Source organism: Bos mutus, chromosome X, assembly GCF_027580195.1.
Source record: "Bos mutus isolate GX-2022 chromosome X, NWIPB_WYAK_1.1, whole genome shotgun sequence".
NCBI lineage: Eukaryota > Metazoa > Chordata > Mammalia > Artiodactyla > Bovidae > Bos > Bos mutus.
Genome location: NC_091646.1, coordinates 147,063 through 291,241, shown reverse-complemented (window position 1 = coordinate 291,241; position 144,179 = coordinate 147,063). Strand labels below are relative to the sequence as shown.

At 42.7% G+C, this 144,179-nt stretch overlaps 3 protein-coding genes and 1 non-coding gene across 13 annotated transcripts; 1 reads left to right on the top strand and 3 right to left on the bottom strand.

The window, feature by feature from the left end:
- Positions 1–23,035: 23,035 nt before the first annotated feature.
- Positions 23,036–23,108, bottom strand: TRNAW-CCA (transfer RNA tryptophan (anticodon CCA)). Its single transcript has one exon. It is a non-coding gene; the product is annotated as a tRNA-Trp (tRNA).
- Positions 23,109–31,590: 8,482 nt separating this feature from the next.
- Positions 31,591–67,809, top strand: LAMP2 (lysosomal associated membrane protein 2). Of its 3 annotated transcripts, none has more exons than XM_070366213.1 (9): positions 31,591–31,784; positions 41,700–41,818; positions 42,489–42,711; positions 47,899–48,057; positions 48,971–49,137; positions 50,470–50,592; positions 54,721–54,784; positions 55,190–55,354; positions 67,028–67,809. In XM_070366213.1, the coding sequence occupies exons 1-9, from the start codon at positions 31,721–31,723 to the stop codon at positions 67,168–67,170; spliced, it is 1,227 nt and encodes a 408-aa protein (XP_070222314.1). In that variant the 5' UTR covers positions 31,591–31,720; the 3' UTR covers positions 67,171–67,809. The 3 variants fall into 3 exon arrangements, with proteins under 3 accessions (XP_070222314.1, XP_005891591.3, XP_005891592.3); XM_005891529.3 differs by lacking the exon at positions 67,028–67,809 and adding an exon at positions 58,010–58,363 and having other exon boundaries at positions 31,592–31,784; XM_005891530.3 differs by lacking the exon at positions 67,028–67,809 and adding an exon at positions 64,288–64,796 and having other exon boundaries at positions 31,593–31,784.
- A 9,984-nt stretch (positions 67,810–77,793) lies between these two features.
- On the bottom strand, positions 77,794–81,130 carry LOC138986456 (testis-expressed protein 13D-like). Its single transcript, XM_070366378.1, has 2 exons — positions 79,436–81,130; positions 77,794–78,651 (listed from the first exon to the last, which is right to left on the bottom strand). The coding sequence occupies exons 1-2, from the start codon at positions 80,403–80,405 to the stop codon at positions 78,608–78,610; spliced, it is 1,014 nt and encodes a 337-aa protein (XP_070222479.1). The 5' UTR covers positions 80,406–81,130; the 3' UTR covers positions 77,794–78,607.
- A 4,147-nt stretch (positions 81,131–85,277) lies between these two features.
- On the bottom strand, positions 85,278–125,040 carry ATP1B4 (ATPase Na+/K+ transporting family member beta 4). Of its 8 annotated transcripts, XM_070366374.1 has the most exons (11): positions 124,714–124,825; positions 120,934–121,604; positions 120,541–120,799; positions 116,455–116,583; positions 116,081–116,185; positions 112,748–112,944; positions 112,053–112,109; positions 108,169–108,264; positions 107,313–107,439; positions 90,781–90,826; positions 85,278–85,434 (listed from the first exon to the last, which is right to left on the bottom strand). In XM_070366374.1, exons 3-11 carry the CDS (start codon positions 120,725–120,727, stop codon positions 85,284–85,286), a joined length of 1,095 nt encoding a protein of 364 aa, XP_070222475.1. In that variant the 5' UTR covers positions 120,728–120,799; positions 120,934–121,604; positions 124,714–124,825; the 3' UTR covers positions 85,278–85,283. The 8 variants fall into 8 exon arrangements, with proteins under 8 accessions (XP_070222475.1, XP_070222473.1, XP_070222474.1 ...); XM_070366372.1 differs by lacking the exon at positions 120,934–121,604 and having other exon boundaries at positions 124,714–125,038; XM_070366373.1 differs by lacking the exon at positions 120,934–121,604 and having other exon boundaries at positions 120,553–120,799; positions 124,714–125,037.
- Positions 125,041–144,179: the final 19,139 nt, after the last annotated feature.

Genomic DNA, 144,179 nt, shown 5'->3' with positions numbered 1-144,179 from the left:
AAGGGGCTCATGTTTTACTGTCCTATTTTTTTGCCTTTTCATACTGTTCCTGGGGTTCTCAAGGCAAGAATGCTGAAGTGGTTTGCCATTCCCTTCTCCAGTGGACCATGATTATTACATACAAAGAGACTTTCCTAGAAGAAAAGAATTTGGATTTGGAGACCTGGAGTCAAGGCCTATGTATCTATTATTACTGTGTGACCTTGGGAAAAGTCCTTCTCCCAATTAGGTCTCCTCCTCAAGTGAAAAAGTTAGACAAGGACTTCCTGGTGATCCGTGGTTAAGAATCCACCTGTCAGTGCAGGGACATGGGTTCCATCCTTGGTCCAGGAAGATTCCACACGCCTCATGGCAACTAAGCCTGTGCGTCACCACTAGAGAGCAGCCCCTGCTCCCTGAAGCTAGAGAAAGCCCGCATGACGCAGTGGAGACCCAGCACGGCCCAAACTAACTAACGAAATAAATAAAAGTTAGACAAAATCCGTGTTTCACGGAATATACTTTGCAGACTACTCTATTAATTTTGAGATACCACATACACATAATTGAGAGAGAGAGGTTACCTTAGCAAATAAATCTGGAAAATGGAGATTAAACAAAATAAGTTTCTTGACCACAGGAGCTCTCATATTTTGCAGTGCTCATACAGTGCACATTATGACTTTGCAAGATGTGACTATAGCTTTCCAGTGTCTCTTGACTGCAGAACCCTTTGCTGACAGAGCATCTTGCAATGTCAGTATTCTAAGAAAAATATGCTTGAAAATGCTGGTCTGTGCTAATTTGGCGAATCTTCCGGATCACCCATGGCAAGGTTAAATGAGCAATCTGCTAATGTCAGGACACCAAGTCAGTGATAAAGTCTGACAACAATCAATATCATAGCTTCTTAATAATCATATCAACCATGGTAATGATATTTATCAGTAATTCAATAATGGTTATTCAGGGCTGAGTAGGCCAAGGCATTGTGCCAAGTGCCTTACTTATGTTATCTCATTTCATCCTCACAACAACCCAATGAAAGAATTTCTGTTATTTTCCATCTTAAAGATGAGGAAATCGAGTTTGAGAGAGATCAAAGAAGTTACTTAAGCTCAGTTCAGTTCAGTTCAGTCACTCAGTCATGTGCAACTCTTTGCAATCCCATGGACTGCAGCACGCCAGGCCTCCCTTGTCCCTCACCAACTCCCAGAGCTTGCTCAAAATCATGTCTATCAAGTCAGTGATGCCATCCAACCATCTCATCCTCTGTCGTCACCTTATCCTCCCGCCTTCAATCTTTCCCAGCATCAGGGTCGTTTCCAATGAGTCAGTTGTTTGCATCAGGTGGCCAAAGTATTAGACTTTCAGCTTTAGCATCAGTTCTTCCAATGAATATTCAGGACTGACTCCCTTTAGGATGGACTGGTTGGATCTCCTTGCAGTCCAAGGGACTCTCAAGAGTCTTCTCCAACACCACAGTTCAAAAGCATCAATTATTCGGCACTCAGCTTTCTTCACAGTCCAACTCTCGCATCCATACATGACTACTGGAAAAAACATTGCCTTGACTAGACGGACCTTTGTTGGCAAAATAATGTCTCTGCATTTTAACATATGCTGTCTAGGTTGGTCATAACTTTTCTTCCAAGGAGCAAGTGTCTCTTAATTTCATGGCTGCAGTCACTATCTGCAGTGATTTTGGAGCCCCCCCAAAATATAAAGTCTGCCACTGTTTCTACTGTTTCCCCGTCTATTTGCCATGAAGTGATGGGACAAGATGCCATGATCTTCATTTTCTGAATGTTGAGTTTTAAGCCAACTTTTTCACTCTCCTCTTTCACTTTCATCAAGAGGCTCTTTAGTTCTCTTCAATTTCTGCCATAAGTGTGGTGTCATCTGCACATCTGAGGTTATTGATATTTTCCCCGGCAATCTTGATTCCAGCCTGTGATTCATCTAGCCCAGTGTTTCTCATGGTGTACTCTGCATATAAGTTAATTAAGCAGGGTGACAATATACAGCCTTAACATACTCCCTTCCAGATTTGGAACCAGTCTGCTCTTCCATGTCCAGTTCTAACTGTTGCTTCCTGACCTGCATACAGATTTCTCAGGAGGCAGGTCAGGTGGTCTGGTATTCCCAACTCTTGAAGAATTTTCCAGTTTGTGGTGATCCACACAGTCAAAGGCTTTGGCATAGTCAATAAAGCAGAAATAGATGTTTTTCTGGAACTCTCCTGCTTTTTCCATGATCCAGCAGATGTTGGAAATTTGATCTCTGGTTCCTCTGCCTTTTCTAAATCCAGCTTGAACATCTGGAAGTTCATAGTTCACATACTGTTGAAGCCTGGCTTGGAGAATTTTGAGCATTACTTTACTAGCGTGTGAGAGGAGTGCCATTGTGTGGCAGTTTGAACATTCTTTGGCATTGCCTTTCTTTGGGATTGGAATGAAAACTGACCTTTTCCAGTCCTGTGGCCACTGCTGAGTTTTCCAAATTTGCTGGCATATTGAGTGCAGCACTTTCACAGCATCATTTTTCAGGATTTGAAATAGCTCAACTGGAATTTCTCCACCTCCACTAGCTTTGTTCGTAGTGATGCTTCCTAAGGCCCACTTGACTTCACATTCCAGAATGTCTGGCTCTAGGTGAGTGATCACACCATCGTGGTTATCTGGGTCATGAAGATCTTTTTTGTACAGTTCTTCTGTGTATTCTTGCCACCTCTTCTTAATATCTTCTGCTTCTGTTAGGTCCATACCATTTCTGTCCTTTATTGTGCCCATCTTTGCATGAAATGTTCCCTTAGTATCTCTAATTTTCTTGAAGAGATCTCTAGTCTTTCCCATTCTGTTGTTTTCCTCTATTTCTTTGCATTGATCACTGAGGAAGGCTTTCTTGTTTCTCTTTGCTGTTCATTGGAACTCTGCATTCAAATGGGTATATATTTCCTTTACTCCTTTGCCTTTCATGTCTTTTCTTTTCTCAGCTACTTGTAAGGCCTCCTCGGAGAACCATTTTGTCTTTCTTTTTCTTGGGGATGGTCTTGATCACTCCCTCCTGTATGATGTCATGAACCTCCATCCATAGTTCTTCAGGCACTCTGTCTATCAGATTTAACCCCTTGAATCTATTTGTCACTTCCACTGTACAATTGTAAGGGATTTGATTTAGGTCATACCTGAATGGTCTAGTGGTTTTCCCTACTTTCTTCAATTTAAATCTGAATTTGGCAATAAGGAGTTCATGATCTGAGCCACAGTTAGCTCCTGGTCTTGTTTTTGCTGACTCTCCATCTTTGGGTGCAAAGAATATAATCAATCTGATTTTGGTGTTGACCACCTGCTGATGTCCACGTGTAGACTCTTCTCTTGTGTTGTTGGAAGAGTGTATTTGTGACCACTTAAGGTCACAAAGCTACTAAATTGCAGCACTGGGGCTGAAGCCCTGGGCAGCTGCTGCCCAAGCACGTATCTAAGTATGCTATACCTATGGTGGGGAGAAGGCAATGGCAACCCAGTCCAGTACTCTTGCCTGGAAAATCCCATGGACGGAGGAGCCTGGTGGGCAGCAGTCCATGGGGTCGCTAGGAGTTGGACACGACTGAGCGACTTCACATTCATTTTCACTTTCATAAATTGGAGAAGGAAATGGCAACCCACTCCAGTAATCTTGTCTGGAAAATCCCAGGGACAGGGGAGCCTGGTGGGCTGCCATCTATGGGGTCGCACAGAGTCGGACACGACTGAAGTGACTTAGCAGCAGCAGCAGTAACATACCTATGGTGATAAAACTTCTTGTCCAAACCGAGACATTTTTGAGAGTGAAGGATCTCTAAAAATAGCTATAATTTTTGAAATATTAAGTTTTTTCACCAAATCGGGTTTAATTATCTACTGTGCAAAACTTACAGTCAAAAGTAAAATGTTTGTTAAAAAATGAAAATTAAATCTACTTGTATATATTAAAGCAAGATATAAGTTACTTATATTGATTGTCTGAATATTTAAAAGTCGCATAAGTAGAGTAATTTTTATTGGTACATATTCACATAGTCTGATCAGTTTCTTAGTCCTGCCTTTTACAGTGAATCATTAATACATCTTCGCGAAAAATGTATTTTTTTCAATATGGTATTCTTATTTTTAAATTTTTAAAATAAAATTGTCTGGAATAATTTTCAACCTTGAATTTGATGGTTAAGAAACTTCAAATTGTTCATGTCTTCAACTGGCACATTTCTGTAAACCACCCTATTTTTCTTTCTTTAACACATCATCTATTTATTCATTTTTGACCACACCATACGGCTTGTGGGGGCTTAGTTCCCCAACTAGGGATGAAACCCATGCCCCCTGTAGTGAAAGAGCTGAGTCTTAACCACTGAACCAGCAGGGAAATCTCTGCCTACTTTATTTTATTTTTTATTGAAGTATAGTTGATTTACAATATTATATTAGTTTCAAGTGTACAGCACACATAGTGATTCAGTATTTTTATAGGCTATACTCCACTAAAAGCGATTACAAAATAATGGCTATATTTCCCTGTGCTGTACAATATATCCTTGTTGCTTACCTACTGTATATACAATAGTTTGTGTCTCTTAATCCCATCTCTCTCTTGCCCCTCCCCACCTCGCCTCTCCCCTGGTTGGTTTTCTGTGAGTCTGTTTCTGTTTTGCCATATATATTCATTTATTTTTTACTTTCTGCATATAAGTGATATCATATAGTATTTATCTTTGTCTGAGTTATTTCACTAAGCATAATAATCTCTAGGTTCATCCATGTTGCTGCAAATGGCAGAATTTCATTCTTTTTATGGCTGAATAATATGACCTGCCTCTTGAGAAATTTGTATGCAGGTCAGGAAGCAACAGTTAGAACTGGACATGGAACAACAGACTGGTTCCAAATAGGAAAAGGAGTACGTCAAGGCTGTATATTGTCACCCTGCTTATTTAACTTATATGCAGAGTACATCATGAGAAACACTGGGCTGGATTAAGCACAAGCTGGAATCAAGATTGTTGGGAGAAATCTCAATAACCTCAGATATGCAGATGACACCACCCTTATGGCAGAAAGTGAAGAGGAACTAAAAAGCCTCTTGATGAAAGTGAAAGAGAGAGTGAAAAAGTTGGCTTAAAGCTCAACATTCAGAAAATGAAGATCATGGCATCTAGTCCCATCACTTCATGGGAAATAGATGGGGAAACAGTGGAAACAGTGTCAGACTTTATTTTGGGGGGCTCCAAAATCACTGCAGATAGTGACTGCAGCCATGAAATTAAAAGACGCTTGCTCCTTGGAAGGAAAGTTATGACCAACCTAAACAGCATATATTAAAATGAAGAGACATTACTTTGCCAACAAAGGTCTATCTAGTCAAGGCTATGGTTTTCCCAGTAGTCATGTATGGATGTGAGAGTTGGACTATAAAGAAAGCTGAGCGCCAAAGAATTGATGCTTTTGAACTGTGGTGTTGGAGAAGATTCTTGAGAGTCCCTTGGACTGCAAGGAGATCCAACCAGTCCATCCTAAAGGGAGTCAGTCCTGAATATTCATTGGAAGAACTGATGCTGAAGCTGAAAGTCTAGTACTTTGGCCACCTGATGCGAAGAACTGACTCATTGGAAAAGACTCTGATGCTGGGAAAGATTGAAGGCAGGAGGAGAAGGGGACGACAGAGGATGAGATGGTTGGATGGCATCACCGACTCAATGGACATGAGTTTGAGTAAACTCCGGGAGTTGGTGATGGACAAGGAGGCTGGTGTGCTGTGGTCCATGAGGTTGCAAAGAGCCGGACATGAATGAGTGACTGAACTGAACTGAACTGAACTGATTTGCTGAGAGCTTCAAAAGCCAAAGGGATTTTTTTAGGACTCTATTTGTTGAATATTTGTATTAAACATTTCCAACTAATGTTGAGTAAAATAACCCCAAGTTCAGAGAACTCATTATAAAAAGCTCAGTACCACTGTAGGACACTTAGGTCGACTAATACAGGGTTTTCAAAAGCACAAACATTTCTAACACCTGACTGATGATGGAGGGCAAACAGAAAAAGCACATGCTGAGTTTGTCTTTCTTATTTTGGATATTCAGCATAAATTTTGTCACATACAAAAATAATAGTTCAGACCCTAATTGCGTTTATAGGAAAAATATATTTGTGAATTTGACACTATATAATCTCTTTCAATAAGCATCCAAACAGCTACTTTGGAGGCAGTTATCAATTGTATGTGAACTACAACCATCCCAGGGATCTTCCCGCTCTACAGATTTCTTAATCAAGTCAGAACACTATTTTTTACCATGACAATTTCCTCTGTTAAAATTTATGCTCATCTTATCACCAAAGAAACAAAAGTAATTTTATCTTCAATGTTAAACTGAACTTAAAATAGTATTTACAATGCTAGCAAATGTTTCACCTTCATCAAAATTTACTTCCAAAACTGTTATTTGGGAAATTCCCTTGGTGGTCCAGTGGTTAGGACTCAGCACTTTTCACTGCCAAGGCCCAGGTTCAATCGCTGGCTGGGCAACTAAGATCCCATAAGCTGTGCAGCACAGCTAAAAAAATGAAAAAGGCAAAATTGTTATTTGATTGCATGTGTTGGATGAAATAACTGAACCATTATTAATTTGAATAATTAAGAGAAGCTTCTCTTCTATTTGAAGCACCTGAAGGCACTAGTATAAAGTTGGCGTCATGGAACCATTGGTTTGGCTAATTCAGGCAACACCTTCATGGCTACTGTTTCACTTTTCATATGTGCACAAGGACATTTAGAGTAAAAAGTAAGCAAAATCATTTTAGGACAACCACTTGATATACTTGACAAGTCACACTGCACAGAGTTACATGTAAACCTTCTATACCCGAACATGGAAATCCTTGAGCCCTTCTGGAGTAGATGGTGATTCTTCTTCAGCAGATAGATGTCTTCTGGTTTCTGTGCGGTCAGTTACATCACTGTGGCCTCCATGAATAGTAAACAACAATAGACATTACGTGTGAGCTACATATATGTCATCAACTTCAGTGCCTAGATTTTTATAAACACATGCTTTCATTTACTTGTGCTCCTTACTTCTAAGAGGATTTATTGCAAAATAGAAAAGCATTATCAATCAATAAAATATAGTTGTATGATTTCTACTGTGTAGAAATTATACAACCACAGTTGCAAGACTATTCAGACTGTTTGGAAGGACTGCTAGCTTCTGTTCCCGACACATCTTTCCCGTAGACCTAACCTTAATTTCCCACATCTCCCATTGACCCTTCTAACTAGAGACCTGACAGCTTCTACCACTCATATCTGGAACTCACAGGCAAGAAAACCACTGGCCAGTGTGCAGGTGGCGGGCAGCGGAACAGTGTCAAATATGTCCTCCAACACCACCTGAAACCTGACGTTGATAGCGGTCCCTGGCTGCCGTGATCTGAGCACATTTCCTTTTATCCCTCATGGGAAGGTTAACTATGTTTGTCTGAAAAGGGTTAGAAAAGGAGATGGATTATCACTGGTTGTTGTTCAGATATGCAGGGTTCTCAAACTGAAACTTGCAGAAGCAGTGTGGGCTGCTTTCGCCTTATGGGATGCTCCACACTCTCTGTGGAGTGTGCTTCTCTCTAAATAAATCCATTTCTTACCTATCACTTTGTCTCTGGCTGAATTCTTTCTTTGATGAGACATCAAGAACCTGAGAGTCCTGAGACAGGTGTGTGATCTCCATTAAAAGACTGTGGTGCTCCGGGGGCTAAGACTGTGCTCCCAATGCAGGGGACCTGGGTTCGATCCCTGGTCAGGGAAATAGATCCCATATACCACAACTAAGGACTCAGTTCAGTTGCTCAGTCATGTCCGACTCTTTGCAACCCCATGAATCACAGCACGCCAGGCCTCCCTGTCCATCACCAACTCCCGGAGTTTACCCAAACTCATGTCCATCAAGTCAGTGATGCCATCCAGCCATCTCATCCTCTGTCGTCCCCTTCTCCTCCTGCCCCCAATCCCTCCCAGCATCAGGGTCTTTTCCAATGAGTCAACTCTTCGCATCAGATGGCCAAAGTACTGCAGTTTCAGCTTCAGCATCAGTCCTTCCAATGAACACCCAGGACCAATCTCCTTTAGGATGGACTGGTTGGATCTCCTTGCAGTCCAAGGGACTCTCAAGAGTCTTTTCCAACACCACAGTTCAAGAGCATCAATCCTTCGGCGCTCAGCTTTCTTCACAGTCCAACTCTCACATCCATACATGACCACAGGAAAAACCATAGCCTTGACTAGACGGACCTTGTTGGCAAAGTAATGTCTCTGCTTTTGAATATGCTATCTAGGTTGGTCATAACTTTCCTTCCAAGGAGTAAGCGTCTTTTAATTTCATGGCTGCAGTCACCATCTGCAGTGATTTTGGAGCCCAGAAAAGTAAAGTCAGCCACTGGTTCCACATCTATTTGTCGTGAAGTGATGGGACCAGATGCCATGATCTTCGTTTTCTGAATGTTGAGCTTTAAGCCAACTTTTTCACTCTCCTCTTTTATTTTCATCAGGAGGCTTTTTTAACTAAGGACTGGCACAGCCTAATTAATTAATTGATTGATTTTTTTAAAAAGCAGCAGCAGCAATATGGATGCCTATTAAACACGCTGATCCTGGATCTAACCTGAGAGATTCTAATCGGCTACAACAGTGTAGTGACCTGAGTCTGGGAATTTAAGAAGCATCCCAAGCCATGAGAAACATTGTTATGAAGCCAGATTGATCTCCTGGGCAGCCCTGAGCTAAGAGTTACTCTGCCTCTAGCCCCTGGGCTTCCATGATAGCTCAGTTGGTAAAAAGTCTGCCTGCAATGCAGGAGACCCCTGTTCGATTCCTGGGCTTCTCTTTGGAATTGTTGGAATCATTGTTGGGCTTCTCTTGTGACTCAGCTGGTAAAGAATCCGTCTGCATTGCGGGAGACCTGGGTTTAATCCCTGGGTTGGGAAGATCCCCTGGAGAAGGGAAAGGCAACCCACTTCTGTATTCTGGCCTTGAGAATTCCATGGACTTATAGTCCATGGGGTCACAAAGAGTCAGACACAACCACGTGACTTTTATTTTCAGCCCCTGACCTCCTCTCATTCTAACTTCTGGTTTCCATGCTACAGAAAAGCCTACCAATCACATGGGGCCCATTTGGCAATAGCCTGCTCTCCTTTCCTCTTGGGAGAGCAAACTCTGCTCTTACATGTACAAGTGTCTGGAGCACAGACATTTCAACTCACTTTTCCTACTATCAAGGGAGGACTGCCAAGTCCTCTATCAAGCGAGCACTACCAATCTTCTTCCTTATCATGTTGAGATATGCTGGAATTCAGTCAGCAATTTGGTGTGTGTTTCTGCATCATTGGTTTACCCCCTAATCTGACTCCCGTTCAAGGAAGGACCTGATGCCCAGCTGTGGAGAATGTGCTCAGATCCCAGCGGTCAGCCTAGCCACTTTGGGGTCCGCTTCCACGTCAGGTCTCAAGGTCATGGGGGTAGCCTACTTCAGATGACTGAGAGAGAGGCAGATAAAGGCCTGGCCTTGTCAGCCCATCAGGGACAGTCTACCGGGCAATACTTGCTCCAGACCTCCCTGTGGGGTTTTCCACGGTTTGTAAGGCTGACACCACTGTTCCACGTTCCCCTCTGTCCAATCCTGCCTCCACGCTGCCCTTTCACAGATATTGATCTCTAAACATCTTGCACCCCCAATTCTACTTCAGCATCTGCTTCCGGAAAACCCAAGCCGTGACACCCCATTTCTTGCCCTCACAGCAACTACACTAAAGTACATAAAGTCTAGGGCAGCACTTCAGTGCAAATGTAGATGATTCCCAGCAGTTCAGCACCAGGTGGCACACCCTGGGTCCCCCGGACGAGGCTTCCCTGTGTCCTGGCCCTTAGCCACGAGAAAGGCCGCAGACATTGCCTTGAAGGATGTGAAGCAGGGAAAGCTTCATGGAGTGGGCTGAATCTCAGGTGAACATTTCAAAGCAGGGAGAGAAAAGAGGGAAGAGAACTAGCACCCACTGAGTATCTCTTTCATCTAGGGCTCTCTGCTAGCAACTTATTTTATTTCATTAATGAGGTACTCACAATACTATGGGGTAGGTAGTTCCCCCACCAGTAATAACAAAATAATAGGTATTTTGATCGAGGGAGTGCAGGACTTAAGAGTACCTGTCAGGTACATCAGATACTCTTCTGAGCCTTCACATTTCACTGTTATCTCATGCATGCCTTACGGGTCTTCAAGGCCTTGGAAGCTTTCAGATTTTGAAGACATTCCTTGGACTCCCAGCCTCTAGTACCAGAGTTCCATGGATTTCACTTCAGATCAACTTTTGTGATAGTCATTCTCCCAGCAATTCTGCAGGAATTTACTATGAGGAAGTGGTCCAGATTTGAGGCCCCTCTAGACTCGGGGCTCCAACTGAATGATGCCGCTGTCTGCTCCTCTTCTGCTGACCCTGATTCACTCAGGACTCTGTGAAGGAGTTGAGGCTTAGAGAAAATTAGGGACTCACTTCTGCGAGTACAGCTAGCAAGTAGCAGAGTTTGAGTTCAGACCTTGTTCAGCCTCACTCCTTAGCCTGATTCCTGACTCGTGTACCATCATCGCCTACTGGTCTGTGATATTTTCTTTTCTTTCTGTTCTTATTTGGTTTGGAGGCACACTGGCTTGGTGTTTTCTTAGCTGTCACAACCATTGTAAATAAAACACTAATGAAATAGCCTCCTCTGGGGAAAAAAAAAAAGCTGCAAATAAAACCATGTGCTCACAATATTGTAAAGCAATTATCCTTCAATTAAAAATAAATGTTAAAAATCTGCTTATATTTACAGAAATCTAAAGCTTTAAAATAAGTAACAATTAACTCACCGAAAAGGGCAATCAATATAAATTTTTAAACCACTCAGTGACATAAATAAAAGAAATATATTTTTGCATTTTATCAGTTTCAAGCATATCTCATTTTATTGTACTTTTCACATATGGTGTTTTATTGGGGTTTTTTTGTTTTGTTTTACAAATTGAAGGTCTGTGGCAACCCTACATCAGGAAATTTATCAGTGCCATTTTTCCAACAGTAATTACTCACTTTGTGTTTTGTCACGTTTTGGCAGTTGTCACAATATTTCCATTTTTTTCATTATTATTGTATTTGTTACAGTGACATATGATCAGTGATCTTTGACGTTCCTATTGTAATTGCTTGGGGGCACCACAACAGTACCCATATAGGACAGAGAACTTAATGGATTGTTGAAATGACAACAAAGGATTTAGAATTTTGTATAAATTTAGTTAATAAAGCAGCAGGGTTTGAGAGGACTGACTCTGTGGACAAACAATGTCATCTGCCATTTTAGTAAATAAAGGATGTTGTGGCCACAAAACCATCAGTCACTGCAGCTGCCCCCCACAACACACCCTGAGGGGATTCAGGATGGAGAAAAACTGGATACTGGTCCTAGATAGTTGCAGTTCCCATCAAAGGAATAATTTCAATGACTCTTGAATTTTCCAATAGATAGAAAAGCACTAAAATCATTCACTGGAGAGACCCAGTTTTTGGTGATTAGGAGTAATATCTTTTTCTGTTCCAACTACATGTTTTGTTTTGTTTTTCCCAGCAAAAACTCATATGGCTCCTCCCTTACCTCTTTAGAACAGTCCCTCAGAGCTATCTGAGAGGCTGTATCCTGGGCTATAGTCCTCAGTAAGTCTGCTGAATAAAACATAATTAATAAATAAATTTATTTATTTATAAATAAATATAAATAAATAAATAAAATAAATAAAAATAAAACTTTCAGATTGTGCTTTTTTTTCTCAGTGACAACTCCAATTCTGAAAGTTTTTTTTTTAATTTTATTTTATTTTTAAACTTTACATAATTGTATTAGTTTTGCCAAATATCAAAATGAATCCGCCACAGGTATACATGTGTTCCCCATCCTGAACCCTCCTCCCTCCCCATACCATCCCTCTGGGTCGTCCCAGTGCACTAGTCCCAGTGCACTAGCCCCAAGCATCCAGTGTCGTGCATCGAACCTGGACTGGCAACTCGTTTCATACATGATTTTTTACGTTTCAATGCCACTCTCCCAAATCTTCCCACCCTCTCCTTCTCCCATAGAGTCCATAAGACTGTTCTATACATCAGTGTCTCTTTTGCTGTCTCGTACACAGGGTTATTGTTACCATCTTTCTAAATTCCATATATATGCGTTATTATACTGTATTGGTGTTTTTCCTTCTGGCTTACTTCACTCTGTATAATAGGCTCCAGTTTCATCCACCTCATTAGAACATGTGGGTAAAATGCTATCAGTATATTACATGCTATACAATACATTACCTGCAATACAGAATCATTCATGACAGGAAGAGTCCATTGACTTGGCAAACTTCATTTTTGTCTTATTTTAAGAAATTGCCACAGCCACCCCAGGCTTCGGCAAACACCACCCTGATCAGTCAGCAGTCATCAACATGGAAGGAAGACCCTCCAGCAGCAAAGACATTACCTCTTGCTGAAAGACATTACAACTTGCTGAAAGTTCTGATGATGGTTAGCATTTTTTAGCAACAAAGTAATTTTAAATAATGTATGTACATTGTTTTTTTCAGACAGAATGCGGCTGCACACTTAATAGACTACAATATAATGTAAACAGAACTTTAATATGAACTGGGAAACCAAAGCATTCATGTCCCTCACTGTGTTGCCCTGGTCTGGAACTGAACCCCCTATATCTCCAAGGTATGCCCATACTTATATAGTATTGCTTAGCATTTATTAGTTAATCCACTGTGTTTCTTTTAAACAGCTTTACTGAAACACACTTGACATTCAACGGCAAAGAGTCCACTGCACTGAGGTACTTTCACTTTCAAACTACATACATTTGGTGTTTTGGCCACTGTTAAGACCCCATGCTTCCACTGCAAGGGTGTGTGTATGTGTTCTCAGTCCTCTGTGGCTCTTTGCGACCCCATGGACCGTTCCTCTGTCCACGGAATTTTCCAGGCAAGCGTACTGGAGTGGGTTGCCATTTCCTACTCCAGAGGTGGAGGAAATGGGTTCAATCCCTGGTAAGATCCCACATGCCATGCCACAGTGAAAGTCGCTCAGTTGTGTCTGACCCTTTGTGACCCCATGGACTGTGGTTCACTAGGTTCTTCTGTCCATGGAATTCTTCAGGCAAGAATACTGGAATGGGTTGCCATTCCCGTCTCCATGGGATCTTCCCGAACCAGGGCTCAAACCCAGGGCTCCTGCATTGCAGTCGGATTTTTTTTTTACCAACTGAACTGCAGAGCCAGAAACCAAACCAAATCAAAGAAAAAAGTATACATAGTTAAAAATGTACTGTTTGATGGGCTTTGACACAGGCACATTTACAAACCAGTTGTGGTGTCTTTCTAAGTCACGTGTAGCCAACCCAGCAGAGGCAGCAGGCTTTGGTGCAGATTCTTGCAGCCATAAAAAATACCAGGTGACTAAGTGCGCCAGAAAAAGACGTCAAAACACCTACTGTCAGCGAACTTCTGAAAGCACCAACTTTAGAACCGTACTTTATTGTTCTTTTCTCCGAGAGGTCGTGATTACCTGCTAAGAATTACAGGCTACTCTTGGCGCCAAAGCCAAGACTAAAGCAGTATCACACCGCAAAAACAAACTGCGTTTAAAGGCCTCCAAAGGTAGAATGGTCCTGGAGGAATGCCTGGAAAGCGACAAAGCCTCCGGAGTCACTAGCTCAAAGTACAATTGTCGCTTTGCTGAGCAAGGTCGCCTTGACCGCTGGCAGCAAGCACGGCCGCCCACAGCTGCAGCCGGCCCTCCGAAGGTACCAAACGCAGGAGACACAAAAAGCCAATGTTTCGCCCAGATCGATGTGTTCCACCCGAAACGCTGACCCACGTGTCCAGAGGCGCGCCTAGCTGGCCCAGATCCCCCTCCTTCTGCCACCCTTCCCGCTCCGGCCCTCGGCGTGCCCGCCGAGATCCAAAGCATAGAATCCCACGCTCCCCGCTCGTGTAACACCACCAAGAGGGGGTGGAGTAGGAAGAGAGCCAACCACTTCTTAAGTTTCGTTTTTATTAAAAACTTCACGTGACTGCCCGACTCTTGACTCAGCGATTTCTCCAAACCGCCTCCTTTAATGTATTGGTTTGTCGTCACCGCCTTCACCTTTTTTTGATATAGTCCTACCTGCCAGTTTTGAATTTCTACAGGGAATTCTCCCATTCGGTACAAAGAACAAATAACTCACGGGTTAAATTCCTTTCACCAATTCATTTCAAGCCGGTAAAATGATGAGATAGGGGTTTTAAATAATCACTTAACATAGTTTCCTCCCTCATTTTCCACGGAAGCAACTGCCACGCATTTTCTTGAAAATATATTAAAAGGTGTTGATTTTTTCCCCCGGTTCCTCTCCCATAGTTACTGAATTATTATAGATTTATTTTTAAGCAAATAGGGGAATTAGCTGAAGACGATAAACGGATGTCCTGAAATTCCGACCCCCCTCCACAGGCACACCCCACCAGTGACAATTCTGAAAAGTTTTGCAAATTGAATTTTTAGAACTCAAACCTTGATTTTTGCTTTTAAAGGTTTACTTTAATCTCTGTGATAAAAATACTACACTTATTATAGAAAATATGGACAGTCAGACAACTCAAAAGACAAAATACTACACTTATTATAGAAAATATGGACAATCAGACAACTCAAAAGACAAAAAGGAAGTTATTTACAATTTCAACATTCAAACAATCCCTGTTAATAATTTGATGTCTCTCCTTCCAGGCTTTTTACTATGGATTAAAAAATCATTATAATGATGGAATTTTGTTTCCAATTTATGTTCCCTCATAACAAGGCTTGCATTTCCCCACTGTATGAAGAACATAACTTTTAATGATCCTTGGATAATCCCTTGTATGAATGTGACACGGTTCACTTAATCCTCCATTTTGAGACATTCAAGTCCAACATTTTCAATTGAGCAAACTATTTGAAATAGCCCTGTGGTAAAATCATCCTGTGAACTGAGGCATCCTTTGAAATGCAAATAGCCACTCCCAGGTCAAGTTAGTGTAAGGGCAGAAAATTTCTCTTCCCTTCTCGATTCTTTCGCTGAGTTGACATAAGACAAGTTAACAGGAGAAAAACAATTTAAATTACGTTTACTTACATATATACAGAAGCCCCACAGAGAAAATGAGGAGTCAGCAGCAGTCAGGTACTTGAGGTTTCTGAACATTCCAAAGCTGAGAAGGGGGTAGGGCTCTGGGGCTTCAAAGGAAAGGAAAACCATTCACAGGGAGATGGGAAGAGGAAATGTTTGGTAAACAAATGTTTGCGAGGACAGTGAAGGAAGTCTTTCTGATATAATAAAAGTTCTCTCTGTTAATAGCTCTCTTCCTGGTGCACGCTGCCTACCTCAATTCTTCCAGGGAGTTAAGGGGGAGGGGAAGAGCTTTTCCTAAATCTGTTGGGGTTTGCCACAGTGGTACATTTCAGGGTGGTGTGTTGTACTCTCTGCTCATGAAGTTTCTGAGTTCTCATTTATTTGGTTTGTTTGAGGTAATACAGGCTTCCCAGGTGGCACAGTGGTTAAGAATTCGCCTGCAAGGCAGGAGATATGGGTTCGATCCCTGGGTCAGGAAGATCCCCAGGAGGAGGGCATGACAACCCGTTTCGGTATTCTTGTCTGGAGAATTCTGTGGACAGAAAAGCCTGGAGGGCTACAGTCCATAGGGGTGCAAAAGAGTCGGACACGATTTAGCGGCCAAACAACAAGCTAATATAGGGGCTGTTGTATGAGTTTTCTGTTCCTGCTTTAATGGATCACCACAGACTTGGTGACTTCAAACAACACAAACTTATCGTACAGTTCTGGAGGTCAGAAGTCCAAAAATCGAGATGTCAGCAGGGCTGGGTTCCTTCAGGAGACTCAAGGGGAGATTAGTTTCCTTGCCTTTTCTTTTTTAAAAAAAAGTATTTTAGTTTATTAATGTTTTTGCCTGCTCTGTGAAGCATTCAGGATCTTAGTTCCTTTACCAGGGGTGGAACCTGTGCCCCCTGCAGTGGAAGCAAGGAGTCTTAACCCCTGGGCCACCAGGGAGGTCTCTCCTGCCTTTTCTAGTTTCTGTAGGCTGCCAGCATTCCTTATCACATAACATCACTGTCTTTTGTATTTTCATACACTTGTAAATTCCCTCCTCTAACAACAACTGAGGCACAAGGAATTTCAGGAAGCTGTGGGATCCAAGATGATAGTGCCTAAAGTCATTTTACCTAACTTTTCTTTTAATGCTGAAATGCATTCTTACATTGCCTGGATAAATACTCCTTCAGCTTCTTTGTAAACACTTCCCGTGACTCTGAACAAGTCACTATGAGTTATTTCTTTTTAAGGTCTTATTGTTAGAAAGTCTTCCTTCCTACTGACCTGAATTCTGGCTCCTTGTGACTTCAAGCTACTCTTCCTAGTTTCTCTCCAGAGTTCCACAGGACACTGCCCGCTCTCTTCCTTGTGCTCATCCTGTAGGACTTTAGAGACAGCTGCCCTGTTAGGACTTCGATTCTCCAGCCTGAGCAAGTCCCCAAGGGGAGATTTCTCAGTTCCTTTCCATTCTGGTCTCCCTTTCCTGGAGGCTCTCTAGTTTAATGTCCTGAAACTGTGGTACCCAGAACAGAAATCTTTTTTTTTTTTTTGGCTGTGCCAGGTCTTAGGTGGGGTATGTGGGATCTAGTTTCCTAACTAGCAATCGAACCTGTCCCCCTGCATTGAGAGCATGGAGTCTTTGCCACTGGAGCACCAGGGACTGGATCTATGGCTCCAGGGCAAAGGGCACTGGAATATTATCGCCTTTGACTCAAGTTTTCTACCTAAGTGATCCAAGCTTGCACTTGATGCTTTTTATTTATTTTTTTTGACTCACACTGTTGACTCACATTGAGTTTGTCTGTAATAAGAACCTGCAGATCTTTTTCATGTAAGTGTTCACCAAGTAGGGTCTCTTCCATCCTGTATTTGTGAAACAGATTAAAAACAAACATATGAAAAGTAAAGTATCTCTGTTTAATTTCACCTCACTGGTTTGGACCCATTATTTCAGCCTAGACCAAGTCCCTTGAGGAGCGTGCCTGCTGCTGCTGCTGCTGCTAAGTCACTTCAGTCGTGTCCAACTCTGTGCAACCCCATAGACAGCAGCCCACCAGGCCCCGCCGTCCCTGCTACAAGGGTGTTTATCCTTAGCACTGCCCGCAGTGCTCAACAGGGTGCTGCAGTCATCTACCTTCCTTGTCTGAACACTAATGGTATCTGTAAACTATTGGAATGTTCAGCGCTGAATAAAAGGCACCTTGTTAGAAATATTGATTCATTTCAATCTCAGTCATCAGAATAGCTCAATCTCCTAGACTGGGATCATTTGCAAAGTTTCAGTCAGTTCAGTTCAGTTGCTCAGTCGTGTCCGACTCTTTCCGACCCCATGAATCATGGAACGCCAGGCCTCCCTGTCCATCACCAACTCCCGGTTCACTCAAACTCATGTCCATCGAGTCCATGATGCCATCCAGCCATCTCATCCTCTGTCATCCCCTTCTCCTCCTGCCCCCAATCCCTCCCAGCATCAGAGTCTTTTCCAATGAGTCAGCTCTTCGCATGAGGTGGCCAAACTACTGGAGTTTCAGCTTCAACACCATTCCTTCCAAAGAAATCCCAGGGCTGATCTCCTTCAGAATGGACTGGTTGGATCTCCTTGCAGTCCAAGGGACTCTCAAGAGTCTTCTCCAACACCACGGTTCAAAAGCATCAATTCTTCAGCGCTCAGCTTTCTTTGCAGTCCAACTCTCACATCCATACATGACCACAGGAAAAACCATAGCCTTGACTAGACGGACCTTTGTTGGCAAAATAGTGTCTCTGTTTTGAATATGCTATCTAGGTTGGTAATAACTTTTCTCCCAAGGAGTGAGCGCCTTTTAATTTCATGGCTGCAGTCACCATCTGCAGTGATTTTGGAGCCCCCCAAAATAAAGTCTGACACTGTTTCCACTGTTTCCCCATCTATTTCCCATGAAGTGATGGGACCGGATGCCATGATCTTTGTTTTCTGAATGTTCAGCTTTAAGCCAACTTTTTCACTCTCCACTTTCACTTTCATCAAAAGGCTTTTTAGTTCCTCTTTACTTTCTGCCATAAGGGTGGTGTCATCTGCATATCTCACGTTATTGATATTTCTCCCCGCACCCGCGCTCTTTGCAAAGTTTATGACCACTTAATTTTAGGGAAAATGTTTATATCATTTAAAAAACATTTTTTTTTCTTTTCCATACTTACAGTCAATTCTAATGCATTGGAAATTAACGTTGTCCTTCATTGTGAGTCATTAGTTTAACAATGAACAAATCTTTTTTTTTTTTCTTTTCTTTAGGGCAGAGAACCATAATTGCTTTTCCCGTATCTGGCTTATAACAGCTACAGATTCATTTTCTGCCAAAAGTATGTTTTTAAGCAAGTAAATTGACCACAGACTTTCCTAGATATATTTTCATTTAGAACAGAGTTTCTCAAAGTGTATCCCACAGACCTAGTACACCTGAATAACCTGGCTATTTTCTAAAAATGCAGGTCCCTGGGCCCCAACCAGACTCTTAGATTCTCTGGTAGTGAGGCTCAGAAATTATCATTCGACATTAAGCACAGAATATTCTTATGGACACTAGAGTTTAAGAACCCTGCTTTAGGACTTCCACGAAGTGATCTAGAGCAGTGGGTCTGAACCCAAGCCATACAAGATAATCATGCAGAAATTGAAAGTCTCTCAGTGTCTGACTCTTTGTGACACCATGGACTATACAGTCCATGGAATTCTCCAGGCCAGAGTACTGGAGTGGGTTGCCTTTCCCTTCTCCAGGGGATCTTCCTGACTCAGGAGACAGGGGTCTCTCCTGCATTGCAGATGGATTCTTTACCAGCTGAGCCACCAGAGACCTCTTAAAACCTCTGCTATACAGATCACACCTGGTATGAAGTCAGAATCTCTCAGGAGGGACCCTGGCATTTATATGTTTTTAAAAGTTCCTGGTTTTTCAGGTAGTTATGTATGGATGTGAGAGTTGGACTATAAAGAAAGCTGAGTGCCAAAGAATTGATGCTTTTGAACTGTGGTGTTGGAGAAGACCTTTGAGAGTCCCTTGGACTGAAAGGAGAAACCAGGCAATCCTAAAGAAAATCAGTCCTGAATATTCATTGGAAGGACTGATGTTGAAGCTGAAAGTCCAATACTTTGGCCACCTGCTGCAAAGAACTGACTCATTGGAAAAGACCCCGATGCTGGCAAAGATTGAAGGCAGGAGAAGAAGGGGGCGCCAGAGGATGAGATGGTTGGATGGCATCACTGACTCAATGGACATAAGTTTGAGGAAGCTCTGGGAGTTGGTTATGGACAGGGAAGCCTGGTGTGATGCAGTCCATGGGGTTGCAAATAGTCAGACATGACTGAACGACTGAACTGAACTGAACTGGAAAGTTCCTGAAGTGATTCTAATGTGCAGTCATTGTTGAGAAACACTGATTTTTTTGAAGTACAGCTGACTGAGAAACACTGATTTATATGTTCCACAGTATAGTTTTTTTCACGTCTTCAGGTTAAAATCTATGTTTTGTATACAAACTTGTATACCTAAAGTTCTTCTTTCTTTTTTAAAAAGTTGTATTGAAGTATAGTTGATTTACAATATTGTGTTAATTTCTGCTGTCCAGCACAGTGTTTCAACTATACATGTATATCCATTCTTTTTCATATTCTTGTCCACGATGATTTATCACAGGATACTGAATATACTTCTGTGCCATACGGTAGGATCTTGTTGTTTATCCATCCTATATATACTAGCTTGCATCTGCTACTCCCAAACTCCCCATCATCCCTTCCCCGCCCCATCCCTCTCTCCATTGGGAGCCACTAGTCTCTTTATGTCTGTGAATCTGTTTCATTCCACAAGATAGATTTCAGGGTTAAATAATATTTAAAAACTTGTGAAATCTCAAAACAAAAACGCTTTGAGCTCATAAAATGTCACCCGCTTACTTTGGACTTTGAATTACTTGTGCTGGAGTAAAAAAAGAACTTGTGTCTGTGAGGAGATATACAAGGTGCCTCTTATTCAACACTAAACATTCCAGTAGTTTACAGACACCATTATTATTCAGACAAGGAAGGTTGATGATTACAGCACCCTGTCAAGCACTGTGGGCAGTGCTGGGAATAAACACTCTAGCAGAAGGTATGCTCCTCAAGGGACTTAGTCTAGCTGTAGAATCAAAATGCACCTAGGAGGGACTTTCCTGGTGGTCCAATGGTTAAGACTCCGCACTTCTAATGCCAGGGGCATGAGTTTAATTCCTGGTAGGGGAAATAAGATCCCACAACCCATGTGGTGCAGCCAAAAAAAAAAGAGCCTGGAAAAAGAGTGAAGAGCAGCTATACAACACCTCATCACAATGAAGTACCAAACTGCAGAACATATGTTAAATGCTAGTTTAGAAGCTCAGGAGAGAAGGAGGATTTGAGCTGCATCCTGCAAACATTTCAGGATTTGGATTGTTGGTGGGACACATGGACAGCTTCCTGGATGCAGGGTATTATAAGTTCAGATGACTTCAAGTGCCAGGCAACAAAGTTCTCCAACAGTGACTTAAGGTCATTTGGACTTTTATTATCCCATTTAACAAGAAGTTGGGGAGTGGACAGTTCCAGGATTTGTATAGCAACTCAACCATATCATCAATATTTTGTTCTTTTTGCTCTGACATCCTCAGATGTCTCCCCTCATGGTTCCAAGATAGCTGCCACAGCACCAGACGTCATATCCTAAGTCTACTACTTAACTCAAGAGGTTGATGGAGTCCTTTTCCACATTTATCTCATTTTGGAAGAAGAAAGGGCTCTCCCAGAAGTGCCCTCAGAGTCCTCCTCGTGTCTCATTAGCCAGAACTAGGTTACTTAATTATCCCTATATCCATCGTTAGCAAAGGCTTATATCAATGATTTAGAGCGATTGTGATTCACCTCTTGGAGATGTGCATATTGTCACCTGTAACATAATCAAGGTTCTGTCACTTAGGAACTAGGGGGAATGACTCTTTGGTAGGCAATAGGCCGTGCCTGTGACAGGTGCGATGTCAATGAAAACTTATGCAGCAATAAGGAGACCAACCAGCCAGAGCAGATAATGTATAACGTATAGATAAGATTGGCTTGGTAGAGAGGAAGTAAATTTTGAATGCCTTAAAAGCCAAGCAGAAAAAAATCTAGGGTTAATATAGTTGGAAAGAGAGCTAGTAAAGGGTTTTGAGGAGGAAGAGTATATGATAAGAGCAGTCTTTGAAGGAGATCAACGTGACATTTGTGTGCAGGAACGGCTGGAGTCAGGGAGACCAACTAGGCAATGAGGGCCTGGTCTAGGGTGGGAATAGAAAGCTAAGGATGGATTCAAGAGAAATAGTGAAAGAAACATCAACAGAATTTGGTGAGTGGCTAGTTTGGGGTATGGAGGAGCTGGATTAAAGATAATGTCAAGATATTAAAAAGAATGTGTAGGGACCTCCTTTGTGGTCCAGTGGTTAAGACTCCACTCCATGCCTCTGCTGTCGGGGAAAGGGGGCACAAATTCAACCCATTGTTGGGGAACTGAGATCCTGTGCCTTGCAGCGCTGCCAAAAAATAAATAAATTTTTAAAATCGCATTAAAAAATAAAAACCATGTCTAGAAATCTTTGTGAGGACAAAGGGACTGAGGAACAAGAGAAATGATTAATTTGGTTTAGGAGAAATGAAGTTTGCGGTGACCATGAGCTGTGTAAATGGGTATGACCAATGGGCAAATGGATTTTCAAAGATCAGAAATAGGACCTAGTGTTAGAGATTTTGCACAGCAGTGTAATTGATAGAAACAGCGACACTGGAGCTAGACTGCTAGTGGTGGTGGTGGTTTAGTTGCTCAGTTGTGTCCAACTCTTTATGACTCCGTGGACTGAGGCCTGCCAGGCTCCTCTGTCCATGGGATGTTCCAGGCAAGAACACTGCAGTGGGTTGCTATTTTTTTCTCTAGGGAATCTTCCCAACCCAGGAATTGAACTTGGGTCTCCTGCACTGCTGGCAGATTCTTTACTGACTGAACCATCAGGGAAGACTGCTAGGTTTTGCACTTAATAGATACGTTGTCATAGGCAGTGCTATGATTTAATGTCTGTGTCCCCCACTAAATTCATATGTTGACGCATTAATGCCCAATGTAACGATGTTCGGAGGTAGAGCCTATGGGAGGTTATTAGGTCATGAGGGTGGAGCTTTCATGAATGGGATTAGTGCCTTATGAAGAGAAATATTAGACAGATGATGTCTCTACCATGGGAGGGCACAGAAAAAAGGTAGCTGTCAGCCAGCTCTGACTGTCACCAGACACTGAATCTGCCAGCACCTTGATCTTGGACTTCCCAGCCTCCAGAATTATGAGAAAGAAATATTTGTTGCTTATGCCACCCAGTCCATGGTGATTTGTTACAGGAGCCTGAGCTGACAAAGACAGGCAAGTTATTTAGCCTTTTTGTGCTTCTGTTTCCTTATCTGTAAAACAGAGACATTACCTACTTCATAGAGTTGTTGTGAGAATTACATATGATAAAGGCTTACAACAGTCCTTGGCATATAGGATGTGTAGCTGTTAGTATTTTTTTTGGTGTCACCAGCTTAGAGGTGACCCTAGAGGCCTGCCATGGGTGTGCTCTTCAAGTCTTCTCGTTTCCACTGTTCTTTTTAGAACAAAAGATACCAGAATCCTTCATTATCAGACAGGCTTATCTTGGAAACCCAGAAAGAACCCTGGGTTTGTTTTATTTATTTGGCTGCACTGCATCTCAGTTGCAGTAATATGAACTCGTAATTGTAGCACATGCGATCTATTAATAGTTCCCTGACCAGGGATCGAACCTGGGCCTCCTGCATTGGGAGCTTGGAGTCTTAGCCACTGGACCACCAGGGAGGTCCCAGAAACTAGGACTTTAGACTTTTATAGCTGAGAGTGATCATGGTGATTTTCCAGTCCAATGTTTCCTGTAAATTTTTTAGCCAGGGAGCCCTTTGTTCAAAAGTTTCCCACAAATTCCACCATCTAAAAGAGAAAACTGGAGCCATTCCTGTTGGTGTGGGTAGGACATCCAGCATGCCTACTCTGAGATATGTCCTCTGAGCCTGTGGACTCCCTGGAACGCACTTTGGGAAACTCTGTTGTTGTTCAAACCCTAAGCAGCAGAGGAAAGTGTGATTAAGTGGGCCAAAGAGATAAGGTGCCTGAACAGGCCACAGAACGAGTAGCGGCCAAACTGGGCTCAGGAAGCAGCTTTCCTGGGTTTTATGTTGAGGAGCATGAGCGAGTATTAGGTACTAGCCCTGTGCTGGATGCCTCTAGATGGTCAGTATCACCATTCTGGTTCGCAGGGCTTCAGGTGGATATGCCTACCCCTGGAAGCCATCCTGGCTCACAGAAATCACTAAGTCTGGGGAGAAAGGGTGGGGAAATACGGATGGAAGGAAACGGATGAAATCAAGTGAAGTGAACTCATTTTTCTTGACTCCTATTACATCCCTAATGAAGGAGTTGGCCAGATGGACTGTTCCTCAAAGCCCATTGTAAAAGCAGCAAGGACTTCAATGAACAGTCAGCCAGAAAAAGGAATAAATAACATCTGGAAGGGTGAAGTTGCGGAGGGGTGGGTGGTGGGATGAATCGGGAGATTGGAACGGACATATATACACAACTATGTATAAAACATTGGCTTCCCTAGTGGCGCAGACGGTAAAGAATCTGCCTACAATGCAAGAGACCTGGGTTCGATCCCTGGGTGGGGAAGATCCCCTGGAGAAGGGAATGGCAATCCATTCCAGTATTCTTGCCTAGAGAATTCCATGGACAGACCATGGGGTCACAAAGAGTCAGACATGATTGAGTGACTAACACACACATGTATAAAACAGACAACAAGAACCTACTGTAAAAGAAAAAAAAAAGAACCTACTGTATAGCACAGGGAACTCTACTCAATGCTCTGTGGTGACCTAAATGGGAAGGAAATGTAAAAAAAGAGGGGGTATATATATACTTATAGCTGATTCACTTTGCTGTATAGCAGAAACTAACACAGCATTGTAAGGCAACTATGCTCCAATAAAAATTAATAATAAAAAAAGAATGAAGTTGCTAGGAAACTTACATATTTCAATTCACAAGAGTGCTAAAGTCTCCATGTAATAAATTCTGGAACTGAACAGGGCCCTCAGCATTTTCCTGGCCTTTCTCACTGACATGAAAATTTAACGAAGGGGGCCTTTTAGAGCACAGAGTTTGAGCCAACGGAGAATAGAGCACTAGGCAAGAAATACAGAGCTAAGACTTCTTCTCTCAGCTCTGCTGCCTATTTGGCCAAGTAACTCGACCTCCCTGGGCAAAATGAAGGGGTTGAAGCAGACAAGAACTCTTATGATTTTAAATGACTGTCGTTCACCATCAGGAGCCTGCAGTTTGGGGCTGCCATCTTATGCCAAAGAGCTGGCAGCAGCCTTCTCGGTTACACTTGAAGCCCCAGGTGACTGTCACCATCAACAGTGTCATAACAGAGGGGGGTGGTAAGAATCTCTGGTTCTGAACCCTCTCCTCCAAACCCTGACTGCAAAGGAAGGGAGTGAGATGACATGATTGCTTGAGCAGCACACCATCTCACAGTTCCATGGGTCCTGATGTTCTGGGTTCCCTCTCCTTCATAATCTACTGAGTGCAAAGAGAATCTGGAGATTCCAGTGAAGAGCTAAGCGAGGAATGTATGAGTGTGCGTGTGAGAAAGAGAGAGAGACTCAGATAAAAAAGAGAGTGCGACATAGAGACATATAGACAAAGAGAAAATGAGAAAGTGGTAGAAGGGGAAGTAAGAAGTGAGTTCACAGTCAGCTGGCTGGCCTAGTGGAAAGAAGGCATGTATGTGGCCACTTTCCCTGACGTGATGCAGATGGAAGAAACTTGGGAAATACCCTGCTGGGGAGACCATTCCACCAGCTCACCACCTAGGTCCTGCGATCTCCAAAAGCCAGAGCCTATTCTTAGATCTGCCATTCATTTGTGAATTCAAAAAGCATTTACTGAGCACTTACTACGAACATAAGATTGGTGGAAAAAATGGCCATGTCTTCTGCCCTAAAGAAGCCTGAAGGCTCCTGTGGAGTCTAGGCCAGTGAACAGTCAATTAGAGTGTGCTGGATGTTATGATGAGGGAAGTGCAGGGTTTTAGGGAAGCAGTCAGTGGAACCCCCTTAATTCAGCCTTGACTGGTCAATGATTACTTGGGAGAGGCTCATGTCACCTGAAAGAGAAGCAGAAGCCAGACTAGTGTTGCAGGAGGTAGGAGGAGAAGGAATGTTCTAGGCAGAAGTCAGATCACAGGTTATTTAATTTTCTTCTTTGTATTTAGCGGTATGTCAGAAATGTTCTTCACTGGCTATGTGTTCATTTATATAGAAAGAATTTTAGGGACTTCCCTGGTGGTTCAGTGGCAAAGACTCCAGGATCCCCAGGCAGGGGGCCTGGGTTCCATCTGTGGTCAGAGATCTAGATCCCACATGCCACAGCTAAAGATCCTACATGCAGCAACCAAGACCTGGTGCAGCAAAATTAATAAATATTAAAAAAAAATTTAAATATGAAGGAAAGCAATGGCCCTCCCTCAAGCAGTGAGCACCACTGCCAAGTTCTTTAGGTCTGTGACACACTGGCGGAGAAAGGAATGCGACAATTGCTACCACTAATAACAGTGACAGCAGTGTTTGTTGAGTGCACTACACGTCCGCGTTTTCCCCGTACCTCATGCAATCCTTACCATAATCCTACGTGATAAATATTCCTATCATTACCTCCATTTTAGGGATGTGGGAACTGAGGCCCAGAGGTCACACAGTTAGTAAGTAGCAGAGGAAGGACTCAAATCGTGGCAGTCCAATGCTAGGGCCAGCACTCAACCACTACACTATCCCAGCCCTCTCTAAATAATGAAGGTGAGGAACACAAGAGACTGATTCGTATTTAAAGTTGGCCCTCTTCTAAGAAGCAACTTCCTGGCACCAGCTGAGTATGTTCCTTCTCCTCCAAGTCAGGAGCGGGTGTGTGAAGGGGAAGACCAGATGCACACAGAGCATGGACTGACCTTCCCAAGTTTGCATGATAATCTGATGGCTGAAAAGGGTGCCAAAAATCCACTTCAGCATCACAACGGTGGACCCCATTCCGCTCTGGCCACACTAGCAATGCTTAGCTCATGACAAGTTTCCACTTTGGAAAACAGCATAAAACTTAGGCTTATGAAAACACATAACCCTAAATGATTTATTCAAATTCCCTTATTATTCATGGTGGGCTTCCCTGGTAGCTCAGACGGTAAAGAATCTGCTTGCGGTGCAGGAGACCCAGGTTCAATCCCTGGGTTGGGAAGACCCCCTGGAGAAGGGAACAGCTACCACTCCAGTTTTGTGGCCTGGAGAATTCCATGGACTGTATAGTCCATGGGGTCGCAAAGAATCGGACGGGATTGAGAGACTTTCACTTTCTTGTGATGCAATTCCTATGCTAACCACAGGGTGGTGCTGCAGACAGATCTTGGGATTTGTTTGGGGGAACGGGTTTAACAATTTTTGGGTTTTTATAAATCGAGATACAGCTACACAGTGAAAGCTAATTAGAAGAATGAGGTCAAGATATATGACTTTTAAGGACCATCTTCAAAATATGCCACTAAGTGAGAAAAGCAAGTCACTAAACAATATGAAGAGTATGCTTGTAATTATGAAAAACTTAAAATGTAAATATATATGCAGGTACGTGCATCATTTTTTCCTGAGAGTTTAAAAAAATGGATTCTTACCAGTTATTACTTTGAGGAGTGGGGCTAGAGTCCAGGGGAAGGTGAAAGTGCACTTCTTTTCAGTTTTATAAGTTAAAAAATTATTTGATTTTTAAAAATGATTTGCACTCACTAATTTAAAAACCATTGTTACAAAAACAATCTGATTACTATAAAAATTGAAATACTGCAGGAGTTAACAGAAGTCCCTTCTCTTCCACCTTTAACCCCATTCCCCAGAGGACAGGTGACCTCTGTTTGGTTTCTGGATCAGCAGCATCAGAACCACATGAGAAGTTGCCAGAAATGCAGATTCTCAGGCCCCACCCCAGACTTGCTCGAACTCCACAGTGGGGCCCAGTAATCTGTGTTTTCAAAAGACTTTTTGGTGATTGTGATACACTCTCCAAGTTGAGAGCCATTAGCAGGAGAAGGCAATGGCACCCCACTCCAGTACTCTTGCCTGAAAAACCCCATGGACGGAGGAGCCTGGTGGGCTACAGTCCATGGGGTCGCTAAGAGTCGGACACGACTGAGCGACTTCACTTTCACTTTTCACTTTCATGCATTGGAGAAGGAAATGGCAAGCCACTCCAGTGTTCTTGCCTGGAGAATCCCAGGGACGGGGGAGCCTGGTGGGCTGCTGTCTATGGGGTCGCACGGAGTCAGACACGACTGAAGCGACTTAGCAGCAGCAGCAGCAGGTTAGACCAGCTCTTTGGCGGGCAGGTGGAGAAGAATGCTGCTGCAGAAACGAATAACTCCAATGGCCTGCTTCCACTCGCCCAGTGCATTTTAGGTTGAGGTTGGCAGCCCTTTGAGTCCACTGTGACCTCTCTGTTGGGGCTGAGTGATGACCATCTTGTCACAGTTTGGAGGGGAAAGGAAAAGAGGAGTGGAGTAGAAACTTAAAAAAAAAAAAAAGGGGGGGGGTAAGGAAAGGGGAAAAATGGCAGAGAAAGAATGCAAATAAAATAATTACATGATTTGGAGGCAAAAATATGTTGCCCGCCATTTCACTAAACAAAGAATGTCCCCCCCACCCCATCAAGCCATCAGCCACTGCAGTGCACCTGCCCGAAGGGATTCAGGATGGAGAAAAACAGGATACTGCTCCTAAATCCTTAAGATGCATATCTAAGGAATAATTTCAATGAGCCTAGATTCTTGCATCTTCCCATGCAGAGAAAAGCAGTAAAATCATTAACTTGAGATGTTTTCTGTGATTAGCAGTAATTTTTTTTGATGTTCAATTACTTGTTTCTTTTCCAGCAAAAACTCCTGGCTCCTGCCTTACCTCTTTGGAACAGTTCCTCAGCGCTATTTGAGAGGCTGTCTCATGGGCTATAGACCAGTAAGTTTCTCGAATAAAACCTAACTTTTAGACGGTGTTTTTCTTTAGTCAACAGATGGCAGGGAGATGAGATTAGAGCCTCAGGGCTGCTCATTCATTCATTTAATAAGCATTTATCATTTTTCTATTCTAAATCTATATATTGATGTTCATTTCCTCCCTCGGACCTATACATTTCATTGTCATCATTTACCAGATCTTAGAGGGTCATTGTCTCTTCCACCCTTCGGTGTGTTCACTTTTCGGGGAAGTGTTTACCAGCGATTCCTTGCTCTCAAAGCTGCTCAGAAAGAGTCAGAATCTACCTGGGGTGGTGTGGGGCTGGGGGTAGGGGTGGGGGAGGGGGACTGAGGAGTTTTGCGCAGGCAGGTGGGCACGGGGTCCCTTAAGAGAGGAAGTGCATGTGAAAGCGCTCCCTTTCCTGGCAACAACAATCAAGTCCACAGCTGGGAAGCTCAGATGCCAGGGGAATCTCATAAAGTTCTTCAAACCACCGACCCCAGTCCCACTTAGGAATCCGCCTCTCCTGCAGAAGAGTCAGGGGCAAGTTCCTTCAACTGGCTAGGTGATGGGAGACAGTGCAGAAAAAAGCGAGTAGTTCTCGCGGCATCTCCGAGCGCGGAGACATTCAACAACTGCGTTTGACTTGTTACATTAAATTAAGTTGTTAAATTAAACAAAGGTTTGAGAATTTTGAGCCTGTGTCTTCTGACAAAATAACCCAACCTTTACTCACCAATCCCCCACCCGCCATCCTCCAACAACAACAACAAAACACAAACACCGTTCTGTCTCCTGAAGAAGGCTGTCCCGGTCAAGAAACCAGCGTTTGTTTTGCGAGAATGGTGGTGATGGGGGCGGGGTGGGGGGTGGGTGGCGGATTTAGCTTGTAAGGCCGCTGATATCTCTCTCTGTTCCATTTTTTCATTTGATTGACATCTGCAAGAAGTTCAGTACAATTGGTTAAACGGAATTCTTGACTCAATGGGGCACTTTGTTTTCTTATATCTTATACAAATGAGCATTTACTTTCATAGAATCCTAGACTTGTAAAGCTGGGATTACCTGACAGTTCATCTCTGGCCGATTAATACTGTCTTGGGGAGTTCTAAGAAAAATACAGTGCCCAGGCCCCAGGCCTTATCTACTGAATCAGAGAATCTCAAGGGGTGGGACCGAGGGGCATCTCTAGTTTTTAAGCCCTACCAGTGATCCCAGAGTGCAGCCGGCGCTGAGAAACAGCTCTAGTCACACATTTCTATTTTATGGATGTAGAAGCTCAAAGAGATGAAGAGAAGGTCATGATGTCAGTCAGAGGTATCTCACGCCCAGCTCTTCTGAATGTCCGCCCAGTGTTCTTTCCACTATGCTGTTTTATCTCTTCTTAGCATTTCGCTGAACATGAAATTTAGGCAGTTTATAGTTGAGGAAGAAGGGACAGAGTCCCTTCATTAAGGATTGAGCCGGGTGGGGTGGGGGGCAGTATGCTTCCCTGGAGGTCCAGGGGTTAAGATTCCATGCTTCCACTGCAGGGCTCACGGGTTCGATACCTGGTCGGGGAACTAAGATTCTGCATGCCTGCATGCCATGTGGCACAGCCAAAATAAATAAATACAAATAATGGGGGGGGGGCGCACTTCTGAGCGCTCAACTCAGCTGCAGGTTATCCAGGACAGAGCTGCTTCCCAGCCTTATCAATGGGGCAGTCAGTTTCACTCATGACAGAACACATTCAGTGTTCTCACTTTCAGGAATTAATCACATTCAAGCGAAGGACAGTGGGGGAATAGATCTTAATATTGGAGCAGGGGTGGGTGTTAGGGTGAGAAGTCATAGGTCCTACTTGCTAAGCTGCTAAGTCGCTTCAGTCGTGTCCGACTCCGTGCGACCCCATAGACGGTAGCCCACCAGGCTCCCTGTCCCTGGGATTCTCCAGGCAAGAACACTGGAGTGGGTTGCCATTTCCTCCTCCAATGCATGAAAGTGAAAAGTGAAAGTGAAGTCGCTCAGTCGTGTCCGACTCTCAGCAATCCCATGGACTACAGCCTACCAGGCTCCTCAGTCCATGGGATTTTCCAGGCAAGAGTACTAGAGTGGGGTGCCATTGCCTTCTCCAGTCCTACTTAAGAAATAGTAAAAACTACCAACTTCCTCAGAAAAATACACATATGTAAATCTTGCCTGTAATTTTGGGGGATTCACAGACACCTATCCCCGACCCCTAGTTCATCCATTGGAACCAGATTAAGATCTCCTGGGACTAGATGATTTTGAAGCTCTATTTTCTGATACTTGAAATATAGTCTGGGAACCATAGGAATCAGAATCACTTGGAGTTCTTGTTAAAACAAAAGAACTGATTCCTAGGAGTGCCACAGACCTACTGTTTCAGAATCTCTGGGGAATGACGTGAGGATTCTGCATGTTTTTAAAAATCCCCAGATGACACTTTTGGAAACTAACATTTGAGAATCAACGCTTTGTCCCAATTTGAGATCTTTATAGTTTTTGAATGCTTTCATTTGTTGAAGAGTTTAGGTTTCATCTGTTCAATTGTCAACTATACCAAATAATGTGTTTAGAGTGAATTCTAATTAAAGAATATTTACATGTGTATAGATAGAGGAAAAACAGCTTGTTGGATGGACAGGTAGATAATGGTGTCTCTTTCTTTGTGCTCCGAATATGGATGATCCTTTCTTCCCTTGTCCTATTTCTCTCTTCCTCATTGTCTTTCTTTCTATATTTAAATAAGACTCTTCCTCTTTCTGAGTTCAGTTTCCCCATCTGAAAAACAGGGTGTTGTAACTAGGTGAACTTCAAGGCCTGCTCTGGCGTTCACTGACTCCATATCACCCTCTAGCTCCCTTGTCCTTTTAATGACATGAGCTGCATAGGCAACAGTGTTTGGAGAATAATCATTTTTTATTTCTGTAGGTATGACGTTGCAATACCTAGCAACCATTTTAACTCCAGCAAAAGTATTCTCAAGGAGTCAGAACTTAAATAATCTATACTATCTACACCCCCCAAAAAAGTTCGTCTCTCTTTAAAAACCTCAGAAAGGGCCGTCCGCGCGCATCTCTTAGGAGCATAAAAATGACTGTGAACCAAAAAGCCAGGGCGTGGTCACCCCGCCCACTGGGCCCAAGCGTCACCACCCCTAGGGCCGCTTTCAAGCGCGCTGATTGGCTGAGGGGAAGAAAGAGCCCCGCCCCTGGTCTTATGACCCGCGCTGAAAGCGCCGAGTCCTGGCTTTTGCAGCGTTGTGGTCGGTGGTCATCAGCCCTCCTATCAGGTTTCCGCGAGCCTTTTCCCTGCTGTCGCTGCTCTTGTCGCCGCCGCCTGCTCTCCGGGATCATGGTGTGCTTCCGCCTCGCCCCGGTTCCGGGCTCTGGGTTCCTTCTCCTCTGCCTCGTCCTGGGTGAGTTGTCAGGCCCTTCTGCTTAGTCCCTGATCCTGGGCCCGGGGCTCCCAGTTCAGAGGCAGTAACCTGAAAGACTGGTCCGGGGGGGAGGGGGTTGAGAGGCTGAACGACAGACACTGGGCGTTGGCGCTGGCCCGAGGTGATGAGCAGTGACCTAGCGAAGGCCCGACCGAGGGATGGCGAGGGACAAGGGCCCATGAGAATAAAAAAGAGCAAGGGGTCGGGGTGGACGCCGAGGGAGTAGGTAGGGAAGAGCAGCAGAGGTGGAAAGAGTAACTTGGGGGAGATGCTAAGGAGAGGTGAGCGTGGGAGGGCGGTACGTGCGGATTCTGGGGTGGCACGGACAATTAGAGTCCTGGTCCTAGGATCAAGGAAGAGTTTTGAAGATGGTGGGAACCTGTGGGGCGGGAGAGAAAACTGAGGAGGGAAGGGGACTGCCTGCGTGGAGAAGCTTGGGTTAAGGGGGGGGCGGGCAGATAGGGGGAGATTCTGAGGGGCAGTGAGAGGCTTGGTGGGGTAGAAGTTTAACGCTGTGGAGGAAGGGTGATTCAAGAGATCATAAATTGGGGTTTGGTACTTGGAGTGTTGATGGGGAAGGGGGAGCTAGGGTGGCTGGGGCAATTTCCAGACGAGAAAACTTGTACCCAACCTCTGGAGACTAAAAGGGATGAATACAAACTTCGGTGGGGAGTGAATATCTGACTTGGAGGTGCTGAGGACATAGTTGTTTATCTTTTTTTAAACCAGTTTTGTTACATCCTTCCAGCTAGACTGATTAAAAAAAGGTACCCATATATTGAGGTTTTCGGGGTGGTGTATCTGAGTCTTTTATGCTGCCACTTTGCGTTCAGAAGCTCCTTTTCTTCTCTCTCACACAACTGGCCTGTTACCGCCTGGTTTTCGGAGGAGAAGGAGGGCAGGTCATTTTCTAAGGATCGGGTTTTTGCTAGGTCCTGGCTGCTGGCGCTCTGAGCGCCCCGCGCCCCACCTCCACCCCCACCCCCACCCTTCCACCCGCAAGCTATAGGTCCCCGAGGCCTTTAAATACCTGAGAGGTGAACTTTGGCCAGAATGTTTCTTCCTGTCCTGATAAATTCTGAGCTTGTTACTACCTGACCCTTGCCATTTGTGACCTAATAAAAGACCGGAAGGCGCAGACTCAGGTGGGAATAGAGAAGAAATAGATACAGTAGGGGCCCGGGAGGGGCAGTGAGAGGCACACATTTTGTAATTCACATTTCAGTAGAAGAATGAAGTCAACACGTGGAATGGGGGATTCTCACCCAGGGGGCATTTAGCAATGTCTGGAGACATTTTGGGTTGTCATCACTGGGGATTGCTTTTGGCATCTAGTGGGAAGAGGCCAGTGGTGTGTCTAAACATCCCACAAGGCACAGGACAGCACTCCCCCACCCCCGCCCCCATAAAGAATTACCCATCTCAGAATGTCAGTAGTGCCAAAAGATGATGAATCTGGCTCCAGAGCCATGGAGTTGGAAGGGGTCTGGATCATCTAGTGATTCTTAAGGATCTTTGAGGGTGGAGTTAGGGGGAAGTTCCTGTCAGATGAAAACTATCTCAGACTGAAATTAAGATATTTGTCTTTTTCACACTTATCCTCTCCTCAGTACGGTGGAGTTTTCCAGAAGCTGTAGAATGTGTGATGACATCACCACTCTCATGGGTCTGATGTGTTTTAGTCCCTTTTTTAGTTTTAATTTGTAGTACAGCAAGTAGCAGTGGATATAAGTCACATAAACAAAGCCCTTTGAGGTCCTCAGTGGATAAGAGAGTAAAGGGGCCCTGATGCCAGAAGGGAATCTAGCTGTGCATTTAGTGCAGGAAAGCCTCTAGCCCTTTTGAAAGGGGCCGTGGAGCTTTGCTCAAATGTAATGTGCCGCCTTGACTCCCCTGTGAAGCACTTGGGGAGGCCAGATGACCCTGTGAGAGGATTGTTTACAGTGAGAAGCACCTTATCAGTGACTAGAACACATCTGACCAAGGCATCTGGTAATCAGTAGTTCTCTGCCAATTGGATCAGCACAAACAACACTTTTATTGTGCAGAGAAAGGGGGAAAAATTCATTGTCTTGTTGGCTTGCTTGTCATTTTTTTTCCTTTTAATGAAAGCTTTTTTGTGTGTTCTTTTTACAAAACCAGTGCTTGCTCATTGCAGAAAATAAACAGGCGAAAAGAAGCACATTAAAAAAACCATCAGCTCATCTGCTAGTTTGCCATTTATTGTTTGGGACTAACATCCTCTTGGAAGATTTTCAAACTCCTGTGTGTGTTTAAGAATTTAGCAATTCTTCAGTTGCTTGGTGGATTTTGCACCTTACCTTTATGTATCAAAATGGATACCAATAATAGTTTTTTGGAAAGTCAGTGAAGTATCTGCTGTGAAATTCAGGCTGTTCCTGAGCACTGCAGAGGGTCCCAGGGAGGAGGATTTGTTCCTGGATTTATGACCTTATGAACTGGTAGTGCACTGGTTTCACTTGGTAATTTTATAACTCTCTCCCAGCTCTACCAGGTAGCTCTTTAAAAATAGATGGCTTTAGAGTAAGTATAGAAAGGAATTCTTAGAGCCTGTGTGTTGGCCTTTTTCACAAAGATTAAATTATGCTAGTATTTATTGGAATGAATTAGACCTGCCTACTCTTGCCTGGAGAATCCCATGGACGGAGGAGCCTGGTGGGCTGAAGGCCATGGGGTCGCTAAGAGTTGGACATGACTGAGCGACTTCACTTTCACTTCTCACTTTCATGCATTGGAGAAGGAAATGGCAACCCACTCCAGCGTTCTTGCCTGGAGAATCCCAGGGACGGGGGAGCCTGGTGGGCTACTGTCTATGGGGTCGCACAGAGTCGGACACGACTGAAGCGACTCAGCAGCAGCAGCAGAGAGCGTCTGAAGAAAAGCTACCTAGAGGCGTTAGAGTAGTGGATGAAAAACTTTTCCTAGCATCATTGCTTATGTTTCCCCTGTGACATTATAGATTTCAGAGTTCTGTGGTTACTGATTCCCATAACTAATCTGACTTCTGGTTTTTATACGGTGGAGGCTATTCTGGGTGGGGGAAAACCTGATAGAAATTTCCCAAGTGTGTACTTCACTGGTAGAGCAGTCGCTCCTTCCCACAGTTGTTGATGGAAGCCACTAGGCGAAAGGTTCCTGCTCTCAGGGAGCTTGCCTCTTAGTGGGGGAAGACAGCCCCTCAGGTCAAGAACAGAATTGCAGAGTGCCATAAGCAGGTGAAGGCAATGAGGCAGGATATGAGGAAGAAGAAAGAGCCGGTAGGGAGGGAGTGGTGGGGTTGACCCTCTTTGACATTTGTGGTCAGAAGGCCTTCATTGTTGGGTGACATTTGAACAGAGACTTGAAGGAGGCCAGCCCACGTGACTTACTTGGAGGAATAGGAGTCAGTCTTATCTTGCCCAAATGCCTAGGTTGTTAGGCTAGCCTGTTTTCCACCCTTTTATTCCCCTTCCCCCTAGCCCCCCCACCTCACTAGGCAAATCTCTGTGGATTTATTTAGTCTCTGTGTGGAGACTGTCTGCTGTACCGTTAACTTCCCATTGCCTCCCTGGCACAGGGCCTGGGGGCACGGGGTTAACTCAGTAGGCTTTTGTTGAAGGTCTTCGTTGGTGAGCGCTGGGGAGACATCGGTGAACTAGATTAAGTTGGTTACCTTTTTCTTCTGTGAACCTTACATTGGGTTTTGCAAGATGGAGAACTTTAAGATCAGTGCTAAGCTGTACAGATGATTATAAACCAACTGATTAAAGTATAATCCCATATAATAATGCTGGTATCTTACCTGTTGTTCACTCGCTAAGTTGTGTCTGACTCTTTTTTTGACCCATGGATTGTAGCCTGCCAGGCTCCTCTGTCCAGGGGATTTCCAGATAAGAATGCTGGAGTGGGTTGCCATTTTTTCCTCCAGCTTCAGGGTATCTTTCCAACCCTGGGATTGAACACGTGTCTCCTGTGTTGGCAGGATTCTTTACCGCTAGGCCACCAGGGAAGCCCCATCTTACCTATATCCCTTCACATAAACCTAAACAGTAGTGAAGGTTCACCTGGGGAACCAGAACATCCTGGATGAGGAGAATAAATAAAATTTTCACAAAGAACCAGTTTCTCTCTCTCGGAGGTGATTGAAAAGTGAGATTTTTCTGTAGCCTTACCACTGATAACTTTGGTTCACTGTTCTTCTGAAACTATTCTGGTTTTAATAAAGATACTCGAAAGGACAGGCTTATTATTCATCTGTTGGTCATTGGTTATCACATCTGATAGGATATTCACGTATTTCCCGTGAGTGCAGCTTTCTTCCACTGGATCCTTGAGTGGAATTTGTGATGAAGGATTATTTCACAGCATTATAGCTGAATTCAGTGATCCTTGGTGCAAGAAGACTGCTCTTCCTCCTGTAGTGATGAAAGCATTTCGATCATAATTTCAGATTAAAGTGATCAGAGATCCTGTCAGCTCCAAAAGTGTACTTTATAAGTACTTGTTGGTATCCTGCCTTGCATTGAAAAAGAATTCTGGAGGTCTGCCCAACACCACTCAGCAATAAGCACTTTCCATTAGTTGAATGGAAATCTTTTATTTCCTTACCCACTCTCTGACCTTAAAACAATATTTCATAGCTTGAAATCTTTTTTTTTTTTTAATTTTTAAGAGATTTACCAGAAATCCAGAGTATCAGGAACTACCACGTGGTAATTGTTACTTACATTAGGAACTGAGGAACAGTTGATTTGACTTGGTTGACTCAACAAACCTATGAGTTGAAAACAAAGTGTAAATAGATACTGTATGCCTATGTCCTGGTTTTTTTTCGTGTTTTTGTTTTTAAGATCCTTTGCTCAACCTCATTCTGAATTGATATCAGAGTTTGAGGACAAGAGTCCATCACTTAATACAATGAAAGTAGACAAACTGAAAATTTGGGAAGGGATCCCTTTAGGTGCTGTGCTTCTTAGAAGGGAAAAAAAAAAACTTTTAAGTTGGAATCTCTTAACTTGCATGGCAAAGGTCTTTTCGCTCTGAAGGGCTCTCGTGCTTTCGAAGAATGTGTTAGAGAAATACACTGTACAATTCTTAGCAAGGTTGACTTGCCCAGAATGTCACAACCAGTGTTTAAATTGGACTGCCTGATTTGAATTCTAGCTCTTCAGCTCCAGTGATGGGTCTCTTTAATTGTCTCATTATACTATTGCCTCTTAGATAATTGTTTTTCATTGGTTTTGTTTTACTACTGTTATAATGTTCCCCCCCCACCCCCATATTGTTTACAAATGTATATTTTTCAACCACACTTTGGATCAAAAAGACTTAGGAAAACCTAGCCACATTTTGCTGTGTGTCATGCTTAGAGACCAGAGTTCTGAGTCCTAAAAGAACCTATAAATGATTTCTTTGGAAACAAGAGGATATTTGCATTTGGGAAAGTTGATTTTGCCTCTCCCCCCCAGCCCCTTTGGAGAGTAAACTTAGGTCTATAATTACACACTCCAGGATATATTCAGCTGTGTTTTTTAGTGTCATAAAGTCTTTGACAAAAATGGCTGGCTAGTCTAAAATCAGACACTTCGATAGGATGCAAGTGGCTTGCTGAAGATTTTTTTTAACCAAAATGTAAATGTTTCATCTATAAACTTCTGGGAAAAGCAGTATTCCTAGCTTAAATCCATGTCAAAATGTATTGTGGAAAAAACCGACATGGGGGTTGAGGGGAGTATCCAGAAGACTGATGGGTTGGGTTCATGATTTGGAAGAGGTGAAGGCTTAGACTTCCTGTAATTAGAGTAAGCTGTGTTCCAGGTCCTGATTGCATGGTATTTTCACCTGGATATAATCAATCAGTATTTATTGACAATGTAATATATTCAGCACTACTAGGGATGGGGGGAGATGGAAGTAATAGATATAGTCTCCCCTTCCCTGACACCTGTGATGGATGACATTCATAGAAAAGACACACTCCTAGGGGCTGTGCATAGATAAGATCATCTGCCTAAGGGAGAATATTAGAATTCAAATGAGTAGCAGAGACCTTATCAAAAGCGAATCTTGAATCTATTCGTGTATATCATTCATTCACGGTCTTTGGTACTTTTTTTATTAGCTAACAACTTATTTGCTGTATACTATAATTTACCCTGGCACCTCAGTTTCTTGTGAAGTTACAGTTGAAAACTGTTGTTTTGGAGCTTACAGTAATAGAGGAGACAGGATTAACAGGCATAAAATAAGTGAATAATTCAGGGTAGTATAAAATATATGGAAGTGTGGCAGTATGCACTATGACCGCTCCTTGAGGGCTGTTATAGTCAGGAAATCTTTAAGGAGAGAATGGTGGCTGAAAAACGGACAGCCTATCAGTCTGGGTTCTTAATTATAAACAACAGAAATTAAATCTCATCAATTTTTAAGCAGAAAAGGAATTTCTTAAAAAGATATTGGGACATGTGCATACACTTAGACCCTGCAGTTTCATTCCTAAACATACACCCAATAGACACACCACACACACCTGTGTTCACTGATGCGTCCATTTGTAAAAGAACCAAACTGGAAACTCTCCCAATGTCCATAAGCAGTAGCATAGACATGCAGTGGAGTACTGACCTAATGCAGGAAGGCTGTACATACAGAATTAGAAATGACAAACGGCAACTACGCTCAACACCGTGGGTGAATCTCGAAAGACATAATGTTGCATAAAAGAAGCCAGATACAACAGAAAGTATAGTGAATGATTTCATTTACATCAGGTTGAACAACAGGCAAAAGTAAACTGTGCTGTTTGTTAGAAGTCAGGTTGTTGGCTGCCCTTGGAAGGGAATTGGTAACTGGAAGGGGAAGCGAGGGAACTTTCGGGGGAGCACTTGGAATGTTCTGCGTCCTGACACAAGTGGGTTCAGTTTGTGAAAATGCTTCAAGCACTTGCAATCCCTTCTGTATGTATGCTGTATACACTTTTCGGTATGTATGTTACACATCACACATTAAAAAAAACTCACGTTGTAAGAAAGGTACAGTGGATTACTCAGAATTGAAGCCAAGTTCAGTGTCCCAACTCATGCCACTGAGCTGCACTGCCGCCGCCAGGCATTAAGCAGCAACATGCCCTGCTGGCTGGCCCCTGCGCATTTTCAGCTGTTACAGTGGGGGGAGGTGGGATTGGCCAGAAATTGGTTTTAAAAAAGGGCGGGGGTGTTGTAGATTTGGGGACAGCCAGAAATAGTGAAATCCCCTCCCAGGTAAACAAGTCTGTTTCAGATGGTAGGAACGGTGGAAGCCTGGGACAGAGGTTGACTGGAGCGCGGTAAATGGGTCCACTGGAACGAGTTCAGCCGGATTGCAGGGTGTGTTCTGGGAACACGGCCTTGAGAGAAGTTGAGGAATAGGGTGGGGCAAGATTAAAGATTACTTTGAAAGTCAGGCAGAGGAATTAAATTCTAGCATGGGTATTTTGGAGCCCGTAAAAGGTTTTGAACAAGACAGTATCCTGAGAGGAAGAGGCGTTTAAGGACCATGAATCTGACAGCACCTCTAGGGGCTGCTAGGACGCATCTGTAGTAAGTTAGGGGTATGCTGGTGGGTTTGGAGTAGAAACTAAAGGCAGAGATTGGATTTCAGAGGGAATTGGAAGGGAAAAAAATCAATAGGACTCAACAGAGAGAATGAAGGAGAAGCCAATTCCCCAAACCTTTTGAGCCTGAGTGTCTGGACAGGGTGCTGCCTTTCCTTTCAAGCCAGTGAGGCTGAGAAGTGGGGAACGAGTTTGGTGATGGACACAGAAGCGTGGTGTGCTGCAGTCCATGGGATCACAAAGAGTTGGACACAACTGAGCAGCTGACATCAAAACTAACATCAAAACAGCCTACCCACCTACCCAAGGGCCCAGCACATTCTGTTCTCTGACTTCACAACCCAGCACCCTGGGAGAACTGTGCTTTCAGAGGGCTTCTTCCACCCCCAGCTGCCCAGGGGCCACTTTTACTCAATGCCTGTGACCTCAAACTCGACAGTTCCAAAACATCCATCACCAACTCCTGGAGCTTGCTCCGACTCGATGGACATACAGATGGACTAACGTCCATCGAGTCGGTGATGCCGTCCAACCATCTCATCCTCTGTCGTTTTGATGTTAATGTAGCGGCAAATACAGACAAGTGCCTTTGCTTTCTGTTCCAGAGAGCCGAGTCCTCCACCCTTGATACTGATCCTTTGATACTGAGTGCCTTTTCACGTAGTTTTGTTTGCTACTCTGATTTCTTTGGAAAGAAAATGATTAACACGTGGCAGGCTTTTTTGGTTGTTTCTTTTGAATGTTTTGGTTTTTTTTTTAATGAGTTTATTCAGAATCAACAAAGAATTTTAAAAAGAATTTATTTTTGGCTGTCTGGGTCTTTTTTGCTTTGCGTGGGCTTCTCCAGTTGCAATGAGTGGGGGCTACTCTGCAGTTGCGGCGCTCGGGCTTCTCATTGTGGTGGCTTCTCTGGTTGCGGAGCACCGGTCCTAGGGCTTGCAGGCTTCCGTAATTGTGGCACACGGGCTTAGTGGTCCTGCAGCATGTGGGATCTTTCCAGACCAGGGACCAAACCCATGTCCCCTGCGTTGGCAGGCAGATTCTTAGCTGCTGCACCCCTAGGGAAGTCCTGGATACTTTGAAAAGAAGGAGAATGTGTTAAAATGGGGGACTTTAAACAGACCAAGAGAATGTGTATGGAAAGCAGGCTTCCAGCTGATCAGAATTCTGAGCTGCAGTTCTCACCACTACTGCAGGGTAGCCTTGGATCAGTGATGGTAGCTCCATTCCAGATTGTTCTGAGAAAAGAATGGCTGTAAAACCTACTTAGGCCTCACAGGTCTTTTGGAGCCTGTAGCCAGTACATTTAGGTATTGTCAGTGACCACGAGCTTAGGCGTATCAGATTCAGGCTTGGCGAGGCAGCTTGGTCTCCAGAGCATGACGCGGGCTTTGTGTACAGCTTGAAAGCTGTTGCTGAGGCACGCCTTCTTGGTATTCCTCTCGGGACTCGATTCTCTCTAGTTTAGAGCGTGTCCCCACTTGTAGGTGACGCTGGCATGCTTGGGTATCATTCAGGCTGTACAGCTATCTCAACAGGAAACAGTGCACCCCTTGGTGAGACAGTGAAGAAAATCCTTAGATGGTGGTCCCTCACTTATGCTGCTGGTGTGTTTTCTGGCATATTGTGTTTTGAGTCTTTGGGCTCTTCAATGTAATAGGTGATGTCCCCCATTTAACCTAGTGTAGAAGATCAGAGTCGAGGTAGCTGAAAATCCCCAAAGCTTTTCTGTCCCTGGAAGGTTTCTCTGCTAAAAAAAGAGGTAGCAGGTTGAGAATGGAGGAAGGGACTTTGAGTCCACGTCAAAAGATGAATTAGGCTTTCTAATCGATTGGGTTTTAAAATGAAACTGAAATGATAAACATTGTGTTTATAAAAATTAACTTTTTGCTTGTGGATCTAACAACCTTTGTAATACTCTTCCTTTGATCACGTGATACACATGCTTAGACCTGGCCCACATTTTTACATCAGAATAAAAGGGTTTGCCAAGACTTCTCAGTGTCATAGGTCATGTAGTTTGACAGGATTTAAAGCACCAAGATCGCAGAAATCAGAGCTATCATTATTTTTATAGAGAAGGTTCCACCAGCTGGTTTGAGAAAACACCCCTTCCACATTTCCCCATCACCTCATTTACCTAAAAAAAATAAAAGTCTTAATAAGTAATAATTGCCTAAAACTAGCAAGGCACAGAGTGTGGAAATGATTATTAGGTTGAACTTTAGGGATGAATAGAGCTTACTTTTATTTTATATATGTTTCTGTAGTCCAATTTAAAAATCTTATTGTTTTTAATCTAGGCGCTGTCTCGTCTTATGCATTGGAACTTAATTTGACAGATTCATCAAACGCCACTTGCCTTTATGCAAAATGGCAGATGAATTTCACAATACGCTATGAGACCACAGACAAGCATAATGTAAGTGTTTTTATTTTTCTTTGGGTTTTATAGTAGGAATTTAATTATATTCTCTTTTTTTAATCCTTTGCATTCATTTATACAAATTTGATTTCATGTTAACTGACACCATGTACATTTTGTGGAGCTATTTAGCATGTACACTTGAAGGTATTCTATTTAGTTTTGAAGTGAACTTTTTTATTTATTTAGGAATGAATATTTTAATTCATCAGTTCTTTGGAGGTTTTTTGGAATTAGTTAAGGGAAAATGATCTGAAGACTATGGTGTTTCAGGTTTAACTATTTCTATAATTTTCAACATGTACTAACATCGAAGCTCTTTTAAATAGCTTGCTATTAAAGTCACCTTTGGGTGGAGGTGGGTTTATCCTCTCAATCCTTTTTGCCTTATTTCTTTTCGTTGAGATCCTGCCTGCTTACAGCCTGATATATATATATTTTTTAAGTCAATAGCTGAACTTCAGACTGGTTTTCTTTTGTTTTTAGACATACATGAATTTGTCCAGAGGGACTGGTGTGTAGGTAAAGAATCGGAAACCCGTCAGCATAGACGGGCCAGGCTGGCTAGTGGGGTGTGATGTCAACTTCCTAGTGGCACTCACGGTGGAAATGCTTGTTCTCATTGCTGCCCGTTTGGGACTAAGCCCCAGGTGTCTTTTTCTTTTAGAAAACTGTACCCATTTCAGACCTTGGTGCTGCAACCTACAATGGAAGCTTTTGTGGGGACGACCAGAATGGTCCTAAAATAGCAGTGCACTTTGGGTCCGGTTTTTCCTGGATTGTGAATTTTACAAAAGAGGCAGCATCTCCATCTACTTATTTAGTCGACACCATCTCATTTTCCTACAACACTAATGATAACAAAACATTTCCTGATGCGAAGGAAAAAGGTAACCTTAAGAATTGGATTGTGTTTGTGTTCTCTTGCTCTTCATTAATAATGAACAATGTAAATAATTTAAAAGCCGTGCTTATGCATGTCTGTCTCCCTAATTGGAATGGAAATGTCATGTCTTTGGATTTTCTTGCACAGCATAGTATTTGATACAGTGAGGATGTTTGATGTCATTGCTTGATGCTTTACTGTGTACCATGTAGTACTCTAAGTATGTTGCCAGCAGCATCTCACTTTTAAGCCTTACAGCAACCCTGGGAAGTAGATTTTATCTCAGCTTTACAGGCCCGATGAGATGAGATATCTTTCCCAAAGGTCACACAGGCTAGTAAGTGGTAAGCTGGTGTTTGAACCAAAGTCTGTTGAACTTATGTGTCCGTGGCACATGACTACTGTTATTTACTTCATTCAATAGTGGGCAGTCAGTAAGTGTTGAATGAATGAGAAAATCCTTTACTGATAACTGTTTTAAATGGGTACAAGTTTAGTAACCTGAGACCAGCAGAAAAACTTCATCTTCGAACCTTGTTACCGTTTATATAGGATTTTGACTGTAAAGTAAAAAACGTAAGGGAAAAGAGTTGTTAAAAAAAAAGGTAAGGTGACTAAAGTCAGCATTTGCTGCTATTTTGAGACAATTTTAGGTCAAAATGAACTTGGGAAGGCATTGGGAATTAGACCATTCTGGTAACTCCAGAATACTGGAGTTGGGTAGCCTTTCTCTTCTGCAGGGGATCTTCCCAACCCCAGGGATTGAACCCGGGTCTCCTGCATTGCAGGCATAGTCTTTACCAGCTGAGCCACCAGGGAATCCCAAGAATACTGGGGTGGGTAGCCTTTCTCTTCTCTAGGGGATCTTCCTGATCCAGGAATCGAACTGAGGTCTCCTGCATTGCAGGTGGATTCTTTACCAACTGAGCTACCAGGAAAGCCGCTCTGGTAACTTACTAGAAGTGAAATGTGTTATTAAAATATTTTGAAGGCATGGATAATGGAGATTTCAGTCTTGTTAGGAATATAATTCTCTCCTTTCTTCCCCTTCCACTGAGATTGGGATATTAACATGGTGTTCCTAGTAGCTTAGCATTTCTCACAGGTAGTATTTCATTCTGACCCCAGAAACACAAGTAGATGGGCTTCAGTTGCCTGGTCTGGGGGATGAGTAATTCATTTGGATTTATGGAGTATCAAAAGATTATATTTTTAAAGACCCAGAAGTGAGTGAGCTCTTGTAAAACATGGGCAGTATCACTAACTGAGACTCAGAAATCAAATCCTAGGTTTTTTTTTGTTTTTTTTTTTTTTGTTTTTTACTGATCTCTTAGTTTGAGAGGATAACTGAAGCAAGTTTGTTATTGGATATTTTGTATATTTAGCTTTCTGCTGTATATTGTCTTTCAGAACTAGGATTAGGATTTGGCCCTAACTTTCAAGGAGCTTAAGAACTAGTTGGAGAGACAAAGTGAGTGAAGTTGTTTTCCCAAGTATACATGGAAAAATTGGAAAGAACATTGAGATCTGTGTGGTTTTGTTATTGTTTGTGGTTTTGTTATTGTTTGTGTTTTTGGGGTGGAGGGTTCATAAATCTTTTCTGACTTCTCAACGTACAGACTGAACTTTACCTATGGTACATAGTCCCTGAGCTAATCAGTGGATACCTGTGGACAAGAGGGCCTGATGACAAGCAGAGGATGTCATGCATTGGAGGAGTGAGAAAGCTTGGTGTAGAGGAGGAGGGCCTGAGCTGAAACTTCGCCTAATGGTAGATTTTGAGTAAGCGGAGAATTTTGAGCAGAGTATTTCCAGCAGGGGCAAGCACAGTATGTGCAGTAGTGTTTGGAGAGCCGCCCAGTTAAATAGAGGCTGTACATAGTAGAAGGAAAATCATGTTGGCCAGGTGCAGTGAGTCTAAATTAATAGGGGGCTTTGGAAGCCAAGGAACTGCTTTTAGCTTGATGGGGTAGGCACTGGGGAACCATTTTAGATTTTTAAGCAGGAGAATGATGTAACAAAAGTAAGAGACAGTAGTTTATAAAGAATGTTCTACAGGATTAATCGGGAAGTGAGGAGACTACAGGCAGAGATACTAGCTTAAGAGACTGTTACAGAGCTCAACGGATGATGTAATAAGTACCTGGACCAAGGTGGGGTGGCAGTAAAAGCTGCTGCTGCTGCTGCTAAGTCGCTTCAATCGTGTCCGACTCTGTGTGACTCCATAGATGGCAGCCACCAGGCTCCCCCGTCCCTGGGATTCTCAAGGCAAGAACACTGGAGTGGGTTGCCATTTCCTTCTCCAATGCATGAAAGTGAAAAGTGAAGGTGAAGTCGCTCAGTCGTGTCTGACTCTTAGTGACCCCATGGACTGCAGCCTACTAGGCTCCTCTGTCCATGGGATTTTCCAGGCAAGAGTACTGGAGTGGGGTGCCATTGCCTTCTCCGGCAGTAAAAGCAGATGGGGGTTAATCTGACAGATTTAGTGGGAAGACTGTGGACTTTGAAACGTTAACATCGATCTCTCTCCCCATTCATTTATTTATTTATTTTTGGCCGTGGGCCTCCCAGGTGGCTCAGATGGTAAAGAATCCTCCTGCCAAGTGGGAGATGTGGGTTCAAGCCTTGGATCAGGAAGATCCCCTGGAGAAGAGAATGGTTACCCACTCCTGTATTCTTGCCTGGGAAATCCCATGGACAGAAGAGCCTGGCGGGACACAGTCCATGAGGTCGCAAAGAGTGGGACGTGACTGAGCTACTAAACAGCATCAACAACATTTTTTTTTGCTGTACTGAAACTATTTGAAACTATTTGAGATTTTAAATGACTCCCTTAAACAAACTGTTGATAGTTTTTTGAAATAATTTAGCATCCTATTTTTAGGCATCTGGTAATTGAAGTGACTTTGAAGTTGTTTATTGTTTTTGGCTGTGCCACAGTTTCTCGGAGTTTAGTTCCCAACCAGCAATTAAACCCGCATCCTTGGCAGTGAAAGACCGGAGTCCTAACCACAGGGAATTACCTCCTGCTGTTTCCTTTAAATTTTTCTTTTTCATGATTAAAATACAGTGTACTCTGCTCAGTGTTATGTGCCAACTTGGATGGGAGGTTGGGGGGAGAATGTGCTTTGCCGCCCAGTCGTGTCTGACTCTCTGCAACCCCATGGACTGTAACCCGCCAGGCTCCTCTGTCCATGGGGATTCTCCAGGCAAGAATACTGGAGTGGGTTGCCACACTTTCCTCCAGGGATCTTCCGAGCCCAGGGATCGAACCCAGGTCTCCCTCATTGCAGGCAGATTCTGTACTGTCTAAGCCACAATGTATATGTATGGCTAAGTCCCTTCACTTAATCAGCTATACCCCAATACAAAATGTATTTGGTGTTAAATAAATGAAGAATTTTTTAAAATTACAGTGTAGAAATAGAAAAGTACAGGAAATAACAGAACCACACATAAACCCATTACCCAGAACTAATGTCGTTTTTTCCATATTTGCCTCATTGTTTTATTTCAAGAAATAAAAAACCTTACCAGGTAGTCTAGAGGTTTCCTTTGTACCCAGTCCTCAGAGCCATTTTCCTCCCTGCCTCCCAAGAGGGGATCACTCTTGGGAGTTAGGAGTGTAGCCTTCCTGTCTATATGTTTGTATTTGACTAATATATATGTCAATATGTGTTCAGACACAATGCATCATTTTAAAAATGACAGTTTTATAACGTAACTCCGGTGTGTCTATGACTTGTTTTTGCACTCATTTGTATTTTGAGGTCTGTCTATGTACAGCCAGTTCAGACATCTGTTCACTTAGTTAACAGTGAAAACTGGTTTTGGAGGAAACTGTTCTGGTTCATTGGTTTAAATTTTTTTTCCCTTTGGCATTTCACTATAGGCATTATAATAACTGCACAGAAAGGCGGTAACTTGTTGCTTTCATATTGTGAGATTTTCCTAAATGGAATAGTCTCTAAATTCTATCCAGGAAGAGGTTTCAAAAACTCATTTTAGTTACTTTCACTTACTTTGGCATTGTAGCACAAAAATAATCCTTGATTATTCCATCTCTCTTGTTTGTTTTGTCGCTAAGTCATGTTGCTTCTACCTTAGATAAGTGTTTGCAATTTGCCTCTCTGTTCTCTTCTTGGGCTTCCCTGGTGGCTCTGTGTGGTAATGAACCCGCCTGCCAGTGCAAGAGATGTGGGTTCAATCCCTGGGTCGGGAAGATCCCCTGGAGGAGGAAATGGCAACTCAGTCCAGAATTCTTGGCTGGGAAATCCCATGGACAGAAGGAACTGGCAGGCTACAGTCCGTGGAGTCACAAAGAGTCAGCCGTGACTGAGCGCGCCCGCATGCTCTCTTCTTACTGCCCCTCACTGTCTTGGTTTAGGCAACTCCTCCTCATCTCCCCTGCTTTTTTATACTTTTCTTTCTTTCTTTATTTTTGTGCTGGATCTTTGTTGCTTTCAGGTTTTCCTCTAGTTGTGGTGACCAGTTGGCTTCTCTCTAGTGTGCCGGCTTCTCATTGAGGTGGTTTCTTGTTGTGGAGCATGGATGGTAGGGCGCATGGGCTTCAGTAGTTGTAGCACATGGGCTTCAGTAGTTGTAGCACATGGGCTCTGGAGCACAGGCTCGATAACTGTGGGCTTAGTTGCTCTGCGGCATATGGGATCTTCCCAGATTAGGGATCAAGTCCAGTTCTGCTGCATTGGCAGGTGGGTTCTTTACCACTGAGCCACCAGGGAAGCCCTCATCTTTCCTCTTAACCAGGTCATTAGCGTACTAGCTAGTTTACCTCTTAAATGACTTTGCTTAAAAAGTTTTCTGCTCTGCCTGACGTCTACAGTTTTGCTGTCTTCCTTAAATGACATGTTTGTTATTTCCAGCTTTAAAAACTGAAACTTACCTTCTATTGCTAACAAAACAATGCCCAACCTGTCCTTAGGTCATAGAATATGCTGCAAAGTGTGACCAGCTGCAACTTATCTTTCCTTCCTAATTCCATCACCTCTTTCCTCTTAACCCCTTGTGTTTTAGCCACAGTGAATTTGTCAGTCCCTGAACAGGCCTTGTCTGTTGTCACTTCAGGAGTGGGGTGGGGCATGCACACAGAAAAGGTGAAACTCTATGTATTTATATGATCACTTTCCTCCTACCTTCTTGGAAATAGCTGTTGTTAAATCTTGTCTTACAGAAGTTTTTACTGTTAATAACCGTGTGGCACTCAAGATTCCATTGAATGACATCTTTAGATGCAATAGTTTGTCAACCTTAGAAAACCGTGACGTTGTCCAGCACTATTGGGACGTTCATGTACAAGCTTTTGTCCAGAATGGCACAGTGAGCACAACAGGTAAGACGTTTCTGTACTTGGGTCCTGACTTAAGATGACAGTATACCAAGAAGCTTTAGTTGAAGTACCGTCTGAAGCATTTATATGTTAAGACTGACAGCTACATTGTACTGTAAAGTTTTTATAAATAACAGCAATCCTGATTCTGGTAGAACTTGCACTTACAGGTTTCTGATGGACATGTGGCGGAATGATCTTCTGAAATACCTACCTCTAGTGCTCCCCGTGGATAAAACCTAATCTTGGTTGGAACAAATCCTCAAATAGCATTTGATCCTCAGCTTTTAAGCTTTTGAAGATCCCAGACAAAAGCTGAGAAATTGGATTTGTGTTCTAATCTTGACTTTTATAAATTGATTTGGTAACTTTTATATGACTTTATTGGAAATACATTAATTTCTCAGCCACCAGTTCTGGAAAACGACCAACACTTCCTGTGAAGAGGTTGAAATGCCTATGATTTGCTGTAGGGGCAACACAGAGAAAAGGTTCATTTGTATTTAAATCCTTCAGTAATTTTTAAACTTTTTTTTTAGTTAAAAACACTTTTTTTTTTTTTTTAATGTAGGGGTGAACTGTTTTCAAACTTAAATCTCTGATTTTCATCTCAGAAGCAGGTGATAATTTGGGGGGAACAAAGTGTATAAAAAGATGAGTGTGTGGCCACATGTGAGTAGATAAAGCATTTGGATGTGTCTGGAGCCCATGTGCTGTGTCATAACTTTTTTAAGATTGTCTGCATATGAAGCAGCAGTTTGAGGACCTCTGCCTCATTTAGTTTAAAATACTAATAATACTTTCAAGACATTCCCTATCCCAAATATAATCCTTTTGGACTTCTGTTTTGAGAAGTATGTTGCTCTTCCCTGACCTCATGAATTAAACAGTTTATTTTGTCCTTTGTATGTCTTAGAGTTTTTGTGTGATAAAGATAAAACTGTAACCACTGCCGTGCCCATCGTTCCCACCACGCTGCCATCTCCAACAAAACCAGTGGTCGGATCCTATTCAGTTGTAAATAGCAATGGTACCTGTCTTCTGGCTACCATGGGGCTGCAGCTGAACATTACTCAGGATAAGGTATAGTTGCCTGTTTTTATTGATACGTTCTTTTCTGTATCTCCTTTCCAATGTAGTGGGTCCAGCCTTCAGCCCAAGAGTAGTGTAATAGACTGATGCAGTTTTAAATACTGATCTGATGTTGTCTTGTAGAGTTGTAACTAATTTGAGTTAATACAACCGTAAAGAGTTAATGTCACTGTCAAAGGATTGTCTTGGCCAGCAGGAAACCTATTAGTTTAAGGAACTCCTTGGGGTGTAGATTCTTTTCCCGTCAGCAGGTCACAATATGAGCAGTTTTTTTTTTTTCTTTAAGAGTAGTCTTTTTTAAAATGTTTATTTATTTTTACTTATTCTTCTCTGTGCTGGGTCTTCATTGCTTTGGGTGCGCTTTCTCTAGTTGCGGTGAGTGGGGGCTACTCATCGTTACTGTGCACAGGCTTCTCAGTGTGGTGGCTTCTCCGTTGTGGAGCACGGGTTCTAGGCACATGGGCCTCAGTAGTTGCTACTCTCCAGCTCTAGAGCCTGGGCTCAGTGGTTGTGGCATACGGGCTTATTTGCTCTGTGGCATGTGGGATCTTCCTGGACCAGGGATGGAACCTGAGTCCCCTGCATTGGCAGGCAGATTCTTATTCACTGCACCACGAGGGAAGTCCAAGCAGTTGATCTTTGTTTCAGTTAGTTTAAAGTACAACTCCTTCACACTTTTATGTGAGGGCTTACCTGGTGGCTCAGATGGTAAAAAAATCTGCCTGCAGTGCAGGAGACCCTGGCTTGATCCTGGGTCAGGAAGATCCCCTGGAGAAGGGAATAGCAACCCATTCCAGTATTTGTGCCTAGAGAATTCTGTGGTCAGACCATGGGGTTGCAAAGAGTCGGACACAACTGAGCGACTAACACTGTAAACTTGGAACAGTGCAACTGTTTCTCCAGCTGTTTGATGATTTGAATGGTATAGGTAGGTAAATACAGAAAGGAGTACCTGATGGCACTTCTGCTTGCAAAGCTCTGTTGGGCCTACAGAGGGCGTTCTGGCAAACCGATCCCGTTTCCAGTGTCTTAGGACTTAAACAAGCTAGACAAATGGCTCTTGTGCACCATAAAAAATGTCTTTTCATTTGGCTCATTGTTTGAGGAAGCTTCCCTCTTGTCTTCCTTTTTTTTTTTTTAAGTCTGCTGAGTTACAGCTTGAGGGGCTTGTGCCAGCTTTGAAAGTAAGACATCATACATTTAAGTATCCAGGAGACAAAAGGAGTTTTTGTTCTCCATGAACTTGATCTTATTGGAATATAAGGTTTTGCTATAGATTTTTATGGTTAATCTATGCCTTTCTCCGCTCCTCTTCCCCTAAAGGTTGCTTCAGTTTTTAATATCAATCCCAACACAACCAATGCTACTGGCAGCTGCCAACCTCAAACTGCTCTGCTCAGGCTGAGCAGCAGCAACATCAAGTATCTCGACTTTGTCTTTGCTGTGGTGAGTAACTGGTTCATCAAGAATTAGGATCATTCTCTCAGAAACACATCTGAAAGTCTCTGTGTGAATGGGTGTGTTATGTTTATGTGTTGAGGGGGATAATTATCTCTCTTTTCCATTTCAACACTACTTAATTACACAGTGTAGTCCATTGATTCCTGTTAATTCTGCAGGGTCACTTCCATGTTCTGTGGACTGGGCTCATTCTCCTCTTCTGCTGTTATATAGACCTTAGGGTAGGAGTAAAAATTAACCCATATCAAAAAAAAATCTAATTTGTACAAATAGATATATGTAATAATAAAGTCTATTTATAAAAGACAAAGTACTTTCCATAGTTTTTTTCCATTATTGGTTAGAAAATTCTCCTGTTTATCTATTATAATATTTAGGCTTTTTCAGGGTTATACTACTTGTCAGAGTACCAGTAATGATGATAGCTAACACTTACTGAGTACTCCGTGAGTCCAAGGCTCTGCATGTACTGCGTCAGGATAGTTTATAATGGTGGCGTCCAGGTTTTCTTTGTTCATGGTCCTATCAAAGGCTGGACCCTAAACAGGAGTTTTCATGCATGTTCGACTTCTAGCTAGCAGAAATTAATCATTGGGGACCTTCATTTCCACCTTCTCAGAAGCAGTTGTTATCCTCGTAATTTTTTGAAGGGTGTGTGTGTGTGCGTGCATGTGCGTGCACAGGTTACGACAAATTGGAATGGGGAAGTGGGGCTAGCTACCCATGAGGGAACTTGTTGACCCACCAAAAGTTAATATATAAGTGGCTAAAAACAGTTGTGCTTTTAAATCAGATTACTCATATCTAGGGATGGGGAAATAGCTTCAACATCTGATATATGAGAAGTTAGGTATGCCTTTGTTTCTTGTCTAAACTTGGTATTTTGAGTATAAAGCCTTTTTCCTCTATGGACAGTAAGTGGAGTAATTAATGATTATATTTTAGAAAGATTTATAAAAATCTTTTTCCAATATGTAAATAATTTCTCCATTACAGTACACATATGACCAGTGAACTGCTATTAAGAATGTATAGTTAAGCTTGTCATCTTCAATGTGGTAGAGCAAGCTTCCCAAGTTAACCTCATAGAGATTATATTCTAGTCAGTAAAAATGAAGGAAGCAATATTTTAGATTCATTCCTTTTTGAGTGATTAAGCTTGATCTTTCTAGCTGAGGTAGGATCCTAAAGGGAACATGGTTTTTTCTGACTCTCATGGGGAAATATGTAATACTTAATTCCAGAAGACTACTCTAAAATGTAGTTCAAAATAGTGACATTTTAACCCTGCTACAGGCACTTTGAAAAGTCTAGAAATACCTACAGTGTCACCAGAGTTCAGTGGGGCCCATCTCACCTTCAATCTTATCATGGCAGTTGCTTCTCAGGATAATTGAATTCAGTGTATGTACAGGATGCTTTTTATAGTGTTCATGAGGTTCTAATGGCAAGTATACTGGGGTGGTTTGCCATTTACTCCTCCAGTGGATCACATTTTGTCAGAACTCTCCTATGACCCATCTGTCTTGGATGGCCTTACACAGCAAGGCTCGTAGCTTAATTGAGTTACCCAAGCCACTCGCCATGGCAAGGCGTGTGTTCCGCCCCCCCATTGGAAAAGACCTGATGCTGGGAAAGATTGAGGGCAAAAGGAAAAGAGGGTGTCAGAGGATGAGATGGCTGGATGGCATCACTATTGCAATGGACATGAACTTGGGCAAACTCCAGGAGGTGGTGAGGGACAGGGAGGCCTGACGTGCTGCAGTCCACAGGATCGCGAAGAGTTGGACACGACTGGGCGACTGAACAACAACACAGGATGCTATGGTGGGATACAAAGAAGAAGGCCTATATTCTTAAGATGCCCATGATTTATTGGTCAAGGTGTGTGCGTGCATGCGCTCAGTTGTATCCAACTTTTGTGACCGCATGAACTGTAGCCCACCAGTCTCCTTTGTCCATGGAATTTTCCAGGCAAGAGAACTGGAGCAAGTTGCTGTTTCCTTCTCCACGGGATCTTCCTGACTCAGGGATCGAGCCTGCATCTCCTGCGTTGGCAGGCGGATTCTTTACCACTGAGCCACTGGGGAAGCCCCCAAGTGATAAAGATAGCAGTGTACAAATAACCACCACTTTTATGGAAGGCCTTGAATGCCATGCTGGCTTTTGGATTTGATTCTGTGGAAAAGTAGACTGTGCTGTAGGAGGTGCATTCAAAGTGGGGTGAGTGTTAGACCAGAGGAAAGCACAAAGTGCTATGGGAGTAAAGGAGGGCTTCCCAGGTGATTCAGTGGTAAAGAATCTGCCTGCAATTGCAGGAGACACAAGAGTCCCAGGTTCGATCCTTGGATCAGGAAGGTCCTCTGGAGAAGGGAATGGCTGCTTCCAATATTCTTGCGTAGAGAGTTCCATGGACAGAGGAACCTGGCGCCCTACAGTCCATGGGGTCACAAAGAGTCAGACATGACTGAGTGCCCCAACACAACAACGGAAGTATAGAGGAGTGAGCCATTAATTCCGGCTGGAGGAGAGTCCGGAGGGCTTTACAGAGGAGAGGGCCTAAAAGCTGGACATTCAAGAGTGGGTCAGATGTGTACACATGCAGTATAAGAGGAGTAAGTGAAAAAGTACAGAATATCCCTGGATAAAGGAGCACAATCAAGACCAGGTGGAAAATGAGGCATGGAGCGTGTTCAGTGAATGATAAGTTTGGAAGAGTGTTTGGGACAAATTGTGGAGAGCCTTGAATGGCAAACCAAGGAGAGATGGGGTGGCATTGTCAAGACTTCTGTGTGCTTTCTCCTGAAGTTCTCTTAGTCTGCCCCCTTGTTTTCATTCCCTACCGATTCCAGCCTCCATTACTGCTTACCTCCTAACTAGTTTCAGACCACCTCCTAACTAGTCCCCCCCTTCTCCTCCCCTCCCCTAATGCACTTCGGCATCAGCTGAATCTTCTTGAAGCTCAGCTCTTTCTCAGAAACTGCAGTAGTTCTGTTTTGCCAACAAGAAAACATCTAAATTCCATGCCTGGGGCAGCTCAAGCCTCCTCTCCCCGCTGTGCAAAGTAACCTGCATATCCAGCTCTATGATTCCTTCTTTCCCTTGTTGTGAATCTCATGCTTCCGTCACCATGTTCCCTGTGCACATCCACTGTGGTAGGAGAGTGGCCAAGGAACCAACCCTCAGGCTCCACAGCCAGACTCCCTGGCGTCAAATCCCAGCTAACTCTGTAGCCTTGTGGAAGTTGCTCAACACCCTCCATGGATCAGTTATCCCATCTCAAAATGGGGTGTTGTAATTCTTCCATGAAGCCTCCTGGGTAAAGTTTTAGGAACAGTGCTTGGCACTTAAAGTTTTCAGATGCCAGTGTGCTTGCGGTAATGCTCATTTCTGACTTCTTTACTCAGGCTCTTCCCTTCTTGAATACTCATTTGTGCTTCTTTCCTAATTGAATCCTACCCCATTCAGATGGCCTGCCCCTAACCTTCTGTTGCCTTTGCTCCTTCCCTAGTTGGAATTTCTCTCCTTTTATTCATAATTTATCACTTTCTTTTTTGTAGTATGGTTATTTATTTTTCTTTGTCTTCTCTGGCAGAGTGTAAACACAATGGGGGCAGGATCCAAATGTGTCCATTTTGCTGGCTCCCTGGAACACTTTGATGTGTTACCTTGTACATAGTAAGCGGTGAAGTAATTAGAAGGATCGTTTGATCAGATTAATGCTTCAGAAAGAAAACAGCATTGGAGGAAAAACAGAGCTGGACAGGCAGAAAGGCAGGGAGCCCTGTGAAGAGGCTGTTGTGATCCAGGCTAGAGGTGGTAAGGGCTTGGAAAGTGACAGATCAGAACGGAGGGAGTGAATTGCTGAGTGTCTGGGAACCAGGTGAGCACATCATCTCTGGTCCCAAAGTTGGAAACAAAAACGAAGAGGAAAAGGGTTTCAGTCACATTTTGAGTCTCTTGACTTATTTGCAATTTGTGCTACTGAACCAGGTCTAATCCCTGGTTGGATCTTCTGGGTAATAGTGTTAGATTGCTCTTCTTCCGTAGATGTTAACTGTGTCTGTAAACAGCTGTGATGCGTTGACTAACTGGATGCTTTTTTTCACACAGAAAAATGAAAACCGATTCTATCTGAAGGAGGTGAATGTCAGCATGATTTTGGTTAATGGCTCTGGTAAGCAAAACATTGGCCTGGGGGGTGGGGAAGAATATAGGTTTCACTGAAAGAATACAAACCATAATTAATGACAAGCGCCTTATTTTATGGAACAGAAGATTCTATGTCAAAATTGGGCTTTGACCGTAACTTAGAACCGGTTTTATCTTTTGCAATATCTTGTATTTTCAAAGCATAGTGAATAATAGTTAAGAATGTGACTGGGTTTTAGACTGTCGCAACATCCAAAGAGAGATAGGGAACCTAGTTAGTGATCTTAAGAATGGCTTTTTGTGGGCAGACCCTGTACCCTGAGCTCTCCCGTATTTCACAGAAAATTCCTCAGGATTGTCTTCCCCCTCCCCCCTTTTTAAAAAATATTGACAGGATAAGAAGTTACTAACATTTTTTTTTCCTTTAAAGTTTACAGCATTTCAAATACCAATCTCAGCTACTGGGATGCTCCCCTGGGAAGTTCTTATATGTGCAACAAAGAGCAGACCATTTCCGTGTCTGGAGCATTTCAGATAAATACCTTTGATCTAAGGGTTCAGCCTTTCAGTGTGACAGAAGGAAAGTATTCTACTGGTAAGAGTCAAGCAAGTTTTATTAATAATTTATGCTCATAGGTTGACTGCTAGGTGGCTTTTATTTTGAGTTGTGGAAATTTAAGCCCTGGAATAGAGAAATAGGAATTCACCTCTCGACTCTTGTAGCCCTTGAGCAAGTAGTATGACTGTATTAGCTAATCATTTTGCTCAAATTAGGTGTGTTTTGTAATCTCAAAACCATTTGCAGCAAAATTCTTAAAGCTAAAAACTGATAGGTGCTTAAGTGAGCTTTACAATACTTTGGCCACCTCATGCGAAGAGTTGACTCATTGGAAAAGACTCTGATGCTGGGAGGGATTGGGGGCAGGAGGAGAAGGGGACAACAAAGGATGAGATGGCTGGATAGCATCACCGACTTGATGGACGTGAGTCTGAGTGAACTCCGGGAGTTGGTGATGGGCAGGGAGGCCTGGCGTGCTGCGATTCATGGGGTCGCAGAGAGTCGGACACGACTGAGCGACTGAACTGAACTGAACATAAGACGCAGACACTCCTCCATGGGTTGTCATTTGTGGGAAGGATGGCACTGGGGAACAGCAGTTTTTGAGCATCTTGACTGCCTTCTTGGGGCCATCTTCTCACTGGAAACATTTTCATACTCAAAGCAGTTTGGTCTCATTTTATTAAGACAAAGGATTGCGGTAGGAAAGCCTCAGATGTGGCCTATGTTTTGGCCAGCTAGAATGATCTGGAGAGTTTTGAAAGCATGTGCCAGTGTGAATGAGGCTCTTTGAAGGTCTACTCAGGGCTAATGGTGGTATTTAACAGATTTTTAGTGAAAGCTTTGTGAACGGCTCATTACACTGTGTTTATACGATTATGAAAGATGCATTTGGCATTACAAGATTAAAATCTGCGTGAAGAGGGAAAAGTACATAAAATTCCTTAATTGACTCGTCTTTTAAACCCGATTATATAAAATGGATGATTTGTGGATCACAGCTCTGCTGAGCAGAGATTTGTGGATCACAGCTCTGCTGAGCAGAGCCACACCAGTCATCCCCATCCTTTTCAACAATGAATTCAGTGGTTTAGAAAGAAATGTGGAAGCTGCATCTGAAAGTGAATATGCTGCGAGCTGCTCAGCGGTTTTGCAGTAGTGCTGAACACCTAGCCGGCCTTGGTTAGGCCAGAATAAATTAGGCTCTTGACCCTACCATTCTTGTGATTAGAGGGGTTGATCACAATTAAAACATAGTCTCAAGAATTCATTTTCCCCTTTGTCAGATTTTGCTTGTGTGCTCAGTCACTCAGTCGTGTCTGGCTCTCTGCGACCCCATGAACTGTAGCCCACCAGGCTCCTCTGTCCATGGGATTTTCCCTACTAGACTACTGGAGTGGGTTACCATTTCCTTCTCAATTATTTTGATCCTTTCATGGTTTTACTTTTGAGTCTTCATCAAACTCCTCCTCTGCATTATAACCTTCAAATTTTAAGTCCAGATTTGTGTTTAGAACTTCAGATTATTTGCAGTGTGCAGTCAGCTCAAGCCTGTTAATCTAGTCAGCTAAAATACAGATGAGCTGTATTTTTTCCTCTTATTTTCCGCTTTGGTTTTCATATACATAGAATTAAAAATATCACCCAAAGGACTATACAACATTTAGTACTGAGACTGAATGTATAATCTATTTGTGGAGCTAGGTTCTTGACTGGTAATACTTGACTGTATAGGAGGAGGAAATAGACTTTCAGTAAGGTAAGAGTGTTAATTGGATTTTACTGAATCAGACTGCTCTCTAGCAATGGAAAAGATAGCCCCTGTGAGCCCTGACTGGATTGATAAATGTGGTAAACACACTCAAATTAGTCAGAAGTCTCAGTTTCTGGGCTTTAGCAGCCACTAGAAGTGTTTCCTCAAAGTTGAGAATCTGCAGGCTTTTTTTGTAAAGGCTCACACAGCGTTTCAGCTTTGGAGGCCATATGGTCTCTGTCACAACTATTGAGCTCTGCCGTTGAGGCATGAAAAAGAGCCTCAGGCAATAAACAAGTGAACGTGGCTGTTTTCCAGTAAAACTTGCCTTGTGGATACTAGAAACTTGAATTTCATGTAATTCACATGAATCACAAAATCCTCTTTCTTTGTTTTTGGCCCCGCACCCCCACCAATCATTTAAAAATGTTCAAAAGGCACTTTTTTAGCCTTTGGGACAGATTTGGTTCACAGGCTACAGTGTGGCTCTTCTGATCCCGTGATGAAACCTTCCTAATCTGCTCCCAGTTTCCCTAAAGACATCACTCTGCCATGAAGAGTCTAAACTGGCTATGTAGAAATCTGGCTAGATTGGCTCCCTTCATTTCTGATAAAGTAATACTCCTATTTTGGAAAGCACTTGGAATATATAAACGAAATACAGACACATGTATGTGTTTTACATAAATGAGTACACATGCATATATATCTAATATATACAAACACATGAATGAAAGGACAAATAAGTTTTTGGATTTTGATTCTAGAACAATCTATAATTTATGTAGCTTTATCATAAAAATAGACCTGTCTTAATTACTTAAAGTTGATCTTTTAAGAGCATTTTCTGACTTTTTAATGAACATCTTTTACTTTTGGAACATCATTTCTTTTTTTATTATACTCATTCTTTGTTACACACTTTTTCTCACCTACAGCCCAAGAGTGTTCGCTGGATGATGACACCATTCTAATACCAATTATAGTTGGTGCTGGTCTTTCAGGCTTGATTATCGTTATAGTGATTGCTTACCTAATTGGCAGAAGAAAAAGTTATGCTGGATATCAGACTCTGTAACACTAATCTACATGATAATAAAAGCAAGTACAAATTCCAACATGCAATACTATTCAACTTAAGGTATATATAGTTTACAGTGCTGATCTTAAAACAGGTGGTATTGGGGGATTTCAAACTCAAATAGATAAAAACACCCCTAAAATGATAAACTATAAATTAATCACATGATTTTGGCTTTTCCAACTAAGGAATTTAAAACGTTTTTATAGCGCCCCCCCCCCACACACAAATGTGCAAAATCGCATGGATTATAAATTCTGTTTTACATTGCCTTGAATTAGTATTCCATTGTTGTCACTTTAGACATTCTGATTAGAAATACCCAGTTTAGGAAAAAGAGCTTAACTCCCTCCCCACCCTCGTATGTAGTCAAATTGAGACAACACATTCTGTGGTGGGTTTGTACTTGCTCATTTTGCATTTCTTAGTGATTTTGTTTGCAGGTTAACTTAGCTGCTTTGGCATTGCTGCATATTTGACTATGAGAGATATGCCAATAGATGTGAACAGGGTCTAATAGTATTATATTCTTAGCAATGCATGCTTTTCTAATGCCTTTTGAGTACACTTGTACTTAATATGGCTGTAGTGACAAAAGATACAAAAGCTTTTAAAATTTTAGAATAGGTGTTAATCTTACCGTTGAATCCTTTCTTTAAAAAAAACCTGGGTAATTCAGCCTTTTAAATGGTAAAATACAAGACTATTCCAACTGGGCATTTCAATCCATTTTCTAGATGCTTTAGAGATAATTGCTAGGCAGTGCCAATTTGCGGCGTTAGTTCTTTGTACCCATAAATTGGCGCCTAGGCACAGTGCTAATATTAATGTCACTAGATTTATGTAGATTTCTCTTTAGTCTTTGAATCTCTGTGTTGGTGGTAGTTTGTTTTATCTTTCCTTTTCCTTAAAGAAGAAATGCCAGTATGTCCTAGAACCTAGATAAAGAACTTGGACCCAACCCAAAAGTCTTGGTCTCCTCTTTGTTGACGAAAAAGCTGTTCTTCCTTTCCAGCTTGCATTGATGGCTACATTTACTAATGTGGCTTTCATATTTAAATAGTTCAGTGCTAATCAAAGCTTACGTTATTATTGTTCATTACAGTAGCATCATCAATTCATGTACTTTGTTAAGTTTTGTGCTCTGGGGAGAGGCACCAATTGTCCATTTCACCTGCACCACCTAATGTCTAGAGCCCCTCTCTAGAAAGCTTCTTGGAGCTGCTTTGCCAGCTTAAGGCACTTTTTAAAGGCTAAATAGAAATCTGATTTTTAAAAAAAATTTTATTTAAATAATGTTTTAGTGTAAGATTGTTAACCCTTATAGGAATGGACAACGCTTCCAAGAGTATGAGCCTTAGATATTTCTCAAGAGTCAAAGCAAAGCAGCTTTTTTAAAAAATAAAAATTGGAAGCACAAGCAAGTGGCACTGGCTTAATGCTGTTAATGTTTCTAGAAGTTTCTACCTTGAGATTATATACCTGATTCATATTAAAATACCTCTAATTAGCACTGTTTTATAGAGAACCTGACTTAATTGACTATTTTCGTATTTTACATGGGCCAGTTTATATGCTATTATTCACGCTATTAGTTCGTATAGCCACGTGTTCTTTGTACCTTTTGTAGTTTTGTTTTACTGGGTTTACATCTTGATGGTCTAACACTCTATTTGGTTTCTGGGTGTTTCTCATGGGTTAGCATTTGTATAAAGAATCTGGTCCATGTAAATGCTTTTCATGTTTTTTTCCTCAAATGTTTAAACCACTAGTTGATGTATGGTATTTCTCTTCGGTTATTTGACTGTCCACTTGCTCAACATATTGCTTCTAAAACAAACAATAAAGATTCTTTTATTTCTTAAGGAAATTTGCTCACATTTCTTTCCTGTTGGCTAAAGTCTAGATTTTGTATACTATATAATGGCAATTTCTTCCAAAAGGAAAAACTTCAGAAATGCCTAGAACTAAGTTATTTCCAGAATGTTCTGTGTATTACTGTCTGGGAGAGTGGCGTGTGTGTGTGTGTGTGTGTGTGTGTGTATAGGTCCTTACTGATGTTGGGGTGGCTACAGAGTAAAAATCAGGTCGGGGATGAGATGTGTATGGGATGTATGTATGTGTGTGTGTAAGTTCCCCAGTTGAATCTTATGTGTAGCCAGTTAGAAAACCAATGATTTAGAATATTTTATAGTAAAAGCAACAGAATATCTCCGTATACTTTTCTCAACACCTAAATTGAGGCTGATATTTAATATCTACATTGCAGCCTCACAAAGCAAGCTATTGATCCAAGCCAAAACAGGATTGTATGTAATCTTTCTCTCAGATCACCTTAAAATGCATGAAACTTCCAATTTCTAGATGACTTCCCAGTCTACCTTAGTGTATCACACACAACCATTTAGCAGCCTGGCTGGCTTTCCTCTGGCTCAGCCAGTTAAGCCTGTGACCACCAGTTAATCATCACAGCTCTGAACGCTACTAGCAGCCATGTGCCTTCGGTCAGGCTACTCAGTTGGGGTCTCTCAGGTTTTTCATCTGGGGGTTGAGGGTTTTCAAGTCTTGTTACTTTTATTTCTTTGAGTGAAATTTTTCATTTCAGTGAAGAAAAATATACATCTGAGTATTTTTAGAAGAAACCTGATAAGCTACTTGTTAGGGATAAAAAGCATATTTTCATTAAGTGTAAAACATACCGTCTGAAGTTTATTGCAACTTTTTAGGAGGAATTCTTAAAAGAATCAAGATAATTTTAGGATTATAGCATTTTTATTTCTTTTTATTTAAGTAGATAATATTATACTGTCTTAGGCTCACCTTTCTCCTACTTATCTCCTGATCTTTTATCCTAGTACCTAATTTTCTGCATCAATAATTATCATATTTTTGAAACTAGTATAGAGTAGCTTCAAGTATCTTTTCAGATCCGTATAATAAACTTCAAGTGGTTTGACTGTATATCTAAAAGATATGTGATAAATGTCACATAAGAATGTGCTTCTTAATGTTGATTCTTCCAAAGAGAAATTGACTCATTGGTTTTAAAGAGGTGTTTGTTTTCTATTTTATTATAAATGTACATCTTGACTTTTCAACCCTCACCCTGAAAAGTGTGTCTGACAAATTTCTGAACTAACAGAAACTTGAAGATTAACAGCATTTTTAAAATCTCCATGAACATTTTCCTTGAGATTTCAGTGGCCATGAAATTTTACCTCTAAAATTCTTCACTGCTTCTGTGAGTATTAGACTCTCCCACTTTTCCATTCTCCAGAAATATTTTCAGTATGGTCTCGAGTGTACATTAGGCAGATAGAGCAGGTCAGAATGACTTACAAAAGGAGGTTTTTCTTCAAGATGTGATTTTATTAAAATTTCTGTTTACCAAAACATCTTTCCATTACCTGAAGAACTTTTGCAGGTTGATTTCATAAAATCAATAGTTATTATAAATTAATACTTCACATACTAGTTGAGAACATTTTAGGTAAATGACAGCATCTAGAAAGATCTTTGTATTAGTGGAATTGCCTTTTTGATCTAAGAATATTTGTCTTACATGAAAGCCTTATTGGCAGTATTTATTAAAGTCGTTTCACTAGTTTCAAATTGGGTCAAATACCCAATTTGGGAAAGAGGAGTTTGAATTTGTTTCCAGAATAAGAAATTAATCTACTAATAAATTTTTTAAAAACCAAGTTATATAAAATCCAAGGCATGATACTTTATGGTACATGTCACCCAAGTGTTTATATGCTGGCTGGTAATTTGGGAAATTGAAGGGGAGGAGCTCACTGGGTGATCTTAACACCATAAATCCACAAAAGCCACATCTGGCAATCTTAGCTATCCTGATTGTTAACAAAACCAAGAAGCAAGTGAAAAAGATCATTGAGCTGGCAGCCAAAGTTGATGTCACAAAGTCCATAAACTCTAGGATTGCATATTGTTCCCAGTTATTGCTCCAGAGACTAGTGAAAGGCTGGCACATTTCTTACTTGAAAATACAGATTTGCCTTGCAGCTATTCATTCTTTTGGGCACAATTCTAATAAGCATAATTATCTGATTTATCAATCCCTGGTAAATTGCAAGCGAGGAGGAGAATTAGGGCAGTAAGAGGCAAAGAAATGGAAAACAGAAGTTGTGGTTCAACATACTAGCTGCTTCATGTCTCTGCAAACATACCACCATCTACACTGTTCCTTTCTTCTAGAGTCTCAGTAGGTTTTCTTCTGGTCAGTGCTTCTAGAATTGCATTTCTCCTGCCTTCCAGGAGGCATCTTCAACCTGTAAAAAACTCATGGCTTTTTCCTTGATCGTGTAACCACTTAAGTCCCTCCCACCCTGAAGATACCCTTTCTTAACCCCGTGTCCCCCTGCTGTCTACCTTTCTTTGCTCCCTCTAAACTTCTCATAACAAATACTGTGTTCCTCATCCCAAGTTCTTGATCTCCTAAGCAATCACTTCCCACTCACTCTTAAACCTGCAACAATATGACTCCTAGCCCCCACCCTCTGTATTGCTTCAACCAGTGGACATTTCTCAGGCATCTCTAGTAATTGACACTATTCTCCTATGATAATGGAAACCATTTCCTTGGCTTCTGAGGCACCATTTTCTACCTACCTTTCCTACTTTTCCCTACTCCTTTATGCTTCAAAGGGTTTTGTCCCTGACCCTCTTACTTCGTCTGCCCTTGCTGAGAAATACCTCTGTCCCTGGTTTGACCTATCACTTAAGTACATCAACCACTTGGTTAAGACGCAGGTATCTGAAACTTGAATGTCTCCCTCTTACACAGATCCCTCTTTACCCTCTCCCAACACACAGATTTTAAAGATTAAAAAATTAACCCTCACAAAATAATTACATATAAAACTGAAATGCATATTATTCCTCTGTATTCCTTATCACCATGAATGGCACCAGCATCTACCTAATCACCAAAGCATGGAATTGGAAGCCATTCTATTATCTCCTACCACACCGCCTACATCCATTTGGTCAGTTCTGTCTTCTCATTGGATCTGTAGTCTATCTCTTCTACATCTGCACATTGCTAACCGAGTTCAGGATCAAATTATTGGTCATCTGGCTTCTAGCAGTAGAGTTGCTTCCTAATAATACCTCCAGCCTTCCATCTCCCATAACTTCTGAAACAAATATCCTGCTTAAAATTCTGCAAATTTTTTTTTTTTGCTATCAGTATAAGGCCAGACTACCTGGAGCATACAATGCCTTTGTAAGCTGGTCCTAACATCCTATTTCCACCTCTTTTCCAAGAGTATTTCTTAATCCATTGTTTTAGCTATGCCAGCCTGCTTACATTTCACCCAAAGCCCTGTGTTTTGTTACCATCCATGGGTCCGTATTTTTGTCTATGCTGTTTTCTATACCCGGAATGCCCTTGACCCAGTACCTGCACAGCTAATTCCTACTCATTCTTAACATCTCGGCTCTCGTGTCACCTTTTTCAAACTATGCCTTGGGTAACAAGGCTGAGTTGAGTGCGCCTCTGAAAAATTTCGATGTGTGTTCCCTGCCCTTGTTACAGGACATTTTGAAATTGTAACCACTGATTCTCTTGTCTGACTCCTATACCAGACTGAAATCTTGAGGCTAACAGTTATTTAATCTGGGCCGGTTGATACCTTTCCTTACTACTAAGTGACCCTGTATTGCTCTGCATTGAGTCTTCTATCTGCTTTGTATAGTTGGTTATTTGGCTCATTTCATTATTGCTTCCCAATCTGTGGGGCACCTGGCACTATGCTGCTTCAACTTCATAACAGTTTGCTTCTGAAAGCTCACAGCTTGATCATCAAGGAAAGGCTAAATATATTTATCCATTATCTTCCATTTAAGAAATCTGGGAAGTAGGTGATCGTTTTATGTCTCATCCAAAATGACTGCATTTGGGGGGGGGTGGTACTTAAAAGTATGTTTTGGTTATTTGGAAAATCACTTTCGTGGGACATCTCATCTGCTGGTAATGAGTGCCAGTGATTTGTTGCCTGGGTGTGAAAAACGAATGTGTGTGTTGGGAAGAACTGTCATTTTAACTTAAAGTGTACACATTAGAAATGTTGTCACTGTTTTTGTTCTCAATTGTCCTTTCTCCACATCTAGCTCAAGACTGCAGTGCAGATGACGACAACTTCCTTGTGCCCATAGCGGTGGGAGCAGCCTTGGCAGGAGTGCTTATTCTAGTGTTGCTGGCTTACTTTATTGGTCTCAAGCGCCATCATGCTGGATATGAGCAATTTTAGAAACCTGCATTCTGATTGATTATATAAAAATACATGCACATAACAAGATTTTCTTCCTTTGCAGTTTTGAAATATTTTGTGAAGATAGCAAAACTTTAAGTCTTAAATCAGTCCCAGCATTTGAGATCATTCTTTATTAGTAAAAACTGTAAATAGAACAGCTTAAAACTGAAAAAGCGTCGTGTTAACTGGTCCTGAAGACAAATTTGTTGGAAAGAACATGGGTGTGCAGTGTTTCAAGGTCTATCTTAAGAAGCCTTGGCCAAATTTGGATTCTAACCTAAGATGCCTGAAACTTATTAACATGACCATTATGGAGGTTGAATGTGTAGTTGTGTCTTCATGGAATTAATAAATATTGTTTCACTACCGGTGTTCTGTTTTCAGTGTATAAGAACTATCCTGATTTAAACTCATCACAGTGCCTTTGCATATAGTTAATTAAATAAATGTTGATGTGGCATAAATGCCCATCATATGCTTAAACTTGGTTTTCGGTTGAATGTCCTCAGGTGTCAGCATTTTATGTGACTTTTGCTGACTTCTTTGAAGCTGAAGTCAGTATCTTAGGCTTGTGATTTTTCCCTAGGTATAAAACAGACCCAAGAGACTACAACAGAGCTTAAACTGGCTTCAGAATTAAGAGCTTTTTAAAAAAATGTTTCTTTTGCAGCAGTATAGACTGAAAAGATTCAAACATGTTTAACCACTTGCCTTTTTTTTTTAGTGTTTTTCTCTTCCTTGGATGCCCAATTAGCATTGAAAGATAGAAATATTCTATGAACTAATTGGGAGAGATTGTGTTGTGTTTCTCTACCTCATCTTGTTGATCTCTGGAGCATTAAAATCTATTTTGTGTTGTCATCAGACTGGTACTTAGGAAATGTAAGCTAATAGCAATCTCAAAAGTCAGGCAGTGAGGCATAGCAACTAGGCTCTTAGTTTTTCCAAGACAGCCCCTGTGGGGCAGAGCATAGATGGGGGGATAGAGAGAAGCTGTTGGCATTAAAATGAACTAGAGAATCAGCCCCTATCGAAGCATGCTCCATGTTAGAAGTGCAGCACAGATACTGAATGTATAGACAAGTAAAAAGGAAGCTTGAGAATTTCACATTGAAGTGATTATTTTATTAATTCATTCTATGTATATATTGACTTGTTCAGAATTTTTATAACTCACTAATCAGTATTTTGGCACCCAGCTATCAGTCTCAGAAAGCTTTCAGTAAAATACAGTAAATCCTTTTAATAAAAGCTATTGTTATTGCTGAAATTTATATTATATATTCAGAATGATAGCAACTTTTTATGCATGACAAAAATTCAAGAGGAGAAAAAGATTATAGTAAAAAAGCAAGTTATTGTTTGATCATAAATCACACCAAATACCACATTTGTTATGTGCATGAGATTTATAAAGGATTTTTAAAGACTATTTACTCTATACCCCGTAATTTTTACAGAAGAGAAGTGACTTCACTGAGGTTATATATCTAGTGGACAACAAAAGCACTATTACCATTTTTATTTAAAAGAGTCCCAATGAAATCTAATCACTCAATAGTAAAACTGGTTTAAACTTGAAACTATGAGATCAGCATTGGACACTTTGAGTTTCTGTACTAATTACTTCCAATAAATGATATATGACACCAACTTTGCTTAAATATTTTTGAAGGTAATGTTGGCTTTTTGAATGCCTCCTATTTTGATCTGTTTGCTACTTCAAAGCCTAAAATCTCCTTGGATGGGATCACAAACATGGGAGGAAAAGAGAAGGGAGTAAACACTTGTTGACCTTCTGATGTGTATCAGATATTTTAGAAATATAGTTGTTTTTAATCCTTAGATACCTTATAATGTAAGTATCATCCCCCTTTTATAGATGAGGAAAGTGAAGCTCAGTTTAAATTACTTGACCAAGGTCCTTTAGCTAGTACTTGAAGGAGTCAAGATTTAAACTCAGTTCTGTCTCAATCCAGAGCTCAGAATCTACACTGCGCGTGTGCACAGCCTTCTTGGTGGTCCAGTGGTGTCCACTGGATTCTGCTTTTATTCCAGGCCACTGCTCAGTGAAAAATAATATAACCTGACAGTTACCTAATGCTTGTATGAAAAACATTACACTGCATTTTCTTGATTGTAAATCTTTTTAACTTGAATTTTATTACTCATTCAGAATTTTTATTTATATTTTCACAACAGTTGTGGCAAGGTAGGAAGGGAGTGGGGAAATACACAGGTGGTGGTTTTATTCTCTTTTCCCGTGGTGCTATTAGACAATTCAGCATAAAGTCTTCCCATATTAGGCAAGCACACTTCTTTGTTTCAGACCCTTTCCCGTTGTCCCCTTAACTTATGGTTTTGTACTGAGGAATTAGGTGTGGTTAAAGATGAAGTGACAGTGAGATACAGGAGGATTGGTTAGTTGGAAATGTTAATATTTGGGTGGGTATAGTAAAAATAGAAGATGGGGTAATGCTCTAAAAGACTAACCTATGTATACATTCAAAATGCTTGTTTCTTGTTTGCTTGTTTCTGCTTAATTGCATTCCTTACTAATTTCCTTTCCTTGCTTTCTGTCTGTTCTTTTCTGACAGCTGAAGAATGTTCTGCTGACTCTGACCTCAACTTTCTTATTCCTGTTGCAGTGGGTGTGGCCTTGGGCTTCCTTATAATTGTTGTCTTTATCTCTTATATGATTGGAAGAAGGAAAAGTCGTACTGGTTATCAATCTGTGTAATCAATTAAATCTAGTAGGTTCTTTTATTTTTATTTTTTGGCTATCAGAAGTTATGTCTTCCATCGGCTAAAAGCCAGGAAATGCTGTGCAATTGTTTGGGATATGCAGATTAACCTCAGTGAGTTGCTAGCTAACTTGGGCATGAGTAGCACTCTTAGGACCAATTTCTGTTTTTTATTTTTCTATGTTTTGTTCCTTTGTAAAAGTGTAATTGAAAGAAAAATTGTGGCTTACAGTATCTTTTTTAGTAAATAATGATTTTAAGCCTCTGACTCCAATTATGAAAGCATTGCTATTGAAGGGTAATTTTATATGTTGCAGTTACTGTATTTTGCCTCTTTGACATTATTTGCAAAATCAAAGCTGTTGGAGAATTTAACTTGCTTCAGAAAATAAATTCAAGAGCATAATGGAATTCATTTTCATTGGTGGCAAACAAAATTTGGTTTGTCATCAGACTTAGTTTTCCCAAGATTATTTAAATCTTGATTTTTCTGCTAGTTAGAAAGAAAGGAATGTTTTCCCAATATTGTATTTAATAGCAAAAGTCTGGCTGTTTTCTTAATTACAATTAGTGGCTACTCTATTTTAACAAGGACGTCTTTTTTTCCCTACTAGAGTTTGGAATATATTGACTATCTCAGACTTACCATTTATGCTGAAGGTTGAAATAAGATCTACAACCCCTTTTTTTAAGGTGTTCATACCAAAATGTTTTGCCATACTGCACAACACACCACGCGCGATCTTAGTTCTCCCACCAGGCATTGAACCCGTGACCCCTGCAGTGGAAGTGCAGGGTCTTAACCACTGGACCACCAGGGAATTCCCTGGGTTATAATTTTTTTTTTTTAGAGTTATGAATTAGAATTTTTTTTCCCCCATGGAGGCTTGCCTTGTTCAGAAAGTTGCTTCATCCTCCACTAAAAAAGAACAAGATGAAGCTTTATTTTGTGTGCCGTCTGCACTCTCTCGTCCCCTGTATGAATAAGTTCTAATTGATAAATTTTTAATGTGTTGGTTTCTTTTTCTTATAACAGCAAGTGCTAACTCTAGAAACTAGTGGGCCCTGAAGTATCATCAGTCAGATGGCTGCCTGGCCAAAGCTGGACCAGGAATATTCTGTAAATTTGTTGATCTTGATAACAGACTCGTATCCCTGTAGGGACCTCTAATGGCTCTGGCTGCTGGAGTCAGATACTAGAGGCCTCTCCTCCCAGTGTCTGCTTGACTGGCCAGGCTGTTGAATCACCCTGTGATTTGGAAGCACAGTGCTGTATCTCTCTAGTGTGCAGCTTTGCACACATGTGATTTGCATGATTCCCATGAAGGCAGATGCTGAGTTTATCAAGCTATTTTCTCTCTATGTAACTAAAAAACAAGCGTCTTCCAAAGATCTGGCTTCACTTTCAAAACTTTCTTGGATTAAAAAATTAGGCTTAAACCTTAAATAAAGTTTGTTATTAAACCCAAGGATAAGATCCCCATCTACCTCTCAGCACAGTGCAGATGCTGTCCACTGTATTGCTGCCATTAAGTGATGCCAGAACTCTGCCAATAATTGGGACTGGAAACTTTCATTAAAAAAAAATCATCAACATCTTTCTTTACTGTCTTTATATGTGCACCTCAAAAGCATATATTCCAAACTGGAGTAGAAAGTCAGAATGCTCAACTATACTTCCCTTAGAACTTTCTAGTTCTGACTTGCAGACTTGAGCTCTCCTCGATTTGCTAAGTATATAAAGAATGTTTTATTTAAAAATTTTGTGTGTGTGTGTGAAAACAGTTGATTAGCTGTTATTTAGTCTGAGTGATGGCACCATGAAGAACAGTGGCTTCGTTTCAATAAATATTTTTGAGATGATTGTCTGAAAGCCAGGTTATTTAAATCAGCTTGTGACCTTGCCAGGTATATGGGTTGGAAAATTCAGATACATTTAGAAGTATGGGTTCATTTAAAACAGTCTCCTACTGTTGGGTAGGAGACTAACATTAATTCTTCAATGAGTATCATGGTTTTATCTTAGATAATTAGCAAACATGTTTAATTCTTGAGAATTAAGATTAACTAAAATATAAAATTATCAGATGGTTAGAACAAAAACTGCTTCAATTCCAATAAAATACAGGAAGCCCCGAATTTATGAACTGAGTGTTCAATAAGCTTTGCTCACTGGGTTCACTTTTCTGTCAGTACAACAGTGGGTCATGAATATAAAGAATTGTTTTCACCTGAGCTTCTTAGGAAGAACTGATGCTTGCTGCTACCTAAAGTTTTGGATATATCAATATAGTGAACTAATTAATACCTACAAAATAAAGCATACTGTGGCACTCCTGTTTCATCTGATATGTGTGAATTTTAGATCGGTGGATTAAAATATAATAAAGATCATTCAATCTATATTACTATGGATAACTTCATTTTTATTCCATGATCTCAGTATTTAGAGGTTGGATTGGTTTGTATAACTGAGTTCCTCAAATTTTTGTCTCTTGAATTGTCAATAGGACTTACATAATCTCATAGGTCTGCACATTTACACAGGGCAGTCATTAAGGCATTAGAACCTTTAATGTAGACATCTCAAACATGGGGGCCTATATGGTCATGAAAATTCCAAGAAGATATTGAAAATATAAAAATCAAATTTAAGAGCTTCATAATAATTGTACTTTTAATATATATATCTATCTGCATTGATAAACTGTACTCACTGTTGAAATTGGTTCCATTCTGAGCAAGATAAACACCTCAGGGATCTGACAGGGGCAGAAGAAGAGCTATCCATTTTCTGAAAATTCCTCTGAATTCCTGATAACCCAGTCTAATGCTCAAATGTTACATGACTGGATTAAATGGTGCACATTCCTTTTTACTTGAGACATTTTTGGTGGGAGAAGGGATTGAACTTTGGATCTCTCCATAGTTCTGAATAACGGGGTTTCATTTTCTGATTGTTAAATGTTTAATGGGCTTTAATTCAGTCAAAAAATGGCCTTACCTTGCATTTGTGGGACTGAGGGGAGGGGGTCGTCTGTCTTCTCTCAGCTGAATATATTTCATAACTCTGCACCTCACAAAACCTCTGAAAGAAGCACTTTATAGATAGCAAGTAGAGTGTTTGCATATATGTTGCTATCTATCTAAAAAGTCAATGTGGAGGTCCATCTTTTTTAAGTTCAGTGTGTATACTGTAAGTGCTAGAACTGCCTTTAGAATTCTAAGGAAACGTTTTGCTTTCTCTTTACTGTTATTGTCTTTTTTATTGTCTTTTGATGGCAGTGTAAATTTGAGTCCCTCTATTTCAAGAGAGCGTGAACAGGAAAAATCTTGGCACCCAATTCATTTTTAGTGGGAAAATGCAGCTATAGTTGTATTGAGCAGTTACAGTGCTGTGCACTGTATACACGCATTTCATTCACTTAATCCTCACAGCAACTCTCTGAGGTGGGTGGTATCATTCCCAGTTTACAGAGGAGATAACTGAGGTTTGAGCTGTTATTTAACAAAAGTCCCACAAAGAGTAAGTGATGAAACTGACATTTGAACCCAGTTCTGTCTGCCTTCAAAGACCGTGCTCTTCACCACCATGCATCTTGGCTTCTAAGAAAGAATAGATTACAAAGAAACATATACCTTACATTAAATGGTTACAGAAATCTGACTTCTATACTCTTCTGTCCTGCATGAAGTCACCCTATAAATGTTCTTCAGTATTCTTAAAATAAGTTGAGTTTAGTTCAGCCCAGTTGACGCAAGAGTGAATGTGGTGGCAGTGTGCGTTGTGAAAGATCAAACCAAGGCCAGTTTGTGCTGCACCTCGTTAGAGATGTTAAGCCCTGAATGTCACTGTTCTTCAGAGTAGCTTCATCTAGTTATTCTGATCACGTATCATTATCATTCTGTCCTCAAAGTGTTCTGCACCATGAATCATTCTGACCGTGCATTAGTGTGTTTAAGAGACTAAATGGATCTGTCTCCTCACTTTACCTAAATTAATGTCATCCCTACCCCCCAGCCATCCCCTGACTTTAAGTGCAGTGTAGCCATGACACTTGGCAGTCCTTGCTGGGTGGTTCTGAGCCCCAGTATGCAGTTCCTCATACTATCTAGAGCCTTTCTGAGAGGGCATTGAAACATATATATCACCATAGGTAAAACAGATAACCAGTACAAGTTTGATACATGAAGCAGGGCACTCAGAGCTGGTGCTCTGGGACAACCCAGAGGGATGGGGTGGAGAGGGAGGTGGGAGGGGGGGTTCAGGATGGGGGGAACACATGTATACCCGTGGCTGATTCATGTCGATGTATGGCAAAAACCACCACAATATTGTAATTAGCCTCCAATTAAATAAACAATTTTTTAAAAAAAGAAATCCTGATTGACATTTGTTGTTGGTTGCTCAGTCATGTCCAAGTCCTTGTGACCCCATGGGCTGTAGCCTGCCAGGTGCCTCTGTCCATGGGATTTTCCAGGTAAGAATACTGGAGTGGGTTGCCATTTCCTTCTCCAAGGGATCTTCCAGATCAGGGATCGAACCCACGTCTTCTGCATTGCAGGCATGTTCTTTACTGCTGAGCCAACAGGGAAGCCCTTATTCGCCTACTTATTTTCCAGCCATAATGTGCAACTCTTCCACTCCCACCTTATCTGCTCTCCTGTACTCCCTCCTCTCCAGCCATACTGGCCCTCTTGCTACTCCTCAAAGACCCTCAAGGGTGTCTTCCCTTCAAGGCCCTTGTGTTTGCTCCGCCTTCTACCTGGAAAGATCCCCTAGCTATCCTCACGGTTCATCCTCTAGTCCCATTTGCTGCTGCTGCTGCTAAGTCACTTCAGTCGTGTCCGACTCTGTGCGACCCCACAGACAGCAGCCCACCAGGCTTCCCCATCCCTGGGATTCTCCAGGCAAGAACACTGGATTGGGTTGCCATTTCTTTCTCCAATGCGTGAAAGTGAAAAGTGAAAGTGAAGACGCTCAGTCGTGTCTGACTCTTAGCGACCCAGTGGACTGCAGCCCACCAGGTTCCTCCGTCCATGGGATTTCCCAGGCAAGAGTACTGGAGTGGGGTGCCATTGCCTTCTCCACTAGTCCCATTTAGGTCTCTTCAAATGTCACCTTCAAGGGAAGCATTCCTTGACCACTCTATAACTCCAGTGTTCCCCCCTACACCACTTCCCATCCCCTTTAGTCTGTTTCACTTATATTACTTACCACCCGTTACCATCTGACATACTATTTATTTTACTTGCTAATCTGTATTTCATGTATGCTTCCCACTAGAAGGTAAACTTCATGAAAGCAGGAATCTGCAATGTTTACTAGGCTGTTCCAGTCTCTAGTGCCTGACACACAGTTCACACTGAATAAATATTTGCTGATGGATAAGTGGTCATTTTTTGTAGTAATAGCTAAACATTAACTCCTCAATACCTGTTTTATCAAATCTAAGATGCTATCAGTTCTAAGATAAATACTTGTTAAACTGTGAGAGGCCTACTGTTTTCAAAAATGTGAAAAAAAATGTACATCTTAGAGTTGATATCCATCAGGCACTGTGGAGAGTACTATTCCTGCATTATAACACCTACCATTAATCCATTGAATGCATCTGGGATTCAGAGCCAAGCCATAAGCATGCTACCATTACAGCCTCCCTTCAGTATGACATACTGCTTCTTGTGTCCTCTTCAATTGCAAAAACAAAAGTCTGGCGGCTATGATTTTCCACTTTATGGCAGACAGTATTTAATATTCATGTTTCCTTCTTTTTAAATGCTACATAGCATAGCATGGCAGGTATATCAGAGAAGAATGTGCATCCTTGCTCTTGACACACATCAGGGTGATAAGTAACTTGGACAAGTTATTCAACCCCTCTAAGCCTAGCTTTCTCCATTTGTAAGATGGAGATGGTACTGCCTTCTACTTACTATCTTGTAGGGTTTTAAAGGGAATTAAATAAGATAATGCCACCAAATTTACAAAGTAAGCTCACATAAACATGAGCTTTTAAAAAATCATATAGGTTGGAATCTTCTTCCTTTTAGATGATAGATGTCACATGTTTAGACAAGATCATGGAAAGAGGAAGTGAAGAGAGAATAGGGCTGAGATAAAGCCTTAAGGAGCAGAAATCCACTCAAATTAGGTTATAAAAAGAGCAACAAATTATGAAGTGATTGTATAAGTCTCACAGAATCCAGTTGAAGAAGTACATTTGAGACTCAGGAATAGAGTTAAATTATAAAGCTTCAACTGAGAATAAACAGGTGATAACTACCAAGAAAATTTAGAAAAAAATGAGTGATAACTTTACTGCATTTATTAAGATGTGTTATAAAGCTCAGATCAAGTGTTAGATGGATATAATAATAGACCAACAATTTAATGGACAACATATATACACACACTGTATTTGGTATTTGATAAAGATGGTCCTTTCAGATCAGTGGGAAAAGACTGGAACATTGAAAAATGATGCTGAACTACTAGGTTGATTATTTTTGGGAAAAATACATTGAGACCTACCTCATAAGTACCAATACTTCTATCAAAATGCCACCACACACAAAGATAATCTACAAACAAGGGAAAATACTTGGCATCCTAATTATGACAAAGGGTTAGGTTAATATCCTTACTATGAAATAAAAGCAAGGTGAGTATTCCATGAGTACACTTAGGACATGAATAAATCATGACAGAAGAAATTCAAATGGATAAGTAATTTCAAAAAATACTCCATCTTTCTATGTAAGCAAAGAAATGCAAATCAAACTAAGATCTTTCAAACTGGTTAAGATTTTTTAAATGATTATATTTACTATTAGGTTTTCTTCTTGTAGCTCAGCTGGTAAGGAATCCACCTGCAATGCAGGAGACCCATTGGGAAGATGGAGAAGGGATGGGCTACCCACTCCAGTACTCTTGGGCTTCTCTGGTGGCTCAGCTGGTAAAGAATCTACCTGCAATGTGGGAGACCTGGGTTTGATCCCTGGGTTGGGAAGATCCCCTGGAGAAGGGAAAGGCTACCCACCCCAGTATTCTGATCTGGAGAACTGCAGGAACGGTATAGTCCATGGGCTCGCAAAGAGTCGGACATGACTGACTTTCACATTCATATTTATTCTTGGGCATGGTACAGAAGACTCTGCACACTAATATTGTTGAGAGTGAAGTGAAAATTTGAAAACAATCTAAATGCCCAGTGAGAACTCCTTAAGTACAATAAATTGAAACACTGACATGACAGCATTTTACATGACCATTTAAAGTTACATTCTCAAATAATTCAGATATGAGACAGTGTACCCTACTGCTAAGTGAGAAACAGATGCAGGAAAGGAATATGTACTGAGTTAATCTGTTTTGGTAAATCTCTATGTAATCTGTAACTGCTCTGCCACCCAAAAAGTACTTCTCTCAATTCCTATACCTTCTTGCATATGGGGTGCAGAGCCCACCATAGAAAGGATCCAAATTTGAGTCACTACTTTTACAGTTGAGGAGGCTTCAAAAAAATATGTACCATACTGTGTCTTGGTGTATATAAATATGTGGTTCTATATATACCTAAGTGTGTGTATGTAAAGTAAATACATTATAAACAGTAGTTACCTCCAGGTTTGGGGATTGTACATGGTTTCAATTGCTTTTCCTGCTTCTGTTTTGGTGAATCCAGTTTCCTTTGATAGTCAGAAAGGGCCTCAGGAAAATAATTTCCCAAGAGAGTGAGTTATGAATCTCCTTGGTTCTCTCTTGCATCTTGCTCATAAATAAGGGTTGACTCGGTGAGAGGACAAAGCCTCCACTCCTGCCAGGTATCAGGGCTCTGCCCTCATTTGAAACTTGTTTTTATTAGAGAAAACTTGAACATTGCTCACTAGTCTGGCTAGCTGGCATTTGCCATGCACTGGGCACAGCTCTCACCTGCAGAGGGATGCAGCACACCTATCACAGAGCAGTCTTCTGTTGCCTCCTGCGACACCTGATGGAGAAGGCAATGCACCCACTCCAGTGCTCTTGCCTGGAAAATCCGATGGATGGAGGAGCCTGGTGGGCTGCAGTCCGTGGGGTTGCTAAGAGGCGGACACGACTGAGCGACTTCACTTTCACTTTTCATGCATTGGAGAAGGAAATGGCAACTCAATCCAGTGTTCTTGCCTGGAGAATCCCAGGGACAGGGGAGCCTGGTGGGCTGCCGTCTATGGGGTCACACAGAGTCGGACACGACTGAAGTGACTTAGCAGCAGCAGCAGCAGCAACACCTGAATGGGGCTTCTCCCCATCCCTACACTTACCACTCGCTGCCTGCAGAGGCCCCCAGAGGAAGGGTCAGCTTGGAGCCACTACTTCTGCAGCTGTATGAGACAGAAGTGTTCATGGCAAGGGCCTCTATGGAGGTGGGGCGGGGAGTGTAGCAGCCACCCTATGCTGCTCCGCTTTCTGCATCGCTCTCCCTGTAACTTTCAGCAGGCTGACACCCCTAGAAGCCATGTCCACAGTCCTTCCAGCACCTTCTTTTGTAGCATCAACACTCCACAACAACCAACCCTGACTCTTTGGCCACCTCCACTCACTTCCCTCTCCACCAGACTGGCTCTATGATTCAGAGTCCTTCCATTATAGTCAGATACATCCAGCAAGGTATTGACAGACCCTGTTAACTGCTAGTAACTGGTAAGGGTACAAGGTTGAGGTTCTGATATAGCAGAAAGGGCATGGAGTTCAGTGCCAGGCAACTTGGGTTAGAACCCACACTTCACCAACTCCCAACTAAATGACTTTGGGTAACTTACTGAGTTGCCACATTTGTTAAAATGGGAGTAAAACATCCTCCTTGAAGCACTATTAATAGAGGCATCTATTATACCTATACTTGACAGAGCTGTCACCAATGAGGATAATAGCCATACAGTGTCACATGGTGGCCACTCTGTGGTATGAGAAGTCACACCATGGGCACCCTTTATACCCATTACCCCAGCATCACAGAGATCCTAATGGTGGGGGAAGGCAGCCGACACTTTTTGGGGATCAGAGAAATTCAGTAGCTTGTTTTAGGTTACACAGCTAGTAATTGGTAGAGCAGGTGTATGAGCCCAGTCACTCAGGATCTTAAACAAATTACTGCCTTTACCTGCGTGTGTCCAGCTTGGGCACAGCCAACCTTAATGATTCTGGCCAAAGATTCATGCAGGTTGCTATGAAAAAAAGTCACCCCTGAAACATTAGGTGATTATATTGAGCTACAGAAGAGTTGTACCTGGAGAGTCTAGTTTCTTACAGTTCTACAGACATTCCAATGGACATCAGAGTGTGTTGTGGAGCCTTAAGTGAGCCAGCCATGATGGGATCCAGGGTGATTTGTTCCCATTACACTATGGGTACAAACAAAGGTTCTCAAACTTTAGTAAGCACCAGAAACACCTGTTAGACCCTTACCCCCCACAACTTCTGGAGTCAGGAGGTCTGAGGTAGAGCTTGAGGATTTGCATTTGTGATTAAGTTCCCAGTTGATCCTGATGCTGCTGGTTCAAAAGCCATGCATTGAGAACCACCAGATTAAAATGTACTATAATATTCCCATCTCATCTGTGTCCTGTCCTCCCAGAATTCCAGGGAGTAATCAGCATACACAAGTGTATCACAGAACCAGCCTCCAACCCAGAAAACTTAGCTTTGTGATGATGCCCTCGACGGTCCCCTTCCTCCCCAGCACCCTCCCGAATAACCAAGGCCTCCCAGTAATCAGGACCCTGGGAGCGAGGACGCTGGCGGGGCAGCTTCATGTCTGTTCTCTGCCCCATGTGTCTCTACACCAAGCAGGGAGCCAGACTCCACCCCTTTTGCCTCTGGAAACATTTGCCACATTAGCCAACTGGCTAAGCCTGGCTCTTCTCCAGAATCCTGAGCACCTTGATGGGACTGTGCATAGGAGGGAGGGGAGAGTGCCCTGCAGGGCAGAAATTTCTGCTCAAGGCACTTCTGGGAGACAGGGCCTCAGGGAAATGGCTTCTTGGTGCAGATAGGGAGGCTGGACACATCCCAGCCTAGGCAGAAGCCCCCTCCTCACCTCACCTCACCTCTCCTCTCGTGCCCCATGGGCCCAGGACTAGAAGAGAAGCGCACCTTCAAGGACACAGACAGTGAGGGGAGCAGGCACAATCACAATGGACTGAAGACCCCACGGAAGTCCCTCCCCCCAGTTCTTGAGTAACTCACAGGAAGAGGAGGGGCCCTTCCATAGTGAATGACATGGAATTCTCTAGTCACCTCAGTGGGATGGAGGGAAGAGGCAGATTTAAAACACCACTTCTGAGCAAACCTGCCCCTCGGTACACACAGCGCAGAAGACACAGCAGGTAAGTGAACACTCTATTACTAGTTACAAGCAGAAAACCTCTGACAAATGCTGAGCCTGGTGAGCTGGAATCTCTTGGAGGAACTTGAGGACGCCTCTTGTTCAGACTGGAGCCTGAACTGACCTCCAGCCCCTGGGTGGACCCTGGCTCCCCCTGGCTTGCAGCAGCTGCCTCAGGGAAGCAGAGCACCTGAAGACACCAAGTGGAAGAAAAGGACCCAGGGGCATTCTCAAGAGTGCCTATCCCAGTCCAGTTCTATTTTTAATTTAGTTCAAGAAAGCACAGTTCATAGCACAATGCCTGTCCTAGAAAATACATGTTATTCTTCATCTACTCTTGACTGAAAAAGGGCTTGGGATGGGAGCAGCCTGAGGCTGAGGGCTTAAGTGTGTAGCAAGACAACCCAGTGGTCTTTTAGAAAACCAGGAAAAGTTGCCCTTCTCAGGGGGGAATCAGCAGGAGTATGAGAAAAGTACTGCTTGTACTTTTGTGAGGCTACATTCCCCATATATGCCCCTGCTCATTTATTTCCACTGGGATTAATGTGATGAACAGTTCAGTCATTCAAATTCTTCCATGAAAGTCTGATTTTGCTCCCAGAATTGTAGAAATGAATCTTGACTTTATTTCAATTGGATTTACTTAAAGGCCACACTATATGTAAGGCAAAGAAGTCATACCTGATATAATTGATATGCCAAATTAGGCTCTCTCCTGTCATGTAGCCTCTTGCATCCAATTGAGTTAAAATGTGTGCACCAGATAACAACATACAGTAGTAATTACTAGTACATGCTAGGCAATAACTGCTTGTTCAATGAATTAATGAATGCAATTTGACAAACCTGCTAAATCCCTAAAATTTACTACTACACTCCCACCCCTCTTTGAAACTTTGTCATTCATTAAGCTTAACAAAATCTTGTCTGCCCTCCCTTGTTACAAGATGTGTGTCAGAATGTCTTCTTTCCTCTGATTCTTCATTCTTTTTTTCTGCTCCAGCCAGCTGAGATCTCACTGAGGCGAAGGCTGCTGAGAGCTGGAAGGGCATTTCGTGGTGATTCACACATAGGGAGCTGGACTTCCTTCAGCCTCAGATGAAGATCCTGGAGTTTAGAGACACAAAGAACAGGCCCAAACCAATGAATGTTATAAAAACAAATCAAGGAACAAATATGAACATGGCTGCAGTATACAGCATAACGATAGTATTCTCAAGGAAAAGCAGTGTTCCTAGAATAAAACGTATCTTATGTTCTAAAAGCACAGTTATTCTCAGCCAAAGACCTGGTATCATGGGAGAGAGGGGCTAAGAAGAATATAGGAAGGAGAAAACGAATGTTTAATCACATCAGCCCATATACCTTAAGGTGTCAACCAATCGGTAGCAGCCATCAAGTCTACCACCTGTGAATTTAAATGCCATTGGAGAAATTTTCCTTTAAAAATTAACATATTCATTAGAATCTCATCTTTCTTTGAAACAATACACATATATACATGTATACATGTATAATATGAAAGTAGGGGAAGAGATCCATATGTAGAAACATATTGTTGTGTTAAAATGGTTATGGGTCATTGGTAGGATAATGAAAATTTTTGTTTTATGGATTTTCAAATTTTCTATGATGTAAATAAAATTTTTTTATCAGAAGGGGACCTCCAGAAATTGATTTCTCTTTAGAATATGTCTCCATTCTTTTTCTACATCCCTGAATCCAGTGAGGAGCTTCTTTGGGGCAAGACTTCCCACCTCAGTTAGTATCTAGATTTTTTGCATTCATCGCAAGCCAAACATCAGGAAAAGTTAATCCCATTCTGTACCTTAGGCAGTCCCAATCCCTCCTCCTGAGGATCCCTCTTCCTAGGGTTCAAAGGCTTTCTTACCATCTGGAGTCCTGGGCATCCGATCCTGAGATTGTTGATACATTGGGTCAACTTGGAAGTGCCCCACGGGGTTTCCGAAGTGGGGACCTTCCCCTTGGCCTTCGATCCTCTGGTACCACGGCAGGGCTACCTCTTCCTGGGACACAACTACAGGCCACATAGCAGGTGCACACATCACCGGAGCAGGCATCTGGGGGGCCGGGTATGCTGCTGCTGTGGCGGCGGCTCCTTCGGCTTCTGAGAGTACCCTAGGTGGGGGAGGTGGTGGGTATGGGAATGGCATGGAGTATGGCATGTGCCTGGGGCATGGCATGGGAGCTGGGGGTTGAGCAACCTGGGCCCAGGGACCCTGGGCCCCCTGCACGTACTGCACACCGCCTGCCAAAGCATACTGCGCCTCCTCCCTCTGGGCCTCCAGCCGCCTTCGCTGCGAGGTCGCGACCAGCAACTTGTTGCGCTCCTCAGCGGTCACGGGCCACGTGTCAGCCCGGAGCTGCGGGGATCGAGAGCTCACTGCTCTCTGGGCCTGCAGCAGCTGCCCGCGCAGGGCCTCGCGCTCGCTCAGCGCCTGTTGCAGGTCTTGGCGCGTGCGGCGCAACTGCATGATCACCTGCTTACGCTCCTCGCGCAGACGCTGCAGCTGCGAGGCCAGGGCCCAGGTGGCCGTCTCGCGCTCCTCCACCTGCTCCTGCAGCCGCTGGACGCGGCGGGCCTGCTGCTCTCGCTGCCTCGTGGCCACCCGCACGCTCAAGGCCAGCGCGCTCCAGGCACAGGCCCTCTTGAGGTTGAGAGGTACATGTATGTCGGCCAAGACGGACTGCAGCTCGTCCTCGATCTCATTCCAGGGCCGCGAGCGGTAGGTCATGTAGAAATCTGGGCCGCCGCCGTTACTGAGTACTTCTTGGTTGATGAATGTAACTACGTCTCTGTGGCGAAAACCGCTCCTGGGATCTTCGCCGTCCAAGGCCATGACCTCCGCGGCCTAGTCTGCGGAGATGCAGCAGCTCTGGTGAGAGATGGCCGCTAAACCGATCCGCCTCTCGGCTCCTCACTCAGTCCTCCTTCAGCCCTAGCTCAGTCCTGGCCTCTTTCGCCTCCTTCCCCTCACACCCACGAGTCCCCTAACGAAGAGTGGTGTGAGGCCTCACACCGCGTGACGCATCAAACTGTGGGCTTCGAGTGAGGCTGCAAGGCATGGTGGGAACCCCCGTCCTCGGCATGGCGCCTCCTGTAGGACGGGAAGTGGGGCGCCTGTTCCTGGATCCACCGCCGATGCACCTGCCTTGGCACACCGCCCCCTACAGGGCGGGCTGGCTAGTGACTGCAGTGTGCCGCACAGTGAATTCGCGTTCCCAAGAGATTCTAAAGCACCTGGATACTAAAGAATTTCGAATCTGGGAGTCATTTCAGTGGGCCGGGCGCGGGGGTCGGCGGTTGGGGTGGGGTCTTTTGGTTCAGCGCCCTCTCGCTTTACGTCAGCCGTTATCTCACATTTTCTACAAGGTTTCAAGCTGTCTATACTCTTCCCTAATCCTAAAGCAGACAGCCTTGGACTTCGGCTAGTCAAAATCAAGTGGTTGAGCCATGAAGCCCCTTGGTTTTCCTTGCTGAACCCTATCTTCAAGCTCTAGATCCCAGTTCCTCCTATTCCTTTTTTTCAGGGACTTCACTTCGTCTTCCCACCCCTCCCCCCACCCCCCGTATTTCCTGCATCTCAGCCGGGCTGCAGCACCCCTGTGCTACTGGGTATTTTTCTCCCAGACAGTAAGCCTGTTCAGGTTCCCTATGTGCTTGGAATAATTTCCTCCCTCTAACCTGCGTCCTGGACTTTCTTTCTTCTCATTAGAATAGTCCATCCTAGGTCCACTTCGCGATGCTCCCTTTACCGTTCAACCTGCTGCACTTTGGTTTTCACCCTACAAAAACTTTAGTGAAAAATCTCTGATAAGGTCACCAATAGTCACTATCTCACTACAAAAGCAAGTGGATACTTTGATAGTTTTTATGTGATTTTTTTCAGTAGGCTTTGAGTCTTTTGACCATTCCCTCCTTGGCACTCACTCTATCCTATCTTGCTTTCTGTGACATCAAATTCTTCTGATGCTCCTCCTGTCCCTCTGGCTTATCTTTCTGTTTCTTTCAACTGTTTGTTCTTCTCTGCCCACGGCTCCAAAGTTAGTATTTTCCCAGTTTTGTCTTCAGACCCCTCCTCTTCATTCTATATGTTCTCCTTGAATGAGCTTATTCACTCCTATACTGTTATTTTATTTTCTCTGGACTTCAACCCCATCAGCTGTAAAATGGGAATATAGGTAGGATCTACCTTATAAGGTTGTGAAGATGAAAATGTTTAGAATATGTTAATTCTTATTACAATGATTACATAGTTGCTGCTAATAGAAGTCATAATAGTGGTAATGGTGGGGTGATAGTTTTAACAGTCTATGCCCAGTTGCAGCCCCAGATCCTGTCTGGTTATATATATGCACATATATGTAGAGAGAGAGTTGATTTATAATATGATATTAGTTTCAGGTATATAACATAGTCCTTCAACATTTTTATAGATTATATTCCATTTATGGTTATAAAATATTGGCTATGTTCCCTGTGCTGTACAATAAATATATCCTTGTAGCTTATTTATTTTATACATAATAATTGGTACGTCTTAATCCCCTACTCCTATCTTGCCTTTCCCCCTTCCCTCTCACCACTGGTAATCACTAGTTTGTTGTCTGTATCTGTGAATCTATTTCTTTTTTTTACATTGACTATCTTGTCTTAGTTTTCAGGTTTTTTAGATATAAATGACAATATACAGTATTTTACTTTCTCTGACTGATTTTACTAAGCATACTGTCCTCCAGGTCTACCTACGTTGTTGCAGATGACAGAATTTCATTCTTTCTTCTGGCTGTGTAGTATTCCATTGTGTGTGTGTGTGTGTGTGTGTGTAGCTCAGATCTTCTTTATCAGTTTGTCTGTTGACGGACACTTAGGTTGCTTCCATATCTTGGCTATTGTAAATAATTGTAGGTAATGCTGCTATGAACATTGAGGTGCATGTCAATTTTTGAATTAGTGTTTTCATTTTCTTTGGATATATACCAAGAAATGGAATTGCTGGATCGTTTGGTAGTTCTATTTTTAGTTTTTGGAGAAACATCCATACTATTTTCCATAGTAGCTGCACCAATTTACATTCCCACTAACAATGTACCGCAGTTCCCTTTCCTCCACATTCTTATTTGTGGCCTTTTTGACAATGGCCATTCTGACAGGTGTGAGGTGGTAGCTCATGGTTTTGATTTACATTTCTCTGATGATGAGCACTGTTGAGCATCCTTTCATGTGTCTGTTTGCCACCTATATGTCATCTCTGGAGAAACTATTTAGGTCTTATGCCTATTTTTTGAATGGGTTGTTTTTTGATGTTGAGTTGTATGAGCTATTTATATATTTTGGATATTAACCCCTTATTGATCATATCATTTGCAAATATTTTCTCCCATTCAGTAGCCTGTCTTTTCATTTTGTCAATGATTTCCTTTGCTGTGCAAAAGTTTTTAAATTTAATTAGGTCCCATTTGGAGAAGGCAGTGGCACCCCACTCCAGTACTCTTGCCTGGAGAATCCCGTGGATGGAGGAGCCTGGTGGGCTGCAGTCCATGGGGTCGCTAAGAGTCTGACACGACTGAGCGACTTCCCTTTCACTTTTCACTTTAATTCTTTGGAGAAGGAAATGGCACCCCACTCCAGTGTTCTTGCCTGGAGAATCCCGTGGATGGAGGAGCCTGGTGGGCTGCAGTCCATGGGGTCGCTAAGAGTCTGACACGACTGAGCGACTTCCCTTTCACTTTTCACTTTAATTCTTTGGAGAAGGAAATGGCAACCCACCCCAGTGTTCTTGCCTGGAGAATCCCAGGGACGGGGGAGCCTGGTGGGCTTCCATCTATGGGGTCGCACAGAGCCGGACACGACTGAAGCGACTTAGCAGCAGCAGCAGCAGCAGGTCCCATTTGTTTACTAGCCAGATCTAGTGCCAGTCTGTTGGTAGGTAAAGCCAGGTCCTGGGATCTGTCTACAGGGCCTTGGCTGGGGGGGGAGGGAGTGGGGGATGGGGGGGAGGGGGGTGGGGTCCCAGAATTGGTTCCTGACACAGCTGGCAGCAAGACCCAGAGTGTCTTGAAGCTTATATTGACCTGCTTGTGGGTGGGACCAGGGCCCAGTCGATTCTAGTGCTGGTTGTATCCTGATGGTGATTGATCTGGGTCTGTAGGCTTCAGGACTATGGTTTTCCTGGGGCTGGTGTTCACCTGTGAGGGGTGAGGCTTGTCTTGAGGCTAGAGGAGGCTTGCTGGTGGGCAGGGCCTGGGCCCATCTAGTACTAGGGCTGGAGCTGGCCTGCTGGTGTGTGACTTGGGTACATAGGTTGGGGGGCTGTGATTTTCATGGAGCTAGTGTCCGCATGCTGGAGGGAAAGTCTAGAACAGGCTTGCTGCTGGGCAGGGCCTGGGATTCTGGGGCTGGTGTCTGCCCACTGTTGGCTAGAGCTGTGTCCCACTATCTTTGGCCACAGGAACCTGATGGTCCCTGATCTATTACATGTGCACTGGTGTGTGGGGCCTGTTTCTGGGCCCTCTCATGGACAGGGCCTAGTCTAAGGGTGGCTGTGGGCTCAGAGGATCTTAAGGCAACCTGTCTGCTAGTGCATAGGGCTGTGCCCCCTCACAGTTAGTTGCTTGGCCAGAGGTATCCCAGTACTGGTGCCTATGGGCTGTTGGGCATGAGTGGGGCTGGGTCCTGAAGCTAATAAGCTAGAGGGAGGATTCCAAAATGGTGCTTGCCAGCACCAGCGTCCACATGGTAGAAAGAGCTCTCGGAAATGGCTGCCACCAGTGTCTGTGTCCCCAGGGTGAGATATAGTTGCCTCTTGTCTCTCCAGGAGATTATCCAGATCAGCAGGTAGGTCTGACCAAGGCTTCTTTCAAATTAGTGCTTCTGCCCTGGGTCCCGGAGCATATAAGATTTGGGTGCACACTTTAAGAGTGGAGTCTATTTCCTCCAGTCCTCTTTGTCTTTGGAAATTGAGCGCAGCTGGCCTTCAAAGCCAAACCTTCTAGGGAATCATCTTTCCCCATGCAGGACCCCTGGACTGGGGTGTCCAATGTTGGGCTCAGACCTCTCACTCTTTGGGGAGAACCTTTGCAGTTATAATTATTCTCCCTTTTGTGGGTCACCACTTAGGGGGATGAGACTTGACTATATTGGACTTCACCCTTCATACCCCTCTTGTTGTGATTTCTTATTTATATCTTTAGTTGTAGATTATCTTTTCTTGTAGGTTCTGGGTTTTTTCACTGATAGGTGTGCTGTTAAATCATTGTAATTTTGATGTGCCTGTGAGAGGAGATGAGCTCAGGGTCTTTCTACTCTGCCATCTTGGCCCAATTGCACAATTTTATTTTTTCTAATTTATTTTATTTTATTGTTATTTTTGGCCACACTGTGGGGCATATGGGATCTTATGTGGGATCTTAGTTCTCTGACCAGAGATCAAATCCACATCACCTGCAGTGGAAGTGCACAGTCTTAACCACGGGACCACCAGAGAAGCCTCTCTATACTTTAAAATACTACTTGCATCCACCACAAGTCGAAGTATTCCCAACCTAGACATCTCTCTTAAACTTAAGATCCATACATTTTTCTTCCCTTAACTTGTAGCTATTGAACGCATATAGAGTCACTTTTTGAAAGTAAAATTGAGAGATATTATAGATTGTTTGGATGGGGGTTGTAAAGATTAAGAGGAAAAAAAGGAGACAAGGATGACCCCTAGTTTTTAAGTTTGAGCAATTGTTTCAGAGATGTGGTTTGTGATGTCTTTTAGTGACCAGACTAGAGATATCAAGCAGGCCTTCTGGGATATACAGGTTTGGAGCACACGGAAGAAATCGATGGTACTTAATAACCAAGGACTTGAATGAGATCTCCTAGGAAGAGAGGAGAATAGAAAATAGAGGACTGAGTCTCAGGGCACTCCAATTTATAAATACACAGTTATAGTATAGTCAGTTATTAAAAGCACAAAAATGATTCTGTGTTAATTCCTATTTAACCTTTCAGTTCAGTTCAGTTCAGTTGCTCAGTCGTGTTTGACTCTTTGCGACAACCAGGTAATTATGATGTATGCCATTTCAACCATAGAAAAATATGAAAAACTCCCCCAGATCATTTTGTATAGCCATTATTATATAATATCTGATGACAAAAATATAGTACCAAAAAGATTACTATTGACCCATCTCATTTATAAATATAGCTGCAAAGAGATTGGACCAACATTTATATGTTACTTTTGGTTCATATCCAAGAACAATTCCTTGTTGTGAGATTCTTGTATTATATATGAAGGAGTATAATAACTCTTAAAAGTATATTAAAGATGCATATTGTAAGTTAAAGATATATATTCCACACCATAGAAAAACATGGGCAGCTCCCCAGTTCATTTTGTGAAGCTGATAAAGCTAATAGCCAATCAGAAAAATAGTGTGCAAGTTAATATTGTATAAATATACTGACCCATTTGCAAAAATCCTACATATCTGAAAATGGACAGTGTCAACATTCCTAGGACAGCAAACCCTACTTTCTTCCTTGCTAACAGAACCTCTACATTGCTTAGTCAGTGGCGTATGAACCCTGGGCAGGGTCTTGTGATTGACTTAGGGGTGGACATGTAACCCTGTGCTAGTCAGTGAGATATATCAGGAAATTTGCTGGGAGTTTCAGGGAAAGATTTTCCTTTGTGATTAGATAGAGGACCAATAAAGTGAAAACCTTTTTCCACGAGCCCTCATCCTTAGGATGCCAGGATGGGGTTGTGTTGTTTGCAGCTGCAGCAGTTACCTGGAGACCAGGAGGGGAGACATGGCAGACATATGTTGTGACCATCGTGTAGGGTGAGCCTCCATCCCAAATTTGGTCCAGATGTCCAGACTGATGACATCACATGCACAGTAAGAGGGTTTGAAAATGTCTATTCCATTAAGGAGCTTTCTGGGGAGAACAGCCAGACTTCCCGAGTTGGTCCAAAAATGGCTTGAGAGATCAAAGAAAGACTGGCTGGGGATTTTAGTTGTAGTCAGAGTTGGGGCTGTGGTGACAGTTCCTGCGTGCAGGTGGGGGCTTGTGGTTTGAAACTCTTGCCATCACCAAGGGAGAAAGCACTGAGGCTTTCTTCTTAGCTTTCCCAGATGAGGGGGTACAAGGGGAGAGGGAGGGTTGAGGCCTAAAAGCTGTCCGCAAACATAAAAAAGCGAAGTCAGACTCTTCATGATAATTCACCCCAATGTTTGAGTGATGACAAAAGTGTATGACACTTCATTTAACTGAAGTTGATTATGGCACTCTTTGTGGCCTGAGGGCTTCCCAGGTGGCTCAGCAGTAAAGAATCCATCTGCCAAGCAGGAGACACGGGTTTGATCCCTGGGTAGGGAAGATGCCCTGGAAAAAGAAATGGCAAACCACTCCAGTATTCCTGTCTGGGAAATCCCATGGACAGAGAAGCCAGGAGGCATGACAAAAGGTTGCTAAAGCTTCTCTTTGTGAAAGGAGTCTAGCCAAGGGGCACTAATGAGAGTGGCTGTTGTATTGCAATTTTGACAGAATCTAGAGCCTTTGTTGGAAGGGGCTCCATTCAAGGTGGGCTGATTTGCAAATAATTGCATAAATGGGCTAAAGGAAAAATTGTAAATAAGGAGTACGTAACCGCCAGAACCCAAAAGGCCTAAAAGATACTGGGCTTGTTTTAACACTGGAAGTTGAGAATTCGTAACTATTTCTTGACAGTGTCAGGTATGGAGGGGTCCTCCGTTTACCAAATAATTTTCAGGAATTTACAGAGGTAGTGGGGTCTTGCACTGTTTGTGAGGCAATGGCCTAGCCCCCTTTTTGAGCTCCCTATGTGATTGTGTTCATCCTGAATAAATGTGCCTAGTGAACAGCCTCGGAGAAGGCAATGGTACCCCACTCCAGTACTCTTGCCTGGGAAATCCCATGGATGGAGGAGCCTAGTAGGCTGCAGCCCATGGGGTCGCTAAGAGTCAGGCACAACTGAGCAACTTCACTTTCACTTTTCACTTTCATTCATTGGAGAAGGAAATGGCAACCTACTCTAGTATTCTTGCCTGGAGAATCCCAGGGACAGAGGAGCCTAGTGGGCTTCCATCTATGGGGTCGCACAGAGTCGGACATGACTGAAGCGACTTAGCAACAGCAGCAGCAGCAGCAGCAGCAGCAGTGAGTAGCCTCAGAAGAGGATGTCAGTATAAAGCCATATCTGTGCCCCTGGAAAAAGCTGGATGCAGTTAAGATCATTTTGCAAAGATTGTGTGCGATGGCAAGACTGTTGATGTGCTCCATAGATAACCAGGTAAAGTGTATCATGTACCTTAGGAGGTGAAGGCAAACTACAGTTGAGAGACTTTTGAAATAGAGACTGAACAGAATGTATTAGTCAAATCTGTTACAGAAAAATATCTACCATTTGCTTGGACAGAGTCAGTAGTTTCAATAATTTTGAGTACGGAAACCTTAATGGGCGGGACCACAGCACTGAGGCTACAAAAATCTACTGTGGGGCATCATTCATTCTTTTTTCACTTGAAAGTTTTTAATAGTTAATACTAAAAGTTAAACATTTTTCTTTATTCACTTAAGACTTATATAACATATTTTTTTCCCTTGGTGGATAATTGCTTTACAGTATTGTGTTGGTCTCTGCCATACACTGACGTGAACCAGTCTTAATTATTGTTGTTGTTCAGTCGCTAAGTCATGTCCAACTCTTTGCAATCTCTTGGACTGCAGCATTCCAGGCTTCCCTGTCCTTCACCATCACCCGGAGTTTGCTCAAACTCATGTCCATTGAGTCGGTGATGCCATCCAACCATCTTATCCTCTGTCATTCCCTTCTTCTCCTGCCTTCAATCTTTCCCAGCATCAGGGTCTTTTCCAATGAGTCAGTTCTTCTCATTATGTGGCCAAAGTATTGGAGTTTCAGCTTCAGCATCAGTCCTTCCAATGAATATTCAGGGTTGATTTCCTTTAGGATTAAATAGTTTGATCTCCTTGCTGTCCAAGGAACTCTCAAGAGTCTTCTCCATCACCATAGTTGAAAAGCATCAATTCTTTGGCGCTCAGTCTTCTTTATGATTCAACTCTCACATCCGTGCATGACTACTGGAAAACCATAGCTTTTTGACTATATGGACCTTTGTCAGCAAAGTGATGTCTCTGCTTTTGAATATGCTGTCTAGGTTTGTCATAGCTTCTCTTCCATGGAACAAGCATCTTTTAATTTCGTGGCTGCAGTCACCATCTGCAGTGGTTTTGGAGCCCAAGAAAATAAAGTCTGTCACTGCTATCACTTTTTCCCCTTCTATTTGCCATGAAGTGATGTGACTGGATGCCATGATCTTAGGTTTTTGAATGCTGAGTTTTAAGCCAGCTTTTTCACTCTCCTCTTTCACCCTCATCAACAGGCTCTTTAGTTCCTCTTTGCTTTCTTCCATAAGAGTGGTGTCATCTGCATATCTGAGGTTATTGATATTTCTCCCGGCAATCTTGATTCCAGCTTGTGCTTCATCCAGCCCAGCATTCGCATGATGTACTCTGCATATAGGTTAAATAAGCAGGGTGACAATATACAGCCTTGACGTACTCCTTTCCCTATTTGGAACCAGTCCGTTGTTCCATGTCCCGTTCTGTTGCTTCTTGAGCTGAATACAGGTGTCTCAGGAGGCAGGTAAGGTGGTTTGGCATTCCCATCTCTTTAAAAATTTTCTACAGTTTGTTGTGATCCACACAGTCAAAGGCTTTAGCATTGTAAATAAAACAGATGTTTTTCTGGAACCCTCTTGCTTTTTCTATGATCCAACAAATGTCGGCAATGTAATCTCTGGTTCCTTGCCTTTTCTATATCTACCTTATACATCTGGAAGTTCTTAGTTCATGTACTGTTGAAGCCTAGCTTGAAGGATTTTGAACATTACCTTGCTAGCATGTGAAATGAGAGCAATTGTACAGTGGTTTGAACATTCTTTGGCATTGACTTTCTTTGGAATTGAAATGAAAACTGACCTTTTCCAGTCCTGTAGTCACTGTTGAGTTTTCCAAATTTGCTGATATATTGAGTGCAGCACTTTAACAGCATCTTCTTTTAGGATTTGAAATAGCTCAGCTGGAAGGAATTCCATTACCTTCACTAGCTTTGTTCATAGTAATGCTTCCTAAGGCCCACATGAGTTCACACTTCAGGATGTCTGGCTCTAAGTGAGTGACTGCACCGTCGTGGATATCTGGGTCATTAAGATCTTTTTTGTATAGTTCTTCTTTGTATTCTTGCCACCTCTTTTTAATCTGTTCTGCTTCTGTTAGGACCTTGCTGTTTGTGTCCTTTATTGTGTCCATCTTTGCATAAAATGTTCCCTTGGTATCTCCAGTTTTCCTAAAGAGATCTCTAATCTTACCCATTCTATGTTTTTTGCTATTTCTTTGCATTGTTCACTTAAGAAGGCTTTCTTATTTCTCCTTGCTGTTCTTTGGAACTCTGCATTCAGCTGTGTATATCTTTCCCTTTTTCCTTTGCCTTCGCTTCTCTTCTTTTTTATAATTATATAATTTTATAATTATAATTTTATAATTATAATTATGACTGATTCACATTGATGTATGATTTTATATATATATATATATATATATATATATATATATATATATATATGGCTTCTCTGGGTCAGGAAGAGCCCTGGAGAAGGAAGTGACAACCCATTCCAGTATTCTTGCCTGGGAAATCCCATGGACAGAGGAACCTGGTGGGCTACAGTTCATGGGGTCGCAGAGTCAAACACAACTTAGCAACTCAACAACAGCATTAGTCACAGCTTAGGCTGAAATCAAGACAGATGATTCATTCTAAGACACACAGATAGGTCTGGGCGAAGACACACAACCCAGGGTCATTCACTTTAAAGAGGGCTCTGATCCCATACTTCTAAATGCCAATTAATTATTGAAACTTCTGACTTAGTTAAATCTATAACACAGCTCTGTAGGACTCAGCCAATGTAACACAAAGGAGCACAACTCAAAGGGCAAGCTAGCCAGCAGGCATCAGAGTCAGTTAGCAAGCTAGAGCAAGAGAAGACACACCCCTGGTGGTGGTGATCATTGTCTCAGCATTCTGCTCACAGTACTGACTGTGGACACCCTACAGAGACAGCATGGACCCCCACCCCAAATTTGGTTTTGATGTCAACACTGAAATTGCTTACATAATGAGGCTTTCTGGGGCAACCAGGGCAGGCATCTCAAACTGATCTGAAATGATATGAGAGAGGAAGGAAAGAAAGACTGGCTTGGGGTTTTTTCTTTCTTTTCTTTTCTTAATACTGGAGTGGGTTGCCATTTCCTTCTCCAGGGGACCTTCATGACCCAGGGATCAAACCAGCATCTCCTGCGTTGGCCAGCAGATTCTTTACCACTAGTGCCACCTGGGAAGCCCTGGCTGGGGATTTTTATGGTTGTCTGGGGAGAGGTGGGCTGGCGTGAAGGTTTTTGTCCATGAGTTGGGGCCCAGGGGTTTGAATCTATGGCTGGTGCCAAACAAAGGAGAACCCAGGCTTTCTTACCAACTTACCAAGATGCGAGGCACAAAGGGAAGAGGGAGGGTGAAGCTTAAAAGCTGTCAGCAGTCAAACATTGAAAAAGGGACTTGACTTTATTAGAGCACACTTCTAACGGCAGTATGGACAAGTGAGAGCGCTGGGTCCTTGATGAGTTTATTCAGGCCTTGGAAACACCTGCTCCAGACTTCCACTGTTGCTGAATAATTCAGTGTCTTTATGGTTAACAGGCTATTTTTAATTAGGCTTTCTGTTAGTTGCAGTTAATTCTGAACTGATTTAGTGTTGAAAATATTGTATAATCCATTATTATCATTTTAGATATATTCAAGGAATACAAAGGTGGTTCAGTATAAATAAACCTGTACTCGTAATTCATAACAAAGTGAATTAAAGAAGAACATCATGGGTCATATTAGTAATATACTTTAATTGCTTTCATAAAATCCAGTAACTATCCCTAATAAAAGCACAAGGTAAAAGAGGAATAGAAAGACCTACCTAAAGGCTCCTTACTAAAAACAAACAACAAATATCATTCTGAAGAATGAAACACTAAAAACATTTCCAAGATAACCAAGAATTACACAGGAATGCTATTATAATTATTCTTCCACATATTCTTATTCTAATCAATGCAATAAAGGAATAAAATGATTTAGTACAATAAATATTGAAAAAAATCATAACTTTTTCTGGTGTGAGTGTATACCCAGAAAATCCAAGAGACACTAATAAATACTAATACGATTGATGACATCATCAAGGTTTCTGGATAAATATTTATTCACTCATTTGTTTATTTATTTTAAAATATCTATTTATTTATTTGGCTGTGCCAGGTCTTATTTGCAGCATGCAGGATCTTTACTTGTGACATGCAAATTCTTTAGTTGTACCATGTGACCTCTTAGCTGTGGCATGTGGGATCTATTTCCCCTACCAGGGATCAAACCTGGGCCCCCTGCACTGGGAGCACAGAGTCTTAGCCACTGGACCACCAGAGAAGTCCCCAAAGTAAATATTTAAAAGTTAAATTTTCTTTGTATTAGGAACAAATGAGGATAACTAGAAAGGGAGAAAATACTTCATTCACTGAAATGACTTAAATTATAAAATACTTCATAGTAGATTGGTAATGAGTTAATTTGTTCAGGTTCAGCTACATTTCCCAGAATTCCTTTTCCTTTATGTTCCCAGCTAGGGTGGGACACAGGAGAGATTATTGTGGGGGACTTGGAGGACTGAAGGGAAACAGTAGCCATTTTGTAGCTTGAACACATTGTTTTTTTTTCTGCTGACTGACTTCAGTGGCGCAAGACAGCAACTGGGTTTGAAACTGTCCGACCTTCCCCTCAATTCTCCTTTCACTTTTCTGAGTCCTGGGTCAGGTGTGAGAGTTTAGTTTTGTGACAGTGTCTTGGCCTCTACAAGATACACATTCCATTAAGGTCAGAGGAAACAAGAACTGACGTGACACAAGTTTCAGTTCATCCTTGGGAATGCTAGCTCCTGCTCGTGAGGTCCACTTTGTTTCTGTTCTTTCCCGTACTTCATATCTACCTCCATCTTGCCTTCCTGACTGTCTGCACTGTGGACTTCAAGTTCCAGCATCAGATGTGAAGATAGGAGCCTTACAGAGACTTCTTAACTAGTTCTCATAATTGTGTAAGGTAAAATCTCTATAACGAATGCCTTAAAAACACACATACACTCACATGCACACTCACATGTGTGCACATGTACACATACACGCAGAGTAGTCCTACTACTTTAATTGAAGCCTGACTGAAATACTTTGAAATAAAATTTAACAAAAAAGGAGATAGATTTTTGCTACCGGCCAAGATGGTACAGTAGAGACTGGATTTACTCTCTTATTACAAAAAGATTACTACATTTTTACAAATGGACACCAGATATGAAATAACAGTTTTCAAGTCACTGGACCTTAAGTAATGAAGGACAGTGATTCCTCAGAAATGGGAAACAAATGAGGTGATCCCTATGTTTGCTCAGCATACTGTCTGGAAAGAGTTTCCAGGACATACTATGAGGAGAGGGAATCAGGTAGAAGCAGAAAAACTCCATGAGTTGAGGAGAGGGAGTGAAGAATCTGAGGGACGCTAAGGCAGCCAGTATTTGCAAGACAGAGTAAGACTGCTGCTGCTGCTGCTGCTGCTAAGTCATTTCAGTCATGTCCTATTCTGTGCAACCCCATAGACGGCAGCCCACCAGGCTCCCCCCTCCCTGGGATTCTCCAGGCAAGAACACTGGAGTGGGTTGCCATGTCTTTATCCAATGCATGAAAGTGAAAAGTTAAAGTGAAGTCGCTCAGTCATGTCCAACTCTTAGCAACTGCATGGACTGCAGCCCACCAGGCTCCTCCATCCATGGGATTTTCCAGGCAAGAGCAAGACTATATACATATATATATGTATATAACTTCAGAGACCTTCAGAGAGTCCTCTCAAGTATTGATGTGCTCACATGTGAAAAAACTACTCAAAGCTAAGGAATTAATCACAAAAAAGGATTAGAACACAAATAGACATGGAAATAGTGCCTGTTCCCTTAGCCAGACTGGTAGTAATCTCACAATTCATGCAACATTGGGTAGAATACTGAGGCTGTGGCCTAGGTGGTGGAGGATATTTAGACTCAAACTGAACACTGCTCTCAACCCACCTAAAATATCATAAAAGCAAGCTCCTAAAGGATTTAACTGTTTCCATGTAATAACTTAAGTGTCTCTGAGGAAAAAGCTTCAATAATTGTAGGATTACAGAGACAACTAGTACTCACCAAGTTAAAATTCTCAGTGTTGGTTATCTAATAAAAAATGGCTAGGCATGCAAAGAAGCAGGAAAACTTAAGTCATAATGAGATGAAAAAAAAAAATCAACCCATCAAAAGCAGCCCCAAAACAACTGAGATGTTGGAATTAGCAGACAAGGGCATTAAAACAGTTGTTATAGCTACTAAAATTGTTATAACTATAACTCTGTATGTTCAAAAGTCGTGAAGACATGTATAATATAAAAAGACAGAAATAAAATCTATGAAATTGAGAACTATGCAATTTGAAATAAAAATATACTGAATGGGACTAACAGTAAATTAGACATTGAAGAAGAAAAAAATAGTAAACTTGAAAATATAGCAATGGAAACTATCCAAAATGACACACTCAGAAGAAAAAGCATCCAAAAAAATGAACAAAGCATCACTGAGCTATGGTAAAACTGTATTTGTGTAATTGGAGTTCTCAAAGGGAGTACAGAAAATGGTGAAAAACTTTCCAAAAGTTCATGAAAGCTATGAACCCACAGATCCAAGAAGCTCAAAGAACCTCAAGCACACAAAATATTAAAGAACACTACACCAAGGCATATATGATTAAATTTGTTCATGAGTGAGAGAGAAAATCTTTTTTTTTTCATCCCACTTTGCAGCTCGCAGGAAGGATCTTAGTTCCCTGACCATGGTTTCAACCGGAGTGTTGTCACAACAGTGAAAGTACTGAGCTGTAACCACTGGACCACTAGGGAATTCCCTGAGAAAATCTTAAAAGCAACCAGAACAAGGCATGTTACATAAAAGGATGATAGTAAATTTCATATCAGAAATTATGTAAGATGACAGAGGAGCAAAACCTTTAAAGTCTTGAAATTAAAAAATGATTGTCAACCTAGAATTTTGCCCAGTGAAAATATTGTTAAAAAACAATTTTTACTCAGTAAAAATTAAAGATCTTATTGGCTTTATTCAGTGATCCATGAATCGGACAGCATCCCATCTAGTAGAAAGGCATTTCCAGGAACTGTACAAAATGAAAGATTTTTATAGGCAAAAGGGAACAAGAGCAAGGAAATTCTGCTAGAAGATTCACTGTGGCAAGGTCACTCCTTTAGGGGATGGCAGGGGTCTATCAGAGAAATTGCCTTACTAGTAGTGATCAGGTAATTCCTGACTGATTGGTTTAAGATTCCATTTTTGGGAAAGCTGAAACTGTAGTTAAGTTTTGTTTGGTGATGTGAGACTTAGCATAAGTGACTCCATTTGTGACCCGTTGTCTTATTTTTAACAATATCAAGAAAGAAAGTGAAATACTTATTCAGATATACAAAACTGAAATAAGGCATTATTAGCTGACTCATACTGTAAGTGTTAAAGGGATTTCTTCAGGCAGAAAGAAAATGATAAGATGGAAATGTAGATTTCTACAAAGGAATAAAGAACACTAGAAATTATTACAATGAGATATACATATATATGATTTTTTCTTATTATTTAAATCCTTAAGATAAAATTGACTTAAAATAATATTAACAATCTAGTGTAGATAAAGCAACCCTAAAATAACAACAGAGAGCAAATGCTGATAAAACCAACAAAGGCAAGAGTGAGATAATAATCAATATGCAGTTCATCAAAAATAAGGCAAAAAGAGGAGAAAAAGAATAAATGGGGCACATACACCACTGAAGTTGTACCCCAATTAAGTCAGAGGTTCTCAAGAGAGTGGATTTAAAACCAAGGCCCAATTAGAAGTTGCCTGCAAGAAACACACTTTAAATATAAAAACGCAAATAATTTAAAAGTAAAAGAATGGATTTAGCAATGATTTCTTGGATTTGCCACCAAAAAATGCAGGCATCAAATTTTTAAAAATATATAAATTGCACTATGTCAAAATTTAAAACATCTTTGCATTAAAGGACACAATCTTTGCATTAAAGGACACATTAAAAACACAGATTGAAAAGGAATCCTCATGGAAAGGGAGAAATATTTATAAATCTGATAAGGGGTTAATATGCAGAATATATAATGAACTTCTACAACTGAATGATTTAGAAAACCTGATTTAAAATACGGGCAAAGGTAACAAGATGGTGGACTAGGAAGTTACAGACCCTCCTTTCCCCACAGAGACACTGAGTTACACTGAGTTAACAGTAATACACAGACCAGAATACCTCTGTGAAAACTCTAGAGACCAGCGGAGAAGCTACAGCAACTAGGCCCTTATAAAACCAAGAGGGATTCCAGTGAAAGAGTAGGAAAATTCATGCATTTTGGTTACTCGTTCATGTCACTCCCTCTGTGTAGCGTAGTACAGAGTAACCTGGAGGAAAACCTCCAAACCAGAGCACCTCCCCCCAGAAGGAATAAAAAAGGAACATATGTCCAACATTCTGACTTGTTTGGGACTGCCACAGGGACTAGTTTCTGTCTTGTCTCATTCAGAACACTGATGGGGCCAGCACCACGGTTTGGAAGCCACTGAGAGCAGGTTTGGGCTTCTCAGGTGGAGCTAGTGGTAAAGAACCTGCCTGCAAATGCAGGAGACATAAAAGATGTGGGTTCGATCCCTGGACTGGGAAGATCCCCTGGAGGCGGCATGGCAACCCACTTAAGTATTCTTGTGCGGAGAATCACATACACAGGGGAGCCTGGAGGCCAAAGTCCATAGGGTCGCAAAGAGTCAGACAGGAATGCATGAAAATAGATTTGAAAGTCACTGAGAATAAAGACGGAGAAGGCAATGGCACCCCACTCCAGTACTCTTGCCTGGCAAATCCCATGGACGGAGGAACCTGGTAGGCTGCAGTCCATGGGGTCGCTAAGAGTTGGACACGACTGAGCGACTTCACTTTCACGTTTCACTTTCATGCACTGGAGAATTAAATGGCAACCCACTCCAGTGTTCTTGCCTGGAGAATCCAAGGGACGGGAGAGCCTGGTGGGCTGCCGTCTCGGGTCGCACAGAGTCGGACACGACTGAAGTGACGGCAGCAGGAGTATAGAATTAAGAGCATGTTAGGACTGTAGTTCTGCAAGCAGACACCAGGGAGAGCAAGAGATCGGAAAAGGTTTGAGAGGTTTCAGAACTTTGAGCAGCGAAGCTTGGAGAACGTCTTCCCTTGCAAGAAGCTAGTGCTTAAAAATTGGGAGAAGTGGTTGTTTTTCAAATGCCCAAAGCCCAGCAAAAAATTACAAGAAACAGAGAAACATGGCCCAATCAACAGAACAAAATAAAACTCTAGGCATCAACCCTAATGAAACAGATCTATGAGCTGCCTCACACTCATTAGCATGGCTACTATCACAAAACATAAAATAACATGATGATAAGGGCGTGGAGAAATTGGAACCTTTGTGTACTGTTGAAGGGGCTGTAAAATGGTGCAACTGCTATGGAAAATTATACGGATGTTCCTTTAAAAATTAAAAATAGAACTACCATATGATCCAACAGTCCCACTTCTGGGTGTGTACCCCAAAGAATTGAAAGCAGAGTCTTGATATTTGTTCACCCATGTTCATAAGAGCATTATCCATAATGGCCAAAAGGTAGAAACAGCCCAAATATTCATCAATATATGAATGGGTTAACAAAATGTGGAATATGCATACAATGGAATATTCAGTTCAGTTCAGTCGCTCAGTCATGTCCGACTCTTTGCGACCCCGTGAATCACAGCACACCAGGCCTCCCTGTCCATCACCAACTCCTGGAGTTCACTCAGACTTACATCCATCAAGTCGGTGACGCCATCCAGCCATCTCATCCTCTGTCATCCCCTTCTCCTCCTGCCCCCAATCTCTCCCAGCATCAGAGTGTCTTTTGCAATGAGTCAACTCTTCGCATGAGCTGGCCAAAGTACTGGAGTTTCAGCTTTAGCATCATTCCTTTCAAAGAACACCCAGGGCTGATCTCCTTCAGAATGGACTGGTTGGATCTCTTTGCAGTCCAAGACACTCTCAAGAGTCTTCTCCAACACCACAGGTCAAAAGCATCAATTCTTTGGCACTCAGCCTTCTTCACACTTCAACTCTCACATCCATACATGACCACTGGAAAAACCATAGCCTTGACTAGACGGAGCTTTGTTGGCAAAGTAATGTCTCTGCTTTTGAATATGCTATCTAGGTTGGTCATAACTTTCCTTCCAAGGAGTCAGCGTCTTTTAATTTCATGGCTGCAGTCACCATCTGCAGTGATTTTGTAGCCCCCCAAAAATAAAGTCTGACACTGTTTCCCCATCTATTATTATTCAGCCTTAAAAGGGAGGAATTCTGTCATATGTTACAACATGGATGAGCCTTGAGGACACTATGCTAGGTGAAATAAGCCGGCCACATGAAGACAAATACTGTATAATTCCACTTATATGAGGTATCTAAATTCATAGAGACAAAGTAGAATGTTTGTTAACCAGAGGCTGGGAGGAAGGGGAAAAGAAGAGTTGCTGTTTAATGGGTACAAAGTTTCAGATTTGTAAGATTAAAAAGTTTTGGAGATCTGTTTCACAAAAATGTGAATTCACTGAACAGTACTGGACTCTACACTTAAAAATAGTTAAGATGGCAAATTTTATGTTGTGTATATATATTTTTTGGCCACAAAAAGTATCCTAAAGGAATAATCAGAACTGCGCAAAGGGATTTTAGCACAAGAATGTTCATTGATATTTATAATTTTTAATATCAAGGAAAAATAAGTAACAACCTTAATGCACAATTTGGAATTGATTAAATAAATTTTGATGCATCCATACTCTGGATAGTACATAATGCTATTTAGCCATTAAAAGTCATGTTAAGAACAAAAAAATGATACATGTTAAAGCAAACATAATAGTTATAACAATGAAGTGTGGTGTTTATAACATACATAGAAGAAAAATGTATGATAAATAGCACAAAGATGAAATGGAAGTTAATTGTTGTAAAGTTCCTATACTATACATGAATTGGTATAATATGACTTGAAGGTAGAGAGTGATAAATTAAGGATTTCTACAATGAAACCCTAAAGCAATGTCTAAAAACACACACACAAGAAATAAATGAAGCAATAATAGCTAATAAGTCAATAAAGTAGAATCATTTTAAAAACAATTAATTCCAATGGAAGACAGAAAAACAAGATAGGGAGAACAATAAACAGATGGGACCAACAGAAAACAAATGGCAAGATAGTAGATTTAAATACAACCAAATTAATAATCACATAGTATATAAATGGTCTAAACAACTCAAATGGTAGAGGTTGTCAGTATAAAATATATGATAACTACATAATTAAATATATAATAATTTTTTTTCTTATTACTGAAATCTCTTTAAAAATAGTTTACTGTTTAAATAAAATAATAACAATGTGTTGAGCAGCTTATGATATATGAATCAGTAAAATGTATGATAACAATAGCAGAAAAACCCACAGGGGAGAAGTTGAACATATGGTTCTGTGGTAAGGTTCATATACAATATGTAAAGTGGTATGATATAACTTAAAGGTAGATAATGATGTTAAAGATATATACTCTAAACCAGTGGTTCTCAATCAGGGGTGATTTTGACCCCTGGAAGACATTTTGGAATGTCTGGAGACATTTTTGGTTTCCGCAACTGAAGAGGGTACTACTGATGTACACTGGGTAGAGGCCAGCGATGCTGCCAAACATTCCAAATGCACAGGATGGTCCCTGAAATGAAGAATTACGTGGACCAAAAATTCAACAATTTTGAGATTGAGAAAACCTGCTATAAACTCTAAAGCAACCATTGAAATAGAATCTTTCTTGCAGAAATTGACAGGCAGGTCAAAAAATTTACATGGAAATTAAAGGTATGCAGAAAAGCTAAAAAAAAAATTTTTTTTTAAAGAAGAACAAAGTTGGAAGACTCACACTTCCTGAGTTCACAACTTGCTCCAAAGATTTTGGCAAATCTTGTATTTGATAAAGGTGTATAAATAACCCTAACAAATGGAGAGTAGAAAGACAACCAAACTAAAAATGAGCACAGGATCTAAATAGACACCTCTCCAAAGAAAATATACAAATGGCCAATGAGCAGAAGAAAAAAAATGCTCTCTGTCCTTAGTCATCAGGGAAATGCAAAATACAAATCAAAACCACGATAAGGGGACTTCTCTGGTGGTTCAGTGGCTAAGACTTCGAGCTCCTAATGCAGGGGGCCTGGGTTCGATTCCTGGTAAGGAATCTAGATCCCACATTCTGCAACTAAGACCCAGAGCAGCTGAAGAAATATATATTTAAAAAAAACATGATAAGATGCCACTGCACTCCCAGTGGGATGGCTATAATAAGAAAAAAATAATAAAAGTGTTGGCAAGGATATAAAGAAGTTGGAACCCTCATACTTTGCTGGTGGGACTGTAAAATGGTGCAACTGCTTTGGAAAACAGTCTGACAGTTCCTCAAAAAGTTAAACATAAAATTACCATATGACCCAGAAATTTCTCTTCCTCTATATATAGATGGATAAATGGATATATAGATAGATAGATAAGTGATATGTGGATAGATATTCTCATCCCTATTAAAAGACGCTCTCCATTCCCCTTCCTTCCAGCCCTTGGCAACCACAGATGTATTGTATCTTTATGGATTTGCCTATTCTGGATACATCATATAAATGGAATCAAGCATGTGACCTTTTGTTTGGCTCTTTTAGCATAATGTTTTGAGATTCATCCATGCTGTGGCATGGATCAGTATTTCATTCCTTTTATGCCTGAATAATATTCCACTGTATAGATACGTTATATTTTGTTTATCCATTCATTAGTTGGTGGACATTGGGGTTATTTCCATTATATATTATTCCAACAATATTATGTAGTTTTCAGTGTGTAAGTCTTACACTTGTTTTGTTAATCTGTTCCTAAATATTTTATTCTTTTTTATTCTATTATAAATGGAATTGTTATGTCAATTTCATTTTTAAATTGTTCATCACTAGTGCAGAGAAAGACAATCAATTTTTTTGTGCTGATATTTTATCTCACAATCCTAGTGAACTTATTCTCTAGCTGTCATAGTCTTTTAATAGATTCCTTGGATTTTCTATATACAAGATGATGTCATCAGTCAGAGGATTGGAGGGGAGGGAAAGGATGTTACCCTCATCCTGCATCTTACTTGTGAACAAATTTGTTCTGATGCAAGTCAAATACTTTTATGATTCAAGTTATTAATAACTATTTTATGAAGATTGTATCAGTCTATTCTGAGAAGAAAATGTTTTATGGAAGCCAGACTTTGAATGCAGATTTAAATTATGGAATTCTCTTTGGTAAAGACAAAGTAGAATAAATCAAGACGGTTTCTTTCTCTTTCCACCTTGCTTTTTTTCCAAGCCAAAGGTGTTGACAAAATGCCAGAGTAGAGTGAAAGGACTGTCTTTGGAGACCTTAATGTTAAAATTTTGAAAAGATTTTAGTTTGAAAGTACAAGAACAACCATAAGTAGATGTAGGATTTGACAGGACACTGACAAAATGCAGTGGACAGCTATTCTATCTTCCACTCGTTCACCTTTCTTTGGTAAAATCACTTCAGTTTTCCTCAGGAGGATCACCTCTCCCTGACTTTCATTCCAGGCAAGCTGAGTGGTACTGACATCATCCCAAGCTCCAGGGCTGGGCATGTGACTCAAGCCTGGCCAACTAAAGAAGTTTCTCCTTGTGGCCACAGAGGTAGGTTCAGGGATGGACACAGAATCCAATTCAAGCCAATGAGAGACTCAGAATTTTTATTTGAACTATCAGGGAAGAGAACCTACCTTTTCAAAGGGAAAGTGAAAGTGATAAGTTGCTCAGTTGTGCCAGACTCTTTGCGACCCCATGGACTGTATAGCCCGCCAAGCTCCTCTGTCCATGGGATTCCCCAGGCAAGAACACTGGAGTGGGTAGCCATGCCCTTCTCCAGGGGATCTTCCCTGCCCAGGGATCGAACTTGGGTCTCCCAAATTGTGGGCAGATTCTTCACCGTTTGAGCCACCAGGGAAGCCTTTCGAAGGAAAATTAGCCTTTGAGAACATAGGCCTGATAGTGCTGGCAGCCATTGTACATATCTTGATTTGTGGAGCCTGAAAATGAAGCCAACGTGATGGAAAGCAGTATAGAGAGATGGAGAAAGACTGGTTCTTAATGACATAGAGTTCCAAGACTTGGCTATGCCTCAAACCAAAGTAACCAGAACCTGGACTTTTTAGTTATATGATTCAGTAAATTTCTTTTTATCCTCAAGTCTATTTGAGATCGTTTTTATTCATTTGTTTTGTGACTTACAAGCAAAAGAGTTTTAAATGACATACTAAAGGATACCAGATTAGGAAAGTATGAAGGAGGAAATTGGAAAAGGGAATGAATATTAAAGAACAGAGAAAAGAGTTTCTATCATGGGAAAGCCTACTGCCTCTGACCCCAAAGCTGTGGAGCAGAGTATGCATGAAGACAAAATGCCCTGGTCACTGGAGTCGGTTCAGTAGATGGTTCTAGCACTCTACCAGACTCCCAGGAGTCTGTGCTCAGAATCTCAAAATCTTGGTGTCTGCACTAGATGTTTTGTGTTTGACGCTCCAAAAGTAGTCCCCCCTCCCCTTTCCACCCTGCCTTCTTCCTTGGGAGACTGACCTGTATGGACCACACCAGAGGGCTTACTTGCCCTCTGATTTTGGTTGGGTTTGGGCAATGAGAATTACCAGCAGGAGATCAGAAGGAGGGAGGAAGATTAAGTCAAGGTATTTATTCTCCTGTTTCCCTACCTGCTAGGTCACCTTGAGATAGCTTAGTTCTCCAGCAAGGTCACCACTTCTCTCAAGGTGGTCAGCTGTACCCTACTCAGTCCTTCTGGGTTTTGGAAACCACTTCCTAACCCCATCCCTTAGGGCCTAGGGAAGGTTAAGAGTTTAGCTTGAACTAGCCTGGGTTATTGTGCTATTCTTTATGGTTCCCTACATTGACACATTTATAATTAATCTCTTTGTAAATAAATCCTCTACCAATTATTCTATTTTGTCAACATGCTGTCTATTTCTTATTGGAATCCTAACTGATGCTACAGCTAATCAGGGGCCTGCAGAGAAGTATATCTTGAATACAGGGCTGTCAGATTGAGAGCCTACCACATCCTTCTTAAAGCTTTTCGTTCCCTCTATCAGCTTTTCTTCTTTCCTAGCCTACAACTAAAGAACTGTGTGAAGTAGGCAGGGCTGTTCTGCATTTCAACTCCATTTTCCTTGCCCTTTGCCTCCATCTATCCTAGCCCCCCTCAAACCCCTCAGTACATACACAGACACCCAAAATTATTTTCTACCTGGATAAAATCACACTGTAAATCACACTTCTGCATGATTTGGTTAAACTGCTTTATCATGTTTGAAGTTAGTAAGGAAACAGGACTCTAACACAGAACCTAGATGGGGGAAATACATTGGGATCATAGACCGCCCCACAGTCAAACCATATCTGCCTAGTAGACCTTAGCCCAGGGCAGCTTGCAAAGAAAGAAGGGGTTCCTACTGCAGCCTAGCCTCTGACTCAAACAAGGGAATGGAAGTATTTCTGTCTTTAGCTGCAATCACCACTAGAGATTTGCTCTGGGAGACAGTCTGTGGTCAGATGTGCCCTGAAGTCACTTAACTTGCAGTTTCTCTTTGAATTTCTGTTCCTTTTCCCTGCCTCAAAGTTTCTCGTCGCGTTCTTCTCCTGTGCAAACAAACAGAATAATTTATACCAGAAACTCAACCTTGATGAAGAAAGGCAGTTTACTCTGACAAAATAGTCTTCCAAGAAACTGGAGCATGAATGTTGCAAAAGGAAAAACGCTTAGAAATGGAACAACTTTTAGTTTCATTCTCCTGTGGCCGAATCCCAAGAGTCAGGAAAAAAAGGTGGGAAGGGGAAGAAAAAACAGTTTTAAACTAATAGGCTGTCAGTTGTCAAGTTTTCCACCCACATGTCTGCCCAATATTCCTGTGGGGAAATCAGTGGTACAGTTTAGAAAGAGGAAATCATACACTCCTTTTTTATTTTAATTTATTGCTGTCAACATCTCCCCAAGACAATATTAATGTTTTCTACATGAAGATTCCCAGCAAACAAATGCCTAAGAAAGGTAACGTTAGAATAATAATTTCAAGGGCTAAGAAGTAAAAAATCCTAAGTCTAGCATGGACAAAAATCATGAAGGCATTTGGAAGTAGTATTTCTCATTGACAATCAAGTAAAACCAAGTGCAGTGCAACAGATGGTGTACAAATCAAATCCTGATACAGCACCATTTAGGGGACTATTTAAATTAGTCCACTGGAAGTTTCTTCAATTGTTAGAATCCAGTTGTAATAAATATAATATCCAGTTCTGTATAATAAAGCTATTTTTAAATGTCCTGGCTGACATCCCCAAGTATCCTACTTCTATTCAATATTGCTTTCAAACTGTGGAAATGATGGATTCCGTTGAATGAGAAATACTGTATGACAAAAGATTCATAATTCCTTGTCTGTTTAATAGTCAACGTATTTAACAGGATAATGTATTATGTATAATATATAGCACCAGTTGAATTCCTGTGAAATGTTAACTATTCTAACTCAAATTTGACATATGTTTTAAAATGTCTGGGATATCTATCATTCATTGATTTTTTAAAAGATGGTACTTCCTGGTAAGCAGCAGCTCAGAGTAGAAAGAGCACTGGACCTGGAGTCAGATGCAATGCTGGTTGTTTGCACTAAACGCTCTCTAAGTTCCTTTCCAGATCTACTGTTCTATTGTCTGTTACTACTAAATCTTGAGACTTTGATCATTTGAGCTCATTGTTAGGTTTTCAAGTTGTTATCTTCAAGTTGGTTTCTTTTTAAAGGTTAGTTTTGAAAGTCGAATTTGGTAAGGAAAGGAGTTGAGGGGAGACAGTTTCGTTGTTTTTTGTGTTTTCCACAGGTCTGCTGTTCCATGTCTTTGAATCACTTGTTAATAGCAGTCAGCCCCCCTTTACTGTCACTAAGAGTTGGAAAGGTGTGTGGGAAGGAGATTCCAAAGAGCAGCAGCAGTCCTTTCTGCCATAAGCCAAGAGAGAAGCAGTACCTGAGAGACCAGATTGCTGTGATATGTTTACATAAGTGGCTCAAATTCCCATGATTAAATACCGTGGACTTTCTTAAGAGAGTTCACTTAAGCAAATGTTGCTTTTGTTCTCAGATTTCCTTCTTCGCCAACCCACTTATATTTACAGCTCCACATCAGTGTCTGACAAGTAGAAATCACAAGCCTAAAATGTCCAGAATTGATCTCAACATCTTCCTCTCCATTCCTGCTTCACTCATGTATTCCCAGTCTTAATCGACAGTATCACCATCCCAGGGGTTCTTGCCAAGCTCAGAACCTTAGTGTCATTCTTGATTCCTTCTCCCTCACTGCCCATTCCCCAGTCTTGTCCCTCTGCAATGCACCCTTCACAATGTGGCTGCCAAAGTGCTCTTTCTGAAAAGTAAGTATGATCACAAAGCTTCCCTGCATAAAATGGTTTTGTTTGTTGTTGTTTAGTCACTCAGTCGTGTCTGACTCTTTGTGACCCCATGGACTGTAGCCCGCCAGGCTCCTCTGTCCATGGAATTTTTCAGGCAAGAATACTGGAGTGGGTTGCCATTTCCTTCTCCAGGGGATCTTCCCCACCCAGGGATTGAACCCGTGTCTCCTACGTGTCTTCTGCTTAGCAGGTGGATTCTTTACTACTGAGCCACCTGGGAAGACCATAACATGCTTTAATGACTCCTTTTCTCCTACTGGATGAAACTCGAAGGCCTCTTTCAGTACCTGTATGCCTTTCTAGCCCAGTCCACTGCCTCTCCCTGCTGTTGCTCTGAGCCCTTTACATTCAAGTTACATGAGCTGCTCACAGTTACCCAAACACAGTTGCATGTGAAACTTCCTCTGCTACTTTCTCAGCTTGAGTTATTTTTCCTCGTGTTCCCATAGCATTCCCACATACTAATATTAAAACTCTTGTCACACTATATTGTAGTTACTTCTTTACTTGTTTGTTTTCACTACCAAACTGTCAGTTCCCTGTTTTGGGAGAAGGTAAACATTGTAGAGGAGATTCCGACTCTGGATATTTCCAGGTGGCCTTTAAGCTTGCTTTGGACCCTGAGACACTATACTCTTCTCTGACACTCTCTTTTTCTCCTGGTCCCAGCCCTCCCCCTAGTAGAGACAAGCAGCGGAATGGTCATATGGCCAAAGATAAGACAAAGCAGCCTGGCTGATCCACAACCTGGATAAACATCTGCCTCGTACCATTTTTTTTAAGAAAATGAAAAGCTGGCTAATGGGACTTGAATATAGGGTGGCCTGGCAGGAGATTTCTGTCTTACCATGTATCAGTCAGGAGACCCTGACTTCAATCCCCAAAGGTGTAGCAGAGGGTGTGAGGGTGGTCAACACATCCATCCCTGAGGTCTCAAAAGAACATCACACTACTGTCAGACAAATAGCCCAAGAAGAATTAGGTGGTGGAGATCATCCTTGCCTTTTCCTTTGCCTGAAGCTGAGACAACCTTTCTGCAGGAACATTTGCCTTTGGATGACTACACCATAAAGCAAGGAATCTAATAACAGTCACATCCATGTGGTAGGTGTTCTCCCCAGTTGCACTGGGCCTCACCTCCCCAAAGAAGTCATAGGGAAGGTCTATGTTCTGCTCTATCCCAGAACAGCATCCAGTTATCAGTGACTTCTGTTCCAGTTGGAGATCACCCAGTTGGTAAGCAGTATTTAGTTGCCCAGGAAAGCCTATTTCACAAGCAGCCTTGGATACAGACTCCCTGGGCATGATGGCCCTAGGTGTATTCTGGATTGGTCTGCTTGGTGATTCTCAGGGCAGGACCTTGCCAGGCAGGTTAACAAAAAGGGTTAGTTATCAGCCTGGTTGGGAGGAATCTCACCTCTAAAAACAACACATTTTTAGAAAATATGATGAATTTATAATCATTACAGAAATTGTCCTTCATGGCTACTGTGAATTTTATCAGATACTATGTTTACACTACGATGAGACTTCTAGCAGCAAGTATGGGTTTTGGTTTTAAGTGGGGGAAAAGGAAACAAATATAATCTATTTGTCATCAGGAGAGACTACCTTTAAAAATCAAATAGTTCCCACAATGCCATTTTGTACATATGTCAAAGGCAAGGAAAAATGGTCTACTGTCTCAGGTGTCCATCTGGCTGTGTCCTGATTGAAGAAGAGAATTCAGGTGCTACCAGGGTAACATGAAATAAAACAGAAACAGAACTGGTGGGAGTGGCCCCCCGAAGTTCTTAGGTTTCTATGTTTAGAGTAAAGATTACCCTACCCACAAAACGATCATTGATGACGTCATTTATGATGCCTTTGCCCTTCAGTTGGCACTGCACAGGCACCGCTTGGTTCTTCACTACATCTGTAAAGTGCATTGCCACCAGCGGGGAGGTGTAGTTAACCTGTAGGTGGAAGAACAATGAATTCTAAGTGGGAGGAGGGGCGGGGTTGTGGGGAAGGATAGCAGGATGGATGTGATTGGATGCTCAGTGCAGGATGGAATAACCTCCACAAAGGGAACTGTGTAAATCCCATGATGCCAAGTCACAGGTGGCTGAAGCAACTGAGATGCTCTCTCTGCCCTGGGACTTGGGGGAAATTACACGTTTCTCTCATAAGTCAATGTCAGTTGTCTGACTGTCCTCTGGGGAGAAGCAGTTCTAACTCAGCATGATATGGTTTTCTGGGTATCAGACCATGAATCAAACCAGAACTAGTATTTATTAAGTCTCCATGCTGGTGTTGAAGCCTTCACTGCCCCAAGACGCCAAGCAGGAGAAAAAGGAACCCGATTATTTGGGCATCATTGAGTGCAATGGTTAAGTGATTAGTCTGCTCCTGGCTCTGCCACTAATTGTCTGTATGACCTTGGGCAAGTCACTTCCTCTCTCTGAACCCTCATTTTTCTATCTGTAAACTGAAGGAGTGAGGCCACACCATGTTTGAGATTCCTTCAGATTTGGCAAGGAGTGGTTGGGATAGGAATTGGTGGAGTGAACTCCGGGTCTGGGCCAGCAGCTGTTCACCCCATTGTTATTACTACCTGCTGCTCCCTGATTCTCATTGATCCCAGTCAGCCCTGCCTCTGAGCCCTTTCTGACAGCAAAGACTAAAGGGGAGTACAGACTTACATGAGTCAGTTTGCCATAGTAAGGGTAGTAGCGGAGGTCAAAAGAAGCCGACTCTGGGTAGTAATTGATGGATCGGATGTCGTTTTCATCACCTCTCTGTAAGTAGAAGCAAGTATGTATCAGGTGGTGGGTCCCTGAGTTGGAGCCTGAGCTAAAGGGGCCTGAGGCCCAGGTAGAAACACTGTGTGTCCATCTCAGGAAGATCAGGAAAGCAGAGTGAGGCATAGCTCAGGCCAGACTTATTGCCAGAGGAGTGTTTCCAGGGAGAGACTGGGCTTTGGCTTTGCAGTTCAAAGAATTCTGAATAGAAGGCCCAGACATGGAAGGCTGAAGGTTCTCACTGTAGCTCTGTGCTGGCTCCTAGGAGACTCAGGCGGAAGGGCTCCGAGGGGCTCTAAAGGGCTTGCAGTACCTCGTGTTGCTCTGGCAAGAGGGCCTACCATGCCAGTCCCTCTGCAAAGAATCATACTGGACCTGGCACCCAGCCTTGGACTCTGGAGCCGAGGCAGGTGTAAATTAGAACATGCTCTGTAAATCCCACTCTACAACACCATGCACGTGGTGTGCTCGATTCTGATGGAGGTCAAACCAGGTGCACAGGGACACAGCCTGGACGTGGCTCACCTAAACGCGTGTCTCTGACCACATTCTCTGAGGGGCTTCATTACAGGGGGTGGGGTCAGGAGGATAAGCAAAGGGGGAATGACTAAATAAACAAGTCCACCCTCATTTAACTTCTATGTAGAGTACATCATGTGAAATGCTGGGCTGGATGAAGCACAAGCTGGAATCAAGATTGCCGGGAGAAATATCAATAACCTCAGATATTCAGATGACACCACCCATATGGCAGAAAGCGAACAAGAACTAAAGAGCCTCTTGATGAAAGTGAAAGAGGCGAGTGAACAAGTTGTCTTAAAACTCAACATTCAGAAAACTAAGATCATGGCATCCGGTCTCATCACTTCATGGTAAATAGATGGGGAAACAATGGAAATAGTGAGAGACTTTATTTTCTTAGGCTCCGAAATCACTGCAGATGGTGACTGCAGCCATGAAATTAAAAGATGCTTGCTCCTTGGAAGAAAACCTATGACCGACCTAGATAGCATATTAAAAAGCAGAGACATTACTTTGCCAACAAAGGTCCGTCTGGTCAAAGCTATGGTTTTTCTAGTAGTCATGTACAGATGTTGAGAGTTGGACCATGAAGAAAGCTGAGCACCGAAGAACTGATGCTTTTGAATTGTGGTGTTAGGAGACTCTTGAGAGTCCCTTGGACTGCAAGGAGATCCAACCAGTCCATCCTAAAGGAAATCAGTCCTGAATATTCATTGGAAGGATTGATGCTGAAGCTGAAACTCCAATACTTTGGCCAACTGATGTGAAGAACTGACTCTGGAAATGACCCTGATGCTGGGAAAGATTGAAAGCAGGAGAAGGGGACGACAGAGGATGAGATGGTTGGATGGCATCACCAACTTGATGGACATGAGTTTGAGTAAGCTCCAGGAGTTGGTGATGGACAGGGAGGCCTGGCATGTTTCACATGGGGTCACAGAGAGTCAGACACGACTGAGCAAGTGAACTGAACTGACCCTCATCATAGTATGTCAGGCAGGGCTTTCTGCCCATGCGTTAGGTTTGCCCTAGATAGCTGAGGTCTGGAGGTAAGAGACAAATAGTGAATCACTACTAGCAAATCACTCACTCGGGTCGTGTGATTACTTCTATCAATATACTATAATGGCTTATTATAAACTGAACTCTCCTTAATTTATTCTAGTAATTACTTCATCCTGCTTGACTTCCACAAGTGGGTGTGGATTTGACCAGTATTGATTATTATAGAATGTATAATGACTCAATTTTTTTTTAAAAGACAGTTCTCAGCAAGGTTCCATGTAAGCTGAAAAATGAATGACTTCCACTAGGGAACTCTCAGTTCATTTCAGTCATCAGTCATGTCTGATTCTTTGTGACCTCATGGACTGCAGCACACCAGGCTTCCCTGTCCATCACCAACTCCCAGAGCTTGCTCAAACTCATAGCCATCAAGTTGGTGATACCATCCAACCATCTCATCCTCTGTTGTCCGCTTCTCCTCCCACCTTCAATCTTTCCCAGCATCAGGGTCTTTTCCAGTGAGTCAGTTCTTCCTATCAGGTAGCCAAAGTATTAGAGTTTCAGCTTCAGCATCATTCCTTCCAATGAATATTCAGGACTGATTTCCCTTAGGATTGACTGGTTCAATCTCCTTAGGGAACTCTATGCTATGCTATGCTATGCTAAGTCACTTCAGTCGTGTCCGACTCTGTGCGACCCCATGGACTACAGCCCACCAGGCTCCTCCGTCCATGGGATTTTCCAGGCAAGAGTACTGGAGTGGGGTGCCATTGCCTTCTCCGAGGGAACTCTAAGCAGGACTCAATCCAATTACTATGCTAGTTTAAGACTGAGTTCATCTTCATGGTTTATTTATGTATTCTAAAAAGTAATGAAATTTATTTTTGGTGAATGGTGTGTGGAATCAATTCCACCGTTTGTAGTCACACCTCTCATGTGTGTATGTTTATACATGTTCACATATATGTGAACAGAATGAATGTCCTTCCTACCTTGGTCACTGGGCAAGCACGGCCTGATCTTTCAAAGCTCATCTTCAGTGTCATCACCTCCCATGTGGAACTAACCTTTCCTTCCTTTATGTCTCCACTGCATCTGTATTACTTGACTGCCTTGATTTCAGAGACAGATTCATATTTATCTTGGCACTCCCAGCACCCAGCAGAGTACCTGGTATTTAATAAGTGATTCATACATTCTTGTTGAATGTGAACTGCTGCTGCTAAGTCGCTTCAGTTGTGTCCGACTCTGTGCGACCCCATAGATGGCAGCCCACCAGGCTCCCCCGTCCCTGGGATTCTCCAGGCAAGAACACTGGAGTGGGCTGCCATTTCCTTCTCCAACGCATGAAAGTGAGAAGTGAAAGTGAAGTCGCTCAGTCGTGTCCGACTCTTAGCGACCCCATGGACTGCAGCCTACCAGGCTCCTCAGTCCATGGGATTTTCCAGGCAAGAGTACTGGAGTGGGGTGTCGTTGCCTTCTCCATGAACGTGAACTACTGCTGAATAAATGCCACCTTTTGTTGCTTTCTGATCTGCCACCATCAAGACTGCAGTTTTGAGTGGCATTTCTGCTACTGAGAATGGGATTCCCTGGTTTCACTTATTTGTAAGACAGCTGCCCAGGACTGGGGGTACAGTGGCTGTTAGCAAACAGGAGGCAGCTACTGCCAGTTTAAGAAGCAAACCCAAGATCTAGGGCTTTTTCCTACAAGGGAGCTAATTGGCACAGATGAGATAGGAGTTAATGGCCCCTTGAAGGACAGTTAGTTAGCATATTAATGGAGTTCTGTTTATGCTTCCTTTGTAGTCATTTGTTATTGCGACACCCAGTGCCACTGGTCATTGCTGCAAAAAGTGAAATTCAGTTTTAAAACCAGGGACTAATGACTCTAATGAAAGCCGCTTGTTTAGTTCAAAGAAACAAGTAATTAGAGCTAAAAGCAAAAGTGTAAACAGAATCCCAATTAATGACTTGGCACATTGTTGTTCCCAGCTGTGGCCCTTAGCTGAGGTTCAGTCCTTGGCTTTCACAGGTATAAATCAGCACATGCACACACACACACACGAATACACATGAATGGAATGCTTTCTGGAAACAGGGAGGACTGAAGGTATAAATGGAGGCGTAGTTATGAAAAGATTAACCCTTTCCCTGACCCTTAGCCAACCGTCCATGGTAAAGCCCTTGGAAGAGATGACCCATCTTTTTGCACGAAACAGGTGTGCTAACAGTACTTATTCAAAAGGGCACTTTACCTGAACTTTGCAGGAAACCTTCACAGGGTCTCCACGCTCAGGACGAAAGCCAACAATCTAGCAAAAGAAAAAAAATTAACAGGTTTGACAGTAAAAAAGTAGGGCTTTTCTAAATCCCCCTAGAGTCATCACTTCTTTAGGCACAACCTTGATCTATTTGTCCTCTCAGAAATGTTACAGAAAGTAGAAGATGCAAAATATCTTCAAAGCTACACAGCTCAGCTTACTCCTTGTTTTATTTGTGGCTGATATTCATACAATGGTAACCGCAGCAAGATTATCTTGAAGGTGTAAAGAATGTACTGGTGTCAAGAGGAGAGCATGCCTAATAAGGCTCTGCCACCCCAAGGCATGGCAGGAGAGGAGGAAAATGCATTTCTTGTAATATAAGAATTGCCCCCCACACCACCTTCATGTCAGTCTCCTGTGCCAAACAGCTCAAGATCTCATTCCTGATACAGGCATCCAAGGGCAGGTTCAGGGGTGCTGGAGAAGAATCCAAATAGAAAGTGTTCAGGGAGAAAAGGAATTATTACTTGGTAGGTTTATCCAGTTGTTTGTATTACTGATGCTCTTGGTAAAAATGGCCAAGCTTAACAGTGTATAAAGACAGAACCCAAGAGACATGGAGTGGCCAGGGCCTTCCTACCCAACTCATCCACTTTTCATCGCCAGAGTATCATGGGCCAATATACCCGGTTCATCTTTAGAAGGATGCAAGGCTGTCCAGTAGAGTAGCCAAAAGTTGGGTCTTCCAGGCCAGAGCAGTTCTTCAGGAAGGAGCGCTTAAATTGGCAGGCCTTCTTGTCTTCATCCTCATCACCGTCTTGGATGAAGTACTGGCCTGGGGGACAGTCTACATTCATTTCCTCTTGAAGACTGTCATTGTAACCTAAAGCATGTGGGGGTGGCAAAGGGTCATGTTAGGTGCTGCAGAGAGGGCCAGGTTTTCAGTGGTTCTCCCTGGTTTCCTTTCCCCAGCTTACTTGTGCTCCTTTGAAAGCCCACTCAGTCTGTCTTAGACCCTGTGACCTGGCATCAGGGGCCCCAGGCCCTTCAACAACATCTCTCCCAAGAAGCCTTCTGGGCTAGTCCCCCTAGCCCACTTGGATTGCCTGTCCCCTTGCTTCTCATTCTCTTGGAACTTCTTCCATATCCGTCTCTGGATTGTATTATGTTTGTCGCTTTATAACTCTTCTCTATTTTCCATTATTTCTTTTCTGACATGGTAAATTGTAAACGTGGAGGGCTGCCTCTTCTATTAATACCTCTGGGAGAGGAAGAGGCACATAGTAGGCAGATTTTGGAAGAAGGACTGAGTCATATCAAGGCATGGGATATACATAGAGGCAGAACACAGGGGTTATATCTCTTTAAGTTCAGTCTAGGAAACCTCTCTTTGAGGTTGATCAGAGGCACCCAATGCAAAAAGGTGAAAACTGTATGTTGTGGAACAGGAGGAAGCAGGAGGAAGAAGAGGAGGAAATAAACCAGCTCATTCTTTATGGAGGGAAGTTAGCACTGAAAAGTAGAAACTTAGGTTGAAAGACAGGAAACAATGACAAACGTAGGGTCTCCACTGAGAGGTTGAGGGGTGAGGTCTTGTCTTCTGAGACCCGAGGCACTCAGAGTTAGTGTCCCTTTCCCTTGCATGGAATTTAGCATGTGCCCAAGGTACACATGGCTTTCCTGATAGCTCAGTTGGTAAAGAATCTGCCTGCAATGCAGGAGACCTGGGTTTGATCCCTGGGTTAGGAAGATCCCCTGGAGAAGGGAAAGGCTACCCATTCCAGTATTCTGGCCTGGAGGATTCCACAGACTGGGGTCCATGGGGTCGCAAAGAGTCTGACACGACTTAGCAACTTTCACTTTCAAGGTACAGGTATCAGGGAGAGGGCTGAAAAGGTCCATCTGTGAGCTGACTGGGCTACTAGATGCCATAGAACTGGGCTTTAGAAATGACTACATTATTCCCAGTTTGGTTCTCAATGATGAAATCCAGTTAGTCCTATTAGATCCAGCCTCCATGCATTTATGTTCCAAGTAGCTCAGTTTTCAGAGGAGATTGTGCCACCAGAGGTAAAACTCCAAAAGTACTGCTGGGCCCTTATCTAGACGGACTGTGACTTGGGCTTGATATTAGAAGCAACTGGGAATTTTAAATCTATTCTAGTAAATTTTAAATCTTAGTTATGGCTAAGCTTTTATTTTTCCTTTGACAAATCTACATTCAATTCAAGGTTTTGTTTTAATCTCTCTCTTTTTTTAATCTTTTTTTGAAGAATAAGAACTATGTTCAAATAACTTTCTAAATAGAAACTCTAATCACGTGTTCGTTGTTTCTCTTGAGGGTGTTCCTTTAAAAATAATGTGACATGGGCATGACCCCTTATTGCAAAATCTCTGTCCTCACAGGAATGAAATTGATACTCTGATGTCTATTTCAGAGATGTGTTCCTTTTAAACAGGGCATATTATCTACACTTAGGCACTAAAAAAATCCAATGCTTTTCCTAATGTTCCCCACCTCTGTCATCAGGTCAGAATTGATATTTCTGCATCTTCTCTCTTCTCAGAGGAATTTCCTCAGCAGAGATTCTGATAGTACATTTGCAATAGCTCACAAGCATTTTGAAAGAAGAGAAGATATTGTGCTGGCTATGATGCCCAAAACATTTTGGGGAGTCAAAAATGGGACTCCATGGATTCAAAAAGAACCATGCTCCTCTCATTTTACAGGTGAGGATTCTGAATCTCAGACTTAATCAAAATGACACTGATACAAAGCTGAATTTCTAATTCCTGGTCATATGGCAGCAGCAAAGAATTGTGAAAAGCAGCACTTCTTAAGCTTTAAAGGGTGTAAAGACCACCTACAGACCCTCATTCAGCAGGTCTGGGTAGGGCCTGAGATTCTCCCTTTCCAGCAAACTCCAAGTGATACTGATGTTGCTGGTCCCTGAATCACACTTTGAGTAGCAAGGGTGTCAAGAACAGAAACAAGGGTTTAAATTGAAATACTGGTTCAGCTACTGGAAGACTTTGATCAGATTTCTTCCCCTTTCTGAGCCTCAATTCCCCCATTTGTAAAATGAGGACAATAGACTCTGCGATGCAGGGTTAAAGTTCAGTGACAACATTTATGCATTTAAACAAGGCTTCCTATCATGTAAGAGAATCCTCTTCGTTCACTGCCTGTTCTGTAGGCCACCCCCATCACTTGGCTTCAGCCAGGCCAGGACAACCAAACCAGTCTGACGGGCTTTTCCTCCACAAATAATAGGTGTAGTTAACCCATGGATTTACTTTGATAGCTGGAGAAATACAGAGACTGTGGGCTCTATGTTTAACCTTAACCAAGCTGCTGCCTCAGTTTTCACTTGCCCCTGAGAACATTATCTGATAATACTATAGAGATAGGCATCTTGAAAACACTGGCTATCAAAATGTTGGAGTGACTGCCACCCAGAGGTTTGTCCTCCAACTCCCTTTTGGATTGCTATTTAAATAAAGAGACTTAAATAAAGGCTTTTTAAGATGGATCATCCTTTAAGATGGCTCATCTCCAAGAAATGAATTCTCTCACCTTGAGAAAACACAAGAGGTAAGAGTCTTCCAGTTCTGGAGAACACTCTCCTTTTCTCATCACCACCTGCCCCCCCCCGGAATTATCTTTTATAATTGATCATTATTGAGCCATCTGGATATGTCCAGGACATAACTAGGTGCTCTAGGGTATTCCAGAAGAGAAAGCAAGTTCTGTGTTCTAATGAATTTATCACCTTACTGGCTTATATGCTTTCATATAAACATGTAACTTACCATCTTTGGCTTTATATGCTTTAAGGCAACATACAATCACAAACCACAATAGTTTTGATTGTATCTACAGGTGCTGAGGGGGATGCAAGGTAACGAAAAATGAAAATGGGCAGTGTTAGTTAAGACTGGGATTTCAGAGCCAAGTGATTTTTGAGTTCCCACCCATCACCTTTCCAAAGATATTCTCACCATTCAGAGGCACTTACCCTGGAGAAAGCCATTTAGACTAATCACATAATGCTGCCAAGTGTCAGGTTCAGAAACGTTGAAGTTGAAGTTAAGGCTATGGGCGAAGGGTCTGATCATAACTCCTGGCAATGAAAACAAGTCTTGGATATATTAGCCCATTCTTGGGATAATTTTTGTATCAATTCCCATGAAACCATTCCCCCCAACCCCAACCCCAGGCAATCAAAATGAAAAGGACCATAATCTGCCAAGTACCATTTTACTTTTACTCCTAATAATTGAATCCCTAAGTCATTACCGGGAAAAGCCAAAGTTAATTGAGGCTGAACATGCCGTGCAAGCAGATTTCTGTCCAGGGTGTTCGGACAGCTCAGGGTATTTGGGCACTCACCAGGAGGCTTCACCCTCTCAGTGAAGGTTGGCATGTAAGGACTGATGGTCAGAAATAGCGTGTACATGCAAAGGGTGATCACAGCAGCCAGGGAGGCATAGAAGAAGAAGTAAATGACTAAGATCAGGCCTGCAGAAAAATCAGAGATGAGGGTGGTCAGTGCTGGCCAATAAGCCCTGTGTCTGCATTTGAACTCACGAATCAGAACCAGCGCAAACACGTGACATGGCTTTTTTTGTAATTCCCCAGATTCAGTATGTCCTTGCTTATTCAGATTTCACCGATTTGAAATTGGTGAGAATTGCGTCAGAGGTCTGATTGCAGTTTTACCTTTACAGCATCTCCGATGGAAGGGCTTGCTGAGCAAATGATGACCATGAACTAGATTATAGGGGAACAGAGTTTAAAGTACTGCAGAGGGCAAATTGCTTGGGAGTCCTCTGGGCTATGGTCAATGTCCTATGTACAAATCATTCTCTGCTATTCATTAAAGCAGGTGTCCTAAAGAGTTCTAGCCACCTGGTTCCAGTGATTATATATATTTGCAAGTGATGAAAACAGCATTTCTTTTCACATAGCCCATAATTCAAACTTTTGCTTCATTTCCATTGGACTTGCCTCTAATGAAGGCAAAGCAAGGTTTCACTTTATGTACTTCAAATCTTATTCATGTTTGGCAAAAGTTTAAGTGACTCTGATTTCAAAAAGAACACTAACACAGGATGGGGAATGAAGGAGGGGGCAACTGTACTTATTGATACCTGCCACCTGTGAGCTCTAACTGTGCACTTGGGCAAGTTATAGAACCTGTGGGCACCCCCCGATTCCTAGCAGATAAAATGGTGATAAGTTTAGCACTTCCCTCATATTCTGATCTGTGTCCCTAACAATATTTGAAATTCAGCCTTTCCTTCCATCCTGTGCTGATGCTACCATTTCCTAGCTGTTGGATGTTAGACGTGCTATTTACCTCTCTGGGCCTCAATTTCCTCATCTGTAAAATGAGGATAATAATAGTACTGACTTCTTAACATTGAATGATGCATATAAATAGCATAGCACAGAGCCTGGCAGACACTCAGTGCTCTATATATGACACTCTTCATCACTGTTAATATTATTATTGCCATGGTTTCCGGAGGCACAGTTGTGTGAATTCTCCCTCTGTGGGCTGGATCAGGACCAGGTTTGTCCCGGGATTAGGCAGCACAGAATGAGTGAGTAAGCATGCCCCTCTTTGCGGCCGTCTCAGAAAATAGCATCTAACTCTTCTCACAGCAGTACCATGATGTCAGAACTATGGATTTGAACCATATCATGAGCTGGAAACCAGAACAAACTACCTAACTCTGCTGTACCCCAAACCAAATCCAAATGTCAATTTTTAAATTGAACCATGAACCGAATAAAATTAACAGCCCCCAAAAGGAGTCGGGAAAAGGAGAAACAAATTCCTTAGGAATTTAACTGGAGGTGAACCTTTATGTTTTCTAAGATGCACTAAAGTGGAACTGGAATACAAACACCTCACTTCAGTTGGAGTCCCCAGAGAAGAAACAGCAGCACCTTGTGTGCCTGTGGTACTTGGCTGCTGCCCACTGGCTGGCCTGATGGGTTGTGCCCTCTGCCTCCTCCTCCATTCTCCATTGCTCTACCCCTGTCCTCATCCTGGCAACCCATCCACAGCTGGAACCATCCTGGGGGACCAGAAGGCTCAGTTTCATGGATGAAAGGAAAGCAATAGAAGACAGGTACATTCCTTGGGAGACATCTTCCTTCTTGCCGGGGATGTGTGGCTGGGAAGCTGTAGATGGGAGAATGGCACAAACAATGTGTCCCCTCAGCTTTGCCCAAGAGTCTGTGCCCTGGAGCCTGTGATAGGCTGTCTCAGCTACACTGTACCACCCCCACCCCCGGCAAAACCAAGCACTGTACCTACCTGAACCCATTGATCCCTCCAACCTTTTCTGCTCCAAATATCCAAATTTTACTTGGGCTGCTCCTCTAGGTAATCCAGGGTTCACCCCTGAATGCCCCACCCAAGCTTGGATAGACGATTATATCTTGAATAGACAAGATACCCTCAATCCCAACTCTTCAGTCCTTCCACTAAAACACCCCATCAGGTCCTGAGTCCTTTACCCATCAGGGCCTTGCTCACTGCTAAAGTTCATGAAGACAGTGTGGTGTTCTGGCAAGAGAAGGAACTCCAGTGTTCATCCAACCTGGGTTTGAGTCCCAGTCCTGCCACTTATTAACTGTGACTTTAGGTAAGTTACTTACCCTCTCTAAGCCTCAGTTTCTGCATCTGTAAAATGGGGACAATAATATTACTACCTCATAGACTCTGGTCAGTACCCAATAAAATAACATATAGCTCCTATGAATAGAGGTTGCCCAGCTATAAGAGGAAAAGCCCAGAATATAATAACAGGCTGGGTGAATATGTCTGTCATGTTGATGTCCAGGCTGGACAGGGTTAGTAAGTGCTTAATTGGCACCTAGTTCTCAAGCAAGAGGACAGCAAGGCATGTGGTGATCTGGGCATTAACATCACTATTTGCCCTTTGCCCAGGGTTAGCCTTCTGAGACCCACTTCCCAGAGGCCTGGATATGCAGTGTCCCCACTGGCACATCTCCCCTGGACACTCGAACCTTCCTCCCTTGTCCCCACGTATTGGCTTATGGATTCTTCTCCGCAGGCACAATTTGGATCAGCTCATCTGGTTAAATTCCAATGGCTGTTTAAGGGTTAACGCGGGGCTTCCTCTCCCAGAACCACACTTGGATTTCACAAGGCCTGTTTTTTCAGTCCTCTTTAGGCAAGCCAGAGACAGCTGTGCCCCCTTTGGAGCCCCAGTGAGTGTCCTGCATTTGTCTGCAGCTTCCAGAATGTTGGAATGTTCCTTGAAAGGTACATTTGTTCCAGTCAAGAGTTGAGAGTTTGAGGGATGGGCAGGGGTGGGGTTGGGAACTGAAGAGGGGTGAAGGGAGGTGGGTGTTGTTCAGAGCCCCACACCTGCTATTCCCAATTCCAGGAAGCGGGGCTGGCCGTTTCACCCTGACTGAGCTGAATTAGAAACATCAGCTACAAAGGAGAGAATTCTCAGTTAAAGGGGCCTTTAGAAGGCATGAACGTCGACTTCAGCAATGTAGACTCTTGGCACTGGGGAACTCTTATTTCATCCATAGACTTAGCTGTTTTTTCTTCCATGGGGTAACTGAGTTCAGACCAGCAGCTGCTCTTTTCCTGGGATGTGCAGAGAGTGTGGCGAGTGTGAATTTTACCATAAGCTAAATCTCCTGAGAAGCATCAGCATTAAGAGTTCAAGAGGTGAGTAGGAGGGACCCTGGGAGAGGAGTGCTGGGGAAGCTGTGAAGTGACAGTGGTGGCTGCAGATGGACCGCAGTTCTGCCATGGATCAAGAAAAACAGGAGCTTGGGCTTAAATCGCTAGAAATGATCCCTTTAACCCATTTCTCTCTAAACACCCTGGAGCCGTAGAGCACCCACAACCTGGGGCCAGCGGCAGCCCTGGCTATCCTTCTCTGACGTTACGGGGTGAACTGATGAGACTCTACAAACCCTTGGTCAGGTTAGTAGGGACCTGAGTCTCGTATCCTAGGAATAGTCTTCTGCGTAATACTTTCGGTTTTACCATGTTCATATCTTACCAGAGTCTCAGGCTGCTCCTGTGAGACAGAAAGGGAGATACTGCTTCCCTTGTTTATCAGGTGAGGAAACTGAGGCTCAGAGAGGATAAATGATGAGCCCAAAGTTACAGAGAGAAAATGACAGGTCTGGGGCTTCCATAAAACCTGTGCTTTTTCAACTCATTCTTACTGTCTTTCTGCACTACAAAATGCTGTTGAGCCCAGTGGATTTCAGCTACACAATCGTCTGTTCACCCACTTGGAGTTTGTTCTGATGAGATCTGCCCATTATTTCCCTAGGCGTGGATCCGGTTACGTGAAGAGCTAAGAGAAGTTTGCAGACAAGCCCATCCAACGTGTGGTAAAGGAGTCCTGGACGCCAAGCCGAAAGCAAAGGACACCCGACTGGGGCATTGGGACCACTGGGACTTACTCCAACTCTGACCTGTTCGGGCCAGAGATGTCCTTTTCTCCGGATCCCACAGGTATTCATTGACAATCTGCAGTTTCCGCCACCAGGCACTGTCTGTTTCCTGACTGTGACTATCTTCCTCCTCCTTCTCCTCCTCTTCTTTCTCCTCCTCTTCTTCCTCCTCCTCCTCCAAATCAGGTACCACCATCACCCTAGCCTCCTCTTCTGCTTCTTCCTCTTCATCCGCTAAGTAGTTCTGGTTCACTTCATCCTGATCATCCTGAAACAGTGACAACACACAACCCCTTTTTTTGGAAAAGAAAATTTCCCATGGCACATCCCACCAGCCAAAATAAATGAAAAACAACTCAATATTTGGAGATGCTTCAGGTGTCCACTTACCCAGAAACATACCTGTTGTTACAAGAGGCAGATTTCTTTCTCTCTTGCAGGAAATATTATTTCTATGACCCATTTTGACCCAATATTCTTTCCATAGAGGTGCAAGTGTTATTCTCAGCTGCAGGCATTTCGGTTGTTCCCCTAGGACTGTTCATGTCATTACTCTGTCCTGGGGCCATGGCTTCCTGTTAACTTTGGCCTGTCAGGGCAGACTGAGCTCAACACTGGAGGATGGAAGAGTTTTAGACACTTGTGTCTGTGATGGCACATTCTCAGTCCAAGGCAGCTTTGTCCTAACACTCTGGATGCTTTCAGCTGCTCACCCTCACCATCCTAAGTTGTGGCTAAAAATAGCTTGGAATAGACATCAGGAGGAAAAGCCAGCTGCTGTACCCCTCCTCAAAACTTAGACTGTCTTCCCCACAGAAACCAGAGATTGGGGGTGCAGTTCTTTGCTGCTTCTCTGACTATTGCCCATGCTTGAACCTCTGCCTGCCAGAAGCAGGTTGGACGGGCCACCTGAGTGCTGGGATGGCAACTGATATTTCCTTCGTCTTCCCCACCCCCAAGCCCGTACCCTTGGCAGAAATCTGGGCACGTAGGAAATGCTCAGCACATATTTGTTGATTGACTGATTGCAGCCATTACTTGAGATCTGAAACTGTAATCTTCTCCAAGTGGTTCTAAGAAAATTAAACAAAAAAGAGAAAAACCCAGACTTCACCAAATGGTATTTCAAATGCCTCCCAGCCACAGGCTGGCGAGTTGGATCTCTGCTCTTTGTGGGTCTGCCAAGGCTCATTGCAGCAGCAGAAAATGAGGCCACCCTCCCTTCTCTGTGCTGTCCAAATCTGAAGAGCGGCAGGGCCTGTGCACCTGTTGGGGGGATGTATCCAGTGATAGAGGCCAGGGGCTCCATGCCGCCCTCTCCCTGCCTGATTCCTCAAAGGCCATTTAGAGGACACTCAGCTGAAAGGGCTGACGTGGGGGGCGGGGCGGGCCAGAGAGCTAGATTGTTCAGGATCCGTAAAAGTGATACAGAACGACAAGGCTCTACTCTCAGCATTCAGTCTGCCCAGTGCTGTCTAGCTCTTGATTACAAGCTCTCTTGAATTGCTCTCTAATTTCTTCAAAGGTACAGTCTTATGTCACATGTGTATCAGACCTGACAGGGGCCTTGAAGAGTCACTTGTCCACGTGCGGCCCAGAGAGGCAACAGGATGTAGCCAGAATCATGCAGCTAGTTCAACGATAGAGCAGACAGTCTCTGAACCCATGTCTTGCAATATCCCTGACAATGATGTTTCTCTCCTACCACTTTGAGCGCAAAAGCTGAGAGGTGGTTGAGCAGATTGACAGAGCACAGCAATATGTTAGATTCTGTGTTCCCAAGAGGCTGAAGGTGCTCACAACTGGAGATTTCTAACTCTGACAAGGACTCATGGGATAAGGCTTAGGAAAATAACCCCCCATCACTCAATGTTAAATGGATTAATACATGTTCTTGAATCTCTTTCACTTGTGTGTGAACATAGGTACCCATTTGACCTCCAGAATTACATTCTGAGCACCTGGGGTGGGGGTGGGTGGGACGGGGCGGTATTTTCTAACTCCTTGATGACCCTCCACAGCATGGAGCCCACAGCTAGGTAACCAGTGGGCACCAAACAAACATCAGTGATAACTGCCTGACTGAAAACTCCTGAACCATGCCCTCGCCTAGGCACTCATCCGGACTGTAGTGGGTAGTCAGTCATCCTGGCCTCCAGAGAATCTGATCTAACTGAAAATCTCAGAGAATTTGAAGTATAACATTTCAAGGTGAAGGAGTTTCTATTCCCTTTATATTTTCGGGAAAATCTCCTTTCCTCTCCTAGTCGCCTGTTTTGCCTGCTCTCCACCCCTGCTCCACAGAGGAGGCAGCTGGCTTTGGCCTCTGCCTGATCTTATTTGTAGATATGAGCTTTCACGATAATCCCATTAAAGATGGCTTGTCATTAAAGCTTTACCCTCCCGGGAAGAATTAACCTTCTCAGAGCTAATTTCCCCACAGCTCTCACACTGCCTGGGCTTCAGGAACCGCAAATATCTTTCCCCCTTGCCCCAGCTTCCATGTATAGGAGAACCTCACACTGTACAAGAGGGGCGCTTTGGGGGCAGCTCAGTGTTTCATGGAACCCAGTAGGGAACACTTTTGTAATGAGAGGGCCTGTTTTTGTCTGTTTCCTAAAGTGGCACTGACCTCCTGTGATAGTGTGTGTGAGTGTGCAGAGATGGAAGAGTGGGTGTGTGCTGGGGCCATGCTGTTGCCCTAAAAGGAAAGAGTCTGAAGGGCAGAACATGGCTCCATTTTGAGCACTCTAAATATATAAGCATATAAACAAATACATAAACAAACAGTATGACCCGGAAGATAAATTTGTGCCCTGCGTTGAGTGACACCCTGTAAACATTCGAATGGTTGATTAATTTTGAAAGAGACATTAGCACACAGTTATTCACTGCATCAAATCCTCTCTTTGTAAACGTGATCAAGTGTTCCCAATAAAGCAAGATCCCCTGATGCATTTAAAATCCAAAACGAGGGGCAGATAATTAAACTTGTACACAACACTTTAGCAGCATTATAGAGAAAAGAATCCAAATAAGGAATGACTTTGTATGCCCTACAGACTATGACTGCTCTGAGAACTGGAAGGGACTTTGGGGAACGTCAAAAGAGAGATTCTACAAACCATGGCTAGAAAGTTATGAGAAGCCCTCCACAGGTTGGTATGGGGTTAGATTTGTGTCTTCCTCTGCAGGCTGTTGAGAGTCTCCAGTTAGCTCCTTGGTTGGGGAGTGGCCATTCCCCAAGAAAAATGGATTAAGCTTTGTTTCTTCCTGAGGCTCGGATCACAGCCCTCTCTGGGGGAGATTTCAGAATATACTTCTCAGCAAAAAAAAAAAAAAACACTGCATGTGGCATATACTCATGATTTCTAGCAAAGTAAATGCAAGGAAACTTTGGGTTCAAAGAAAATTTTAATGCACCCTGGAGATAAATGGTGACATTGCAGGTGGGGTGTGTGAGTGTTGGGCAGGGTGGGGTGGCAGGCAGGAAGGCCATGGGTGCTGGAGGGTTAGGGAGTTGCATGCTGCAAATATGAAAGAGCATAGGATGAGAAGTGAGGAAACCTGCATTCTCACTTCAGCTTCTCCAGTAAATGGCCAGGACCTCCCGTGCCCTGAGCCACAGCAGTCTCCTTACGTGATGAGGGATTCTAGAGAAACGATGTCTAGGACTGCTCCCAGCTTCTACCTAGTATTCCAGTATTTTAGCTATAGCTTGGAATTTCAGCTTTAGAAAAAGAGTAGCTGGGTTCCTCAGAAGCTCCCACCCAAAGGGACTGAGACAACTGGGTAGGCAAATGCCTTTCCTTTCCTCTTTCCCTTCCCTTCTCTCTTGACTCCATTTCTTGCTATTGGAATGAAACCTCTACTCCCAGACTCCAAAAGGTCTGTTCAAATCCTAGACTCCTACGAAAACATTGTAGAAGACGCCTTCATTCTCTGGCATCTCCCCTGTCCCTTGTCTTTGTTGCACAGGAGAAGGGCTTCCTCCTTCAGTCTAGCCACTCAGGGTGCAGTGGGGTCCCGGGAGTCACTGCTCACGCTTGAAACCCTGGGCTTCCTTAAACTTCACTGTTTGTGCCCATCCTAAAGAGAAGCAGCCGTGAGTCATGACCTACACACCCCCCACCCACCCCATTCTAAAGGGACAGCAAAAATATTCTGCTTCCCGGGACTCACAAGTCTGTAGCGATAACCGTAAGGCAAGGCCGGAGCCCTTCTGGACCGGAGCTGCCTTCTCATGGCTGTGCAGTGGGCAGAGGTGCGGCAGAGGCAGGCGAGTGGGGGAGAGCTCCGGAGCTGCTGCTGGTACAGGAGACACTGGTTGCTGGGGCTACTTGGCGCCTAGTAAAAGTGAACCCTCCTGGCATGAGCCCTTCCCCAAAATAATCTAACATGCCCCTCTCTCATTGGTTGGCCCCTTCTCTGAATCAAAGGAAAGCCCTTATGGAAAAGCAAGCTCATCATTACAGGGAGGGGGAGATATTCTGGGTCACAAGGATGAGTGACTCGCCCCCCCCGCAGCTTCACGTCTTCCCACTCCCTGCCCTTCTCTAGCGCCTGAGCTACTATGGGCCCAATGGCAGTCTTCAGTTGTGTCCTTCTCAGTTGAGAGCTGGATATCAGTGCATGCAGGGGGTGGGGCCTGGGTGGGAGTTGGGGGTGAGGGGAGTTGGCCAAGAATAACTTTCTTTTTTCATAAGGCTGATCTCATGCAAAAGGATCTAAGGTGTCAGGAAAGATTCCCTTTGCTCTCCCCACCTCCCCTGCCCCACACTAAGCCACATATAATATTCCTTATTTGTGTCAATCCACCAGCCCCTTAAATATGGATTATTCATTTTAGAGGCCAGGCTCCTGCTTGGCTCCTCCCGCCCACCAAAGAGGGCCTTGGATATAAAGAAACCTTTTTTCTCTCCCACATGTCAGAATGGCCCCATCAGCACTGCCCCTTACACACACACCCCTTGGAATCCTGGCCAAATTTCTGTAGTGGTTGAGATCTATATTTATCCCTTAGCATCAGGGCAGGGAACAAGCCAGAACTTTGCAGTGTCGGTTTCCCAGACATATATAACTCCTGAAGCCAATGTGGGATCCACCAAAACAAAAATTAGTAGAAACAGCCAAGAACATTATATAGCAGTTTTGGTCTGTTTGGTTCACCCCACTGGAGCCTGGGTAGGTAAAAGGCCTGGGAGGAATATATGATCCTTCACAAATACCCTCCCCCTCCCATCACACCCAGGTGACTGAGAATGTTGCAGGCATTGAGATTCTGGGCATATTGATAACCAGGAAAATCAGCCCAACCACTTAGAAAGATCGATTTATTCATAATGCCAAACCTAGGCTGTTCTGATGAACACAGCTTCAGTAGTGGCTAATTTAAAATAAAGACTCCATTTACTAGAACGTTACTACTCAGGATTCTTCTTTAACAGTCTCCTCTGATACCCTCGTTTGACGAGAAAGAGAGCACTGACAAAGAAAAGAGAAACTCATTCCTCTTTTGGGATTTCAATGAAACCAAATTTTTTCCAGGGGTTACCCTGGTCTCAGTAGACATTGAGCTTTACCTCTTATGCTTTCTCCACTTGAACTTTGTGTGTGATTCCTGATGTTAAGTATATGAGAAACTTGAAGCTCTTGGAAGCCTTAAAAACCAAACAAAGGATAGATACATTGGTCTTGTCTTACTAAGGCAGAAAAAAAGTATACAGTTATGTTCAGTTCAGTTCAGTCGCTCATTTGTGTCCAACTCTTTGCGACCCCATGAATCGCAGCACGCCAGGACCAACTCCCAGAGTTCACTCAGACTCACATCCAACGAGTCAGTGATGCCATCCAGCCATCTCATCCTCTGTCGTCCCCTTCTCCTCCTGCCCCCAATCCCTCCCAGCATCAGAGTCTTTTCCAATGAGTCAACTCTTCACATGAGGTGGCCAAAGTACTGGAGTTTCAGCTTTAGCATCATTCCTTCCAAAGAAATCCCAGGGCTGATCTCCTTCAGAATGGACTGGTTGGATCTCCTTGCAGTCGAAGGGCCTCTCAAGAGTCTTCTCCAACACCACAGTTCTAAAGCATCAATTCTTTGGTGCTCAGCTTTCTTCACAGTCCAACTCTCACATCCATACATGACCACAGGAAAAACCATAGCCTTGACTAGACGAACCTTTGTTGGCAAAGTAATGTCTCTGCTTTTGAATATGCTATCTAGGTTGGTCATAACTTTTCTTCCAAGGGGTAAACGTCTTTTAATTTCATGGCTGCAGTCACCATCTGCAGTGATTTTGGAGCCCCCCAAAATAAAGTCTGACACTGTTTCCACTGTTTCCCCATCTATTTCCCATGAAGTGATGGGACCGGATGCCATGATCTTCGTTTTCTGAATGTTGAGTTTTAAGCCAACTTTTTCACTCTCCTCTTTCATCTTCATCAAGAGGCTTTTGAGTTCCTCTTCACTTTCTGCCATAAGGGTGGTGTCATCTGCATATCTGAGGTGATTGATATTTCTCCCGGCAATCTTGATTCCAGCTTGTGTTTCTTCCGGTCCAGCGTTTCTCATGATGCACTCTGCATATAAGTTAAATAAGCAGGGTAACAATATACAGCCTTGAAGTACTCCTTTTGTTAGCAAAATTTAAAAAATCAGGAGTAGGGAGTACCATTATTCACGGTAGCCAAGGTACAGAAAGAGCCTGAGTGCCTTGTCAACAGATGAATGGACAAGGAAGGTGTGGTGTATATACATATATATGATGGAATATTGCTCAGCCGTGATAAAGAAGGAAATTCTGCCATTAATAACAACATGGATGGACCTTGAGGGCATTGTGCCAAGTGAAATAAGTCAGACTTAGAAAGACAAATACTGTATGATCTCACTTATATGTGGAATCAAAAGCTCTGGAAATCTAATGTGTGACATGGTAATTGTGGTTAATAGTACTGTGTTATATACTTGAAAGCTGCTAAGAGAGTAGATTTTTCGTGTTCTCATCATAAAAAAGAAATAGTAATTATGTGATGTGCTAGAGGTATTAGCTCACCCTATGGTGGTAATCATTTTGCAATATATATGTGTATCATGGATAAAATCACGTTGTACACCTTAAACTTACATAATGTTGTATGTCAGTTATATCTGAATAAAGCTGAGAGGAAAAAAACCCACAGTAGGAGACAAAAGGGGGTTTGGATTAATGTGAACTCAGGTAACAAAATGTTCCATTCTCCAGAATCTCTCATTCCCTAGCATTCTGGGTGATTTTGGGTTTGCCATATACTTAAGATATTTGCAATGTACTTAGCCCAGGCTGCCTTCTGGAATGCCAGCTGTTGGGTGGAGTACAATAACAAAATCCCATAGGATCTCAAAGACAGAAATCTGTCTGAGCTCACACTCAGAAGACTAAAGGAGAAACCATTCCTGCCAATTTTGGAAAAAAAGCAATCTGCTTAACAGGACAGCAGAGGAGCCAGAAGTGACCAATGGAGCTGCAAATGAAGCAGTGGCTACAGAGGCGAGAGAGGAGGGAGAAAGGAGAGGCTTTGAATTTGATACCGAGTTCAGAGGCAAATGATTCAAGTCAGTCCTTGTGCACAGATGTTAGCAGCTGCTTCTGTAAGCCCCTTTTCCTGCTTGCCTGCCTCAGTCAAACCACATGGCTGCTGACGGGGAACAGAAACAATCTTAGGACCTGGTCGTCCTGTTCCCAGGAAGGAAGAGAAGGTAGCACTTTTGAGAGATTGTTTCCTTTTGCCAGGAGAGAGGCTAGTTTATGGCATCTGTTCTTGTGAGCTATTTACACAGTTGGGTGTGGTTGGGGAGTGGGATGTGTCCCTGCCTGGAGTTTGGCTAAGTCCTCGGGGAGACTCTAGAAGGTCATATGCAGTGGCATTATGAGTACTGCCTAGAACCCCAGTCTCTCCCAGTGACCTTGAGGACTCTGAAGTCACGGGTGAGGGAACTCCAAGCTGGCCGAGGAGCTGAGGCTGCCATGAATGCTGCCCAGCATAGGGTGTCAACTTCAAAATTCGTGGAGGAGGGGGAACTCATTCGAGACTGCAAAGATCAGGGAAGGCTTCCCAGAATAGGCGGGGTTTGGGCTGGACTTTGAAGGGCAGTCCTTCAAGCTGGAATGGCTACTGCTCGACTTTGATGATGCCAGTATGGTCCCAGGTGCCCAAAGTTCCCCCTCCCGAACAACTAACCTCTGAGTAGTGGCCAGCAGGCGTGGCCAGCGGGCTCACTGGCTAAGGCCAAAGGGTTTCTTTGACCTGAATGGTCCAGATAATGGCCCCGGATCCTTATTTCGCTGGGTTCCAGGAAGAACCCTTAGCGCATCACATTCCTGAGCAGTTTCCATCTGTCGAGTACAGTTATACAGTGAGAGATGCTTTCATTTCGAGGGACTGAGGGCCCTAAGTTGGTGACTGTATCAGCCTAGACCCCTGGGGGAAAAATGAAGGCTTGGGAAATAGTGAGGTCCTTGTGGAGTTTCAAGCCTATTTCCAGTGGCTAAAAGGCACTAATGAGCATAATGCAGGCAAGAGATGTTGGTTCAAACAAACAACTAATTGGAATTAAGAGAAGAAGTGTGCAGAGGCCCCTAATGAATGGATATGCTAATTGGTCTTCTTTGCTAGCCCCTTGGGCTTTGGCTGTGACATAGACTAGCCTATTAGACGCCTGCTCTGTAATAGCTGCTGAATGCTGGGGCCCTTTATTGCCATGGTAACATTGATGTCGAGAGTCTAGCTGAGCCCCGGATCTCTTAATTTACTACTCAGGCGGCTACAATTCTTTGGGTTTTATTATTCTTCGTGCCCCGGGTGCCAGAGTGGCAGTGAATCATGCTTATTCATCCTCTGCACCGCCCACGGTGTCTTTGAATAAGTCAGGGTGTCTCTTACTGTGGGTGATGAGCAGATTATTAAGTTCGAGCCTATTTCTGCCTTTGCTGCACTAGTGCCTCTCAGAAACCAATGTACCTCTCTAACCACTTGCTTCCTTGCTGTGTCACATGGCTTTTGGCAAGCTGAGTGATGGCACTGCAGTGGGCTCACAGCGGCCCAGCCTCCCAGGAGCTCTGTGCTTGCTTGCCAGGTGGGGTGGGGTGGGGGTGGGGGGAGCAGAGCAATACAGGTGGGACAGCAGCAGCTGGGAGAGTGATTCTTGCAGACCCATGCCATCCAAAGGGGGCAGTCAGAGGGGGAGTTTGGTCACTGCAGAGAAAATCCTGTCTGGGCACTGTGGTGCTGGAGGTTTCAACCTCTCTAGGGTTGGGGGACAAGCCTGTATAGAAAAGGAGATCCCTTATTCTGAGTGACTCCAGAGGAAGGGAGCAGCCCCCTAAAGCCAGGAGTTACTAGGAGGATGGATTTCGCTTTATTTTATAAGAGATCATTGTGGGAAACGCTGGTCACAGGCACCAGCTGCCTCTGAAACTTTCGCATAACTTTATCTGCATTGTTGTTGTTTAGTCCCTCAGTCGCGTCTGACTCTGTAGCCCTCCAGGCTCCTCTGCCCATGGGATTCTCCAGGCAAGAATAACGGAGTGAGTTGCCTTTTCCTTCTCCAGGGGATCTTCCTGACCCAGGAATTGAACCCAGTTCTCCTGCCTTGCAGGCAGGCAGATTCTTTACCTCTCAGCCACCACAGAAGTCCCAACTTGTCACTGGAGCTGCCCAAACTTTGGTCTCTGAGTAAGAGTTGTTCTGAGCATTGCGGCCAGGGGGTGAAGAACAGAAGGGAAGGTTTGCTAGATGACCTCTTAGGACTCCTCCAACTATGGAATCTTTTGTGTCTATATATGACGTTGTTTAATTTGTCAGGACATATGCTAAACTTGGATGATACTTTATATGTATGTGTGCTTGCTTTAACAGCACATGTGCTAAAATTGGGATGATATTCTATATGTGTTTGTCTGTGTCTATCTCCAGCCAGAGATGAAATCTTGCAACAGGTGCAGAAATATTTTCCTGACACCCCTGTCACTAAGAAACGGGAAACCTGAAGCTAAAGATAAATCATTCAAATAACCCCCCTCCCCAATTACAAATGCCTCTTACTAGCAGGAGAGAGTCTTGGTTTCTGTGGTTTTGTTTTCTTTTTTTCATTTCACTGCAGCACTTGACTGGGCATCCTCATGGGAGAATTGGAAGACTAGAGAAAACTGTGGGCTACACAAATTTGGAGCACCTTTACAAGGTTTTTTTTAATTGTTGTTGTTCCTGTTTATTGGGAATGGAGGGTGTAGGGTGTGAGCGAGAGTTTTTCTTGACCTAACTAGAATCTAAGAGGTAGCATTTTCCCGTGACAGGCTGGACAGAGCACTGTAAACCTAAAGGCAGTCAATCAAGTGTGCAAAGCACAGAAAGGGGCTGTTAAGCAACACCGGTCTTTTCCACCAAAGCCTGCAAGCCTGTTGATTATCAAGCAGCAGCCTTTCCCCACGCAAAGGACAATGATATTAATCCAACCTGAACCCACTCTGGATTCAGCAAGCACCAGTCAGAAATCACAGGGGCTCTCAGCTGCCTCTTAAATCAAAATCAAATTCATAAGCAAGAGCTTAAGTTCCCTCCATCAATATCCCTGTTCGGTTACTCACTTGCTGCAAGACCACAGGAATGCCAGTTGATCTCGCTGTTCTCCATCTTGAAAGATAGTAAGTCCAATGTCCCTGCTTCCTCATGCTTAGGGATGCTGTGGGCCTAGAACTCTTCAGAGGAAAATGGAAAGAGAATTCTGAAGTCAGTGGGATTCTTGCTCATTAGGGAATAGAACTGAGTGTTTAAAAGCATATGCTTTTTAATTGGTACTGGATTTGAATCCAGTTCCCACTTTTTTTTCCTACTATGTTTTAATTTATTAATTGAAGGATAATTGCTTTACAAAACAGTTCCCACTTTTAATAGCTGTGTAACCTTGGGGAAGTTGCCTCACTTCTCTGAGCCTCGTTTTTCTCATCTGTAAAGTACCTCATTGGCATAGGATCAAATGATGTAATTTACATACAGTGCTTGGCTTAGTTCACCCCACTATTATTATTATTTATAATGATAAATATCAAATAAACAAAAATACATTGTCCATTTTCAAGGACTCTTCCTCACAAGGCCAGTGACCTGAGTAAGGGGAGCAAGCTCCCTTGGGTTGTAGGCAGTGCCCCCATCTGGTTTACCAATGTCTCTCAAGCTAGGGATTTGGAGCCAGGCAAGAGGGAGAGGGTTTTTGGAGGTGGAGTGAGAGGTAAAAGGTGAAGGCTGACATGCTAAGCCTGAGGTATTTTGGAGACAGAGCAGGCCTTGGAGGATCCTCATTCACATCAATCACACCATGGAAAACAGTGGTTCAAACTTCAGTGAACTCAAGAATCACCATAAGAGCTCGTGAAATATGCTTATTCCCGATTACTCCTCAGATTACTTATTAATTGCAAAGGAAACATGTACCTTTTCAAAGAAGAATTCTAGAAGACACCACCTTAAATAAGGGATCAAATTTAGCATCACCAATAACAGGGCAACGGCATATGAACCTCCCGATGTGACATGCTGGGAAGTAAACAACATTAGTCCTGTAGTATTCTTGCCAGAGATGTTTAATACGAATCTAATCATGAGGAAACAATCAGACAAATCCAGACAGTAAACAAGGCAGCCAACTTGGACTCTTTAAAAATATCAGTATCATTAAGGAAAAAAGCCAAATGTACAGTTCTAGAATCTAGATTAGCAGGAGCAGAAAAGACAGTAAAACAAACTCCATGATTCTTGACTGAATTACAAATAGCTAGGATGTTTGGGAGATAGTTTGAGAAATTTTGATATGAGTCAATATTGAATAATGCTATTTTGTCAATGTTACATTTCTTGGATGTGATAATGGTATTATTATTTTGCAAGGGAATGAGAGAATGCTCTTGTTCATAAGAGATACATGCTGAAATTAGATGCAATTTTAGATGCAAAACTTTAGATGCAAAGTGGCATGATACTTGCAATTAAATGTCAAATGTTGTAGCCAAATACATACAAATACATACATGTTTTTATGTGTGTATATGTGTTTATATAGAGACAGCATATGTGCAAATCTAAAATGTTACTGTCCTGGTTAATTTCCAGGAAGGATATGCTGTTATTCATCATAGTTTACTTTCAGATTTTTCCAAATAAAAAGTTGGGGACAAAACATAAACCGTTTCCTACAATTCCATCCTTCCCAGATATGCCTTCTCATATCCCCAACATCCCTTGAACCCAAGTTCTTAGATGCCTAGTATCCTCTACCCCATAACACCAGGAGATAGCTGCAGTTAAGGAGACATGAAATCAGGGAAAGCATCATGAAGGCAGCTACACCTGAGCTTGGCCTCCAGCATTGGAGCAGGATTTTGCTAAACAGAGATAGCAGGAGAAGAACTTTCCAGAAGGAGATGATTACTTGAATGAAGCTTGAAGAATATAGAACAGAGGTCCTCAACTTTAGTGGACACAGAGTTATATGAGGAGATTTTACCTATGCAGACTCTCTGATCCCAACTCCAAAACTCTCATTCTGTAAGATTGAAATAGAGCCCATAAATTTGCAGTTTTAAAACACTAAAATGGGTCTCCTGCAGGGGTCTGAGAACCATGATTTGGGAAAGACTGGCACGGGCAGCTGCCTATTCCACACGCACACACAGAACTGGCCCTATCTCTCTTGTGTTCAGTCGAATCTCTCATAGGTGGATTGTCACCAAGGCTGATGTAAACCTTTAGGGGAAGTGCTCTTTATTAGACCTGTCAGTCATGGTGCCTGCCGTGTCCACTATTGTACTCACTGCCTCCTGGTCAGGAAAGCAAATCCAGCTAGTTGTGGCCTCTGGTGACCTTGACTGTAGCAGGATTGGGCCCCCACAATTTGGTGACAGATAAGCATGTATGTGCATGCTAAGTGGCTTCAGTCATGTCCAACTCTTTGAGACTCTGTGGACTGTAGCCCGCTGGGCCCTTCTGTTCATGGGATTCTCCAGGCAAGAATACTAGAATGGGTAGCCATGATCTCCTCCAGGGGATCTTTCTGACCCAGGGATCGAACTCACATCTCTTATGTCTCCTGCATTGGCAGGCAGGTTCTTTATTATTAGTGCCACCTGGGTAGCCAGGCACTGCTGCTGCTGCTGCTAAGTCGCTTCAGTCATGTCTGACTCTGTGCGACCCCATAGACGGCAGCCCACCAGGGTCCGCTGTCCCTGGGATTCTCCAGGCAAGAACACTGGAGTGGGGTGCCATTGCCTTCTCCGAGCCAGGCACAGTTCTGTTCAATAGGATTGACAGTAACAAGCTAAAGCAGTCAGACCAGCAACCTGTGGCACTGTTCCTATAGACTACAGAGGGAGAATTTCCCAGTCCCTGGCAAGAGAAGACTAGAACAGACTTCCAGAGGGAATCAGGGATGTTGTATAATAACATGATGCTGATGACTAAGCCACTTTGGAATCTAGTGGTTCTCTATGCTGTGTGTGTCTTCACTATAATCTTTTCTCAAGGTCTCCTAAGTAGACCTCTGTTATCTAAGATAAAAGAAGTAAATTAATGTGCCTTCTCTGAGGTTTCCAGTTCTTGGAGAATTGCTAATGCCCATGCTAGCAAGAAGGAAACTGTCTCTATGGCACGTTGCTGTTCACCTGAGGAGCCTGCAGGACTGAAATAAACAAATTGTTTCCTTGTCTCTGGCCTCTTTCAACAGATCTACAACTCAAGAGAAACCCTGAGCCCACGTGCTGGAGACTCTCCTTATCTTACAGATGCCTGCATCCCAAATGCCTCCCTTTCTTGTCCCCAGTTGTCCATGCTTGGTTCAGGATGGTGGCAACTCCAAGTTGTGTAGCCCTTTTCTGAACTGTTTGCTTCCCACCAACCCTGGCTCCAACCCAAGCAAAGCCCAGCTTGGTAAATCCACGCCCAGAAGTCAAGGAAGTGAAACAGTCCTCCTCTGTTCAGATAGAGCAACAGCTGCTAGAGGGGGTCAGGCAGGGGATAGCTGAAGGCTGTGGGGAGGTTTTGTCTACTACTCTGCCAGGGGGCCATTCGGCCAGAAGACCAGTTATCTGGCTGGACTCTTAGGCCCAAAGACACCTATATGTCAATTTTGCATGCAGAGAATTCATGCAAAAGAAGAATTCATGGTCCAGTCAGACTTTAGGACACCCAGTCCCCAGCTCTGTGCAGTGCACCAATCCTTACAACACCCTTCTACCCTGTCTCTGTGGAAGGAAGCATGACATGTCTAGGCATGGCCCTTTCTTCTGGTAGGATGACAGAAGCTGTCAAAAGGAAGAATCCTCATCCTACCCTTCATCCTACTCTTCTACCTCCTGGAAACTAGGACACCAGCCTCTGAACTCACTAGAATATGCAAGGTATGGAAAGGGATGGTAGCCCCAGATCTGCTATGAGTGCACAGCAGAATGTTGAACTGCTTAGTCACTTAAACTTTTTGGACCTATTTCCTCAAAGGGCTCTTGTGAGGATGGCATATGATCATTCTGGTGCAAAATCTAGACAAATCATTAGGTCTTCTGGTAGACCATTCCTCTGGGGACATGATCAGGGGAATGACCTCACTGCTCCCCAGCCTCTGAATTCCCCTCTCCCCAACCCTGTGCTGGCAGCTGTAGCTCTAACTTTAGTGAATACAGAGAATGATGGCCTGACATGCCAACACTGTTGAAGATCAAAAGAGTTTGTAGATAATAAGAGCAAAAGACCTATATGAACAAAAGGGATATTTGGGACTCCTGAGATTAGGAATGTCTACTGAAACCACTTTAATACAATTATTTCAGGGGTTCAAAACATATGGAAAATGGGATCTTGGGGTGCCACCATTGTATGCCCTCTGAACTACTACCTAGATGGCCCAGCAAGGATATAGGAGCCCCGGGGCCTTGTGATGTAAAGTTTGGCAAGTATCCTCCAAAGCCCTAAACCTAGCTGGTTATTTATTTAAATTTATTAAAATGTGCATGTTAATTTACTTTCTTTTTAAAAAGTTATTTGTTTGTTTTTGGCTGTGCTGGGTCTTTGTTGCTGGGAGGGCTTTCTCTAGTTGTAATGCATGAGCTTCTCATCACGGTGGCTTCTCTTGTCGCAGACCACAGGCCCTAGGGTTTGTGGGCTTTAGTAGTTACAGCACTCGGGCTCAATAGCTGTGGCTTGCAGGCTCAGTTGCTCTGAGGCATGTGGGATCTTTCTGGACCAGGGATCGAACCCATGTCCCCTGCATTGCAAGGTTTCTTAACCACTGGGCCACGAGGGAAGCCCTAGTTGGTTATTTATGAAGTATCTAAGTTGTTCCAGTTGTTGTGTCCTCTGGGCATTTTTGTTCATTGAGATGAATACGCCTGACAAAAGCCTGACTGTCATAAGAACAATAACCGTGGTCAAATAGTATGATTAAGAAGATGGGATGATAGATGAAGGACTTCCATTCACCTCGGAGACAGAGGGAAAGACAATTATAATCAGATACTTTAAACCTCTTTGCTTCACCGAACAATCCAATCATCCAATTTGAAAAGTAAAGTCAGACTTAACACACAAAGGTATGGGGGAGGGGAGGGCAGGGAGAAATGACATCATATGATGTAGCAACCAGCCCATGTATAGCTCAGGAAGCAGCAGCATCCTGGGAAAAGAGTGTGGGTTCTGGAGTCAAATAGGTATGGGTACCATTCCCATTTTTGATGCTTCACCCGTGTGACCATCAGGACCTGTGATGGTTCCGAGATTTTATCTTACTTGCAAACTACCAACTTAACCTGCCACATCTTTTCATGAATGCTGGCAGAAGATATGAGACTCCTGGGTCAGCCAGAGTAGAGGCCAGAGTATAAGCATTTTCTTGTGTCAGTTCCCTTTGCCCTCAAAGTCTCAGAGGAGCCTCTCAAAAAGGGCCGGGTGACACTTGCACATGCTGTGGGTTGTTACAGGAGAGCAACAGTGACCTTAATGAGTCTGAATCTTCTAGGGTGAGCAGTAGATTTGCCTTTCCACTGGCCCAGAGGGAGACACTGGATCTTCCAAAGCTGTTTACTGTACAAATATCCTGAAAAAATAGTTCGGTACAGGGTCAGTCACTGTCTGTTCATAGGATGTGCAGAAACAGGAGAGATCCATGAGCAATTGTCTCACAATAACGATCATCAACAACTTATTGAACGTCTTTGAATCTCTTTTTTTCATCTATAAAATGTAAAACTGTCATATTGCCTATCTCGAGGAGTCATGAAGATTAAATGAGTTCATACATGTTAAAGCACCAGATACCTAGAAGATGCTCAACAAATGTTAGTGTCCTTTTACTCATGATCACTTTCTCACCACTGTTACTAGAAGGCCCTACTATTCTACACTTCCTGTTTCCTTCCTGCAGTCATTTCATGGCTCCCAACAAAGACTTCAGTTCATTTCTCCCCACCTTTTCTCACTCATTTGCTAGTTTCCATCTACATCCTGTCAGGATTTAAGTCCCACTTAACTGATTAATTATGTACCAGATATTTATAGGACACTGACTACGTGTCAGATGCTGTGTTGGGTGCTGGTGATAAAACAGAGAATGAGAAAGACATGGTCAATAGCCTCATGGAGTATTCCCTTTTCTTGGGGAGATGGACATTAAACAAATAAATTAGAAATGATAGGTCACCAGAAACCATGGCATATGGGAGAGAGGATTATCCCCATTTTTCTCATTTGACCTGCCCTGACTGCAGCCATGAATTTAAAAGACGCTTACTCCTTGGAAGAAAAGTTATGACCAACCTAGATAGCATATTCAAAAGCAGAGACATTACTTTGCCAACAAAGGTCCGTCTAGTCAAGGCTATGGTTTTTCCTGTGGTCATATATGGATGTGAGAGTTGGACTGTGAAGAAGGCTGAGCGCCTAAGAATTGATGCTTTGGAACTGTGGTGTTGGAGAAGACTCTTGAGAGTCCCTTGGACTGCAAGGAGATCCAACCAGTCCATCCTAAAGGAGATCAGTCCTGGGTGTTCATTGGAAGGACTGATACTGAAGCTGAAACTCCAATACTTTGGCCACCTCATGCAAAGAGTTGACTCATTGGGAAAGACCCTGACGCTGGGAGGGATTGGGGGCAGGAAGAGAAGGGGATGACAGAGGATGAGATGGCTGGATGGCATCACTGACTCGATGGACCTGAGTCTGAGTGAACTCCGGGAGTTGGTGATGGACAGGGAGGCCTGGCTTGCTGCGATCCATGGGGTCGAGAAGAGTCGGACACGACTGAGCGACTGAACTGAGCTGAACTGAACTGACTCACTGAGAGAGCCTGTCCACATAGGATCCTATCTCTCACCACTTTTCCTTGATGGACTCAACTTCACTCCTGGGCCCTAAGTAGGTGAAAGGTCAATCTAAACTTGTGGACCAACTAGGATGTAGAACGGTGTCCAAGGAGTGGAGTCCTATTACTTTCCAAGACAGGCAGCAGCACTGGTGATAGAAAAGAGAGTCAGAGAAATAAGGCTTCTGTAATGTGCTGAGGACTTGAACACATCCCAGTTGACATTAGCAGACAGTCTTTTTATAAAACTTTTTCTTTTGTATTGGGGTATAGCATGGCGTGCTGCGATTCATGGGGTCGCAAAGAGTCGGACACGACTGAGCGACTGATCTGATCTGATAGCCAATTAACAACATTGTGATAGTTTCAGGTACACACCAGACCAGCTCAGCCATATATATATATACATGTATCCACGCTGCCCCAAACTCCCCTCCCATCCAGGCTGCTGCTAAGTCGCTTCAGTCGTGTCCGACTCTGTGCGACCCTGTAGATGGAAGCCCACCAGGCTCCTCCATCCCTGGGATTCTCCAAGCAAGACCCATCCAGGCTAGCAGATGTTATTTAAGAGAAAGCACAGCTGCCAAAGCTTTTGCTTTGTTGTTGTTGTTGGCTGCACTGCAAGGTGTGTGGGATCTTGTTTCCCCAATTAGGGATACAACCCAGGCCCAGCAGTGAAAGCGCGGAGTCCTAACCACTGGACCACCAGAGAATTCCCCAAAGGTGTTTTTGAAAGCAAATCTGTTGGCCTTCACTTTTAAGGAATCTACATAGTGCCCTCATTTTCCACAATTAATTAGCAACACAGCCCTCCCTCCCCTTCTTCAAATGTCAGCCTCACCTCTGGCATATAAAGATATGATCATGCACGCCAAACCAGTGAGATATTTTCTCTTCTTTCTCCTAGCTGAATATTGTTTCTCTCCAATAGGACTGTAAGAACCTTGAAGGCAAGGCCTGTACCTTCTCTTGTAATGCATGGCCGCTGCTTCCCTTCCCAGCAAAGCCTGCATCTGTTCAGTGACACAATCTGTTCTCAAAAAAAAAAAAAAAAAAAAATCGAGCTAAAAAAAGGAATGATGCTGTGGAATGGTATGGTGTTTACAAGCATATTCGAGGTTATTTTATTTATAAAAATTCCCAGACTTCTCTGGTTAGTCACTCTTATGGTATCAACAAAAACATTTTTCCCCTGAGTATTTTGTTAGCCCAAACAGATTGGTCTCCCTAGTTTCACAGATAGAAAGTCAGGTGTTGATTTGAACCAATCCCATGCTAGTACAGTACTGCTAGGAATAGAAGCAAGGAAACATTATCCCTAACTCTCTCTTTAATCATTAGCTCGGCCTCTTTCTTAGTCTAATCCCCTTGATCAGGAGTCAAGGACCTTTCCAAGCAGTTTGCCAAGACTTCTCTCACTGTTCCTCCCCAGGGCAAGGGGCAAGAAGTGATTAACCTCAGGGGAGGGCATGAGGGGGAAGATGGTTACCTCTCAGCTATTGTAACTTGGAGGTCAAGGGGAGAAGCCAACTCTCTGCAGAGAATGAGATTGGAATGAACTTTCAAATGCTTGTTCTGAGGAGGCCCTCATAAGATGGGAAGAAGCTGCCAAGTCACCTCAGTCGTGTCCGACTCTGTGCGACCCCACAGACGGCAGCCCATCAGGCTCCCCTGTCCCTGGGGCTCTCCAGGCAAGAACACTGGAGTGGGCTGCCATTTCCTTCTCCAATGCATGAAAGTGAAAAGTGAAAGTGAAGTCGCTTAGTCGTGTCTGACTCTCAGCGACCCCATGGACTGCAGCCCACCAGGCTCCTCCGTGCATGGGATTTTCCAGGCAAGAGTACTGGAGTAGGGTGCCATTGCCTTCTCCCATGGGAAGAAGAAGCCAAGACAGTTGCAAAGATGAGCCCATGCACTAAATCTGACTGTTTACTTATCAGGAGTGAACCTAGAGATCTTGGAAAGTCAATAATTCCTTACTTTGTTCTACAGAGAAAGATGGTGTAATAGGGGAAAGCGTAGAATTTTCACTTTGATGGCCCACAATGCTTAATTAAGTCTAAAGTTAATATATTGACATACCCTCTAAAGCATGTGAGAAACGTAGAGCACTATAACTGTTTCACTTCTCCCCAGACATGTCTTCCTTTCAAAAGCTGTGAAATATTATATGCATACAGATTTTAAAATAGACTTTGCTTTTTAGAGCATTTTTAGGTTGATAGCAAAAATGAACAGAGTACAGACAGTTTCCATATACCCCTTGCCCCCAACAACCTCCCCCACTATCAACATCCCATACCAGAGAGATACTTTTGTTACAATCAATGAGCCTCCACTGACACATCACCATTAGCCAAAGTCCTTCGTTTACATTGGGGTTCCCTCTTGGTGTTGTACATACTATGCATTTTGACAAGTGTATAATGGCATGTATCCACCACTATAGTATCATACTGCCTTAAAAGTCCTCTGTCCTCCATCTATTCATCCATCCCCCTCCACTAACTCTTAGTGACCACTGACCTTTTCACTGTTTCCATAATTTTACCTTTTCCAGAATGTTATATAATTGGAATTGTACAGTAGGTGGCCTTTTTAGATTGGCTTCGCTCACTAAAGTATATACATTTAAGTTCCGCCACATCTTTTCATGCCTTGATAGCTCATTTCTTGGTAGTACCAGTTACATACAAATTTGATACATAAAATATTATCGTGCAGTGTAATGAAAAAAATGTAAAAAGCTAATGCCATAGGAAAACCACTACCCAGGTCAAGATATAAAAGATTGACAACACTCAAGAAATAACCATCCTACCATGTGGACTTCCAAAAGTCTGGACTCTGAGAAATATAAATAACATGAAAAGAAACATCGGGAGGTTTTAAGTTAAATGAATCTAGAGAGACAAAGCAACAAAATGCAATATGTAAACTTTGGTTGTTGGTTCCCGACCTCCACCACCCCAAAAAAAGACCCATAAAAGACATTTTTGGAGGTATTTAAATATGGACTATTTATTAGATGATATGTAGAATTATGTTCATGTATTCAAGAATGTAATTGTATTGTGGTTATATAGGAAAATGTCCTTATTTAGTGGAGATGCATACTGAAGTAATTAGGGATTTTTCCTGATGTCTGAAACTTATTTGGTATGGCTCAGCAATGGCACCCCACTCCAGTACTCTTGCCTGGAAAATCCCATGGATGGAGGAGCCTGGAAGGCTGCAGTCCATGGGGTAGCTGAGGGTCGGACACGACTGAGCGACTTCCCTTTCACTTTTCACTTTCATGCATTGGAGAAGGAAATGGCAACCCACTCCAGTGTTCTTGCCTGGAGAACCCCAGGGACGGGGAAGCCTGGGCTGCCGTCTATGGGGTCGCACAGACTCGGACAGTGAAGTGACTTAGCAGCAGCAAAAACTATACATGGATATATATGGAAGTTCCACTCTGGTAGGACAATGTGAAGAGCTCTGTGGACCAGCTCTCCAGTGAAACTGGTGAAAATTATGAAAAAAACTCTCTGGAAATGATCCTAAGGACATACAGAAAATGAAGAAACATCTACTTAAGAAAGAGTCTACTAAAATTTGATTAGAACATGGGGAGTATGTGGTATTGGAACCAAGACCCATTCTCTTCCTCCCCCTTTCCTAGCTCTGCAAGAAGGAAACTCCTCTCCTGATTGGTGCAAGCAAGAACACAGGGCTCCAGTTTTTCCTAGCTCCCAGTTGGAAGGTTGCCTTCTTAGGAGATGCAGGATGTGAGCTTTTCTCATCTTGCCCTTAGCTACCCATTGGTGAGGTAAGATCCAGTGAGCGTGCCCAGGAAGCACAGGCTTCATTCTTTTACCCAGCACCCACTTGTGGGATGCAGGCTCTACCTTGGGCATGGCCCCACTGAGAATACTGGGGCCCCATTACTTTTCTTCTGGCTTGTAAGGTGGTGGTTCTGGGCTGAGAGAAGTGAGCCTAGAAAACTTGGAGCAATAGCCCTCCACTCCACTGAATACCAAGCTCCTAGAAGCAGGAGAGAGGAAGGAACAGAAAAATTATTTGAACAAATAACGGCTAAAAACTTCACAAATTTATTTAAAAATATTTGTCTACACATCCAAGAGGGGCTTCCCAGATGGTGCTAGTGGTAAAGAACCTTCCTGTCAATGCAAGAGATGTAAAAGACGCAGGTTCGATCCCTGGGTAGGGAAGATCCCCTGGAGGAGGGCATGGCAACCCACTCCAGTATTCTTGCCTGGAAAATCTCATGGACAGGGGAGCCTGGTGGGCTACAGTCCATAAAGCTACAAAGAGTTGGACATGACTGAAGCGACTTAGCACAGCACAGCACACATCCAAGAAGCTCCACAAATTCTAAGAATATACAAAACAAGACAAAAACAGGAAATGCAAGGAAATACAAAACAAGGAATTTAGAAAGAACACTTAAAACTCATTATTACCAAGAGAAATAACCCAATTGAAAATTGGGCAAAGGATTTGAATAAACATTTCTGCAAAGAAGAAATGTACATAGTCCGTAAGCACATAAAGAGGATGCTTGACATCATGATTGGTCAGAGAAATGCAAATTGAAAGGGCAATGAGATGCCATTCACACCCACTAAGATGACTATAATAAAAGGTCAGATAACACAAGTGTTGTCAAAGATTTGATAAAATTATGACCCTCATACCCTCCCGATGGGAATGTAAAATGGTGCAGCCACTTCAGAAAGCAGTCTGGCAGTTCGTCTAATTGTTAAACATAGAGTTATCACATGACCCAGCAACTCAACTCCTAGGTACATACCCAAGAGAAATGAACATACATGTTCTCACAAAAACTTGTACACAACTGTTTATAACAGCATTATTCATAATAGGTAAAAGAAAGAAATGACCCAAATGCCTATCAACTGGTAAATGGATAAACAAAATGTGACATATCTATACAATAAAATATTATTTGGCCATAAATAGGAATGAACTGGGCTTCCCTAGTGGCTCAGACAGTAAAGAATCCACCTGCAATGCAGGAGACCTGGGTTCGATCCCTGGATTGGGAAGATCCCCTGGAGAAGAGAATGGCAACCTACTCCGATATTCTTGCCTGGAGAATCCCATGCACAGAGGAGCCTGGTGGGCTACAGTCCATGGGATTGCAGGGCCAGACACCATTGAGCAACTAAGCACAGCACAGCACAGGAATAAAATGCTGTTATAGATTGAATTATTCACCACCACCCCCCAAATTTATATGTTGAAACCCTAACCCCCATTGTGACTGAATTTGGACATAGAGCCTTTAAGGAGATGCTGAAGGTTAAATGAGGTGCTAAGGATAGGGTCTTCATCCCATAGCACTGGCATCCTTGTGAGAAGAGGAAGAGACACCAGCGACCTCTCTTTGCAAGTCAGAGTGGAAAGAGTAGAAAGGCCACGTGAGAACACAGTCAGAATGTAGCCACCTGCAACCCAAGGAGGAGTCTCACCAGACACCAACCCTGATAGCACCTTGATCTTGGACTTCCAGTCTCCAGAACTGTGAGAAAATAAATTTGTTGTTTAAACCGCCCACGTTGTAGTATTCTGTTATGACATACCAAGCAGACTTAACACAAGTACTGACACATGCTACAACATGAATGAACTTTTAATTGAAACTTTCTACATGAAAGGTTTTAAACTTTTTTAAACTTTCTACATGAAAGAAGCCAATCACAAAAAAAGCACATGATTCCATTTATATGAAAGGCCAGTGATAGGCAAATTTACAGAGACAGAAAGTATATGCTTGCTTGCTGAGAGGAGGTGGGGGGATGGAGAATTGATGGCTAAAGTATGAAGTGTACATCTGGGGTGATGGAAATGTTCTAAAATTGAATATGCTGATGGTTGCATATATCTCTGATTATACTAAAGACCATTGAATTGTACACTTAAAATGGGTGAATTATATGAGATATGAATTACATTTCAATAAAGTTGTTAAAAATATAAGTATACATGGAGAGATATAAAGCAAAATGCTAAAATGTTAGCAATTGCTACATCTAATTAGAGGGTAGGTGAGTATTAATTGTATTATTCTTTCAACTTTGCCTCTATCTGCAAAATTTTCCATAATAAAAAATTGGGAAAAAATAGAAACAGCCCTCCCATGTACTCTTTCCTGATCACTCCCATTTTTCTGCTTCTAAGAAATAACCAATATCCTGACTTTTGTTAACCATGTCCTTGCTTTTCTTTATAGTTCTACTGC

Bases quoted from the DNA above. Each gene is read 5' to 3' on its own strand.
- LAMP2 (XM_070366213.1), top strand. From the start codon at position 31,721: ATGGTGTGCTTCCGCCTCGCCCCGGTTCCGGGCTCTGGGTTCCTTCTC. The intron at 49,138-50,469 runs GTATAGTTGCCT...CTTCCCCTAAAG, and splicing joins TGAACATTACTCAGGATAAG to GTTGCTTCAGTTTTTAATAT. The intron at 54,785-55,189 runs GTAAGCAAAACA...TTTCCTTTAAAG, and splicing joins GATTTTGGTTAATGGCTCTG to TTTACAGCATTTCAAATACC.
- LOC138986456 (XM_070366378.1), bottom strand. From the start codon at position 80,405: ATGGCCTTGGACGGCGAAGATCCCAGGAGCGGTTTTCGCCACAGAGAC. The intron at 78,652-79,435 runs GTAAGAAAGCCT...TCTAAACTCCAG, and splicing joins GATGCCCAGGACTCCAGATG to GATCTTCATCTGAGGCTGAA.
- ATP1B4 (XM_070366372.1), bottom strand. From the start codon at position 124,776: ATGAGAAGGCAGCTCCGGTCCAGAAGGGCTCCGGCCTTGCCTTACGGT. The intron at 120,800-124,713 runs GTGAGTCCCGGG...TCACTGTTTCAG, and splicing joins ACGGTTATCGCTACAGACTT to GATGATCAGGATGAAGTGAA. The intron at 116,186-116,454 runs GTGAGTGCCCAA...TTTCATTGCCAG, and splicing joins TGAGAGGGTGAAGCCTCCTG to GAGTTATGATCAGACCCTTC.